The sequence below is a fragment of the Triturus cristatus genome, chromosome 4_2, assembly GCF_964204655.1.
Source record: "Triturus cristatus chromosome 4_2, aTriCri1.1, whole genome shotgun sequence".
Classification (NCBI taxonomy): Eukaryota; Metazoa; Chordata; class Amphibia; order Caudata; family Salamandridae; genus Triturus; species Triturus cristatus.
The window spans coordinates 221,670,970-221,815,148 of record NC_140586.1 but is presented as its reverse complement, the minus strand read 5'-3'; the positions used below and the strand labels follow the sequence as shown (position 1 = coordinate 221,815,148).

The window sequence follows — 144,179 nt, the reverse complement described above, 5'->3', positions numbered from 1 at the left end:
CTATCCCTATGCAGACCCTACCTTTGTTGCACCACACAGATCTGAGACCAATACCTATGGCACAGACGATGACTCGTCCAATAGCAGTGGTTCAAGCAACAATAGTTTCAGACAAGCAAGGAGAGGGAAACAAAGAGGAAGATCACGCCCCCCTTACAACCAATCATCATGGACAAATTTCCCCCCACAAAGAAGATACACTCCCTCTGCTGAAACACAGTGGTACAGTACTAGTATTACATAGCACTACAACCAATCCAATTATACTCGAATCATAATGATATGTTACTCACATTTATTATGCAAAGAAAAAATATAAAACAATTAGTGTACACGTATTTTATAAAAACTGATCATACATTAGCATGAATGTTAAAAACACAAAATTACACACCATATACTCCTAGACAGTTATTAAAAAACATATAACAACCTGTTTTGAGCCCGCAAAACAGAAGACAATATGAGACAATATTCTTTGTCATTTGTTACACATCCTATTGGGCAGTAAATTGATGTCCGTGGTTTGTGATATGTTACACAATTATATCTACTCCTAGAACCACGGTTTTCCCCAGATTGTGTAGTAAGGAAGCGTCGACGCGTTTCGATGGTAGACCTTATTAATCCATCTTTATCAAGACAAGTGTTATAGGCTTTAAGTCCTCGTTATTCAATCCGGGACTTCTCTATATTGAAAAGCGATGATAATATTTGTCAATAATGGTCCTGATATCTATTGTGCATAGAGGAAACAGAGGTCCGAGCTATCTGTCCTCATGGGCGACTCACTTGTCTGTTTCCAATACGAGTATCCTAATGCGTATTTAAGGCCGCGTATGCAGGTAATGGCGCCTGGAGGCGAGAGTAAATAGGAGCATTTCCGCACTCGGGACCGGTAACATCGAACGCAGAGGTGACGCATATCAAGGGAAAGTTATTACGGATCCCCGTCACGGTATCTTAAGCTGCTTTGTGGCGCCATTACCTGCATACGCGATTGATTTGGTGAACAAGTGACGTCCAATGTGAGAGAATTATTAAGAATCCCCGTCACGCGGCCTTAAATACGCATTAGGATACTCGTATTGGAAACAGACAAGTGAGTCGCCCATGAGGACAGATAGCTCGGACCTCTGTTTCCTCTATGCACAATAGATATCAGGACCATTATTGACAAATATTATCATCGCTTTTCAATATAGAGAAGTCCCGGATTGAATAACGAGGACTTAAAGCCTATAACACTTGTCTTGATAAAGATGGATTAATAAGGTCTACCATCGAAACGCGTCGACGCTTCCTTACTACACAATCTGGGGAAAACCGTGGTTCTAGGAGTAGATATAATTGTGTAACATATCACAAACCACGGACATCAATTTACTGCCCAATAGGATGTGTAACAAATGACAAAGAATATTGTCTCATATTGTCTTCTGTTTTGCGGGCTCAAAACAGGTTGTTATATGTTTTTTAATAACTGTCTAGGAGTATATGGTGTGTAATTTTGTGTTTTTAACATTCATGCTAATGTATGATCAGTTTTTATAAAATACGTGTACACTAATTGTTTTATATTTTTTCTTTGCATAATAAATGTGAGTAACATATCATTATGATTCGAGTATAATTGGATTGGTTGTAGTGCTATGTAATACTAGTACTGTACCACTGTGTTTCAGCAGAGGGAGTGTATCTTCTTTGTGATATTAGTACCCCATTCCCTTGGTAAATACAAGGGGTCGCTCTCGTTCAATATATCTAACAAATTTCCCCCCACAACAGGGTAGTCTGGGCACATACCCGATGCAGTTCCATTACCCATTCAACCCACATATGGGTTGGAATCCTGGTTTCGCGGCCCCAATGTATCCACAGAACCACTTTACACAGCCCCCTTTTTTAGAGAGAGGCCAAAGGGGCAAAGGCAGAAGGAGAGGGCCCCACCAAAGGGTCCAGTGGGCACAAGAGGACCCAGTGGGCAATCACACTCGGAGCAAGCAACAACAGGACCAACTGGTTGCAGGGACAAGCACTTCAACAGTCTGATAGTTAATCTGTCGAACAAAACATTAACCACCAATGAAACCACAATTCTAGAAAAGGGACTGGGTTTCGTCCCAACAGCACGTCCTGACAAAGTCCGCTTACACTGCGAACTCTCTGCTTTCTTTAGAAAGCTCAAACTCAAAGCTTTCTTTGAAGAACGCACCCTGGTGCTAGCAGAATCCGACAAGGGCGATAGAACTCTACGACCGAAATCTACGTTTACCCCACCTCCTCATACTATACCAGTGGAGATTGCCACCTTTGAACGTGCAGTTTTCGCAGAGATAGAGAACTTGGACATTCCCTCTACTTTCAAAAATCTGAGTGCAGAGGAGTTTAAAGCCATTGACTCTCTGCGCCAGGACCCGAATATCATCATAAAACCAGCAGACAAAGGGGGCGCAGTGGTGCTGTTAAACACCACCGATTACGACCAAGAATGCCACAGGCTTCTTGGCGACCGTAAGAACTATACGCCGCTCCCCTGTGACCCCTCTAATGATCTGAGAAACCAGATCAAGAGAATAGTTGAAGAAGCTCTGACCGAAGGGGTTATCACCAGTTCAGAAGCACGGTTTCTAACAGATAGTCAGGGAACTATCCCATACTTCTATACCCTTCCAAAAATTCATAAGGATAGATCCCCTCCCCCTGGGCGCCCCATTGTCTCGGGGATTGGCTCTCTGTTGGAACCATTATCACGGTTCTGTGATCATTTTCTCAAACCATTGGTCCAACAATCATCCACATATCTCAAGGATACAAGGGATTTACTGAAGCTGCAGAACAACATGACATGCTCTGAGGAGACCATCCTGGTGACGATGGACATCGAAAGCCTATATACTGGCATCCCTCAGGATGAGACCATCAGAGTCCTAGATGAGTCCCTAAATTCCCATCCATGGGAATACAGAACTACAAAGGATTTTATCATCCAATGTGCCACTCTGGCTCTGAAAGAAAACTTTTTCGAATACCAGGGACACCTGTATTTACAGTCGACAGGTACTTCCATGGGGAGTACCTTCGCCCCAAGCGTGGCAGGACTGTACGTATACGATTTCGAACGAAAATTCATCCTTCCTAACACCAACCCATATATATCCTCCATAGGCTTATGGAGAAGATATATAGATGATGTGCTGTTAATCTGGCAAGGCAGTCTTAACTCCCTGCTTACTTTTTTCGAATGGGTCAATACTTTGGACCCCAACTTGAGATTCACCTATACTTATGACAACTCAGAAGTAGTATTTCTTGACGTCATAATCACGAAAAAGCAGGGGGCACTACAAACCAGGACATATTACAAACCCACCTCCAGAAACAATCTATTGGAGTTTACGAGCTTCCACCCCCGTACACTGAGGGAGAATTTACCGTACAGGCAATTCCTCCGCCTCCGGCGGAACTGCACCTCATTGGGCGATTTTAAAAACCAATCCAACGACCTGACCTCCAAACTAGTAGCGAGAGGATATCCCCATCCGTTACTCTCCAAAAGCTACAAACGTGCTAGGAACCAACCCAGGGAAGCACTATGGGAGGATCACGTCAAAGATGCGAGACCCACACCACTAACCTGTGTAACTACCTACAGTACTCTATCAAACAAAATGAAAAAAGTCATTAACAAACACTGGGGTATAGTTAATATTAACAACCGCGAATGGGAAAAACCTCTCTTTTCTTTCAAATGAGCCCAGAGCCTGCGCAACAGCCTAGTACATACACGCCCTACCGGCCAACCAAACACAACTCAAAGGACCATCACAGAGGCCTGGGGCTTACCGAAGATCACAGGACACTTTCCTTGCTCTGATTGTAGCATATGCCACCTGACCACGCACACAACTACTTTGAATCTGGAACCAGGCAAGACGTGGACTCAAAGAGGACATACCAATTGCAACACATCCAATGTGATCTACTTAATCACATGCCCATGTGGTTTACGTTACGTGGGAATGACTACCAGAAAAGTGAAACTCCGAATATGCGAGCACCGGAGTAACATCAGGTGTAAGCGCATTACTACGAAACTGAGTGAACACTTCCTGTCTGCTAACCATACCACCAATGACTTAACATGGACTGTCATTGAAGAGATCACTGCACGGCGAAACATTCAGAAAGTCCTTTTTGAAAAGGAACAAAGATGGGTACACCGTCTTGGGACATATCGTTGTGGCCTCAATGATAACATACCTTGGACCACCATTTTGTAAGCCCCTCTTACCCTCCCTGTTCCTTCTGCTCCTGTCATCGACAGTTGCAGTAACCAGTACATCTATCTTTTCTTGGCCTCCTCGAGTGGATATTGGTCACCACTCACTCTGAGACTTTCGGTCTGTCGCCCAACCATTCTACCCTCTTTTGGAGTTAAGCGACAATACATATTAAATTGGCCCGGCACCTTTGCCTTGCCCGACTGCTCCATCTTACTATGCGAGTTTTGATGAGCTCTAACGTCAGGAGATGTCCTTTCTATGTACATAAGCTGCCTTATACTACACTCGCATTTTGCGAGGTTACGACACCCCACGCTCCAGTAAGCCGTGCCAATTTAACCTGATTTGCCCGTGAGATTCTTCCTTACTTTTTACGGCTTACCCGATGCCCCTTCCACGATATGATTGTCTTCTCACATATTACCCACAATGGGCGAGGGACACTCGCCCACTCTCATAAAGCTTTATACTTCTTATCTAACTGCTGTAGTCTGCAGTGCTAGACTTGGAAACCTCCATCTTCAGTCGATGTACCCACTATGTACATTCACATCACTTGCTAGAGGCGAGGGTTGTATTTCCACTCCTTCATTCTGTGTACAATTAGTTTGACCCGTGCATGAGGAATTTTCTGACACCATACGACTTAGCCTATGATGCAAACCATGATATGTTTGATTCTTTACATTTCACTCACGACGAGCGAGCTTCCCTCGCTCAATAAAGCTTTATCCTGATGAACAAAATTAGCCTTCCATCACACGATCAGCACCGCCGATTTCTTAACTCAATAATGATTGGCTTTCCAACAACTTGGACATCCAATCACGCAACAGCAAGCAGAACCAATCTCCGCGGCTCTTTCTCTGCCTTTCGCGCCGCAAGGCATTCTAGCCTCCACATATACTAGCCCCTCACCGCGGACCCTGTTATTCTGGACCCGGGTGCGAGAGGCTCTTCAGGTTCCTAACGGGTGCCGAGCTGCGAGGGCGTGAGTAGCGTTCTGTCCCTCTTTCTTCCCTCTTCCTCCATTCTGACGGTAAGCGCTCTAAGAGACACTTTGCTCTTGGTTTTTATCTCTACCTTTCCTGTTTTTCCATTTTAGGGTGTGCCATATTGCTCCCACCCCCCTCCCGGGATCCCTGAGGCTTCATATGGATATGCCTCTGAGTAAGATTGGGTGCTTCATTCTTCTTGTAAACTAAGTCATCTCCTATGACTTACACAGGGGTACGCTTTTCCGCCCCCCGTCCATATTCTAGTCTCGACACATTGTACAACCTTCACGTGTGTCCCGTTTTACCTTATTAGACACGTTATTCAGGACAAGCTCCAACCCGCTTGCCTGACACCTGTGCCCTGGTACTTGTAGGCGCACCGATCTCACTATTTTGCACCTGAGGTATACGCTATTAGCACTTCATGAATTGAGCTCTTTGTCTGCTGCTTAGCTGATTCGACAGCGCTTGATCACGAGTTTGACCATCAACATTTACAATTCTTTCATGTTTTGTCTCTTGTTTGTGTGTCTGTTATTAACCAGAATAAACTCGTTCCTTTCCACCACTATATAATTTTTTTGGCGGACTTTTCACTGTATATATTTTTCACATAATCAATCCACGGTAGGGTGAGCCTTAGCGCGCCCACACCGCCGGGACTCTGCACTCCCACTCTGGTCCTGACGAAAGCCTGTTAACATACACTAAGGCAGAAACATGTTGACCGCCACAGAGTGAATCTGGTTTTCTATTTTTTGACCTTCACTCTCCTCTTTTTAATATTTTCAATTAGCAAAACTAATAAAATTATCTTTTTTGACTCAATTGAAAATTTTAAATTCACTGTCACCTCACATGAACCCCGCTCCGCAGTAACCTGGCGTTGTAGCACACTGGGATGGCATTCGGCTATACCCAGTGGAGCCCGATGATGAAGCATGTCACCAACCAGGTTGGCGAGTGAGGGCTTTACACAAAACCTATATAATCTTTGTAGGTTTACCTTTCTCGCAACAACATACATGATTGTTTTGAGTCAGCAGACCCGTGCTCTTTTGACCCAAAGAGGTCCTGTTTGAATGACACGGACTTTGTTGTTTTCTGAGACCACCCTTTCCGTGTCAGCGAACGTCATCACGCTAGAAGTCACGCACGGCGGCCATAGTGTTGATGTGGTTTCCATGGCGGCGCCCTATTGACTGGAACATCGCGCTGAGTTCAACTGAGCTGTTTCCTCGTATGCCACATTGATCGTATCAAATTTCACAGCGATTTTGACAACATTTAACGGTAATAACTGAATACAAGTGCATACAGCGTTTACTTGAAGTTTATGTGCAGTTACTGGCATATTTTACTATTTCTACTCAACATACATTTTACTAAAGGGACAATCTGACTCACGGTTCAGGACAATTTCTTTTCCATATTTTTTGTTGGGGGTTCTCTCCTTATTTCAATTCTTGAGTCATGCCTACCAACGCTACAGATATAAATTCATCAAGAGCTAACACGGCTGGAGATGGGAATTTTTCAAATCCACACATCAATTCCCCAAAATAATTTTTGGCGACTCCTGGTGAACCGGTAGTAGCATGGTTGGACTGGAAAGAGTACTTTCTCAACTATATTGCGAACCTAGAAGATATCAGCGGAACATTTTCACCTGAAAGAAAAAAAAGAATGTTATTATACTCGTTAGGTCCTGAGGGCTTATGCATATTTAATGAATTGCATAAGCATGATAGAACGGAGGGCAATTTAGACGTATTTAAATCAGCTATTTTGGATCTCGAAGAACATTTTACTCCCTCAGTGTGTATTGCAGTCACCAAACACTCTTTTTTCCACAAGAAACAGGAGAAACATGAGTCAATAGAAGAATATGTATCTGGGTTAAAGAAGTTAGCGAGCAAGTGTAGATTTGCACAACTGCATGACGAGCTCGTACGTGACCAGGTGGTCATGTATACCAATAATAAAACCTTACAGGATAAGTTGTGGGTAGAAGGGGAAAGTTGTTTGAAAGACATCATTGCGATGGTTAAAAAAGCAGAACTCTCTGAACGTTGTGCCAAAGCTACACTTTCTCAGGATAAAATGGGTTCAGAAGAAATGGTGGGGAAGGTTATTGGAAAGAAAGTGATGTACAGAAACCACAAAGGTGCAAAGTTTGATAATAGAAAAACAGATAACACTGACAGAAGAAAATCGGATAGCATAGAAACAAAGAAATTTAGCAATCTGATCGGTTACAGATGTGGGAGTTACTCGCACTCCGCAGCGTATGAGAAATGTCCAGCTAAGTCGGCAAAATGTTTGGAGTGTGGTTTGATCGGACATTTCTCTAGAGTGTGTAGAGGCAAACACAAGAAGAACCCTAAAGGAAAAGTTGCGTGTTTACAGGAAGGGGAGGATGAGAGTTCCTCTACCTCTAGTGACATTGACGTACAAGTGAATTGTGTTAAAAAAAAAAGTGGTACTAAATATCACAGGTAGCTCCTCTTCTAAACCTTTGTGTCATGTTTCCCTGGGTGGTATCATAGTCCAATTGGCTGCAGATTCAGGCTCTCCCTTTACCATCGTATCACAAGATGTATGGAAAAAACAGTTTACTAATAAGATTGGAGAATGGTTAGAGCCTAATGATGTTTCTGCTGAAAGTTTTACTGGAGATAAAATCGACATTTTAGGTTTTAGAACCTTAATTTTCCATTTTAAAGAGAGACAATCTGTGGGAAAATTGTATATAGCTAAGGAAGGTCCATCAGTTTTAGGATGGAAAGATCAAAAGTTGTTAGACATCATTTTGAATCCTAATAGTAAGGAACAGGTATTAGTGTAGTGTGATGGGGAGGACACTAAGAAATGGGTGTTACAAGAGTTCCCATCAGATTCGTTTAAAGGAGGGAGCAGTTCCTAAGATACACAAAGCAAGAGATATTCCCTTTATAGTCAGGGATGAGGTTAAAGGGGAGTTGGAAAAAATGCTAGCTAATAACGTCATTGAACCCGTAGAAGCAGCAGAATGGGTTTCTCCATCAGTCGTGACACGCAAATCCAATGGCAAAGCCCGTCTATGTGTGGACTTAAGATATCTTAATAACAATATATTGGTTGACCAGTTTCCACTCCCTAGAATTGATGAAATGCTGTCCTTAACACGCAATGCAAAGTGGTATTCCACTTTGGAACTCTTGGCTGCTTATCACCAGGTGGTCTTAGATAAAGGTAGCAGACAGTTCACCACTTTCTGTACATCTTTTGGTTGTTATAGATTTAAACGAATGCCGTTTGGTTTGGCATCGGCCGCTGCTGTATTTCAGAGGCTGATGTCAAACCTATTCAGCCATGTTCGAGAGGTTGTGTTCTTTCAGGATGATATCCTAATAATGGGGAAGGATAAGACACACCATGATACTGTACTAAGAGAAGTTTTGACCATCCTTAAAGAAAACAGGTTGGTTGCTGAAAGCAGCAAGTGTAAATTTGCAGAAAAATCCGTTACTTATTTGGGGCACGAGATTGGGTGTTCTAGCATTAAACCTAAAAGTAGTCTGGTAGAAGCCATACTCAAAGCACCTTCGCCAAAGTCTAAGGATGAACTTCGATCTTTTCTTGGGTTGTCAGAATTTTATTCAAAGTTCGTCAACAACTTTGCACAAAAAACCTATGAGATGCGTTTACTAATGAAAAACAAAGCTGCTTTTGCGTGGAGTAGTGCATGTCAGAATTCATTCAACAGCATCAAAGAAGCCATTGCTTATACACCTACATTACAAGGTTTTGATCCACAGGCATATACTATTGTCACGACAGATGCCAGTGGAACAGGTCTAGGGGGTGTTTTATCTTAAATTTCTGAACAAGGTAAAGAGGTGGTCATAGCTTTTGCGTCTCGTTCTCTTTCCCCAACGGAAGAGAAATATTCAGTAATAGAGCGAGAGGCTTTGGCTTGTGTATGGGCCATGGAACATTTTAGGAAATCTATATGGGGGAAAATATTTTTGTTACGTTCTGACCATAAGCCTCTGATGAAACTACTCACACCTGAAGGTCTTTCTATGGCATCAGCAAGAATTGCTAGAATGTCTATGAGACTTCAAGACTTTGTGTTTGAAGTGAAATATGTCCCTGGAGCAAAAAATGTTATAGCGGATTTCCTCAGTAGACTTTCATTACCCATGAAAGAGGTTGATCTCGATCCCTGGTGTGAGTTCTGTGTGGCAGGTGTGTTTAGTGACACAACTGGTTTACGTAAAAGCGATTGGCAAGAAGAATACAAGAAGGACGACATTTTATCTACAGTCAAAAATAGGATTATTAATGGTTGGTCCAACGAGTGCAAACTCAATACCATGTTAAGAGCATTTTGGGAAGTTCGTGACAAGTTAAGTTTAGATGGTGATTTTATTTGTAGAGGAGGAAATATTATACCCCCTTTAGGCATGCGAAGTAAAATTCTGGTCATAGACCATGAAGGACACCCTGGAGTTTCTCGTACTAAAAGGAATATTAAAGCATTATATTGGTGGCCTAGAATTGATCTGGATATAGAAAGATTTGTACGTGAGTGTATTAATTGTGAGTGCTCAGACAAAGCACAGAAAACACTCAATCCTCCCATGTCATCACTTAGTTGCCCGAATTTACCTTGGGAAGACGTGGCTCTAGATATTATGGGGCCTTTAGTTTGGCAAGATGGGGTCACCAAATATATTTTGGTTCTAGTGGATTTATTTTCCAGATGGCTTGAAATTGAGGTTGTCACTAAAGTAGATACGGAGACTGTCATTAGTTTCTTAGAAAAAGGTTTTTTGAGAGAGGGTTTTCCGGCTTCCATATTAACAGACAATGGAGTTCAATTTAAGTCAGAGTTAATGAAACAGTTCATGAACAATACTGGTATTCAACAGAAATTCACAGCTTTATATCACCCTAGGGGAAATTCTGTTGTGGAGTGAGCGAACAGAGTCTTGAAAGGTATGTTCCAGTTAGCAAAGAAAGGGAACAATAATTGGGATGATGAACTTAACAAGTTGATTTGGTCATATAAAATTACTACCCATGATATGGTCGGGGATAGTCCATTTGGTTTATTGCGTGGTAGATTTCCCCATTGCAAAATTAATCCAGGGTGGATTGGTAGAAGCAGAAAGAATGATTGGAATTGTGAACAAGTTAGGGAATGCATTATTAATTCTCAATGCAAAAATAAGCTTTGTTTTGATGCTAAACATGGCACTAAAGAGGTTTGTGTGAAAGTTGGAAAAAAAGTCAGAGTGAAGAGCAGAAAAAAAACTAGCAAAGTACAGTCCAAGTTTTCAGAACCAAGGACTGTCACTAAAGTCATGAGAAACACTGTGCAACTTGATGATGGTAGTGTCCATCATGAGTCGCATTGCGATTTCTGCTGATACTATGATAAAAAAAATATGTGTGTTTTGGAAGGGAAAAGGGATTATTGGTGGTTGGATGTCTTTCCATCCCTTGAAAAAGGAATTAGATGACTATTAACGCTGAAGTTGGAAGTAAGGCTCAGAATCTTCCTTTCTTGGATTCGCCTAAAGGAGCACAAGATTTGGATGCTGGAGTAAGTTGTGAAGCTCCTCTGGAACAAGGTAATAGGTGTAGTCAGTCCCCTATTGGTTTGGATGAGATTGAATGTCATGATCAGGCGGATGTTAGAGAATCGGATTTGCATAGTGGAAAGGGGATTAAAGACTTCTCGGTAGAAAACAAATCCAGCACATTTGGAAGACGCATTATTACTCCCAAGAAGTTTGTTGACTTTGTTCGTTTTTGAATGTATGTTTTGTTTATTGATTCACCTGTATTTTTTTATTTATTTATTGTATTTATTGTTGAATTTTGTTAAGAAGGGAGATGTTTAGTAATGGTGTATCTCTTTAAGAGATGTTCCATTGCTAGAATGATAAGTAGGTAATAAGAATGTATAACGGTGTATCAGAATGTTATGATTCACTTGTACCAGCTGTTCCCCACAGAGCTGCATGCACCTTTATCTATTCAGCTTCTTGAAGAAACTACACAATTTATTCCTTTACATTCTACTTGAATCCTCGTACTTTTTATTATCGCTACAAGCTCACTACAGCAACCTTGTTTGTACATGCCAGTACATGAATTCAGAACGGCGACTCGATTTTTGATAGCCAAGAATGGTTTTATTTTAGCTATGTCCTGCCGAAAATTGACGTTGCTTCAATGTACATCAGTGGGGGAAAAGAAGTCCCAAATTCTTTTTTTGTAAAATCTACCTTTTTCTAGTTTCAAAATCTTGGCATATATATGCTTGTTTGTCACCCACCTTGCGGCTTTTACTGCAACTATACAGTCCAGAACTGCAGAGGAGGGACAGCAGTGCCTCAGTCTCCCTTTTGTCGAAGTTTCACAGTCACTACATTCTTGCATCAACCTAGGCACTGAATGATTTAATAGATAGTGCTCAATGACTTAGAAAATACAGACAATGAAACAATAACGTAAATTAAACGTGACTGTCACCAGGGCATAAGATGTAATAATAAAGAAGTGTGGGGACTAACCAAGTTAGGCAGTATACAAGTGACAGCATGGTGCGTAACATCAAAGCACGTGACATCACAACCCATGACCTCACAGGAAGTGACACCACAATAAGTGACACCAGATCTTAATACCATACACTTATGTTTAGAAGGTCTATCGTGAGTAAATTTGATGCATTACGAGATTTAACAAATTAGATTTTGCATCAGGGTTATGCCAAAAAAGTGACGCAAAATCAGGGCTTCAATTTATAGATTTATTTTTTAATAACTGCCACAGAGAAAATGGCAACAAGAGTAAATTTGGCAATAAATCTGTTCTGCTTCATTTGTTGCAAACTCTGCATGTTGAAATATCTTATGGGGATAAAGCACCTGCTACAGAACTCTTTGTGTGCCCTGTAACTCTCCGGGAATAATAACAATGGAAAGATAACGCTAGAGGTTAACACATTTGCTGGAGAGATCTTGTTTTGTCTAGTCCCCGTTCTGAATCAAAGTAGCATAGAGGGTTAATGTGTTTCCTGCAAAACAAATGTAGATTACAGATTTTTATTTTATGTTGCAAGGTAAGTGGGTTACTGGTTTTAACCCAGAGACCCTTTTGTTACTTGCAGTTCATCAATTGTAATTCTTCTAATATAGCTCAGTGAGCTATGAATGGCATGTGATCCTTATACTTTGTAACCCTCACTGTCTTATGTAACACATCCTATACATTGATTTACACACTCATACAATTTATTACCAATGTATAATGTGTACTTGTGATGTAAAGTGCTCTGACACCCTGCTTTGGGATGAGTCGTGCTATAAAAAGAAAATATATATTTAAATTGTTATTTGTATAAATGCTGACTGGGACAGGCCAACACATCTGACATTCTTACAATGCATGTATTTCTCTTCTATACAGGGACTGATCAAAGTCAAAACCATGCGTCTCCTAAGTACTTGTGAAGTGATAACATGCTGTGCACCTTTGTGTCTCCTCCGTTGCATTGAAGTGTGAGTCTCTTGATAGCGCCATACCAGAATGCTCAAACAAAAAGAGGCCTATTTGCCCTTTACTCCGCCCATTGTTTTGGCCAGCTGGAATTTGAAATAACAAAGTCCCCTTGCCGCCTGCATGTTGCTGCTCAGAACGAAAGCATAAAACAAGCATTTACAATGCAATGGTCTCGGCAATATTATAGGTAGAGCTGTTGGTATTGCTCATTATTTTGTTATCAGATGGGTATAATGGCATCCAGTACCCCACAACTTCAAGCGTTTTGTGGAGGGGCGCCCTCGCAGCGCACACGAGAGGTGAATAAATGAACGACATCCCCATGGGGTAGACACCGGGGCAGCTACTGGAAGTCTGCAGGCCGGGGAAAGGGTAACTGGGGGAAACAAAGGGGACAGAAAGAGGAAAAAAAAGGCACAGTATCACGGGGACAGCAGAAAAAAGGCACAGAATCATTGGGGGCAGCGAAGGGGACAGAAGGAGAAAAAAGGCACAGAATCACGGGGGCAGCGAAGGGGACAGGAGAAAAAAGGCACAGAATCACGGGGGCAGCAAAGGGGACAGCAGGAGAAAAAAGGCACAATATTTACATTACACATTCGGGCACGGGGAGATTAAAAGTTGCAATGTCCACAGCTAAGAAGCCCCGATCTGGTCTATTGTGCCTTAGAAATGAGAGAAGAGTCACGGTTTTGTCACCAGTGCTTAGTGCGTTAATGAAACACGAGTCCAGGGAACCAGGGTTTCCACAGGAGCAAACACAGATGCTGCCGGGGCAATGATTATCGGGCTCGGGCAGGAGGGGCTGGCCAAGCTGCATACATTACGACTCTGATGGGCAAAGGTGTGCAGTTCCCTTTGTAAGTCATGGCAAATCTTTTTAGGGACCTGAACGTTGAGGCCACAGCCCAGAGACTCCTTGCATCTGTTCCTCTGACTCCTGCGCCCTCCACACCAATGGCGCCCACTTAGCATTCCGCTCAGGGGAGACTCATTTACATTGTGAAGGTATTGGAGCGCTTAACATGCGCGCCGGTTACGTTGCACATTCAGGCACGAGGGGATTAAGTGATTTACCCAGGATCACAAGACGTGGACGCGACCCCGAGGGTCGAACTCTGGTTTCCAGCACCAAAATCGGCAGTGTAGCCGACGGACCGCATCCGCTTCCCCGAAAATACTCAAAAGAAATGAGGATTTAGGAAGAGTATAAAACAAACATACCACCAGCGCTCGCCCGCTCCCCTCCAAACACCCGCTCCTCGGACAGGAGACGAGCGTCAGAGCCCTAAACCACAAAACAAGTTAAGTGCGGACACCAAAGTCACCAGGAAGGAACAGAACCGATAAAAACCAACGCTGCACAAAGACAATACTTACAGAAAAGAAACACAACTTGCAGAGTCACGAGTAAGACCAAAACACCCACACCGCCGCCTTTCTCCGAGGCGAAGCAGAAATGCCTCGGAGAAACGTAGCGGCGGTTTCAGATTCGGGGGCGTGTTTCTTTTTCTCTCCTCTTGCCATTGGCTGGAGGAGAGAAAAACACGCCTAAAAAAGGGCGTGGCTAAAAAGTGGAAAGAAGAGCACAGAACACGCCCCCGAATCTGAAAAAGACGGAGCCTATTTGGAGGGACGGCTCTCTCCTCCAATGGCTGGCCTCCGTTTAGGAAGCCAGCCAATGGAGGAGAGGCAAAAAGAGAGGCGGGCTAAATAGCCACTCTAAGAAACATAAGATCTCCGGACTTCCGGTTCTGCCTTCGGCAGACCGGACGGTCCCTCGACCTAAAAACGGCAGGCACTGCTGAATGTGTCCCTGTGTCTGCAAATTATCTCGGTACAGGTTCAACATATGTGAGTGGGGCCCAACTTCTTAGCAGGGTGGATGGTGTTCACCTTGTGAAAATAATGGGCTGACGCCGTTTACCCATGTGTACGTACACTCAACTTGTGCCCTGTCTTTCACACAATAAGCACTTCTGGCCTGCTATGTATCTGCAGCAAAGGTTAATGGCTGTTGGTTGTGAGGGGTAAGAGTTTACTATGGGCCACCAAATGCAAGTGCCCACCCCCAGAAAGCTGAACAAACACGCCGAAAGACCAGATTCAATAATATAAAAGTTACAAAATAAAAGACTTACCTGCCGCTCCGCTCCCACTGACGGCTGCCTTGCCGCTGCTCTCATCGGGCCGGAAGGGGATGGGCCCTCAGGGCACAGGCTCTACATCCAATTCAGATGCTGCTCTCATAGCATGAGCGCATCGCAACAATCGGTCTGAGGGGCCTCGTTTGCCGGTCAGACTGTGCATTGGAGCCTATTGCTTTTTTCCAACCTGGTTGTGTAACACAGCTGGGTTGGAGAAATATAAGTGCGCTTGTGTGGTTGGCCGGCTTAGGCTGGCTGGCCAAACACAAATGTGCACTTATAAGTGCACACGCCTCCTCCTCCCTTACATGCCCCCCCCCCTATACTTATTGCGGGGCTCAGATAGCATAAATACAATGATAATTAACATTGTGTTATTATCATTGTATTTATCATCTGCTGGTGTAGGCTGTGGGGCGACGCTCCTCCACCATTACGAAGGAGCCTCTGATATTGCAGACATGCTCGAAGCCTTTGCGTTACTAGAAGCCACAATTTTGAAGAAATACCTGAAGCAGGGCCCACCCTAACAAGCTACAGTTAGGTCATCGAGGTGAAGTTTAGGTGTTCCAGCGATAGGGTCTGTCTGCAGAATGATTAAGCATGCTGTAGTTCATGGAGCATACACCAGGGGCACGTTTTGGGATTAGAGGGTGGCAGAACAGTGGATAAAGCATATGTAGTATAGGGCAAGTCAATTTGTGGAACTGTATAGGTCACAATCAGGAACACATCATAGTCTCAGGTCACAAGGCCCTATGTTTTCCGAGCGACAGCCTGAGACGCTAGAGCGAGCCTGCAAGACGGTGTTTACAATTGAGATTTGGCTTTAAGATTTCGACTGACAAATTTATGATAAGAAACAGACAAAGACATTCATTGCATTCAATCGCTTCCTTTGCTCTGAGGGAGACCTCGTGGGATTTCACGTGTGGGGTCCAAACGTTGACATTTGTAGGATCTATCCACGTCATAGATTGTTCGACTACATAAATGTATACATTACTACTATCATATTTCTGTGAATGATAGTTTCTATTTGCTTGGGGGAAACTCTCCTTTTTTACATAGTGTAAATATTGAGTACACCAGTTGTTACAATTTGTTGGGCTCACTTTTTTGCACTTTGCACTGCACTATTACTTGAAGCACCTACATTATTTCGATTACTCTATTTAAATGGAAGAATCTGGATAAAAAAGATATTAAAATAATCCATGTTGTGTATGTATTAACATATTTTGAACTACACTGGGGCTAGAGAAAGAGAAACTATTGTTAAAGTGAATCAGAGAGGAACATTGTTTTTTGGATGACTATATTATCCGAGTTCTTTGGAATATTGTATGCCCCATTTCTTTGGTTGATCAGGTTGCAAGGGGGCAAGAGTTTCAGTTACAGGGTGTGGGCACGTCACAGTTGGCATTAACATACCAAAGCAGTTAATGAGTGGTTTTCAGCCAGTTCAAGGAGCTAAGGCCCAAAGGCAACCTTTTGGGTCAATCTGCTTGTCTGCCCTTGAGAAAGACACCGCAAGTTTTTTTTTAGGCATATTCAGCAGTAATCATTTTTTGGGGGGTAAGGGTGGCAGGCAAAGTCACTGTCCTTGGTGGGTCAGGTGCAGCAACAGATGTTTGGAGTAAACATTCATCCCCAGACTCTTGTGGTGGTGAGTCAATAGCTAGTTTTTGGGGTGCCAACAGCATGGCATGTGTGGCCAGACTTTTCTGCAGCAGGGCGGTGGACAGTAACTCCAGCAGGCAGGCAGTCAACAGGCTAAAATAGGATAATGCTTCCTTAACTGTGTATAAAGAGTTACAACTAAAACTATAAGTGTTAATTACGTTTCAGAAAATCGTTTAGTGTGTTAATAAACTGTTAGGAAATTCTTGAAGTAATATTGGCTAGTGATGGCAGAAGGATCTGTGTTGTAGATGTGTTTATTTATTACATATGGTTGGAACCTACTTATGTCATATGGAATATTGGTGGCTGTACATTCAATTTTCTTGTCAGTTGTTGAGTTGCTGGGCACCAGCTCCGATTGTGGTCATGTACTCTGTCAACAAGACACATATATATCTCCTTGATCATCTCTGAATAGTCATTTTTTTCTTACATTCCCCACCACTGCAGTATTTCCCCACATAGTTCTCTTCACCTGTGCAATGCTCAGGTATGAGCTTTCCATTATGTCATTTGAAAATAAGTGCTTGGTGGATGCGGCTATTTCATTCTGTACGTGCAGTTTATTGTGAAATAAATTTGAAACTTATAAAGTCCATCTACAAGCAATTATTAAAGGTACTACATCTGATTTTGGTGATGAAGATGGTTTTTGTGCCAGTTGAACTGATGAGTACTGCCAGCTGATTGGAATCCATATGTGCTGCCATCCTACATAGAGCGAGAGCCAAGACACACACACGTCATCCCTCTACCTCTTTCTTGAGGAGCTTCTTCAAAGTGAGTGCTTTTAAGAAATTGGATTATTGTTTGGGGGAGCGGGTGACTACTCACCTCAAGAAATAATCTCAACCCCTGTCAGGGTGAACCCTCAAACTCAGTAAGTTACCCTGAGCTGAGCCCCCTGTTAGCTATGGCACAGAGCAGGCAGGCTTAACCTAGGGCAATGTGTAAAGTATTCCTGCAATACCAAAACAGAAATAAAGTTGAAATAAAACCATTAAAATCCCAAACTGAATTAGAATAATAGAGCAAAATCCATACGGGCAACTGGAGACATGAATGTTTAAAGTTTTAAGTAGGAATAGCTGTAAGAAGCACAAAAAGCCAACGGTAGTCAATGGTCGCTGTAGAACGGGACCTGGGTACAATTTGAGGCTGACTGTGATGGAGGGCAGGTCAGATACCCCAACCAGGTTCATTCTGATCAAAGATTCTACCTTCTGACTTAATCCGTTAAGCCCCAATCCACCATAGGAGTACACTTCTAAAGTTCCCAGGACCTCGGGGGAGGCACTTAGAAATTCACAGGGTGTCCGGTAGAGGCCAACAGCAGGGCCCAGTCCAGGCCCAGTTGCCACTTATTCAGCTGGCTAGTTGCAGGTAATACCTCCTGTAGTTTGTTGTATCGAAGTAGCTTGAACAGGAGACCAGCCTTTTAACCCTTGGAGGCCACTTCTTTGTCCTGGGTACAAGAGGGTAAGATCCAGTCTTCAAGTCTCCTCTCAGGACACAGACAGCAGATCCAGTCCTCTTCTGTTCTTCTTAAAGTCTAGGAGTGTTCTACTGATCTTCTGCAGTGCCAAGAAGTGTTCTTCTGATTTTCTGCATGTCCAAAAACTGTTCTGAAATGGATGCCTATGGGTGCCAAATGTAGGCCTGGCTCAAGCTTTTCGGAGGGAGTGACTCCTTGGCACACCTTAACCCATTGGTGGCCTAATCTATCCACTTTGCACATTTGTAAGATAGCAAAAGTCATTGGAGGGCAGGGTGTGTGTCTAGGGCATGTACTATGGTAATCTTCATATCCTCCCACATCTACCACTAAAATCTAGTTTTAGACAACTACGGTACCCTCAATAAACCCAGGGACAGAAGCCTGGTAAAACAAAAGCAAGGTGAAGTGGATACCGAGAATTGTACTGTTCTGACATTCTGTTTCCCTTCTTTTCACGTGAGTCCCCAGTGTTGTATATAAAACCTGTATATAGAAGTCTGGTGAGACAAATCAGGCCCTTCAGCAAGCAGACAGTGGATACACAGGAATTATCTTTGCATCCTGTTTTCTGTCTTTCAAGCGCACACAAATGGTTATTTGTAAAGTCAGCAGACCTGTCAAGCAGGTAATGTGACTCAAGCAAGATTTGACACTTTAATGTAAAAAAATGCTCACATCCCCCACTCTGGGGGTTCAAAGAAGTCATCTAGACCCATTCAGGTCAGCCTATTGTTCATTCCTGAGAGGCATTTCACACCTTTTTCACCTCTATTTAAATGCTAATCAGTGGCTGGGAGAAGTTTGAGAGTAAATACAAATTAGCCTCTAGGAACTTCAGGCAGAAAAAAGTTCACTTTCTAAAAGTTATTTTTCCTTAATATACTTTAAAAATCCGATTTCACAGTTGAATTGAACTTTTAATCATTTAAAAAAAAAAGTTGTTTAATCATTTTTCCAGCTAGTCCTATTCCCGAGATACAATATTAGGATTTTGATGTGTACTGTTGTTTTCCATGTAGGACAGCTAGCACTATCACAGTGGAAAAAGCTATTGGGTTCTTGTCACTGTAAGGACATCGTAACATTACATTTTTACATTTGCTACTTTTAAATACCATACACCCTGCCTTGTGGGTTATAAGGCCCACACAGGGGTGACTTACTAATATTTAAAAGGGAGGTTTTGACCTGTGAAAGTGATATATTTTGACTGGTCTTATTGAAGAGTGTACGCTGCTATAGTCAGGCTACACAGGGTAGGCCTGTAGCCATGTTGCACCACCACTGTGGTGGATTGCACAGTATGTGCTGCAGTACACTAGTGGCATTTAACATTCTGGCCCTGATTACATTTTCTACTATACACTAGGGACCTATAAGTTAAATATACCAATTAGGAGCATGCCAATTTAATCATGTTTAAATGAGGGGACAGGCCCTTTACTACTGGTTAGCAGTGGTAAAGTGAACAGAGTTCTAAAGCCAGCAAAAATATAGAGTCCTGCAAAAGGCGAAAAATATGTGGTGACCATCCAGAAAAGCACAGATTTCCTGCAGTGCCTAAACGATTTTCCTCCATTGCACTTTGCAAACACTGTTGGTGAGCACGATCTACTCCTGTAGACTAGTGCGTTATGTCCATGATGTCTTTCCCTCCGCCCTGATGTTCCAGAACGAAGCGACTCCTTGATGTGATCCCTGCAGAACATCCCCTGGACAGGCCTTTAGACCCACTGTGACATGCTGAGGAGAAGCCTCACAAACCTGGTGTTCCTGGCCTAATTTTGAAGCTGGTAGCCATTGTGAGTTCCAGTGCAAACCTATGGGCATTTTATTTTCCTTTGCAACTGAGGCACATATAAAGGAGAAAATAAAGAGAAAATAAAAACTGCATGTGTTTAACTCTCAGCCTTCTCAGATTCTTGCTAACACTTATCTGTCCCTACATCATTTTAGAGACTAGGGGGCCCAATTTATTTGTTGGCAGTCGGGCGGCTTTCTGCCACGGCAACAAAGTAAAATACTCCGTTGCCCTGGCAGAGGTCCCAACCACGAAATTCAGAAATGTCTTTAGGCAAAGTTTCAAAAGTTTCTTTTATTTTCAAATACACAAACACAAAGTGAGTTTTTGTATTTGAAAAAAACAATGTTCCCGTCGCCATGGGGTTATCTATAATGGCTGTGGGGGGGAGTATTCTTTGTTTTTTAATGCCCCTTCTTACCAGGGTTTACTTGGCGGTGACAAACAGTAATAAATGGGTACATGACTGCCCATCCTAATTGAGTGGATGGACATAGAGCAAAATTCTCCGACCCTTAATCCGTTGTGGCGTCAGAGAAGTTTGGCCACAGTGGAGTTGGGGAAGTCTCCACCATGGTCAAACTATGGTCTGTCCGATTTTAAATTTGGCAGGCGGACCAATCATGTTTGGGGTAAGCACATGCTGTTGCAATAGATTATGCTTACGGCCAACATTTAAATCGGGCCCTAAGTATCTGCTTCTGGACAGTATCATACAACTTAACAAGCTGCTCTTTTGTGATTGTGCCTTAAATAGACATTATGACCAGTGGCGGCTGGTGCATAGGGGCGAAAGGGGCGTTGCCCCACTAAACTCGGCGACGGGCGAAAGCGGGGCGTGCCCTACTACCATCCGAGAACAGAGAGAATGATGAACAATGCATTGACTAGCTTTAAGCGCTCACTGCTTCGTGCTTCCTGCTAATTTAATTCCAATTCCATTAAAAATTCTATTTTTTTTTTTGAAGGAAGGAGTGAGGTCAGAGAGGAGTCCGGCTCCGGCGCATGTGCAGTGCTGGTGGTCAGGGCGAGGGCTATTGCTCGCCCTCGAGATACACACGAGGAGAGTGATGTCAGGATGATGGGAGTGGCCGGAGGAAGCAGCAATGGTTTACTTTTCAATGGGGCGCTTATGCTGAAGCCCAGGAGTTTTCAGCAGAGCCCCATTGAAATAAATGGTAAGGGGCAGGGCTGGCCTACATGGACAAAGTGAAGTGGGTGGCAACAACAGAAGCACTCCCTTCATGCTGATTGGATGTTGAAAGCTCGGGGAGTGGGCTGTGGAAGAGTTTGTCGTCTACGCAGCTCCGTTTTAATTTCCGGGAGAATCAGCGCGCAGCAGGTTTCACGTTGGCTGTTCAGGAGGGAAACCAGCACTGGCGTCTGGCGCAAAGTATATACTGCAGTGCAGTCACAGCGGATTGTTGCCCGGCTGGGGTGAGAGCACTTTTCTAAGGGTGCTTTATTTTATTTAATTTCCCCGCGCCGTGTTCGACCCCCAACACCCCCCCCCCCTCCCCCCGCGAGTATTGGAGCGTGAGCCGCGACTGGGCATGTCCATGCCCGGAGCGTGGGGAGCATATTCACAAATCACTGCACGGCTTCATTGGATTGGTCAATATGCCCTAGTTCTCAGCCTCTCTCTCCCCCTTCCCGCTCTTTGGGCATAGGCTTACGCCATTACACACAGGGGACCATGGAGAGAGAGAGTCGAGAGGAGAGCTCTCAGCTGCCGGCCTGACCTCATCGTCGTGGTAGCCCCCGGAGCCGATTCGAGGCCTGGCGCACAACTTCATTAAGTTGGCATTGGCAATGTGTGTCCTCCTACTCTTTCTGATGAGAGCCTGCCGCAGACGCACACAGGTCCCAGGATAAGGAGTCAGACTGAGACTTGTGAGTAATATGACTGCGTGTTTATTTCAATTTGTGATATGCCGTGCACCGCATTGCTTGGGGTTTTTGCAGTGAGTCTTACCCTGCCTTTGAATAATAACTGCAGACTCTGAATTAATATTCAAAGGCAGGGTAAGACACTCGCATTTTTTTCCAGAAGCCAACACAACACAAGATTATTGTGTCCTTTCCTTGTCATGCACATACCAACTGCATGAAGCAAAGGGCCTGGTTGAAAGGACCGGGCAGACCTGAAATGCTATGTCTTGAGCTTGCATAGTTTCAACGTGTACACTGTACGCGCATACTTTATTTATTGGCGTCCTCGCTGCTGGTTCCTAAAACAAAATTTAGGCAAATAAATGTCTTTTTCTCCCAGCAAGGTTTTTTCTGGCAAAACGTAGTAGCACTCTGCCCGACAAAACCTTGATGGGCCAAGGGGCAACTCTTACCCATGTAGGCCTGGGCCATAGGTAAAAAGGCTGTCGCTCCGGGAACAAAGCAATGACATTTTTAAATAAAAAGCCTAATTTTTCAACATGTAAGTAGTAGGAACAGAAAACCAGGACCGCAATATTGCCGAGTAAAAAGAGAAGGAACTACTCACTTTTAGAGTACCTTTTGGGTTCGTGTGTTGGTGTTGTGCACATGGATGGGAATTGGAAGCAAAAGGTTAGCGAGAATGGAACTTGGCATGAAAGGGAGCAGAAAACACTACAGCAGCAGACAAAGTCAAAGGATGTTTGTACACTTTCCCCATCTTTATTTATTACAGTATAATTGTTACTGCTCAGGTTTTTACACGAGCAGCTATCGGTGTGTGGTGTTTGCTTATTTTATTTAATTCTCATGGCTGTGGTACTTTATGTGTCAAATAGGTGCCCGTTATCCTACAGCTGGTAACTGCAAATGTTGCCAAATATTACATAAATCTACATAGGTGGGGGACATACATATGCATACAGTTTAAGAGCAGTCCTCAGACAGCTGGGAACAAGAAGGTCCCAGCCTTTCAGGGGCCCCCTGATACAGCCTGCTTCCTTCTGCAGAGTCTTGCCCTGATGATCTTTAATAATTCTTAAACCGATTTCTTAAAATACCGTTTTCCTTTTCATTTATTTTAATGTGGGTGATGTGTGAGCCTAATACAGACATTTTGCAAAGAACTGTGTTTGTTTCATGCAACATCCATAAAAAAAGTTTCTTTTAGATCAAAACAGGACCTAACATATGAGAAATGGGAGGGTGTCACAGAGATTTTTGCATTAATATTAGTGAGCTGCTGTTGTGTTGCAATATTGAAATCACACCACTATCCATGAATATTAGATTTAAACACATTTAGAATTTGGACCAGTGGGCCAGTGCACTGTCAATGACCTGGTAAAAGAGGGCATGAAACAGCTGAAACTGGATCATATATTTAAAGCTGTTCCTAACAGGGGCCCCCTAAATACGTTTGGCCCAGGGTCCCAAAATCCTTAAGATGTCCCTGGAGATGGGTGCCAAACAGGGACTAGATTCAGAATAGCTTCAGAAACATTTCTATCTTGTGGATAGATGTTTCTGACGCTAGGGCATGCTGGCACGCACCACTGAGAAGCATACACACTGCTGCCAATGCTTCTCGGAGATGCGTACCAGCAGGGCCTAGCTTCAGAAACATTTGCTTCAGATGTATCTGCACTTGAAAGAGTTTAAGTGCGTGCTTTTCATGTTGCACAATCTCAGTGCTTAGGCTTGACTGTGGAACTGCAGTGGAACTGCCTTGTTTGATTGCTGGTTGGTAAATAAAGGCTAATATTAATAATAATTACTAATAATATATATTGTAGGTAAAGTAAATTGTTGATTGTGGACCACAGATGCCCGAGTTCTAATCATTGCATGCCTATGTAAACAAGTGCAAAAGGTGAGCTGTTGGAGATAACTGCACTTTCACAATTGCTTTATTAACCTTCTTGCTTTTTTTAATTTGCTTGAGAATGGACCATTTGCCCACTCTTTTTTCAAAATATTCTCGTAGGGAGAACCCACCTTAGGTTATTCGGTCTCGCTCGCTCTCCACAGTGCGCTACACCACACATTTTACGCCCTACCACTTTCACATGTCACCAGCCGCCACTGATTATGACCACCTCATATTTGTGATTTCATTTTACTCATCAGTAGTTTCTCTTCAAGTTTATTCCTTCTGTTCAACTGACATTTGCTGTGACTTTACTAGAACCTTTATTTAGTTCCTATGGGAGAAGGAAAAAGAATGCAGTTTGAACCCCCACAGAGATTCCTGCATAATCAGTGGGGACCACCTAGCTCCTGGAAAAGGTGGTAGGAGGAGTTTCTCACATGCCTGATGGCTATTGATGCCAGTTGAATGCAGAAAGGGCATTCTTCTACATTGCCTCAGATCTGAAGGGCAGGACATTTTTAAAACCTTGCCTGAGGTTGAAACACGGGAAAGAAAGGATGAGTTCACCAACCCTTAGGAAGCTGTGCTGAGACTGGAAAATTGTTTGGAACCCACTATAAGTATTACTCTTGAGATGTATCATTTTTATACCAGGAGGCAAAAGGAAAATGAAACATTTTAATAAGTTTCTAACTATCCCTAGAGGATTATATACTACTTTAGTCCTACATGTGACGAGATGATACATGATCAATTAATGGTGAATACCAATAGTAGCAAATCCCGTAACGTTTGTGAGTAATTGGAGATCCAATACCCAAACTGTGAAAGCTATATAACAGTTTTTGGGGCGTATGAGAGAAGTGATTGAAGATAAGACTATAAAAAAGGGAAACACGATCTGCAGTGTAAGTAGTCAACAGATTAGAGCTGATCCCAAAAGGTTCAAGAGAAACAACTCTAAAGCGGTGTGCTACCGCTGCAGAAGTGTTTCCCCCCCATCGCAATAATGAAGGTTTTCCCCGCAAACAGTAAGGAATGCAATATCTATGGACAGGTTGGCCAATTCTTTAGGGTTTTCAGAGTAAACGAGCACAGTTAAACCTAAGATCTCTCAAGTGTCTGCAGAAGGTTCTACAGGTTAGGATTCTTGCGAGGACCAGATAACAAGAGACAAGTAGCATGGTCCTGCTCATTCAACGGATAAATAGTGTTGGAGGAAAGGGAACTAATGAATCACCCATGTGTTCACTTACTGTGCTGGAAAGGGAACTAAGAGTTATGTCTGTTTCGCCTATACTGTGATCACCCAGGCAAAATGTGAACTTCATTTAGCTCTTAGAGTATAGAAGCTCCTTGAACCTGGAATGAAGCCTGTTTTCTTCTATGAACGGCAGACTGACTTTGTAGTTTATTTTGTAGCTGATGTTGAACTTTAAGAAAGGTCTGCTAGGATCAAGATGTATATGGCACATAGACAGTTGTATATTTTTGACTGGAAGGACCAAAAACGTTTGAAAATAGTGTTCAATCCCTGTACAGCAGATCCAGTGATAGATGTGCTAAAAGAAGTAAAGTATCACAACATCTTCAGTCCATTTCCTGTGGTTTTCACTGATGGTCTTAGGAGACTTCCTGGATTTCCTAATAAAACTCAAGGAAAATACAGTTCCCCTGAAACAAAAGTTAAGGGGATATTCATTTATGTCCGCAAGGAGTTGCAAGCCCGATTGGAAGAGCTCTAATTATCATTGAAGAGACTGGGGCCCTCATTTACGGGGATTTGATGTAGGGCAGCGCAGCAAGTCACCTTGCCATGCTGCTCTACGCCTAAGTGAAAAAGCAGGAATGCACCATATTTATGCAATATGGTGCATTCCTGTCCTTTCTCCCTATACTGGCACCGTTTCGGCTGCCTAGCGCAAATGCAAGCACCCTTGCAACATGATGCAAGGGTGCTTGTGTTGTCGGCAGGATTGTTTTTGTGCAGGAAAGGGGGCCTTCCTGCCCAGAAACAACCCTAAGAGGCGTTTTCCTCTTTCTATGCGTGCTGCAGAATGCAGCACACATAGAAAGAGAAAATAACAAGAAATAAAGAAATTTCTCCTCGTTACACATCGCCTCGGGAGGCGTACAGATTTGGCTCTTTCCCCAGGTTACATGCTTTTGTAAATCTTAGGCAGTGTCAAAATTCACGGGTGTTGCATGGGTGTAACAGCCCATGGAACGCCTCCTGAGCGCAGAGTAAGGCAATGCAGCGATTTATGCTGCTTTGCCTTATTCCATATCTGAGGCCATTCAATGCCAAGCATAGTGGCTTTGCATGGCTCTGTAGTCAGAAAATAGGGTTAACTGCAGACATTGCTAAGTTAGTGTAAGTAGTATATGCTTGGCTGCCATTCTGCTGCTTTTGCACACAACACTACTTGGCTCTGTTCTCGTAAAATACTTTGCTGGCGCTGCTTCACATGAGAACCGTCTACCTTTCACATATCCAGCTGGGCACCGTGCTCTCTGTCTGCACAGCGTGCTCAAGGTCGAATAACAATGTATGCTGTTGATTCACTTTGGGAAGTCCCACACACATAGACATAACATGAAGCACAGCGGCCCAAGTGAAACTCAGGTGCTTTTTAATATGGCATTACATGCATGAGAAGGCACTTGGAGAGAACCTTTCCAACATAGAAGAGCTGTGCTGATCCTGGGATGTAATTCATTGCATCTGATCTCGTAGGTATGGGGTCTCGCTGACAAAGCCCAGAGGTCTTCTATAATTATTCTAAACTAGCTCATGAGCACGAGGAGGGTAGTAAAAGGCGCTATAGTCCTGTTTCCACTGTCATAATATGATTTCCGCTTTTGTGCTTTATGGAATTGTAACAATGCTGATTATATTGTTCTTATGCATTATGCTGCTCTTATTGGCTAGAGTACTGCACCTTAGAGCACGTTAGTTAAAAACAAACATTTTCAACTATACAGTGTCTCAGATTACTCACGTTGTGGACAAGTATTAGTGTGAACGAAAGAGTGTTCTTGTTTCTCACACATACCTGAGAGATTACTAAGTCGCATGTTCTAGGTTGCCTGATCATTGGTAGCTTCGCTGTAGTATGGAGAACGAATGAGACACTATTGCTAGTCGGATTGGGGTTCTGGGCACTGAGGTGGCTTTTTTGTACACAACAATACACCGAGGTCCTGGTTTCCTGCGCATAGTTCTGTGCATGAGCAGAATCCCTGCAACAGCCCCATAGATATGGTCTAGTTGTTAGCGCTGCCTGAGATTCAGAAAAAGTGACCCTCAGATGGCCGATGGGGCTCGTAAATATGCCACTGAGTCCTCTGAGTGGATACCACCATTATTCTAGCAAAGAAAAGTAACAGAACTTGAGTCTATGTATAGACCTCAGGGCACTGAACTCCAACATTTTTACTTCTGTAACCTTTAGAGAAATCAGGACAGGTAACAAGGGAGTGTTATCTCCAAAGATCATAAGAGCTGGAGCATCAGTAGGGAGGCCAAAAGTGTTGTTGATCAAGTACCTGATGATGTCTACCTGTATGGGTCCAGGAATGGAACCCGAGTATGATTTCTTGGATGGCCCGCGAGCTACTTGTGGTGATAACATTTCTGTGAATGACAGGCAGTTAAGTGACACTTGGCGAGGACTGATCCTCCGGATGCTGACTCTTTTGTAACATATGGTTTTATGGATGACAATCTTAACAATAGCTCTATTTCAAATCTAGTAAAATTCTCTGTGAGAACAGCTCACTCATAGAGCGTACTTAATGAACATTCCCTTTCTCCTCCCTCTTTATTGTTTGCTCTTGAAGGAATAGAAGTGGGTTATATCCACTGTACCTCCTTTCCCACCCCTACCACATATATGGACCTCTTGAATAGGCCCGGGTAAAATTGGTATTATTTAAGTGTAATCTCATGTATCTGGTTTTTGAGGTCACATGTTTTGTCTAATTTTTCCTCCTTGGGCAGTTATCTTTTTTTGCTTAATTTTCACGTGCAGAAATCTAGCTTAAGCAGAAAATGTCTTGTAGGAAATGTACAACTAAAGTTTACTGTGGTGGTGAAACTTGAATCGGTCTTCTACTCTTACTGGGCATGACTTTATATGTGAAGATAGTGTCATGTACAACATTCAATGCAAACACAAGGAGATGATGGACGGAGCGCTGAAACTTTTCAGACACTCACCCCAGTCTCCGATCTGGGACAGGCTAGCTTGAATCCAGTGGCAAAGGGAGCAAGGACCCCACATCTGGGCAAACCCTGCAAACGTAGAGCGAACAAAGCAAACACAAGGAGTTGATGGAGAGGAGCGCTGTAACTTTTCAGACGCTCACCCCCACTCACAGATCTGGGTTGAATCCATCATCGTTCATTAGCTCACTTCGCCACCCCAGTTCAGACCCAGCCATATGCAAATCAGTCTTGACCCTGTGCCTCAAGGGAACAGCTCAGATCGAACTGCCAAGCCAGGTCTTCCCTGGACCGGAAATAACCATCCTGGGACTGGTTTCGGGGTAACACCAGCCAGGCTAGCCTAAATTCAGTGGCAAAGTGAGCAAGGGACCCACGTCTGGGCATACCCTGCAACTTAAAGGGAACAAAGCAAACACAAGGAAATGATGGACATAGCGCTGAAACGTTTCAGACACTCAGCCACAGTCACAGATATTGGTTGAATCCATCATCGTTCTTTTGCTCACTTCACCACCCCAGTTCACACTCAGCCATATGCAAATCAGTCTTTACTCTAACCCTCATGGGAACCGTGCAGACCGAACAGCCAAGCCAGGTCTTCCCTGGACCGGAAGCAAGCATCCTGGGACCGGTTTGGGGGTAACACCCCTCATCAGCCAAGCTAGCTTCAATCCAGTGGCAAAGTGAGCAAGGGACCCAAGTCTGGGCATACCCTGCCAAATTAGGGCGAACAAAGTAAACACAAGGAGATGATAAACGGAGCGCTGAAACTTTTCAGACACTCACCGCCAGTCACAGATCTGGTTTAAATCTATCATCGTTCTTTAGCTCACTTTGCCACCCGAGTTCAGACCCAGCCATATGCAAAGCAGTCTGGACCCTGTGCCTCATGGGAACCGTTCAAACTGAACTGCCGAGCCAGGTCCTCCCTGGACCAGAAACAAGCATCCTGGGACCGGTTTCAGGGCAACACCCCTCATCAGCCAGGTTAGCTTGAATTCAATGGCTAAGTGAGCTAGGGACCCATGTCTGGGCATACCCTGCTAACTTAGGGCGAACAAAGCAAACACAAGGAGATGATGGACAGAGCACTGAAACATTTCAGACACTCACCCCCAGTCACAGATCTGGGTTGAATCAATCATTGTTCTTTTGCTCACTTCGCCACCCCAGTTCAGAACCAGCCATATGCAAATCAGTCTTGACCCTGCGCCTCATGGGAACAGTGTTGAATGGAATGGCATGTGTAGCAAAAAAACAATGGATTTAGGCCCTATCTCTGTACTGGGGTGAATGTATGACATTGTTCTGCATTCTCTCCATCAATTGTTCTTTTTGCATTTGTCACCCCGAGTGGTACGGTATACCCATACGTGGGTTCCGTGCTCTCCATGCCACTGGAATCAAGCCATCCTGGCAGATGAGGGGTAAAACCCAGAAATCGGTCCTAGGATGTTTGTTTCCAGTCCAGGGAGGACCTGTTCTAGCAGTTCGGGCTGGACTGTTCCCATTGGGTGGATGGTCAAGATTGATTTGCATATGGCTCTATTCAAACTGGAATGGCATGGGGAGTAAAAAAACAATGGATTTAGGCCCAGATCTCTGTACTGGCGTGAATGTATGACATTGTTCTGCATTCTGTCCATCAATTGTTCTTTTTGCATTTGTCACCTCGAGTGGGACAGGTATACCCAGACGTGGGTCCCGTGCCCTCCATGCCACTGGAGTCAAGCTATCCTGACTGATGAGGGGTGAAACCCCAAAACCAGTCCTAGGATGCTTGTTTCCAGTCCAGTGAGAACCTGGCCGGGCAGTGTTGGCCGGAGTATTCCCATTGGTGCAGGGTCTAGGCTGATTTGCATATGGCTGGGTTCAAACTGGAATGGCATGGGGAGCAAAAAACGATGGAATAAGGCCCAGATCTCTGTACTAGGGTGAATGTATGTCATTGTTGTGCATTCTGTCCATCAATTGTTCTTTTTGCGTTTGTCATCCCGAGTGGGACGGGTATGCCCAGACTTGGGTCCCGTGCCATTGGAGTCAAGCTATCCTGGCTGATGAGGGGTGAAACCCCAAAACCGGTTCTAGGATGCTTGTTTCCAGGTTCAAACTGGAATGGCATGGGGAGCAAAAAAAGATGGATTCAGGCCCAGACCGCTGTACTGGGGTGAATGTATGACATTGTTCTGCATTCTGTCTATCAATAGTTCTTTTTGCATGTACATCATTCATGCAGACAACCGTCAAATTTTTAGGAAAAAAAACAATATTTTGCCCACTTTACTTTTGAATGCTTCTCACTCCAGTCAGCCATAATATGCAAATCGAAAATTATTAAGGTCGTCGGGTCTGAGGAATGCTGAACATCCAGGTCACCTATTCTTGATTCCACTTCATGTCTGTTCCTCCACCGCCGTACACTTCCTGTCTCTTTATCTCACTCTTGCGGGTTCTTTTTCAACGCTTCTTTCTGCCATTATTGCTGTTTTTCTGTCTTTCTCTTCCAGCCAAGCTTGAGCAAAGGGCTACAGTATTTTCGATAATCCAAGTCATCCCACTCATTGTCTTTCAATAAGTTAGATAAAAGCACACACCAACTAGAGAGAACGAGGGGAAAAGGGAAAGAGTGAGAGAAACACCGGGGCTTCTCATTTGCTTCTTTGGGTACTTCTGCAAGGGTCAGCAGGCATGGAGGATAGCAATTCTACTTCCCAAAGGGGCAAAACACTCCATTTAGGGACTGATTACAAGTTGGTCGGTGGATTCCAACATGTGCTAAACTCTTGCTATTGATAGCACCGATAAATAGTGTACCTCATAGTATGGTTATTTATCAGGGATGCTAAATAACGCCTCAACTCGTAATCACACCCTAAGTTTGGAAAATACATAACATATATGAAATAAATAACTTTAAGCATTTGTCATCGCTTAGCGAGTTCCAATGTGGATTTAGCTGTTATGAGTCCCAATCACATTAGTAAATGGGCAGAGAAGCACACAAAGCCAAGGGGCATAGCTACTTCCAGTGGAGGATTTCAGACATAGAAGCACTAAAAACATGTAGGAAAAGCCTGTCTTATTTCCTGCCTAACTTGAAGAAACCTACAGGGAGAATCAACAAAGGTGAAAACAAGGGTGGATGAAAGCTGAATTATAAAGGTCAACTAAATAAAATGTTGCCAGGCAACTATTGCATGCTTCTAACAGACTCTAATACTCCGGGTGCCAGAATTGCCCCAGAAGTAGATTTCTAAACCAAGATGTGGCAGTAGTGGTAGGTTAGCGCACTAGTCATCAGCCTAAGTTCCACTGCCCTGATTACCATTGCTGTCATGGCTGGTGCATACCATCTGGAATTAACATCACAAATTAAGCACTCTCTGACAATCTTCAATTAGCAGCTTCCCAGCTAACTCTTGCTGCATCACATCTGTACCTCTGAACATCGCCTTCAGCCTCCTAAACTTTTTAAGCACCCACACCTTTCAGTAGGAACCCACTCTCACCAGACATTGCACACACCTCCTCCATATATATATTTATATATATTGTGGTGTCTCACACCTCAAAACACACCAGGACTCCTGTCACTGCTTGCAGCGTTCACAAGCTTCACTCGCGTGGGTGTTTGCAAGAGTGTCAGAGGAACCTGCTCTTTGTGAATATTGGATGCAGTGTTGCGTAGATGTGGGATTTAATGTTGTTAAATTTTAAAACCATCTTGTCTTCTCACTTCTGGCTTATTCGGCTTAGACATGGCCTCTCTTCCTACGTAAAAATACTCGATTTCCGAATCATCCAGTTGACCCTTACAACGCTTGCTAATCATATTTTTGCTTTACCGTTACACAATGAGCTTCGTGGCCCAAACTACAAAAAGACTCCTACAACATTTCAAAACAAAAGGCAAAATAACGTGCCAGGACATCAGGTTTACTTTTTATGTCTGGATTGGCAGCACCATTATCTACTGACCTATTGTTATCAATGCTTTAATATATACAGAGGGTGAATTTCTGCCCCATCCAGATGCATATTCCTCACTCCTCTCATGCTATTGGCTGTATGGTGTACTAACATTTTTGCCTTCTATGAGGTGCTCATATTTCAATGCATGGGGGACTATTTTACATTTCAATAGGACGTGGAATCATCATACATGAAATGTTTTAGCTCATCTGTGCTTTTTATACAGAGAACACTCTTTTTTTGTTTTTCCTTTTTTAACAGCTGCAGAATTTCTTAAGGTTTAATCAGAACTCAGAAGCGAGCTCAAGCCAGACCTATTGCTTTGCAATGCAATATTTCCCATGCTAGGCAGCAAGGAGAATGTTTTGTTTTCGAAAGAGGTAGCTATGTTATGTTCTACGTAACTCATTTCCAATTTCCTTATCCTGCATTGATACCCACCGGTTTCTTAAGAACAATAAAATGTTGGCTCCACTTACACTTGTTTGATTGACTGATTTTCTGCAGTTCCTAAAACCCTATCAAGGTGAAGAAGTAATGAAGCAACATACCATACCTTCTTATATGCAACTTTGTCTTGGATGTTACGTTAATAGAGTTTTATCCTGGCAATCATAGTTCTTAAGGAATATTTGAAACATGCAAATAGTCCTTTCCCTGGGAGTTGGTAGTTATCATCTAATAAAATGGTTTATTCACTTGCGACTAGTGCTCGCTCAGTTCATTCTCCTAGACAAGGCACTGCATTGGCGATTCATAGGACAAGGCAAGTCGTCCAACAATTCAACCTCAGGACAAACAACCAAAGGGGAACATTAGCTCCAGTACCACCACGCCTGATAATTTTCTCTTATAAAGAAATATCTAGGTGATAGCTCCTTCTCAGTGCAGACCTTCACCATGCGGTGCAATACACTTCTGTAAGAAATTAAGGACCACCAATAGCCACTGAGATTTCAGAAGAGCAGTAAACACCTGGATTTTCCAATATGCTGGACCCAACTGAATCCATGCCGCAACCATGGAGTGGTTTGTATATGATGCGTGCGATCCTGACCTCATACTCCTTTGGTTACAACCACAAGTGTAAGCTGCATGTTCATGCTGTTGCTCTAAGTCTGGAGCACACTGTTTTGGTTATCACACAACACCAAAACTCAACACTAATAAATGTTACTTCTTCCAACATCCTTCTCCCATCTGTGCGCCAGAAAATGTAGTAAGTACTCCCCTGACTGCTGGAAAAGTGTTTGGAGCCTCAACAGGAGGTCAGAAAGTTCTACAGGAATGCTGCAGTGCACTGTATAAAACAGAGACGCCATAATGGAGACAGCCACTGGAGTTCAGGAGTAGGCGTAAGACTACAGAAACCAGAGTCCCCTGGACCAATTTAGCCCCTCCTCTTGGCAATGTGCAACCCCACAAGAGGCACAATTGTGGGGTGCCATCTCTAAACACAGAACTCCGTTGGCAAAGGTGGGCTGTTCCCAAAGCAAACTAAACTGTAGCTCATGTTATAAGACCCATCCTAAGCAAATCCCTACAAGCAGTAAAATGATGCCTACCCTAGCATCTAAACAACAACAGAATGTCCCTGCGAATAGCATCAGTTCTCCTTATGTGATTAACATCTCTTGTTCAAACCTTTATGAAGGGTTTTGAGATTTACACAAGGAACACTGCTGCTGATTCACCTTTAAGGCGGGGGTAAGGGGTCCTAACAACATCTATGTGCATGTGCAGAGACAAGGCTGAGGAAAGAGACTGCCAAATCATGAGCCAGTGGATCCTGTTTTTTAGGTCGAGTCTGGGCTGGGCATGCGCTGCTCTGCGAGACATGCTGTATTCAGGTAGGGACTTGAAGCCCCGCCCACTCTCCACCAATATTTTTCAATGGCTTGTGTCCATGTCCATTGTAAACTGTGGCTGTTCATTGGTCAATAGGCTTAGTAGTCACTCCTTAGTACCGCCTTTTCTCATTTTGTAACTTCCCATGGCGACACCCCCTGTTACGTGTGTTGTTACTCTGTAGGCTTTAATTACAGCCTCCGAGCACTATTTTCTCCAATATTGTTGTCCTGCCTGCTGTTGCTAACGCTTTTTAAAAAATGTTTATAGGACGGGCGCTGAATGCATTTGCAATGTAATAGGTCTCGCATTTGCGAGAGTTTAAACTATTAGCATTGTAAATGACAATGCCTTTCATTTATCTGTTTTAAAAACAACACATAAATAAAAGGCATTATCATTTGCAATGCCAATAGCTCAAACTCTCGTAAATACGAGACCTATTGCATTGCAAATGCTAGTTTAGTTTTGCAAATGCCTCCAGTTCCAGTTTTTTAGTATTTTTAGTATTTACCCGGCTTCCATCTAAATTTACTATGGCAGGACTCTCTGGTGGTGCCATTCGTGACCTATTGAGCTGTGCACAGGGTGGTGTGTGTCCAACTGCTCATGGTAGGGTGTTTGATGCTTTAGGCTCACATTAAGACTCACATTGTTATTTGTTGAGAGTTTTATATAGGTGAACCTGCACATTAAACACAGTGTTGAGCAGGTTCACATTTCAATCGCCCTCTTATAAACGGGGACAGATGTTCAATTCTTTAAACTCTCCTGCTGTGCTGCTTCGCCTCAATCAAGCAGCACAACAGGATTTAATGAGGTGTGAATCTGGGCTGCAGAGCCCATAGGTCAAGGCCGGGCCCACCACCAACCGGACCCTGAGCTCTTCACAGAACAGGAGGTAATGTGAAAAAGAAATATATATATTATATATGAAGCCCTGAGACCTGATAGGACATATAGTCCTATTTCTATGCCTGTGCCCGTCCCGGTTTTTCATTCTGAAAATCTGGCCACTCTAGCTTTCTGCTATCCTAGTATTTCAAACCTCACACCCAGAACAATGCCCTTTTCCAGCCACGGCCCGTCCAGGTAAGAGCAGTGGGGCCGGGTTGGAGGGGGTGGGAGGGTGGGGATTTCGACAGACGATGACAAGCGAAAATTAAATAAAGAATACATTTTCCCTAGTCATCGTACGCCAAACCCGGTCCCCCCGCCCCCCCTCACCCGGCCCTACTGCTCTTACTTGCCGCGGCTGCCCTTTCCCCCTCCTTCTTCCTCCCACCCCTTGAGGTACAACAGCAATTGACTTCCGTGTAAAAGTACCACAGGTTCTCTTGTCAATTACCGGCGTCTCAGACTAAGTTCCAGTACAGAACAAGGGAACAACGGGGCTTTATGTGACCTCTATATTCCTCATTGACAGTTTGCTTGGGACTCTCCTCCCCCACCCCCCACATCTTATCATTTTTAGGGGGGCCCCCCCTCACCTGAGATACCATCTTCTCACTTAATCTGCACGTTTCCATGCCCATCATTCAGTCTTGCAAATGCAGGCTGAGGTTGCTTCCCCATTTTTGAGCATTTTCCCTTTTCACTACAGCATAGCCCGGGTTGACCAGTTTTTTAGGTCTCGCCTACGTAATGCGCATACGCTGCTTAGAAGACCTTTAGCCGTTGTGCAGCTCTTTTTCAAAGCACATACTCATGCTTGTGGCTGCATACACCTTGCGGGAGCGCGCAGGGGCGCGCCACAAGCAAGAGTATGTGCTTCCAAAAAGAGCAAACAGCTGCTGCTTCGCGTGCGTGCGTTCGGAAGCATTCCCAGGGCATCTGCAACGCGTTTTTTATATCAATACGCTGGCTTGAATTTGCTGACTTGCAATGCACACCTCTGCTCGTGCGGAGTGGTTCGTTCTTTCTCTTTTTATGACCGGGACACTGCTGATTGTTTCACATCTTGTTACGCTACACTTATTTCTCACTTTCACAAGGTTCTTTTTCTTTTCGTTTCACATTTTTTTTTGTTCGTTCATGGATGTTTACTTTATAATTTAAAGAAAAAACAGATGGAAAATGGGTTGCATAGCACTGCGAAGACGTTTGAAATGAGACGACTCTCTGTGTTACGTTCCTTTCCCCCTCTTCCTTGTTACTTTCTTTCCTTTGTACTGTTGCTGGCTCTTTAATGCGCACTGCCGTCAGAGTGAACCTTGCTGCAGGCACAAACACAGCCTTGCGCTGTGGGACCGTGTTCACTTCAACACGCACTTGTAAACAATAGCTGCACATGTGGCATGACCACAGTCTTGCGCTGTGTGGGTCGCTTTCATCTTCAGCACGCGCGCACTAGTAGAGCAGACGCAGCCTCACCAAAGTAAAGGCTTGGGCTGTGCAGAGAGCATATATGCACATCATGGGGACCATTCCTGTCGCCGTTTGTCTCCTTATGTGCGTTTGGACTGCACTTGGTGTATACATAGAGGTAAAGAAGACATTTCAACACAGTTTTGTCCTGAACCTGGGACACGCTCTTGTACGCCTTTTGGCACCAGCATCCACCTTTTTGTGGTGCGGATTTGGCGCACCGAAGACTGCACGGGCACAGACCTGGAGTGCGCCACTTTGGTCGGCGGGTGAGAAGAGCACACCAGTTACCCGCTGTGCTAACCCTCAGTGTCTAGAATGATATTGTCTCCCTTTGTGTGCTGCGTGAGTCCGGGTTGGCTCATTGAGAGAACAGGGGTGTTGCAATTAGCTCACCTTTCTTTTCACAGCTAAAACAGTGTATAGAGGCGGTTGTTTACAAATGCCTCTATCCTGGTTAACACCTCTTTTTCGCTGGCATTCCTTTAATTGTTGCAGGGGTAGACTGGGGTAAATAGAGGTATAGCTCCTTCTGACCAGATGTACGGCAGGAGTGGCCCCTTTAGTCTAGATGGAATGTGCCATAATTCTCTGTCTTTGGGTTTGATGTTCGGGGGTCTCGAAAAGCTTAAGTGAATCCCTCCCTCCCCTGGTTCCATTTAAAGATCAGGTTGGAATATATATGTTCTCCCATAATAAGATTTTGGGCACTACACTCCTCCAATTAAGGTGATTGGCGTGTCATTGCGGTCTAGTGGTTATATTGGAATTCTTTCCTCCAACCGCCCCGTTTGTCAGCCAATCAGGGGCTATGATTTCTACTGTAAATCGTGTGTTCTACGAGAGACCGGCTTCAGTGCTCCGACCTTTAATTGTTACAAAGCACCCTGCCACCCTCTTGCGACGAAACAGGTGATATGGGTGCCCACTGCTTTTCTGTATGATTCCTTTGGCTATACTTGTCCAATAATTTGGAGGGATGCGGGGACTGTTCCCTCACCTTACCAGTCAGGTGGTAGATTGTCCGTTCCCAGCAGATCAGGCAATGGTGTCCTTGCTCTTTTTTCCCTTATGTGGATCAGGCTGATTGGGTATTGTCGACATTGTCATTACAGAAGTTGTTTGTGCATAACAACCTAGGTGGCTCAAGTATTGGGGTATCAATGTCTCCTGAACACATGACGTAACTTTGGTCTCAGCAAATCAATAACTCATTTGGTGGAGCACTCCCCTCACACCGTTAACATTTTTATTTTCTCCATCGTGCTCTATTTATAAAGTCTTTGGAGGCCAGCACTCTTATTTTTTTTATATGTATTTGTATTATAGCACTTCTTGTCCTTTAAAGTGCTGGATGAGGTGAGGTGTCATTTCTTCCCACCTGAGTTATCCAAACCTGCTAGCGTGGTTCCCATGCTCTCAGCCGTCCTCACCTGAGTTATCCTAACCTGCTAGTGTGGTTCCCATGCTCTCAGCCATCCTCACCTGAGTTATCCTAACCTGCTAGTGTGGTTCCCATGCTCTCAGCCGTCCTCACCTGAGTTATCCTAACCTGCTAGTGTGGTTCCCATGCTCTCAGCCGTCCTCACCTGAGTTATCCTAACCTGCTAGTGTGGTTCCCATGCTCTCAGCTGTCCTCACCTGAGTTATCCTAACCTGCTTGTGTGGTTCCCTTGGTCTCAACCGTCCTCACCTGAGTTATCCTAACCTGCTAGCGTGGTTCCCATGCTCTCAGCCGTCCTCACCTGAGTTATCCTAACCTGCTTGTGTGGTTCCCTTGGTCTCAACCGTCCTCACCTGAGTTATCCTAACCTGCTAGCGTGGTTCCCTTGCTGTCAGCCGTCCTCTCATATGTTGTCTAGTTGGCTGCCTTACCCCTCCCTTGAGATCCAATTGGAGCAGGGATGGCTAATCACCGTGCTCCCACCTTGGACCTTTAGTAGGCAATGAAGATTGGGTGGTGCCATGGGCTGGACAGATAAGGCTCTCTTTGTATGGTGTCATCCTTAGGATGTGGTCTAGCGGCTAAGCTGCTGACACTGAACCCAGGGATCTGGGTTCGAGTCAACCCTGTTGACTGGTGTGTTTTCTAGGCCTTTAGCACGGACACATTTAAAATGTAATCTAATGATGTAACTTACAGATATAAAGTTGTACAGGCTCCATTGCTCCTTAGATCGGTTCCTACCAAATAAATCCGTACACTTGCTGCTGCTGAGACAGAAACATGTGAATTAGCAACATTTACCGGCACTGACACAACTGAACTGTGCCTCTTTTTTGTGGGGTGAATTTAGCCTTTTTTTGGGGGGGGGGGGGGACTGTGATCTCCAGTGGCTGTCGATACCATCAGTCTTTTATTTGGTACCACTCAAGATTAGGCAAGACAAAATGTGATGTCTAGAATGCTTGAATTAAGATAAATCACTCGAAATTATTTCAACTTTTTGGGTGATTATTTTTCTTTTGCCACTAAAACAACTGAACTCTGTTTTTTTGTGGATTTAGTGTTTTTGGGGAGTTTTTTTTAGACCGTGACCTCCAGTGGTTGCCATTGCCAATACCATCAGTATTTTATTTGGTGCCACTTATAATTATGCAAGACAAAAAGTGATGGATGGAACGCTTGATATGAGCTAAAGCACTGGAAATTACTTCAACTACGTCAGTGATTTTTTTTTTGGGCCACTGTAAATTAGCTGAGTTTACCCACCCCGCAACACTCGAATTACAGTCCATTTGTACAGCTTACGCTGCTCTACCACATAGCTTAAACATATTGGCAAAGCCAATCGCTCTGGCTAAAAACGTATAAGGTCCCATAAGCGAGACCTATTGCCTATGCCAATGCTTGTTGTTATAAGTCCTGCATCCGAATCCACCCAAACACCCAGCAAGACAAGGGGGGCCTCAATGTCAAATGTGATCCCCGTGGCCTCCTTCAGCATGCGTGGAACCCCGTTCAAGAGCATGGACAGCTTGGGGCACTCCCACAATGCATGTATGAAAGTGTCTCCCTGTCCAGAGCGCCTCAGGCATAGGTCACCTTGCTTTGAATCTACCAATTTTGTGTAAGAGTGTACGGGTATAATAAATACTATGCTGGATTTTGTACTGTGAGTCAATAGCTTGATTTTATGGCCACCTCCCTAGGGAATTGTAGAGCTTCCCTCCAGTTTTCGTCAGTCAGTCCCACCATGTCTCATGGCCAACAGGCCCAAAGACAGGACAGTCCTCCCTGTGTGTTCCTCAACAGCATCGCATACGTGAGGGAGATAGCCTCTGATGTCATATGGCCATCTAAGAGTCCATGGGGGCATCCTCTATTGTTTCTTCCCCTTTTCGAATCCTCGCTTGGAATGCGTATCGTAGTTGCAAATACTTAAAAATCTGTGTAATGGGCATTGCATATTTTGCCCATAAGTGTTCGAATGGTATCATTCCATTTGCATCCCATACATCCTCTAACGTGGAGTGGCCAATCATATCCCACTGTCTGAAGCCCATTAGGTCTGTCACCAGGCACAGCCTTATCCCCACCCATAACGGAGTGAGTCTCTTTCCCCAAGCCATTTCTCCATTCAGTTTATGCCACAGAGAGACCACCGTTGTGGTAGCCGGCGGTGCATCCAGCAGCAATCTTCCCCCATATAGCAAATGTAGGTACCCCTAGGCCCAAGTTTCTCTTGGTCTATCCGGAAGGCCGGATCCCCCAGTGAAGCATCTGCCCATTTATTCACTATCTGAATCTGTGCAGCCTCATACTACTTACATAGGTCTGGTAGTGCTATTCTACTCTCATATACGTATCTCTGCAGAATGGGGAGAGCAGAGGGCAGTTCGCAGTGGACCATTGTTCCCCAGTAGGGATCGCAGCAGTCTATTCACCGCCTAGAGGAATATATCTGGAATCGCATAGGGGCTGTTTCGTAGGATGTAGAGAAATCTGGGAGGTGCAATCATTTTAAAGATTGCTGCTCTGCCAAGCAGGGCTAACGTCAGAAGCCTACAGGGTTGGATATGCTTTTCCAGTCTCTGAAGGAGTAGGGCTAGGTTGTCCTCATAATACGTTCTTTTTTTCTTGTACATCCACAGACCTAAGTATTTAAAGTAGTGTGTAACCAGGTGCAGATGCATGGGTTCCTCCACTCGCCATGTCCCTATCGGGAAGTTCAGTGATTTATCCTAATTGACCCCCAGGCCAGAGAAGTGCCCATAAATCCTAAAGATGTCTCTGAGTTTCTCTAAGGAGGAGTCTGGTTCTGTGATATATATCAGGATATCATCGGCATGCAGTGATATCTCATCTTCACTGGAGTAGTTCCATCTCCAGCCCATACTTGGACATCCACCCGGATCCATTCTGCAAGGGCATTTATCACCAAAGCAAAGAGCATCTGCGACAGAGGGCATCCCTGCTGTGCACCCCTCTGTATGGGGACCACCCTGGATAGGGTGCCATTGAGCCGGAGCCTGGCTCTAGATTGGATGTAGAGGAGCAGGGTCCACTTCAGGAACCGGGGTCCAAATCCCATGTTGCGCAGTATGGCAAAGAGGAAGGGCCATTCAATCGAGTTGAAGGCTTTGTTCACATTGAGCGATATGATGGCCAGGGGTATTCCCAGTGTATCACCATCATAATGTCATTGTAGAGACGGCGTGGGTTCAACTTAGTAGATCGGCCAGATATGAATCCATTCTGGTCCAGGTGTACCAGATCAGAGATTACTGTTAGCAATCTATATGCTAACAATTTTGCTAACGCTTTAGTGTCTGCATTAAGTAGGGAAATTGGCCTATAGGAATCCCATCTGTCTGGGGGTTTCCCCGTTTTAGGGATAAGTGTGATCTTCACTGTGTAAAGATCTCTGGGGAGTTTAATCCTATGAAATTCCTCCATGTACATTGTTGAACTGCAGGAATACTACCTTATTTGCAATTCTCTTGAAGAGTTCTGCTGGTAGTCCGTTTGGACCTTGTGTTTTCCCTGACTGAAGCTGCGTGAGGACAAGGCTTATTTCTTCTATTGTTAGGGGCTCTTCCAGTTCCAGGGCTTGAGCCCTGCCCAGGCTTCCGTACAGGCAGTCTCAAATAAGTTCAATAGGCCTGACTCTGGTGTGTCCCTATTGGGAGTTGAAAAGGCCTGCATACATTCTACCATTGCCTTCGCGATCTCCTCACTACCCGTGATAATTGAGCCATCCAAGCCTACGATTTCACCAACATGGTGCCTGTCCCTGTCTCTCCTATTAAGCCAGGCCAGGAGTTTACCGGCTTTGTCCCATACCCCGTATAGTTGTTTCAGTTTGATTATGTGTGCTAGTCGGACTTCATCTGTGGCTAGTATTCTATTTTCTTTTACAACAAAAATGGAGAGGGGGAGGTAAACATTAGCTCCAATAGTAGGTAGACTGGATGTTTACCTATTTGGGAATACAAGTCCAGGCCCAATTAGGGATTTCATAGAAATACTGTTGGGATATGTGGGAAGACCATTCTTATGAAACATGAAGCCTCACACTGAATTTGTCATGCTTCATCATCCGCAACCTCGCCCCATCCTGGTAGGACACTGCCACCCGGGCGGACTCGACCTCCTGATGGACTCTCACAGCAAATAGAAGATCTTATATAAAAATGGACTGGAAAATGGTGGGATCCAGATAAATTAAAAATACCTTTTGGTTCCCCTGTAAATCACCTTTAATAATGGGGACCTCCGGTACGTCTAAAAACAAAAGTGAGTTTATTTAGGACAATGGCTCAAATCGTCTCTCTAAGCCAACATGTTTCTGCCCTAATGTTTAGTCTAAGCAGGTCTGGGGCTTTCTTTATGGCTAAGGATCCCTAAATTTACGTGGACTAATCGCCAAAAATCCACTATATTAAAAGCAGGAGACCCAGGTGAATACTACCGGAGAATAGATATATTAACCCAAATTTAGGGTATATGAGCGTCCTGGTCTGGGAGGGGACAATGTCCTCTATAGTCACACTCTTGTCAAGATGCTGATCATGTGGATCAACCTATGTGAGCGCCTACTCCCAGCCGCTGGTATTGGGGGGAGAGGTTTCCCATGATGAAACATGACACAAACTGTGTGTGAGGCTTCCTCTTCCATAAGAATGGTCTTCCCGCGTATCACGAAAGTATTTCTGTGACCTCTCTAATTGGGCCTGGACTTGAAATCCCAAATAGAGAAACATCCAGTCTACCTACTATTGGAGCTACCATACTCTCTTATGATTTAGTAGTGTTCCATATTTCTCAGTCTTGAGGTGAATGCACCACTGTGCAGCATCAGAAGGTGTCTGTCTATAGTCTGCCTCGAGGTCAAGGATTTCCCCTCTAGCTCCCTACAGTGGCGGCAGCTCCCTCTCCTTTCCCCTATTTCTCCACCTATGATTACTTCCCTTATGGTGGCCTTATAAGCTTCCTAACGAGTTACTGCGTCAGTAGCCTCTGTAGAATTTTCTCTGAATGATAGGACGTCACTTTATTGAGATTCTCCAGCTCTTCTTCGCTTGTTAGTCTCCATGCGGCAATTCTCCAGTCTGCTCTCACTCGTAAAGTCAGTGTGGTTTGAATAATACACAGTGGCGAGTGGTCAAAGATACTTCTCGCTTTGAAGTCTACCTCCGTAAATCTCTGTAATGTAGTCGTGGTGTAAGAAAGTGATCAATTCTGGAGTGGGAATTGTGTACCCCAGAGTAAAAGGATTAGCTTCTAATTGTCCTATGCAGCGATCTCCATACATCTCCCAAACCCATGGCCGTCACAAAGTCCCTATTTCACTCGTTCGGGGGTACCTGGTTGGGGGTGTTCGTTCTATCTGTGGGGGGGGGGTCCATTATCATGTTAAATTCCCCTCCCATTAGTACCGTCGCAGGTGGGAGATCTAGTAGCAATTTGCTAAAATATGCCAGTTTCTCAATCTGTAATCCCAGTGTGATATTACATTTACCAGAGCAATTGCTTCCCCCTCCATCCTGCCCAGGACCACCGTATAGATGTGGCCACTGTGCCCTCCTCTGTTAGAGACTCATATTTGATTTCCATGTTGCCAACTCATTGTGCAAGCTTGAAATAATTATTTTTCTGTTGGATCACTTCACTGGTTAGCCTGCTGTCATTTTTTTCAATATCTTCTTTGTTGTTGGCAGATATCCCAGACTTTGTTAATGGATCTTACTTCTTCTGCCAATGCAGAGATGTAATAAACCATAGATTATATCAAAATAATGAGTGACATTTTAGGGCGAAGCAGTGAATAATATGTGGAGGTGGCTGCAGGGGGTGAGTACTGGCACTCATTTTTGGAGTCCTGGGCATATTTTTCATCAGACTGACCCATTGCAAAAGAGAGAAAGACTAAAAAGGGAGGGGGGAAAGAAAGATAGAAAACAGAGACAAAGGGAGGAAACAGGAAAGAAAAAGAACCTGCATGAGTGAGAAAAAGAGGCAGGAAGAGTAGAGTGGTGGAAGGAAGAGGCATTAAGTGCAAAGAACAGCCTGCCTTGTTATTCAGCCATCTCAATTGGCTCCCAAGAAAAATCTATTGACCCTAAATTCGTTTATTTTTGTTTAGAATTAATGCTTTGAGGAGTAGGTACCAAGGACCAGAAGACGGAGAACACCTAGATGGCATCCTGTGAAAAGCCGGTTTCTCACAGGTGAATATGTGAAACTGCGCTCCTGGATGTGATCTATCCAGAAGTAGGGAACCATAGGCCAAACACAATACAATACACACCATCATCCTTGATTTACATTTCAATAAATTGTGGAGTCAAAATAAAACAAAACTAACAACAAGATTTTTTTTTTCTCCAAAAATCAGACACAACATCATCTTTATTTTCAACACAGATTTACAAAAAATGACACACTGGCACAAATGTACAAAAACATATAGATGGACGGCAAAAATAGATACGGAAAGAAAGCTAGAGAAGAGGTGGTGGGGTGGATTAGTGACAGGGTAAATGATGCCCGTTCCCACTGCAGTTTAAGGTGAGAACTTTACACATATAAAAGGCACCCAGGCAGCAGCTAACACCCAAGCTGAGAGATGCCCTACATGGCTATCTATTCCTGCTATACCACCTAGCCGACCTTACCATGTCTACATCTCTGGAGTGCCTCACTGTCAATGCCACCCAGACTCTATCCTCAGAGAACTTGGCTTATTTTCATGCACTCCATCCGTCTGCCCAGACGTCTCACTAGCCTGTCAAACACTCTACCTCCCAACCCACATACCTCCCAGCCTAAAGGTTTGAACAGACTTTCCTGCTTTCAACTTCCTAGCCCAGAGGCCTCACTACATTCCACTAAACTCTGCTTTCCAATCCAGTTATCTCACTTCAAGAGATCTTACTTCACCTCTAGGCATGCTACCTTCAAGCTCGGAGGGCTTGCGTAACTCCCCTGCTCCCTACGCTCCAGTCTGGATACTTCACTCCAACCCCATGCAGTCTGCAGCCCAGTCAGGATTCCTGCAAATCTCTGAATTATACTGCAATAGATGCCTTCCTTCAACTGCCTCTGAGTCTCCACTGCCCAATAGTTGCCTACACCCACCTCAAACACCTCCATGGTCTTCCACCATTTATCTGCCTCCACCAGTCACCCTATGTGCATTTCGCTAATTTCTCTTAAAAGACACAACAATTTTACCTGCGAGTGAGGTACCGCCAGGTCAAACACAGTGAAAAGGGAGCACATCCAAGCTAGCGGAAAATACACATATTAAAATCAGAGGGAGGGAGAAGGCACCAGGCCCATAGATCTGAAGAGGCCACTAGGCTCTGTAAAGCCTGAGATGGACATGTTTGTAAGGTTAAATGCAAAATGTGGTTACTAAATCCTTCCCTATGGTGGCGTGTTATTTGATTGGCTGGGATGTATGCGCTATTAGAAGGACAATGCTCAAGACGTTTATCCATTGGATGCCGTCAACTCATGCAAGACACTTAGGGAGATGTTTTTGGTCCAAGCCATGGTTAAGAGTCTGCTTTTGACAGACTCTTCACCATCCCTACTAGAGTTTCAGATACGTCAGCATGCCATGGGGAATTCTTCCAATTCCCTGTAAGCCATACTTCTTCTTGATGCCTTGTCACCTAAACCTCCCTTGAGTTGGTCCTCAATAACTGAGGTCTAGAGGTTGCAGAGGGACAATATATATCTCAGTACATGCAAGGTCATGTTCTGAACTAAGTGTAGATACACTGATGTTATCTACTTCAGGCCTGATTTACAACAGGGTGGCAGTAGAAAACCCTCAAACTTCATGAGGGAGTGCTTTACTTGGAAAATAAACCATTGGCGGACTTTCCTGCCTCAGAGCGATATATGATGGATACAATTCTGCCAGTGGATTCTTTACATGAATTTAGCATGTCATTCATAAATTGCTCAATCTTCCCCTCCCACCCGGCTCTAGCTCAGATTTTAAGTCCTCTGGGTTTATGGCCACTAGTTTTGGTATCTTGGTTTTATAGTTGGCAACTTCACAAAGGCATTAGTGAGCGTTGAACTGCAGCCACCCACCCCCGATCAGATTTTTTTGTTGCCCACCAGCATGCAAAGCATAGGCGTCATCACATAAGCGGTGTAATCTGACTGGCATATAGGGTGATACTAATGTGGCAGAAATCAACACAGCTGGTGGTGATCATTAGATGATTTTGGTAATGGGGTTAATGAAAGATAATTCCAATATATGCTGAAGTTATGGTGGATTTTAGGATGTTGCAGTTTTGAGCTGGATGCTTGTTTGGTTGGGTACTCTTGCTACAGAGATCAATGTATTTGCATCTGTCAGCAAGCTCTCCATGCCCGACAAAATTATGTCTTGTACTAACTTCTCTGGCAGGACAAGCCTTGAGACTCAGAGCTATCCCTTAAGATGTAAGCATTTTACAGTCCCAAATTGTAGACAGCAGCATTATATCAGGTTAGACCAGTGTTTCCCAAACTGTGGGTTGGGAGACAATTTTTAGTCAGCCTCAAAAGCCCAAGAAATAAATAAAGATGCCTTTTAATTATGTTTTTGTCTTGTCACATATGCTGCGGTTCAAAGGCAGAGGTCAAATGTCAGGCTATGTTGTTTGACAAATTGCCTCTTTTGTTTTTTAACATGGGGATTGGTGTTTACAAACGCTTCTCACTTTTCAGTCGGAGAAAGAAAAGTAAAGTGAATTATGGGACAATCTTGTGGGGGTACATGAAAGCGAAAAGAAAGGCTGTAAGATATCTTTTTTTGTAACACACAACAAAATGTAAATACCTGCAAATGTACTTCATGCATTTAGCAGTTAGGAAAGCAAACATGGATCAAATGTTTTTGTAATTCTGAAGTATGATGGAAACAATGATTTTAATAGGATTAAAACAAATCAAGTCACTTTACTTGGTAATGCACAAATGATAAATATTCACTGAAACCCGATTTCCACACATTATCATTTGTGTGCAACGTTGTAAAAATACATGTCCCTGCAAATTTAGTGTGCATTTCAATGGAAAATGTGATGTCTGCAATTGACAGCGCGCCACCCCACAATCTTTTAGTTCCATTAAAAAAAGTTGTCTGCCTCATGTCCATTAAAGTTAGGTGGATCGTGAAAGTTTGTTCTACGGATTGTGTTGGTGTTGTGGTTCTAAAAGTCATCAGGCATCATTATGTGATTACTCTCAAAAACCACAAAGTGAAAACGAAGTTGGCAGCTAATTTGTCACTCCGGGAACTATGTGCGCTTTCCTAGGTTTTCCCAATCTAAGTGCTTTGTTCCTGCTATTAGTACAGATTGACAACTGCATTGTTGCTCTATGCAAATTTGCAAGCATAATTCTGAAGGCCAGTGCATTCCACACTCTGCTTCCGGGGTTTTCAAATTGTTGTGCAATTGGGGTGTGGTCAATGTAGGAGGCAGAGGCTTCTGGAAACTACATAAAGATTTGTGCCGAGGCTTCTTATAGCACTGAATGGTGTTGCTGTTCAGTCACACTTAGAAAATGTGCATAGGAAAACATAGCTGGGATGCATTTGCAGGATTGCTGCATTCATGCAGCTGACTTGCTGAAGGATCCTTGAATGAGCTACCTTTTTCGAACTTATGCTTGACACACATTGTGCATTCTGCCACTGACTGTATTGACTGATACCTGTCTTTTACTAGCAATGTGTATAGGTCATGTTTGAGCCGAGGGGTTCATTTTTACACTGTCCTGTGAAGGCTTGGCAGAATCTGCAATAGACTGTTGTGGACTTCCTGTTTATGTTTGTTCCTGTGCCAGCTGGTCATTTCTTGGTTGAACTCATCTCAGTGCCAGCTGGTCATTGGCCTTTTCCACTCTAGCTTGCAATACCTGCTTGGACTTTTTTTTTGCTGTTTTTGCTGTATTGGTCGCTGCCTCTGTTGCTTGTTCTTGAGTCATGTCTGGCTTCCTAGGGCGACTGCCCAGTTCAGATTTCTGTTGCTGACTGCGAGTCCTATGTTACTTATGCCGTGGTCTTTTCAGCTTAAGATTCCTGTTTCAGTATTTCAGACATAATACTGTGCTCAGTATCTGCTTTACTCCCAGTGCTGGACTGGGAACGCAAACCGGCCCTGGTAATTGAGTCGGACCGGCCGTGGGGGGGAGGGAGGAAGAGGGGAGGGTGCACATGGAAAACACTGCAAGTGCTTTTGTTACAGGGGGCCGCCAGCCCCGGTAAGAAAAACATCCCCAAGGGGTCCAAAACAAGCCCCCACCCTGGCAGCCCACCGGGGAAACACCCAGTGCCCTCTACGGCCAGGCCGGCCCTGTTTACTCCTCACTGTTTCAGCTCTTTTTTTCGGCTGAGTTTTGAGTCTCTGTTTGCTAGAAGTCTGGCTGCTCCCCATACTCTGTCATATTTATTGATTATCAGTGTTTGATTTATGTTGCGGATTAAGGGCTTGATTTAGTATTCAGCAAACGGGTTATCTGTTACAAACGTGATGGATAGCCCGTCTACCGTACTACAGTGCCATAATGCCTCTATAACACAGCGGGCGGGATATCCGTTATGTTTGTAACGGAGTAACCCATCCGCCGAACTCTAAATCGGACCCTAAGTCTCACAATCCACTGAACGATCCATACGACAGAAAGATATTACAGACTCAGGGCCCGATTGAGAGTTTGGCAGACAGGTTCTTATGTCAAAAACACAATGGAGTATCCTGTGCCCTAAGTCATTGGTCCGCCCGCCTCATTTAGAGTTGGATGGACTGCTATATTTCCACCGATGGAACCCCGTCGACTCTGACAACGGAAATCTTCCTCGTGGCCCAAAACAGTCGGGCGGTCAAATGAAGAAGATCACACAGTCCATCCTATTTAGGGTGGACTGTGTTACGCCTTTTTTTTCTGTCCATCACTGTCAAATAATACCAGGTGGTGAGGGATACGAAATAAATTATAGTGACCCACGTACCCTGGGAGAATACTTCCAAGGTGTGGAGATTCATTGTTTTTTTTGTTTTGCAGTAACAACCTCCCACTTCTACACCAAACGTTTTTGTACAATCAAAGGAACTGCTGTGACGGTGATTCCTTTCAATGTACAGAGTTCTCCACAGAGCCGGCAGACAACTCTAAATTTGGCAGAAAGAGTACCCTCTGTATGTTGGAAGTCATGTCCTCCACCATCGTGATACACACGATTACGTCTGACTAACTCTAAATCGAGTCCTGAGTGTATAAATAGCAGAGCCATCCTTCAGGTTAAATTGATATTGCATGCGCAGTTCTCCAGACATTTAAGGTATTCTGGTGTTTATATGGCTCAGGTCCACCTTGTGTTTTTCCCAATAGTCTCAGATGTGCTGAGTATTAACTACAATCCGTATTTTGTGCTGAGGGGGAAATCATCTGACAAGAGGAGCCTCGTCCCTGGTGAAGATGTGCTGAGTTTGAAGGACGCAAGGCTTCTGAGAAGCGTGCTGATGTCATCAGCGTGCGCTCATCCTGAGAAGAGATCATAGAGTCAAGAAAGAAGTGGAAGGAGTGACCCTGCCGTGCGCAGCTCTTGCGTTAACTAAAAAGAGTATTCTGGAAGGAAACTACACCATTCTGAGATAATCGCGTTTTATGTTGAAAGGAATCTGAGAGATAAAGAGAGCGAGAGAGACCTCGTACAGGGATTTTGAGACCTCTGAAGCAAACATGCGTTGTTTGCGTCCATGGCAGCGGCGTCTCCTCTGCTAAGGTGGAGTAGCGTCACCCCACTGCTCTGCGAGCAGTTTAAAAAGTAAAAATAAACGCAATGTTATTATAATTTCCTTTTTCTGTTCCTGCTTAGGTGTGGGGCTGGGCTGGCCAGAGCAGAGGGCTGGTCTGGCCAGAGCAGGGGCCGGGGAGGAGTGGTAAGCGCACTTAACTGAGCATGACGGTTTAGCAGACCGTCTTGGGCCAGCCAAACAGTCATGCACACTTTGCATGTTCTCCACCGGCTGTTCTGCACAGCTTGGGTGGAGAACATGCAAAGCCTCCCCGTCCCTCTCTGAGCAACGAACCACGGGGCTCAGACCAATCACAACGCTGCTGTAAGCCAGTGTTGTCATTGGCTAGGGGAGTCTGGGAGCCTGTGTGCTTCGTGGTTCCTGCTCCTGGAGTTGACCGAGGAGCCAAAGAGGACCAACCTGCAGGTAAGTGTTTTTTAAAATAATTTTTTCATTTACCCCCATCACCACCCCCTCCCCTGCTTGCCACTCCCGTTAAGTAGAGGCCGCCACTGAGCCCTGAATTACTGTCCTCGGGTAAATACCCAGGGTGTATTTTTTGTGCTTTGAGTGCAAGCATGTCGAGTTTGATGTATAAATTGTGGGTGGATTAAACTGCCAGTAAAGGAGACAGACCAGACAAAACAATTATAAGTTTAGCAATAACCTCTGGGGACAACTTTTAGCATGTTTTACTTGATTTTAATCTTTGTGAAGGTATTATATTTCTATTTTTGCTGACCACATGGAATTCCACTACCTGTTGATGGGTTTCGCGGTGGTATCACAAATTAAGTTTCTTCGTTTCTGGAGTTGTTAAACAGCTAGATGTCTACATTTGTGATGTCATCAGCAAACCCATGCCTACTATACTAGTCAGCAAAAAGTTTAGAGGTGAAAGCCGAAGAAAATACATGCACATGACCTAACAGGAGATTGTGAAGTTCTGTACAATACATAATTTTCTGTTTAACCCTCTCTGTGCCCTTTAAATCAAAGTCCAAAGAGGCAAAAGAAGTGGGAGGAACAAGAGCACCCCACGTGGCACACGACACAACAACTCCAAAGGGCAAGCGTGCAAAGAAGGCTGCTAAATTCCAAGGGGGATGGCTTCCTAGCTAGAGTAGGCACCACTCCAATATAGGTAATGGCAGGGTCATGTAAATGGTCTGATGTCATCCGCAGCTTAAGGGATGGTGGCCTTGCGTTTGTCGAGTGAGGTGGGCGCGGATGGGTTTAACGTGTTTCACAGTTAAGTACATTGGGGCTTGTTGATGGCAGAAGTGGGTGTCAGGAATGTGAGTTGTGCAGAGCCCTTAAACTAGAGATCGTAGAAAGAAGTGGAAAAAAATTGAAAAATGACCCTGCCCCCTTCTGTGAGGCCCACATGACAACAACAACATCGAAGGGCAGCACACGAAAGTGACCGCGGCACTCGAAGGGGGACCGTGTCTGACAAGAGAGAGGCCCACCCTCGTAAGGAGCGAGGGGGCTGGCGCGGTGCCTTCAGCACTCTAGGGCTTGATTCGCTCATCACAGCTTTCCAGGACCACCTTTGCGGCGCCGCCGAAGACCTCCACCGCCTTGTCGTCCCACTGGATTGCGTTCCCGGACTGGTGTCCCGTGCAGTTGGCAAGGCCCTGGATTTCGGCGTGCGACAGCACGCGGTCCCAGAAGTTGAACTGGGCGATCTCACCAACGAAGGCCTGCGTGGCGTCGAAGCGGCCGCCCAGGTTGTCCTGCGTTTGTTTCGAGGAAGGGAGAATGAAGACAATAAGAAGAGGCATAGTCAGTTAGAATAGGTATAAGACAGAGCAGAAAGAGAAATTTAGAGCAGAGGGGCGAGAAGAGGAAAGGTGAGCAGGAGAGAGAAAAAGAAGTGCTCCGTAAACAATGTTCAGTACACGTACAAACACAGAGAAAGCAACATAATCAAACAGACTTGGGTACACAGTATAAGAATCTACTCTAGACCTCTAGCTAGTAGTCACGGCTGCTGCCCATTCTATGTGGTGGGGCAGTACAGGGAAAAATAAATAAATATACACTTACCTTTTGCTCCCGCGCCATTCCTCGCTGCCCCTCCGCTCACCACGCAATCCCAGTGGTTCTCTCATGCTATTACTCCCAGGATGAGAGAAGCTCTGGGATTGGGCGGAGCAGGCAGGTTTCACGCTTTAGCAGGGACTGGGAGCCTGTGCTGTTGAGCCCTGCAGATATCTTCAAGGAATAGCCTGGAGATATCCAAGTGTGCAAGTTGGTTTGGACGGCCGGCCAAACCGACATGCGCACTTTCAGTGCCTACTACTCTTCCTCCCTCTGCTGGTGATGCTGCGACCTGGCCCCGCCCCGCCCCAGACTCGACAGATTAATCAAACTCGGCTGAGTCAATGAAAAATAAAATGATAATTTTCTGCTTTACGCCGTGGGGTGACCCTCCTCGGCCATAGCGGAGAAGCCAACCCTGCTCGCTAGTGCTGTTTCCTGAGTTCTGATAGGCCCTCAATGTGATATTTAGCTGCCGACAGACGCTGTAACTAAGGCTAAGACTTTCTGCTTGATTGCTGTGTTGTTTAGGGGTGACTATCTGTTACATTTCGAAGGAGTCCAGAGTAAGGAAGGGACCAGAGATATGTCCTGATGTGAAGAACAAATCAGTATTTTTATAACCCCTACAACGGTTTTAGGAAGCACTGTTGCTCAATCGGTTCACCAAAGGTTCCTCTAGCCGGGTGAATGGCTGTATCATAATCCCCTCACTGGTGGTTGTATTTAAGGGAATTCATCTGGCTATGTGACAGGAAGGGCAACACCTGAGAACATAGCAATATAGTGTTTCTCATATGCCAAAATAAGCACAGATGATCTTACGTAACATGATGCTGACTTCCTGGATTGCTTGGAAGTTAACTTAACCCTGTTTCAACACGTGTGGCAATTTAATTTTTCCACATCAAAACTGTGAAGCCTACTTTATTTATGGTAGCTAAATATTTAATAATTTGTTGTATTTATTTTAGGAGGTTAGGAGTAGAAATGTTTGCGTCCGTGTGGGACAATCTCCTGTAAAGCGATTCTCCCAGTTAGTCCCTTTCTTGGATACAGTGGTCTGACGTCATATGGCTACTTGGGCACCTGCTGGGTTTTTGTTTCTAAACCCCATCCCGCTGCCCCTCTTCTCAGTTATTTGTCCATGTCCAATCATACTATACTTTGACTATATCTTTGACTCTGAACCTGTACAGCATTCAGCTACCTTTTGGATAAAACAAATATGAAATACATACATATATACCGGTCAGGATGCGCTGTTTAGATCCTGAGTCTGATCTGATTTTTGGGAAACTTTCTCTTGCCCCCATATTCCTTGGTCTGGTCTAGGTACACCCTTGACTGAATCCATGTATGCTTGAGTGAAGCACCATCTCCTGGTCTCCATTTCATTTTACAGATACGTGGCGCTGGGAAGACAGGCGTCTGAAACATTCGTCGATTACATCGCTTTCATCAAGGGACACCATCTCTCAGCTGGAAAGTCCTTCAGTCAACTACAAAAAGCTTTGAGTTATCGCTGCAAAGGCTGTGCAGGAAGAGAAATATGTTTTCAGACTGGGCCTAACAGTCTATCTGAGGCTGCTTGCTGGAACTTGACTTCCAGGTTCCAGCCATCACCAACTTGGGGTTCGACCACGAATCGTGATGAGTTGTATCTCCACAGGAGATACAATCCTGCATGATTATACGTTGAATGGATGTGGACTTGCACCTAGTAGCCACTTGTGTTTCCATTTACAAATTCTACTTCCTGGAAGTTCTTGGAATTTATGTGTGGAAAAGGAACATCATTTTGCAGTTGCGTGATGGAAATAGCCTGGTAATTTTGTAATGTGAAAGTTATTCCCCATTCTGCACTGGAAAACTCAGACCTGGACGCAATAGGGGTAGGAATACAGACCAGAAATTTGGTGGCGTCAGCTCTGGTAATTCTAGACTGGGCATTACTGCACTCTATGTAGTGCTCAGCTCGTAATGGTGGGTCTAATGATGGGATAGAACGGCACCTTGTGGACTAAGTCCCCCCAGTTGATGTAATATCGATCGGCTTACAGGATCTTTTGACGAGTGGTTGGGCCACGGTGTGTGTCTCACTCCTGCAACACAGGAGGCCGTGTGGTAGCTGAGTCCAAGAGCTACATGTACATTGTTGTTAAAGCCCTCTTCTTGCAGCCATGCCTTCGCTGATGACGTGCTGCAATGGGAGATGTATCTGCCAGAAGTCTCAGGTCTAACCTTTATCGATAAGCGTGTCTATACCACAATGTCTCTTATGGTGAATTGACTGCTCTCTCCAGAGCTCACAACTTCATCATCATCATCAAATCCTTTATAAAGCTCCATAAACCCAAAAGGGCACCTAGGCATAGACTACCACTAAAACACACGTCTTCACAGGCTTTCGAAATAATTGGAGTTTATCCCTGGCACAGTTCTGTACCGTGGCACCCGTTGCAGAGAAAGAACTTCGATCAGACCCGGGTTTTGGAACTGCTGAGGCACCAGGTCATTGCTGGTGGCAAATCTTACATTTCAAGTCAAAATGATGCTGTGAAATTTCATCATCAAGACAAATGGGTAGCCAAGTTCTAAAAAGCAGGGATTTGAAGCAGGTTAGGCTGAGCTACAGGTAGCCAGTGGAGAAGACCGCCAGACAGTGTGCAGCAGTTTGAGCCACTTTCAGCCAGTGGTTGAGGTTCCTGGCAAATCAAGACAGAGTGATTCGGACATAATCCAGCTTTGAAGAAGAAGTGACTAGGGTTACTGTGGCATTGATGGGAGAGCCAGGGATGGAAGAACACGCAGTAGTATCTTCAGATGATAATGGTGGAACTGACACGTAGCACCAGCCAAAGCTCGGTATGTATGAATGATTGCAGCAGATTAAACGAGGGTGTGGCATGGCCTACCGACCACTGTTGGAATCCAAGGTCATGAGAACCGCCATGCCACCAAAACCTACTTAGTCTTAACAGTCTGCGTAAAGGCCCTCCTTTAGCCAGATGCTAAATGGGACCATACCATTACCGCTTTTACGTCACATCTGGCTATCATTGGCATAAGGGTATATCACAAAGAAGGCAAGAACTTCAGCCAGTTGTTGAACGTGCATGTTAAACAATCATTGCCAAAGGCAAAAGGTCTGGCCTTGTCTTAAGTAATTTTTAAAATATTTTTTTCAGAGATGAGCAATATGAAAACATTTGCAAAAATATAAAAATAAAGCACTGGCCCAGAAGCCAGGCATGCTCTTTTTTAGGCAGCTCTGATTAGGCAAATGCCATCAATTGCAGTGCAAGTCAACGAATGGTTGAAGGGAGCTTATAGAATGCCTCATGGTGTATGTAAAAGGTGAAAGATTATTGAGCAAACCATTGGATGAAAAGGGCTGACTGAAAGCCTCTATATGTGTGTGTAAATATGTATGTATTTTTATATTTTGGGGGCTTATGAAACAGCTACGCTTGTCTTTAGACAGGAAGTAAAAAAAGGTATCAGCAACTGGAAGATGCACCATAGAATCCTGCACGTCAATGCTTCTGGCTTTAAGGAAAAAGGCACAAAAGAGATATATAGTTGGCCAGAATCACCATGAGCCATCAGGGAACCAACTCATTTCCTACAGTCGTGTCACTTCGAGTTTATCAAGCAATGTTGATTGATTAAACAAAATCAATGCACTGGCACAACCGCCAGCTTTGCCACGCAGAGGTCCTGTAGAAAAGAGGCCATGGTGGACCTGGATCTTCTGTGACGTGAGAATACGGGTGGCATGAATCTACCAGGGATTCATGCAGATACCAGAAGTACAGAACTAAGATATCTGCTGTGATTGGGGCAAGGACCAGAACTGGTGGTTCACTCTTCAAAGCATGGGGTCCATCATTGCGTTTTGAGGGCACGGCCCAGCCAGATTTTGGTGATAGCCATACTATATAAATGTACATATACAGTTTTCAGTAGGGATCATTTAGATCGTCCAGGTTTGTCCTGAACACCTGGTACAGATCCTTCACTTGTGGACTAAGGATGAACACCACATTGTACCTTAGAGAGGGTTCACTGACACTATTAGACTGTATATTCATGACCTTCAGCTTCAGTCCCTGTCTCAGGCTGAGGGCCTCATTTATGAAAACTGTCGCATCGCTGCGTGAAAATAGCGATGCAACAGTTTTCACTGCGCCCTCTTGCAACAGGATGGATGTGCCATATTTAATGTACGGCACTCCATGTCGCATTGCTGGGGTGTGTCTGAAAACTGACGCAACTCCAGCAATGTATTCTCTTACTCGGGGCTGAAAGGGTCTGCGTCAGTCTTCCACCTGCTGTGAGGCAGGCGTAAGATATGGACGCAGTAGCGTCCTAGAAGTGGTACAGTGACATCTGATAGATTTCACTGCGCCACTTCTACGAGGCTTTTTGCAGGGGGAACGCCGACCCTGCATGCATTATACCTGATGGCATTACAAGGTGGCGGATCTGCCTAGAGGCATCACTTTGTAAATACGGCGCAGCATGGCGGATTTTCACGCTGTCGGTGCATTGCAAAAAGCGACGCAACGGTGGCGCAAAAGTGTTGAAAGGCCTCATAAATAAGGCCCTGAGAGCCTTGACCCGCTCTGACTGTGTACCTGTCCCTAGCTGAGGATGGACTCATGTAGTATTTGCTATTTCACACCAGTAAGCTGTGGCCACTGTACCTGGCCCAGTCCCTATCCGATTGGCCCATGCACCCCATGCCTGTTCCAAAACCTTCCCCTTAAGGTGTGGACAAAGCAAGTTTTCAAGACACTGCCAAAATCTGCCGTACCTGCTCCTGGCCCAGGATGATGATTCCGTTGGGTTTGATGGGATGCCAGGCTGCCAAGTCATCACGAGAGCCACGCTTCACTCCGTCCTGAAAGGCTGCCCACATTCCATCACGCGTAGTCCAGGAAATGCACACATGGTGCCACGCATTATCCTTTAAGGTGACCGGCAGTTGTGTTGCCTGTGGGACATATATATACATCAAGGCTTTGCTGATTCACTTCAATTCTTACTAAAAACACACCTGTAGCTCCACTTGGGGGCATAACCACATACATTCATGCATGCACACATCCACTTTGATCCTCACGACAATGGTGTTTACATGACTTTGTCAGTATGTACTGTCACTATAGGAACCTGTCGGTCCCCATTGTTTGGGTAACATATGCACCCCTGAAAACACACATGTACACACATCCACACCTCTGCCAATACATATCAGTCTTGATTGATAGTGCCCTCTGCCTTTCATTAGCGCTGCTAATACCCTAGAACTTGCCTTGCAGGGCCATCTTGTTTCAGCATTTGAATCGCACATTCTGTTGAGCTGCTCCAACATTAGGGCTCATATTCTGCTGACGCTCCTAGGAACTGTCCTATAGTGCTCCCTTCCTTTGTCAACACTGGGGTCTTCACACTCCCCATGCTCCTCCTAGCACTGGACCCTCACACTCCCCATGCTCTTCTACCACTGGACCTTCGCACTCCCCATGCGCTTCTACCACTGGAACATCATACTCCCTATGCTCTTCTACCACTGGACCTTCACACTTCCCATGCTCTTCTACCACTGGACCTTCACACTCCCCATGCTTTTCTACCACTGGACCCTCACACTCCCCATGCTCTTCCTAGCACTGGACCCTCACACTCCCCATGCTCTTCTACCACTGGACCCTCACACTCCCCATGCTCTTCCGAGCACTGGACCCTCACACTTCCCATGCTCTTCTACCACTGGACCTTCACACTCCCCATGCGCTTCTACCACTGGAACATTGTACTCCCTATGCTCTTCTACCATTGCACCTTCACACTTCCCATGCTCTTCTAACTCTAGGCCTTCACACTCCCCATGCTCTTCCTAGCACTGGACCCTCACACTCCCCATGCTCTTCTACCACTGGACCTTCACACTCCCCATGTTCTTTTACCACTTGACCTTCACACTCCACATGCTCTTCTACCACTAGACCTTCACACTCCCCATGCCCTTCTAACTCTAAGCATTCACACTCCGCATGCTCTTCTACCACTGGACCCTCACACTCCCCATGCTCTTCCTAGCACTGGACCCTCACACTCCACATGCTCTTCCTAGCACTGGACCCTCACACTCCCCATGCTCTTCTACCACTGGACCTTCACACTCCCCATGCTCTTCTACCACTGGACCTTCACACTCCCCATCCTCTTATACCACTGGACCTTCACACTCCCCATGCTCTTCTACCACTGGACCTTTACACTCCCCATGCTCTTCCTAGCACTGGACCCTCACACTCCCCATGCTCTTCTACCACTGGACCTTCACACTCCCCATGCTCTTCTACCACTGGAACATAATACTCCCTATGCTCTTCTACCACTGGACTTTCACACTCCCCATGTTCTTCTACCACTGGACCTTCACACTCCCCATGCTCTTCTACAACTGGACCTTCACACTCCCCATGTTCTTCTACCACTTAACCTTCACACTCCACATGCTCTTCTACCACTAGACCTTCACACTCCCCATGCCCTTCTAATTCTAGGCCTTCACACTCCCCATGCTCTTCCTAGCACTGGACCCTCACACTCCCCATGCTCTTCTACCACTGGACCTTCACACTCCCTATGCGCTTCTACCACTGATCCTTCACAATCCCCATGCTCTTCTACCACTGGACCTTCACACTCCCCATGCTCTTCTACCACTGGACCTTCACACTCCCCATGCTCTTCTACCACTGGACCATCACACTCCCTATGCTCTTCTACCACTGGACCTTCGCACTCCCCATGCTCTTCTACCATTGGACCTTCACACTCCCCATGCTCTTCTACCATTGGACCCTCACACTCCCCATGCTCTTCTATCTCTAGGCCTTCACACTCCCCATGCTCTTCTACCATTGGACCTTCACACTCCCCATGCTCTTCTACCACTGGACCTTCACACTCCCCATGCTCTTCTACCATTGGACCTTCACACTCCCCATGCTCTTCGACCATTGAACCCTCACACTCCCCATGCTCTTCTAACTCTAGGCCTTCACACTACCCATGCTCTTCTACCATTGGACCTTCACACTCCCCATGCTCTTCTACCATTGGATCTCCACACTCCACATGCTCTTCTACCATTGGACCCTCGCACTCCCCATGCTCTTCTAACTCTAGGCCTTCACACTTCCCATACTCATCTACCAATGGACCTTCACACTCCCCATGCTCTTCTACCACTGGACCCTCACACTCCCCATGCTCTTCTATCATTGGACCCTCACACTCCCCATGCTCTTCTACCACTAGGCCTTCACACTTCCCATACTCATCTACCAATGGACCTTCACACTCCCCATGCTCTTCTACCACTGGACCCTCACACTCTCCATGCTCTTCTATCACTGGACCTTCACACTCCCCATGCTCTTCTATCATTGGACCCTCACACTCCCCATGCTCTTCTACCACTAGGCCTTCACACTTCCCATACTCATCTACCAATGGACCTTCACACTCCCCATGCTCTTCTACCACTGGACCCTCACACTCCCCATGCTCTTCTATCACTGGGCCTTCACACTCCCCATGCACTTCTACCAATGGACCTTCACACTCCCCATGCTCTTCTACCACTGTACCTTCACACTCCCCATGCTCTTCTAACTCTCGGCCTTCACATTCCCCATGCTCGTCTACCAATGGGCCTTCAGACTCTCCAACAGACCAGCAATGTTCCATATGGGAGAGGCGATTCAGGGTTATTGCGCTTGGAATTAAAGCTATTCCTTATCGGTTGAAAAATGTGAACTGGTCGCGAAATAAATAAACACTTCATCATGAATCTCAAATGTCCTGCTTGCTAGCATCGCCAGCACAGCCCGCTCCTCTGCGTCAATTACTATTTTGAAGAGTCATGTCCTAATTAGTAGGTAGATTTTTTTCCCTGACCAGTCCAACGATGAGCTACTGACGGGGGCCGATTTCCGACTGCGTCCAATTAAGGATACAAGGTGGAAACATCAACGAATATAAAAAACACAAACTGATTCTAAAACAAAACATTAGCATCTGCTGTTTAATTGATATATTCCTAGATTAGTCTTTTCTCTGAAAATGTTCAACTTTTGCCCGTTTTTTCGTCGTTTGTTTATCGTCTCACTATGAATCACTTATTGCTGCGCTATCTGCACTCTCAGTTCACAATTTACCACCATACCTGATATCAGGTGATGGTTTTATGTATGGGTAAAAAGCATATGTGCTATACGTCACATTAATATTTGAATGAATAAATTAATTTACTAGACACATAAGGCTACTTGTCCAAGCATGGGCCACTGGTGAAACGTAATTCTGTCAGCAATAACTCTGAGTTTCGTTCCCCATAAGGAAAAGTGTTTCTTTTGAAAGTATCTACCCTGTTCCCTGTAAGTTATGGGGCTGTCTTCTGTATTTAAAAATATCCCTGATGCTGCAGGCCTCACCGTAGCACAGCAAAGGTACAATGGGCTCATGTGAGAGAATGAAAAAAGTCCCCCTTGGCCCTTGGTTGGGCGGTAAAGGATAGCCATATTACCCGCACCCTGGCCTAATTGCCACTGTACCTGTTGCACCACTGGGAGTTATGCCCCTTGGACTGACTCACCTTGTCGTTGATGATCAGCTCCATGGGGTTGGGCCCCCATTCGATGAGCACAATCTCGTTGGGTTGGCCAGGGACCGAATAGGAGAAAGGGGTGCCTGCCCCAGATGACCCCTTGGACTTGAGCCACAGGCAGAAGGTGAAAGCGTACATCTCAGGCAAAGTCTTCTTCATGCGGGCGTACATGTAGTTGGTGCGGACAGAGAACGCCACCTTGAAAGCATCGGGGTGGGTAAACGTTGGCGCCCCTGCAAGGGAAACATGGGAACAGCTTAAAAAGCGTCATTAACTGTCTTTCTTTTATTATTAGAACCCATACACCACCTGTTGGCTGGAGTAGGCAATAGGACCAGATAAATAAGCCGGCTTTCATAAAGTGAAGTTTATATATGTGCCCCCTCCCATACGTTATAGTGATATTGGAAATCATTGAAGAATTCTGTGGCCATTTAGAGGAACAGGGCCTAGTTGCTTCACAAGGTCATGGAACTCCCAGTGCCTTGTGATCGCTTTGTAATGCAGGGCAGGGGGTACTTTACTCTTTACAATATGCCCATTATTAAAAAAATAAAACATGGTCCCACTTGACCCCGAAAACTGCAGACCGATTATAAATGGAATTTTCCTGGGCAAACTCATAGAAAGAGCAGTATTTATCCAAATGTCACAATGCATTGAAGAGAGCTCCATACTTTCAGACTTCCAAACAGGATTCCATCCAGGAAGAGGCACAGAATCTGCCCTCACCAGTATGTGCGATGACCTTAAGAACACAGTAGACAGGAACGGGTTACTGCACTACTTCTCTTGGACTTCTCATCTGCCTTCAACACAATTGACCATGACACTCTAACACAAAAACTGTACGAAGCTGGCTTAGAAGGGACTGCACTCACCTGGATCACATCCTACCTTCAAAACAGAACAAATGTCATTCATTTTCCCCCTTTCTCATCCAAACTGTACTTCAAAAAATCAGGGGTCCATCAAGGCTGTATATTCTTTGCCATGCTTTTCAACATCTACATGACGTCATTATCGGCAATGATCAATGAATTTCACCTTACATGATATGCAGTGGCGTAACATTAGCCCCCCGTGGTGTGGGGGGGTGCCGAGCTCCGGGACCCCTGCACTCTGCATTGGTGGTGGCTGAGAGCTCCTGACTGGGTCTGAAGCATGGAGGGGGCCTCTATGTACTTTGTAGAGGGGCCCCTTCAAGTTTTGTTATGCCACTGATGCTCTAACTAGGCAGATGAAACACAAATACTCCTTAAAGTGGAAAGCCCCAAAGACATTGGAAACTCTCAAATTTTCAGTTGTCTCAGAGCTGTTGATCAGTGAATGACATGGAGCCATCTCAAATTGAATACTTCCAGAATGGAAATACTCACATGTGGTGAATGGAAAAATTATCACCCACTTGTCGCCTGGCCTGACAATCTGGGAACACCTCCTAAAGTATCTAAGGAAGTAAGAAACCTTGGATTAACCATGGACTCCAAGCTAGCAATGAATGCCCAACTGGACAAATTTGCAAGATCAAGCTTCATTACTATAAAAGCTCTGCAATGCCTCTTCCACCACCTGGGATTTCCACACAAGGTTCAGGCTGCTATCTCTCTTGTACTGCCTACACTTGATTATGCCAATGGCCTCTACCACGGACCATCTTTAATAACTATGAAAAGACTACAATGAATTCAGAACTCTGCTCACAGACTACTCCTACATGTAAAGCCACAAGCCCACAACCCCCCTGCCTTGAAAGCCCTGCATTGGTTACCGGTCGCAAGAAGATCCACATTCAAGCTGCTTTGTATCACACACAAAGCAATACATGGAACAGGACCGCTCTTCATCAGGACTAAGATCTCCAAATACATTTAACAAAGGAACCTCGACTCCAGATTGGCACCTTGTCTCAAAATCCCACTATACAAGAAGAAAACATAGGTGACACATCCATTCCAGCAGCCAAACTATGGAACTCATTACCCCCAAGCACAAGATCCACGGATAACAATCTTATCTTCAGAAAACTGCCCAAGAGTTGGCATATACCTGTGTGTATATAAGCATTTATAAATATGTGTATTCCTTTATATAAATGGTATATTAATTATGTTTATAAATATATAGATACTCTTTAGGTGTGCTTAACAAATTTACTTATTACTTGGGTATATTATTCTATGCTTACCATGTATATAGGTCACTGCATAGTTTTCATACAAGTTATTTGATTAGATGCTTATGCTTTTCCATTTATTTATCTATCACAATATGTAAATTGTATCATAACTATTTATCTAAAATTGCTTCACTATTGAATTATGGAAAGGAAAGAAAATAATAAATAAATAAATTAAAAAACTAGCACACAATTTAGCTTATGGTACAGCAAGATTGGCTGAGTTTATTAAATACAATTTGAATCTTGATGTATTACTTTCCTTATACATATATACCTTCTATGTACTTATGTATCTATATATTTATTGCTTGACTCCTACTGTAAAAAAAAATATTTTACTCTATCCAGTGTACTACCCTATATCTCACCCTATACCTCTCTCAATATATTGTCTACCTTCACTCTATGAATCATCCAAAACCTTGTTCTACTACTATGATCTCCAACATAACCCTTTCTAGACTCTTGTCTCCTCTATCCTTCCTTGCATCGCCTCAAAACTGATTTTACTATTCAGATCTGCCAACCAACCCTTCTAAAACCCTTCCATCATGTATGCCTCCTTAGACTCATCCGAGCAGGGGCGTAACACAGGGGGGGGGGGGGGGTCCCTCAGCACAGTACTCAGGCCTGAGCGCTCCGACTAAAATACGGAGCAGAGGCCCCTCCTTGTACATTGCAGGGGGGCCCCTTAAACTTTTGTTTTCCACTGCATCCGAGACCTAATTTTTGTCCCTGATCCATTTCTAGAGACTCTTCCCTCCTCCATCTCTCCTTTACTCATCCCAAACCTCCTACTACTGCTATGATCTCTAAATAAACACTTTCTAGACCAATCCTCTTCTATCCCTCCATTATTATTTTCATTCCAAATAACAGACTCACATGACCACCCCTCAATTAATTCATATTTCTCTATACTAACTCACCACTAATCCTTTTTGTGTTCCGTAGTAGCATGCTACTTGACAAAAATCGCTTTGACTCTTTGCCAGGAGTAGTAAGCACTATGAATACAATTACAATATATTGTCACACCATCACCATTCCTTAAAAACGTTTAAATCCTTGGTGTTTTGCTCTGTCATATAAAAGAGCTGGAAAGTTAACAGACATGAAGAATAAAAGTGAAAACTACACTGCAAAATTAAACACAATAAAAGCATTTAGGTACTTGTTGCAAGATTTTAAAATCAGTTGGTTGTAATTCAGATTTTAAAAAAGATGCACCTCTAAATGTGTAGAAAAATGTACACTGATTCTATGTTTGCTATAGTTACCGTAAAAATGCAAACAATAAATCTATTGTCATAAATATCTCCGTTCTGCAGATCAGATTTTCTTTTTAGAAAAACATATCAGAAGAAGGAAAACCCAGTTTGTTTTTTCTTGTGTAAACCATACCTGAAAATATGCCACGTCGCCCGCATTTCACCCTAGCTCCTAGCTCTGGCAGCAGGTATTGTGATGTCGGAATTCAAATGTAATAACTTATTATAGTTTAGCAGCTACAGCATCTCTTTATTACATTTGACTAGAGACGTCACAAGTCGCCTGTAATAAGGAAATTAGACACAGGGTTGTAGACACGGTTTGCAGTTTCCAGTGAATTATATGCACCTAACTTCTCAATTTTAAATATGAAATTGATCTAGGCTGACTTCCTGTGTGATTAGCGGTTCCCAACAAGAGAGTAGCCAGAAAATGAAAATGTGGGGGGCGGTAACTTTTAATGAAAGCTCGTATAGCACCAAGCAAGCATAGCAAGTCAACACAACCCTCCCCAGAAGAGTTCTTGTCTTTTCCATCCAAGCACCCATCCATTCATCCTTTCAACCTTCCAGCCACCCATTGATATCCACCATTTCACCTTTACATTCTGTCATCCGTTCATTCGTTCATGCATCATTCATCATTCCATCCATCCATCTGCTCACCCATATCTAAACCTATCCATACATCCTTTCACTAATCCATCCTTTCGCTCGTCCATCCAGCAACCCATTCACTCATCTATCCATTCATACTTTCACCCATCCATCCGCCCTTTCTCATCCATCCACCCATTCACTCATCCATCCACTCTTTCACTCCATCAATTCATTCTCCCTTTCACTCATCCATCCATCCATCCTGTCACTCAGTCATCCATCCTTTCACTCATTCACCCACCCCTCCAAATGTATCCATCCTTCTCTCCACTCCTTCATCCATCCATCTACACTTTCACTGATCCATCCAGCCATACTTTATCTTATCCACTCTCCCTTTCAGTCACCCTACATTCTTTCACTTATCCATCCTTACTGCCATACTTTCAGTCATACATCCATCCATCTACCCAACTACCCTCTCACTCACCTATCCATACTTTCACCCTTCCAGCCTTTCACTCTTTCACCTACACCCACTTCCACATTAATTATAACCCTTTGTCTGCTGAGTTGCAGACAGAAGGGGTCCATCAAAAACTCCAGCCCCGTTGCACGAGCATCACAAAGCTAATTGTCTATCAACGTTTGAGCACAAAATGTATTAGCTGCAAACTGTGTGACCTATGTGTAGTTTTAAAACTGTTTTGCACTGTGAAAGGCTGACTTTCCCCATGCAGTGTGTTGAAAAGCACAAGCGAACCCAATAGGCAATTGGTCAGGGACCTTGGGTGAGTTAACTATTTCTAAAGACAGTGGTCCCTAGACAGTATACCAGTACAGTTAGAATTAATATAGACTCAATCAGTGCTATATCTGCTGTCCACCAGAAATAGTTTCCTCATGCAGTGGCATTGGCTGACATATGAAAATGGTGTGGAAGGGAGCGCTCAGAAGCAGTTTTGTTTACATTGCGTGCTACACGAATTCGATCAGAAGGCATTGGAGACCTTAAATGAGCTCCAGGTACATGACAAATACATTATATACACAACTTAACTTTTTATGAAGAAACAAAAATGTTTAGTCACCCATTAACAGCTTGCAGCATGTTCTCGATGTTCTCCAATCCGCGGCTCACAGTGCGAGGTCCGACAGCCAACTCCATTCCTCATCCAGTCCAGATGCTGCTCTCATGCTGTTAATAATGTCAAGCAGTATAAGAGAAGTGCCAGGATTGGTTGGAGTGGGCTCTCTGTGTGCTCCTACAAGCACTAGAGATCTGGGCCTGCTCTCCACCCAGCTGTCTAAGGCAGTTTGGGTTTGGAGAAGTTTGAAGTGTGCATGTTGGGCTGTCCGTCACAAGGCAGCCGGCCAAACCAACATGCACACTTCAAACTGAAGTTGCGACTTCTCCCTGCTGCCAATCAGCAGTAGAGGCTTATTGGCCCTGCCCCGCCCTCACACCCGGCTCAGGCAGGCAGAATAAAAAAACAAAACGGTAATAAAATCATTTTATTACCATTTTATTTGCAATAGGGGTCGGGGGGGTGAAGGTTCTCTGCCCTTATGGAGGAACCGCTGCTGCACCAACTTCAATGCTTACACCAAGTCAAACCAGGTGCAAAGAGGGGACAAGTGATATTTTAAGTATGGGCCCTATGCGTAACGTTTGCTTTATGCAAAAGCACACATTCTGTGTGGTTTGCTTTTCTGCAGTTGTTTGCACAGGAATTTGTGCTGGAGTGTCTACCTTGGGTACAAACACGAAACTAAAAACGGCTATCTTTGTGCCCTGACACAAGACCTTGTGCAGAGCAAAGCAGCCTTCTCAGCAACAGCGATGCAAACAACATCACCCTCACTGTGCTTTTTAAAGTCAAGGCTGCCTAATACCAAGCATGCCTAGTCTTGGTTCCACCATGCTTTTTCATCCAATACCAGACTCTCCCTGCCCCTTTATCTCACTGAGGTTCATTTTCATTCTTGCTTTGTTTCTTTGTCTGTTTTTCTGTTCCTTCTTCTTTCCCCTTTTGTGTTTTTCTCTCCCTTGCTCTGGGTGACAGTCTGATAAAGAAAAAAAGTGCTGGTCCGCACAAACGAGTGGTGGTTGGCTCGACCTCCAACTACCAGCTCAAAATGAAAATTACATATGTATATATGTGATCAAGGTCATGGCAGTGACCGAGACGCGTCAGAACAAGCTGGAGCGGTTTTATGGAATAAAATAGAAGTTTGCCACGAAAAGTGGAGACCGTACCCTTTCTTCCCGTCGAAGGATGGACGGTTTGGGAATTTGGTTATTGGAATATATATATATATACATATATATATATATATATATATATATATATATATATATATATATATATATATATATATATATATTTATACACACACCAACCTACTCACAGGCATATATGACATATGTGTGTGTGTGTGTGTGTGTGTGTATATATATATATATATATATATATATATACAAATGTACACATATATGGTCAAGGTGTGGAGTTCAGAAAAGTAAATCCATGCTTACAGATATATGCTTACATTAAAGATATAGCCTCATCAATATTTTGCAGTCGATATTTTTACAGGGCCGTGTTTGGTATCTCGATATTGTGGTATATAGCTCTAATGTTTTTATGCTGTTTTATTTTATTACTTTCGATAGTAGGTTTCACTTACTATGAAATGAAGGTACATTTTAAAGAGAGAAGCCATGTGGCTTGGACAGGGTACCTCTGCGAAGGTAAATGTTTCTAAAGGCTGATTGATTTATTGTTTTTAGATATGTAGAACGTGCCTATGTTTAACAAACACCTTTGCTTTTATGTTTCAAACCAGCATTGACCATTGTACTTTCTGGATCCCTACTGTAAGAAAATAGTATGGATGCAGAAGAGGAGACAGACTTAAGTCGTTGTAACCGAACTCACACAACACCCAGACCTAGATATACACAGACAAAGGTGATCAAAAGATTATCTGAGGTATTTTTGACTCTCCGTTTTATAGATTTGCTAAGCTTACGGCTTAACTCTGTAAGATGTGCCGTAGAAGGAAAGAACATTATTTTATTGACTGTTTTGCTTACAAGGCTGTGTAGTTCAGTGTTCTGCCAGCCTTTTGGCAATATGCGACCTATACAAAAAAGAAAAAAAAGAAACAAGCACACTGCCAAAATTGCCTAGAGATAATGATCGCAATGCTCCATGAAAAGGCAAGCATAAAGTAGCAAAAATGTATGTCTTAAATAAGCATGCCGACTCGGGGTGAAAATAAGAGTATTTGGTGCAAAATGTTAACACAATTTAGGATGTGGGTAATATAAACATTTAATACAAGAGCCCATAAAATTGTGTGTGCTATAAAAATTGTTCAAACCATTTTTAAGTGACTCCATGGTTCTCGTTAGTTAAGCTAGGATGACAGTTCTCTAATTAATCATTTTGTTAATTTTTATGTCTGACCTGTTAGTGCAGCTGTCTGCAGCACCTATTGTTGGAAGGTTTTTAATATATACATAGATTGTACTCTGCCCAACAAGTCGAAGCTCATTTGCGAGACCAGCAAGCTGGCTTCCACAAAAATAGAACCTGCATAGACCACATTGCAACACTGAGCATCATCCTCGAGCAGTCGGTGGAATGGAACTCCCCCCTCTATGTCAACTTCATCAACTATGAGAAGGCATTCAACAGCGTGGACAGAGAGACCCTTTGGACACGTCTTCGCCGCTATGGTGTGCCAGATAAACTTGTAAGGATCATCAGGAACTTTAACCACGGTATGACCTTCAAGATAGTCCCTGCAGCACAACTCACTCAAGTCTTGCAAGTAAGGACCAGAGCCCGTGAAGGTTGTTTGCTCTCGCCTTTTCTCTTCCTGCTAACTGGATCATGAAAATCTCCACAACACGGAGAAGAAATGAGATCCAGTGGACACCGTGGACGCAGCTCGATGACCTGGACTTGGCAGATGACCTGACCCTACCCTCCCGTACCCATCTGCAGATGTATGAGAAGGCCAACAATGTGGCAGCCACATCAGCACAACTTGGCCTTAAGATCCACTAGGGAACAGACAGGATCCTAAAGGGTAACGGCCAGCACAGCTGCAGTCACTCTTGCAAGTGATGCTTTAGAAGAGGTTGGGGCCTTCGCCGACCCAGGTAGTGTAAGAGAATAGCAGGGCGGCACAGGCACCAAGGCCCACGACACAGATGGCTGGAGACTCCTGATTGACGACCTATACCCCAGGAGGGGCAGTAGGCATAAGTACGTGGTCGGCCAAAGGAGTTTTTTTAGCACCTCATGCTATTGGCTGTTATCATTCCACCTCTTACGGAGCGCTTGAATTGTAATGCAAGGGGAACTATTTTACATCTCAAAAGTGCTTTGAACCATCATACATTAAATTAGTTATTTTATAAAAGCATTGTATACGTAAAGCATTTTTTTGTTTTAATTTTTCACTGCAGCAAGATTTTTTTTCAAGAAATCCTTTATCCAAGACTCCAAATGCAAGTCAGACCTACTGGCTTTGCTAATGCTTGTTTAGAAAATTACATAGTTATCATTATTGGTTAAATCTTATGTGTGTGCTGACACTCTTGTGGGATTAAGGTAGCGGGTCTCCAGCAAAGTCATGCTGCTCTTAAGGGGGTTTAACAAGTTGGTCTCTGGACTCATGGTGAAGTATGGATTTCACATACAAAGTAGGAAATGTTTTACAGCTTGCCTAGGACTCTTACTTTGTACCGGAAAGGTCCCTTCCGCTACAAAATATGTGCTAGACTCACGCAGACGCACATGCACTATAGTGTAAAGGCGTGTGCATGGCGCCTGGTAGCCTGATAGTACGCCAGCACTAGGGAAAGGAGAGGAGATTGCAATATCGCTGTAGATATAGTACTTTCCTCTTCACTCTCTGTCATGCAGTGCAGCTACTTTGGTGCTGTGCAGCGTTGTGTGATACAGTCGTAAATCTCACTCAGAGTTTTTGGGTGTGAACTGCACTTAGGTCGAATCTGCAAATTTCGACTGATGTGGAGTTGAGATTAGTAATTCTACACTTCCCTATGTATGCTTAAATTGACGATAAGCTTATAGTCGATATTCTGGAGTCGATTTAAATGCATATTAATATTAAGGACTTCGACATTTTGACATACAACCATTGGCTGGATGCAAGAAAAAATTGTCAATCAGCACACACCTCCTCTGTGAATATCGATTGAAACCCTCCTATAAATTCATGCATTTTATTAGAATTTTATCAGTTTCAAACCAGTTTGTTTGCAGCCACCATGCGAATCCGACCAAATTCTGTGTGTTTTGGTGAGTGGCTTCCAGAGGCACCAGTAGGTAGTTGGTTATTGCTCTGCTGTTGGAAGACAGCAAAGTGACGTGTACTTCTTTCAACCAATTACATGGCTTGGTCGTATCCTGGCAAGGAATTTGCAAAACAGGTCAGAATTCTTGCTGAGATCCAAACTGAGGTGAAAAACAATGAAAGCATCGAGGGCTCATCAGATAGATAGCAGACAGCTAGCCTGCCCCTTGGTGTGTAGCATTTGCCCACAAGGGCCTCAGCCATGCCAGATCTTCAGAATCACAACAGACATGCAAATTATTTCCATGTAAACGTTTGTGTGTAGATTTATCTAGTGGATGCCCTGAGAACCCACTTGGCTACGGCCCTCGTCAGCCATGTTGATTAATAGCGAGATGGCAGATTGCATCAAATGGATCCATATTTCTTTCCTTTGAAAATGAAACTGCATGCATCGGGGTGGGGCTATCTATTGGCAGGAAGCCTGTAAACTCAATCACATGGGGTTCTGCCTGGAAGGAAAGCCAGCAAGGACAGACCTTTCAATCTCTGCGTAGAAGGAGTAACTCCCTTCGCCACCTGAATCTGTTGGGCCAGCACCTTGCACAAAGAAGCTGGTCAAGGGGACAACAAGTCAGAGTTCAGCTTTACGAAGGGAGGGCAATAACAATAGAAAGGAGTCTACAGACTAAAAGTACAAAAGTCCCATCAATTGCGTGGGTTGTCCTAACTCGTATGTCTCACTCACCTCCTTAACTTTCAATCTCAACCTGTAACTAAGCCACGTGATAACATTGCAATGCGTGATGCAGATGGTACACAAAATTTTGTCTTGCTTTTAACATGCAGCGTCACCTTTATTGACTTTGCAAATGCTTGTTTTCTTTGGCATCGTTTACCAAAAGTATACTAAAAGCTGTTAAAAGATACCATTATTACCTGCACACGCATATGTGGGCAGCTATTGTTGAATGTTTTTTAGATAAAGCATTAAAAGACACCTGTATGTGCACATGCCTGCGCGTGCACTGGCGGCCATCTATGAAAGGTTTTTATGAAATGTAATTCAAAGATGGCTGCCGGCTAATATTGGCTTCACCAAATCTTTTATAAAAGCATTTGGCAAAACTAATATCAGTGAGTGGGGAGTAGCAGTAGTAGTGAGGGAGTCATAGGAAGTGGGAAGAGAGAGCAGGGATGGAAGGGGAAGGCCATGAGAGCACAAGACGAGCGGTAGTGTTTGAAGGGGGAGCCCGGAAAAGAAGGATTGAGAACAATGCTGACTTATGGCGGTGTGACTAGTGCTGCCACACTGGGTGCCACGCTTGAGGGGCCACCCTTTGCACGATAGGTTGAGGTGAGATAAAAGCAGCCGGCAGTGATCTTTGTGCGCCTGGCATTTTTCAAGGGATAATAACAACTGCATGATAACCCTGGTGGTTAATGCACTTGATGGAGAGGTCTGTGATTTGTCTGGCCACAGTTCTGACTCATGATAAACTAGCACAGATTGGTGTTCCTGCTGGAAAACACAAGGTGTAACATGCAGATCCCAGAATTGTATTTTATGTAGATAGATCAGTGGGTTACTACTATCGTCACAGAACTCCTTTTGTTACTACGAGTTCATAAGATACAACCCTTCTAATACAGCACATTGAGCTGTGAACTAGCATGAAAGCGCTGCTTGCAAATTGCAATCATAAGTTTGGACCATTGTTGTTTTTTACTCAATCTTTCGTTATTATAAGATTGCTAAGAAGAGTTCCTTTGGGTAGAAATACAATTTTATTGTATGACACTCTCAATCATTGTGTTGCATTTCAAATCCTGAGTTTATGTGGAGGATTTACTAGCCCTTTGCACCTGCTTTGCATCACAAAAGTGACACAAACCTGGTACACAATATTGTCTTGAGGTTTACTTTCCAGAGCAAATCCAGAATTGAATAGGAAAGTAGCCCTAAAATAACTCAAAGTAGCACTATGCACTACGTTGCGTAAAGAAGGCATACCCAGTGCATAATTTGAGGCCGGCGTTTGCTCAGTTCTTTTGAGGACCGGCACTTATTTTTCTTCATTAGACATTGACCCACAGCAAGAGAGAGAAAAACAAAAAAGGGTGAGAGAAGATGGAAAAGCAGTAGCTTAGAAAGAAAGCAGCAATGAAAAAGAATATGTATGAAAGAGATAAAGAGGCTAGGAGTATTGGTGGGGATTAAAGAGGCATGAGGAGGAAACAAGACTACACAGCCTTTTTTTGGCACCCCAACATTCAATAGCGCCGGCCGCGAGCAATGAGCAAAACTTTGGACGTGGCACTTATTGTTTTACAAACTAAGCACTGTCTCGTACCGTTGGTGGTACATGGATGTTATAGATTTCGGTACTTTTCATCATCTACTAACTTTGGCAGAAAGGGATTTGCATCAAAAAATGAAGCCTCCTTGAGGCAAGTGTAAAGTTGGAGAAAAGATTTATTTTTTCCAAACTATTCCAACTTTGCAAGTGTGCTACTCCGTACAGCATACACACAAAGTGGTAAAGTGCTAAACATTGTCAGGGGAGAGGAGTTGGCCTAACGACTAGGGTGCTCGACCTCAGACCTGGGGAACTGGGTTCGAGTCTCGGTAATGATGCTGAACAGCCTGTGATTCTGGGCAAATCACTTAATCGCTCCATGCCTAACAAAAAATGAATGTGTGTCCTCATTGTAGGAGAGTAGGGTCTGCTTTCTATGTTCACCCCCACTTTTTGCTTTTGCTTTACTGGTTTTCGACTTAGATGTGGCTGTGGGCCTGCTAATCAGACCCACAGCCCTGCTGTTCTCTCTCTAAATTAATACTATGTACTTTAGGTGCATAACCCATTTGGATAGGATCACCTTATTGGCCCCTGTACAGTGTACCCTAGGTACCCAGGGCATAGGTGTACCCTAGGCCTACCAGGGGCTGCAGCATGTATTATGCCACCCCTGGCCTGGCCTTCCATTTTGACACAACTGGCTGATCACTCAGCTGGGGCAAGGTCGTGTAATCACCCCTTGCTTAGGTGTAGTATTCCTATACCTAACTTACATATAGAACATGTGTACCTATCAGTCACTCCTATGGCAGGCCTTAACAATCCTGGAGGCAGAGTGCTTGGTAACATGTGAGATGGTGCTCTAGCATGAGCTGAGCCTGTCTGCAGCTTTCGGAACCAAGTCCTTATAGCTGTTCTATGATATAGCCTACCATATACTCTTAAAGTGCCTTATAATCTTAGACGGTTATGGTAACTATGGTTTGGCTTTATCGAAACATGTCGTGTAAGGTGTCTAACACTGTGGAATAATACCCCCATACCATTTCTGGACATGAGGATATTATTCCCCCCTTCTAGAGGGAAAGACATGTTAAAATCATACTTCACTGTTAGCCTCTGACCAAAGCCTCAGCATCACAAAATGGATGCTGCTGCCACGACACAAGTCTGACCTCCTGCAGCTGGGAGTGATCCCCGCCAGGGAGGCCTGGACAATAGGTTTCCTGCTTGGGGAGGTGCTAGCACCTCCCCAGACAGCCTTTAGTGTATTGGGGCAGGGTGGGCTGAAAGGAATGAGACATGCCTGGGGCACACAAGGTGTTCCTTGCATAGTCCAGTTCAAACCGGCGCTGGGGCACTCCAGCCCCAGCTCTGGCGCGAAACTGGACAAAGGGAAGTGGGTGTAACCACCCCCTCCCAGGTCCCACCCATAAGGCGTGACCTAGCAGGTATCCCAGCCGCCCAGATTAGTATAAGAGTGGGAGTTGGGCCTCAAGACTTTAGATTATCCTGAACCTGCAAAACTGAACAGAAACTCTGGACCTTCGACATTCGACGAAAGAAGAAGACTGAAGAATCTCCCTTGTAGCCAAGGAGTGGCTACCCTGTGCAAACAGGCACCATCAAGAGACTACCCTTTGCTTTGCCCACGTTCTACGAGGAACCGACTGCAGAGCCCGACCAGAGCCTTGACTTCCAGACTTCTCCGACCCTGATCCACATCCACAGCAAAGCTGAGATTTGTGGAGGCGACGAGCGACGTGGGACCGGCTACCTGGAAAAAGTGGCTAGTAACTTAAAGCGCAGCTTCTGAGGCACCCTCGAAGTTGTGCACCGGGGATTGAGAAGCCCCAACCCCAAGCACCATCTGCACCGAAGATCAGCCCCCCACACTCCACGAGTCCTGCGTGGGGCCCTTCTGCATTTTCCTGCTTGCCGCGTCTGTCCGGTTGCTTGCCCGCTGGCTAGTGGCCTTTGTGACGACGCACCCTGAAATCTTCTGCACTGGTTTGGCTCCTCCAGACTGGCTCCCGCTTCTCTGCAAAGAAGAAGCACCCCAGACCTTACTGGTCTGCACCAGAAGCAAGTCCTCCGTTCTTCGTGGGTTCCGCTTGCCAAGGCTTGGTGAGTCCTAGTCCAACTTCGACGCCGCCGACAGCAAGAGCCTTCGTGGGACAGCTCGCCTCCTGGTCCTGGTCGTCCTCGACGCTTCCTGGTCCTCCTGGCTGCAGCGACAAGCTTCACCTTCACCTGCAATCTTCACGACATCGCCTGGTTCCTTCCTGGTTCCACGTGGTCACTGGCTAGTGACCTTGACTCTGTCCCTTCTGCTTGCAGGTTTCCTCTCTTCTTGATCCCAGCCTTGGGATCCACCGGACACTCTTCACTGACTGCCTGTCAGCATCTTTCTTCAGGCATCCATAGGAGTCGACGACGAAAACGACGCATCTTCACCCCTATGCACCCGCAGCCTGTGGGCTAGGTAACTTGGGTACTCCGGTGCTCATCAGGATAGTGACTATCCTAGTGTCTAGTTTTCAAGTCTCAACTTCCTAGCTACTCCGGAAGTGTCCTAAATCTATCTATTTCTAAACTGTACTATTGCTAGTGACTTTTACGCATTACGCGTGAGTGTTTCCACTCTGCACACGAATCCCGTGGGCCTCCCACTTCCTAACTAACGCTAGTGTAGTGTAGCCCCAGCGATTCCCTAGGCCTAGGCCTATCCTATTTCCGTGACAGTGGTCCTTATACCACTTACTTAGTATATGGTTTGCGTGGCCCCTAGGGCCTAACTGTATTACTTACCTGTGTGACTTAATGTATGCATAAATAAGACTGTGTTGTACTTACCTCTAATCTCATAAAGAGTGCTGAGGGTTTGCTTAGAATAAATACACTTTATTTTATATATATATCTGTTGTGGTGTCCTTTCATTTGGTATTCAAGGGATTATATATGGTATCACAGCTGGCTTCACATGCCATTCAGAGTTTAGCCTAAGACTGCTCTTGTCCATGCTACCACTAGGATAGCTGGTCTATAAGGTTGACTTTACAACCAATCACCATAAGGGTATTTGGACTGATATAAGGTGTACACTATAACTAGTGACATCATACATCAGGCCAACTTCTCACATTGGTGAGCAGCGGTTGGGATCTGAGCTTGCTGTTGTAATACCATTGTAATCTTGAGATACTAAATTGAAAGATCACACAGATATTGTCTAGGTACATATAACATAGATTATAATACTTAAGTCCTACTGGACTTAGTAGTTGTAGGTTGAAGGGAGTAACACACCCTGACTACAACTACTAGAGAGGTCTAGTAGAAACAACTAGTGTAGGTAGGTGCACACACCACACCCTCACTAGATCATGTCTCTGAGAGGAGATCAAGTAGATGCTCTCTCAGGAGGGGCAGGTCTGCAGAAGACCCCCTCTAGATATGATACCTTAACATTCCAGGAGATGAGACACTTGTGTACCTCCAGAGGAATAAAACAGGGTGCAAACCCTACCCTCCTTCAGTTAAGACAACTCCTAGAGGAGTATGATACCCTTAGGGCCTCTCAGGCAGGTACCCTAGGTACAGAGGAGGGTCTACCCACCACAGAGGAGTCAGATGGGACTTCAGAGGAAGAGGTAGACAGCCAGGGCCAAGTAGGAAGACTTAGCCAGGCTAACCTAAGCTTACATGGGAGTTTGCATGGGGTCCCCCCATACAGACCCACAAGTAGGCTTACACAGAGAAGCAGGAGGGACAGATCCCCTTCAAGGGAATCCATCCTCTCCCATGTCTCTAGCATCTCTAATGCTTCCTCTCACAGGGGAATGACTTCACCTGAGAGAAAGGAGCATGAAGCCAGAATGAGGGAAGCTAATCTGAGGATTCAGAGGGAAGAACTTGCCCTTGCCAAGGAGAAGCTTGCTCTGGCTAGAGAGCAAAAGTTAAGTGGGTCAGAACCCACTGGTGGCAGCAACATTCCTAGAGATAGAGACAGGCACTATGATAATAGAAACCTGAGCAAGATTGTCCCTCCCTACAAGTGTGGGGATGACATCCACAAATGGATAACTGCTTTGGAGAGAGCTTGCAAAGTACAGCAGGTACCCCAAAGTCAGTGGGCAGCTATCTTGTGGCTCTCCTTCTCTGAGAAAGGTAGAGACAAGCTCCTCACAGTTAGTGATGAGGATGCAGATAATTACACTGTCCTGAAGAGTGCTCTGATTGATGGGTTTGGCCTAACCACTGAACAATACAGGTTGTTGTTCAGGGATACCCAGAAGACACAGACTCAGGACTGGACTGACTTTGTAGATTGTGCCACTAAGGCTCTGGAAGGCTGGCTAATGGGAAGTAAGGTTAAGGACTATACAGGATTGTATAATTTGATCATGAGAGAGCAAATACTTAACAACTGTCAAAACCAGCTATTGCATCAACACCTGATTGATTCTGATCTGACTTCTCCCCAAGAATTGGGAAAGAAGGCAGATAGATGGGTCAGGACTAGAGTTAAGCAGAAAAACCAGAACCAGGGCGGTGATCAGAAAAAGGCAGACCAGAAGGGTAATGAGCAGAAACAAAAAGACCAGAAGTCTTCACCAGGCCCCCAAAAGGCTCAGGGGGAGGGTGGTCCCAAACAGGATAAAAAGAAAGATGGCCAAAAGAAACCATGGTGCAACTATTGTAAGTCCAACTCACATTGGTTTAGTGAGTGCACCAAAAAGGATAAGCCCCCAGCCACCATTGCCCCTAAGGCAACTGTACCCCCTAGTTCAGCTGTAAGTGGTGGTTCCCAGCAAAAGGGTGTAGTAGGGTTAACCCTGGGAACTGAGGAGGATTCTGGCCTAGTCAGAGTACCTACTCAGGCTGTTCTGATCTGTGATGGGGACTTAGCTTTGTCCTCTACTGTAGGCCCCAGTAACCTGGGCAAGTACAGACAGACACCTTTTATCAACCAAAGAATGGCTCAGGCCTACAGGGACACTGGAGCTAGTGTCACAATGGTGACACCTGCTTTTGTGGACCCTGGACAGATCATACTAGGTGAGAATTACCTAGTGACCAACGCTAGCAATGCCACTACCTCCCATAGTGTGGCTATTGTTAACTTCTCCTGGGGAGGGGTAACTGGCCTCAAGAAAGTTGTTGTTAGTTCAGACCTTCCTGTAGAGTGTTTACTGGGCAATGATCTTGAAACTTCAGTTTGGTCTGAAGTGGAGTATAGGACCCATGCAGAAATGCTGGGGATAGATGCACATGTCCTTGCTGTGACCAGGTCACAGGCCAAAAAGTGCACCACTGAACAAGTGCTGGATCCTGAAACTATGGACCAGTCACAACCCAAGAGAAAGAGCAGTAGGGTTAAGGCTGTGCCTTCCCCCCTGCCTCAGGTGGTGGATCAGCCCTCCCAGGAGGATGATTCTGAGAGCCCTGAAGGAACTGTCCTAGAAGAACTTGAGCCTGATCAGGTTGAGTTTCTTGGGACAGGGGGACCTTCCAGGGCAGATCTGAGGCAGGCTCAATTAGACTGCCCCTCTCTTGAACCCCTCAGACAGCTGGCTGCTGCTGAGGCTGCAGGGAATGCTCAAGGTACCCATAGAGTGTATTGGGATGAAGGGCTACTGTATTCAGAGGCTAGAGACCCCAAGCCTGGTGCATCCAGGAGGTTGGTCATACCACTGAAGTTCAGAGGCTTCCTTCTTACCTTGGCCCATGATATTCCCCTTGCAGGACATCTAGGCCAGAACAAGACTTGGGACAGGCTTGTCCCTCACTTTCACTGGCCCCATATGTCAGAAGATACTAAGGAGTTTTGTCGCTCCTGTGTCACCTGCCAAGCCAGTGGCAAATCAGGTGGCACCACAAAGGCCCCCCTCATACCACTACCTGTGGTGGGGGTCCCCTTTGAAAGAGTGGGCATAGATATTGTAGGACCAATGGACCCACAAACAGCATCTGGGCACAGATTCATACTGGTGGTAGTGGACCATGCCACCAGGTACCCAGAAGCAATTCCCCTGAGGACCACAACAGCTCCTGTTGTGGCAAGGGCCCTGCTTGGAGTATTCTCCAGAGTGGGCTTTCCAAAGGAGGTCATTTCTGACAGAGGTGCCAACTTCATGTCAGGATACTTGACTGCAATGTGGAAGGAGTGTGGTGTTAACTACAAGTTCACCACACCCTATCACCTACAGTGCAATGGGCTTGTTGAGAGATTCAACAAGACCCTAAAGGGAATGATAAAAGGATTACCAGACAAGCTTAGGCGAAGATGGGACATCCTTTTACCCTGCCTTCTGTTTGCTTACAGAGAGGTCCCACAAAAGGGGGTTGGCTACAGCCCTTTTGAGCTTTTGTTTGGGCATCCTGTAAGAGGACCCCTGTGTTTGGTGAAGGAAGGATGGGAGAGACCTCTCAGACAACCCAAACTAGACATAGTGGATTATGTACTTGGTCTCCGCTCCAGGATGGCAGAGTATATGAAGAAGGCTTCTAAAAACCTTGAGGCAAGCCAAGAACTCCAAAAAGCTTGGCATGACCAAAAGGCTGTACTGACTGTTTACCAGCCAGGACAGAAAGTGTGGGTGTTGGAGCCAGTGGCCCCAGCAGCACTCCAAGACAAATAGTCTGGACCCCACACTATTGTTGAGAAAAAGGGAGAAGTCACCTACTTGGTGGACCTTGGGACTCCCAGAAGCCCCCACAGGGTGCTTCATGTCAACAGATTGAAGGCATATGTTGACAGGGCAGACATGGGGCTACTCATGGCTACAGATGAGGGGCAGGAGGAAGAGAGTGACCCTCTCCCAGACCTGTTGACTCAGAACCCTGATGATGGCTCAGTTGATGGTGTGGTCTTTTCTGACAGCCTCACTGTCCATCAGCAACAGGACTGCAGACAGGTGCTGCAATCCTACAGACATATGTTCTCTCTGACCCCAAGTCAGACAAACTGGTGCACCCATGAGGTGGACACTGGTGACAGTCTGCCTGTGAAGAGTAAAATCTACAGGCAACCTGACCATGTCAGGGACTGCATAAAAGTTGAGGTACAAAAGATGTTGGAGCTGGGAGTCATTGAACCTTCAGAGAGCCCTTGGGCTAGTCCTGTAGTTCTTGTGCCAAAACCTCACACCCAAGATGGTAAGAGAGAGATGAGGTTTTGCGTGGACTACAGAGGTCTCAATGCTGTCACTAGGACAGATGCCCACCCAATACCTAGGGCAGATGAGCTCATTGACAGACTGGCAGCTGCTAAGTTTTTGAGCACATTTGACCTAACAGCAGGCTACTGGCAAATCAGACTAGCTGAGAGTGCAAAGGCTAAAACTGCTTTCTCGACCCCAGGAGGACATTATCAATTTGTGGTAATGCCCTTTGGTTTGAAGAATGCACCTGCCACTTTCCAAAGGTTGGTGAATCAAGTCCTTACTGGGTTGGATGATTATTGTGCAGCTTATCTTGATGATATTGCTGTCTTTAGCTCCATCTGGGAGGATCACCTGGTCCACCTGAGGAATGTTTTAGAGGCCCTGCAAAAGGCAGGCCTCACTATCAAGGCCACTAAGTGCCAGATAGGGCAGAGCAAGGTTGTATACCTGGGCCACCTAGTTGGTGGGGGTCAGGTTCAACCACTGGAGAGCAAGATCCAGACCATAAAGGACTGGGCTCCTCCAACTACCCAGACTCAGGTCAGAGCTTTCTTGGGCCTGACTGGGTACTACAGAAAGTTTGTTAAGAACTATGGGTCCATAGTGACACCACTTAATGACTTGACCTCCAAGAAGATGCCAAAGAAAGTTCAGTGGACAGTAAGCTGTCAAAAAGCATTTGATGACCTGAAGCAGGCCATGTGCAGTGCACCTATTCTGAAAAGTCCAGACTACTCCAAAGAGTTCATTGTCCAGACAGATGCTTCTGAGTTAGGTGTGGGAGCCGTTCTTTCACAACTGAATGTAGATGGTCAAGACCAGCCCATTGCTTTTATAAGTAGAAGGCTGACCCCTAGAGAGAAACGTTGGTCAGCGATTGAGAGGGAGGCCTTTGCTGTGGTTTGGGCCCTGAAGAAGCTGAGGCCATACTTGTTTGGCACTCACTTCAAGATTCAGACAGACCATAAGCCCCTCTTGTGGCTAAATCAGATGAAGGGTGAAAATCCCAAACTTCTTAGGTGGTCCATTTCCCTACAGGGGATGGACTTCACAGTGGAACATAGACCTGGGACTGACCATGCCAATGCAGATGGACTCTCCAGATATTTCCACTTAGAACATGAAGACTCAACTGGTCAAGGTTAGTTTAATGTCCCTAAGTTTGGGGGGGGGGTTGTTTAGGAGAGTAGGGTCTGCTTTCTATGTTCACCCCCACTTTTTGCTTTTGCTTTACTGGTTTTCGACTTAGATGTGGCTGTGGGCCTGCTAATCAGACCCACAGCCCTGCTGTTCTCTCTCTAAATTAATACTATGTACTTTAGGTGCATAACCCATTTGGATAGGATCACCTTATTGGCCCCTGTACAGTGTACCCTAGGTACCCAGGGCATAGGTGTACCCTAGGCCTACCAGGGGCTGCAGCATGTATTATGCCACCCCTGGCCTGGCCTTCCATTTTGACACAACTGGCTGATCACTCAGCTGGGGCAAGGTCGTGTAATCACCCCTTGCTTAGGTGTAGTATTCCTATACCTAACTTACATATAGACACATGTGTACCTATCAGTCACTCCTATGGCAGGCCTTAACAATCCTGGAGGCAGAGTGCTTGGTAACATGTGAGATGGTGCTCTAGCATGAGCTGAGCCTGTCTGCAGCTTTCGGAACCAAGTCCTTATAGCTGTTCTATGATATAGCCTACCATATACTCTTAAAGTGCCTTATAATCTTAGACGGTTATGGTAACTATGGTTTGGCTTTATCGAAACATGTCGTGTAAGGTGTCTAACACTGTGGAATAATACCCCCATACCATTTCTGGACATGAGGATATTATTCCCCCCTTCTAGAGGGAAAGACATGTTAAAATCATACTTCACTGTTAGCCTCTGACCAAAGCCTCAGCATCACAAAATGGATGCTGCTGCCACGACACAAGTCTGACCTCCTGCAGCTGGGAGTGATCCCCGCCAGGGAGGCCTGGACAATAGGTTTCCTGCTTGGGGAGGTGCTAGCACCTCCCCAGACAGCCTTTAGTGTATTGGGGCAGGGTGGGCTGAAAGGAATGAGACATGCCTGGGGCACACAAGGTGTTCCTTGCATAGTCCAGTTCAAACCGGCGCTGGGGCACTCCAGCCCCAGCTCTGGCGCGAAACTGGACAAAGGGAAGTGGGTGTAACCACCCCCTCCCAGGTCCCACCCATAAGGCGTGACCTAGCAGGTATCCCAGCCCCCCAGATTAGTATAAGAGTGGGAGTTGGGCCTCAAGACTTTAGATTATCCTGAACCTGCAAAACTGAACAGAAACTCTGGACCTTCGACATTCGACGAAAGAAGAAGACTGAAGAATCTCCCTTGTAGCCAAGGAGTGGCTACCCTGTGCAAACAGGCACCATCAAGAGACTACCCTTTGCTTTGCCCACGTTCTACGAGGAACCGACTGCAGAGCCCGACCAGAGCCTTGACTTCCAGACTTCTCCGACCCTGATCCACATCCACAGCAAAGCTGAGATTTGTGGAGGCGACGAGCGACGTGGGACCGGCTACCTGGAAAAAGTGGCTAGTAACTTAAAGCGCAGCTTCTGAGGCACCCTCGAAGTTGTGCACCGGGGATTGAGAAGCCCCAACCCCAAGCACCATCTGCACCGAAGATCAGCCCCCCACACTCCACGAGTCCTGCGTGGGGCCCTTCTGCATTTTCCTGCTTGCCGCATCTGTCCGGTTGCTTGCCCGCTGGCTAGTGGCCTTTGTGACGACGCACCCTGAAATCTTCTGCGCTGGTTTGGCTCCTCCAGACTGGCTCCCGCTTCTCTGCAAAGAAGAAGCACCCCAGACCTTCCTGGTCTGCACCAGAAGCAAGTCCTCCGTTCTTCGTGGGTTCCGCTTGCCAAGGCTTGGTGAGTCCTAGTCCAACTTCGACGCCGCCGACAGCAAGAGCCTTCGTGGGACAGCTCGCCTCCTGGTCCTGGTCGTCATCGACGCTTCCTGGTCCTCCTGGCTGCAGCGACAAGCTTCACCTTCACCTGCAATCTTCACAACATCGCCTGGTTCCTTCCTGGTTCCACGTGGTCACTGGCTAGTGACCTTGACTCTGTCCCTTCTGCTTGCAGGTTTCCTCTCTTCTTGATCCCAGCCTTGGGATCCACCGGACACTCTTCACTGACTGCCTGTCAGCATCTTTCTTCAGGCATCCATAGGAGTCGACAACGAAAACGACGCATCTTCACCCCTATGCACCCGCAGCCTGTGGGCTAGGTAACTTGGGTACTCCGGTGCTCATCAGGATAGTGACTATCCTAGTGTCTAGTTTTCCAGTCTCGACTTCCTAGCTACTCCGGAAGTGTCCTAAATCTATCGATTTCTAAACTGTACTATTGCTAGTGACTTTTACGCATTACGCGTGATGTTTCCACTCTGCACACGAATCCCGTGGGCCTCCCACTTCCTAACTAACGCTAGTGTAGTGTAGCCCCAGCGATTCCCTAGGCCTAGGCCTATCCTATTTCCGTGACAGTGGTCCTTATACCACTTACTTAGTATATGGTTTGCGTGGCCCCTAGGGCCTAACTGTATTACTTACCTGTGTGACTTAATGTATGCATAAATAAGACTGTGTTGTACTTACCTCTAATCTCATAAAGAGTGCTGAGGGTTTGCTTAGAATAAATACACTTTATTTTATATATATATCTGTTGTGGTGTCCTTTCATTTGGTATTCAAGGGATTATATATGGTATCACAGCTGGCTTCACATGCCATTCAGAGTTTAGCCTAAGACTGCTCTTGTCCATGCTACCACTAGGATAGCTGGTCTATAAGGTTGACTTTACAACCAATCACCATAAGGGTATTTGGACTGATATAAGGTGTACACTATAACTAGTGACATCATACATCAGGCCAACTTCTCACACTCATGTAACGTAACTGGTGCTATGTAAAGCGCTCTGATACCTGATTGGATTCGGGTCAAGTTTGTGCTATATAAAACTCTGCAAAAAAAAAAAAAAACATAGAATTTTGTGCCGGACCCTTACCCTTCAAGTATAAAATCTATGCTTGACATCGCGCACACGTCCTTGCACTATGGTGCAAAGGTGTGCATTGGCATAAGGCAGCTTATGGCACCAGAGGAGAGAGCAACAGCATCATATCTTATTATGCCCTCTCCTTTTCACTCAACGCAGCACAGCAAATTTGGTTACTATACTGCGTTCAAACGTAGTAAATCTGCTCCTCCATTTCTCCAGATCAAGCACTCTTACCGTAGAATGCCTACCAGTATGGATGGCATGTGACTCCTATACCTTGTAATTCTGAATGTCTTAAGTAACATTTCCTATACATTGATTGACACACTTGTAAGACTCATTGCTTCTGTATAATATGTTTGCAATGTAACGCGCTCTGACATAATACATTGGGATAAGTAGCGCTATAAAATGAACAAATGTGAAGAGGGGCTATGGAGAGATGAGTGGCACAACTGCAGGGTTGTAGTGATGGAATCCATGAAGAAGGACGTCATGGCGGGGGTGCCAACAAAGACTGTCACATCGGATGCCACCAGCGCTAAAGCCTGCCCTTTGTATGAAGTAGGGAGAGAGAGCATGGGGGTGGCAGAGAGAGAGAGTTGTGGTAAGCAGAACGAGGAAGTAGAGAAAATTGTTCCTCTTGCACCGAAATGCAAGGAGTCCATACTAGGTGAAAGGACCAAGCCACAGCCTATAGTAGGAGGTGAAAGAGTCAGCTGCCTATGGGTGGATCTAAGATGTGATTGATAATGGTTCAAGCATCTGTTACTTCAACATCATTCTCAACTTCTGCCAGCAGTTGTGATGGTATGAGCAGCGCTTGATTCTCCCTTTATAGACAGCACTTGCCTGCAAACACAATGCCGCCTCCTTCAGATGTGCATGGATGTCAATGAGGGGCTGCAAGGTTTAACAGCTGATGACTCTGGTACCCCTAGTGCTGTCCTTGCAACCAAGCATCTAAGAAGTAGCATGGTTTTATCCTACTAACTAGGAGCAAAAAAGAGTTTTTTAGGGGCTACCGGTAGGGTTAGACTCGACGTGTTTATGTCATCAGGTGTCAAGTGGTGTCTGATGTCACTGCCACGGGCATTTTGATGAGTCAACTTCCCTGCAGGCTCTTCCATTACCAAGAAAGGCTCCCCTTTTTGTTGGATTTCTCGCCCCTCCTACATAATATGGTTTGTTTTCACAGAGACCTTACTTCTGCTCTTCTTACCATGCTCCAGCTCAGCAATGCGGCTTTGGAGTGCGCTCAGCTCCTTCTCCACGTCCACTCGCTGCTTGTCGTCATGAGCTGAGGCTGCGGGCCTGTCCTTCTCTAGCTCCAGCAGCTTGGCCAGCAGTTGTCCCTCCAGTTCCTCAAGACGGGCATGCAGAGAGTCGCGCCCCAGAATAGGTGTGCCTGTCGTGGACGCCGAGGTGGCATTCCGCAGTCGCTGTTGAATCTCTTGCTGCCAGGAGAGAAAAGGCAGGTGTTATAACCTAAACCATTCTGTTTATACCAAGTTTAACTGTATTTATTTTATTTAAAATATTTGTAAAATACTATAAAGCTCCCTACAAATTGCCATAATGTGCCACATACACCACAGAATACCAGAAACGAAAATATAGTACAACAAATTACCACAAAGTTCCACAAATGATCAAATATTTGCTTCACAAAGTAATGCCATCAACACCAAGTCAAGAGCCTCCTTGTTGTTCTTGACATCTTCAGATACTCCTGGCTTTGAAGTTAGCAGCACAATGCATCCTGGGATTTGTAGATTGTTTTCAAACCTTGTAAGTATGGGCTGAAAAAAATCCCAACCTACAATGCCAAAATCCCAAATGAGGTTGATACTGTGATCTATTAAAAAACTATTTTCTTCTAGATGTGCTTGTACTGAAGGCAGTAACAAGCTAACTGGCACATTACATAGTCTTGGAGTAAATTTGCCTTAAAATCAATCCTGGACAGGTTACCATACTCACTACTTGTTTTGTCTTCCTCAAACTGCTGCATTCTAGAAATAAGGTTCACTTGAGGTTAACCAGGAATACCACTCTCAAAATGTGCAGGCTTTTCCAAAGTAAGCTCAGGACTAGAAAATCTTGCCCTTGATCCCATGGATCCACTTGGTACTGATCAGCCGCAGCCCGTGCAGGTAAGAGCAATGGGGCGGTGGGGCTGGGTTGGGGGGATTCGACAGACGACCACGAGGGGAAATTATATAAGTAATTATTTTTTCCTCATTGTTGTCTGTCGAAATCCCCCCACCCCACCGCCCAACCACTCTTACCTGCACGGGCCCCGGCTGGTACTGATACTGGAGCGGGCACCAAAGTCTTGAAGTATATCAGAGCCTACGATAGTGGTGCGACTGTGGTGTATGAAGTGGATATTCTCATTTCAAGGCTGTGCGCTGACCAAAGGGTGCATCTGTTTTATTTGGGAGACAAATGTACATTCCTGGAGGTCAGCAGTGGGCAAAATACAAATTGATAGATGGCAAGACGGTGGTCACCATGCAGCCTGAGACCAAGGTCACATGTCTGTAAGGAAATCTGCAAGATACATTTGAGGTCATTTATTCTGTATAAAATGATAAAATGACAAGAACGTTCTCCGCTTGTCTCCAGGCTCTCTCTGTCCCATCCTTTGATCAAGAATTCCTTATTCAATACATTGAGGGCCATACGTAATATAGTTTGCTGACCATTGGTCTATTTAACGGCATGTTGACGATTACATTACGATGAATCTGGACTATGAAATTATGTTATTGTTATTTGTAATGCCAATGTGGGCGGATACAACAACATACAATGGATATTATTATTTTTTAAATCTATTTATTAAAAATCTTTTTTACCGTTTACACATTACAATATCGGAGCAAATGACAGGTAGTACAGCAGATAATGGAGAATGCAAGAACATACAGCACAGTCAGGATAGCGTGGTAAACATAATATGCCCACATCACAGTTCATCTACAGTAGTGAGCAAACATCCGAGAACGCATATATTACGGTAATCACTAGGGTTAGTGCCATATTAGGACTACTATCCCGTAGACGCATAGCTGCGAAGGCAACGCGCTTCTGTATATTGACTCCTGTAATAGAAAAGCAGAGAAGGCGATACACCAAGCAAACCCCAGCGGACAACGGAAACAGATGCATGCGTTATGGTAAACATTTTACTAAAGCCTCGAACGTCAAGGAATAGCATGTGATATGAGACAGTTCCACAAATGCAGTAGGCACCCATACACCAGCTCAACAATAAATACATCTGGTAAGAGCGAACAACATCTTTCATGAAGGAAGTTAAAGCGCTCTTGATAAACAAGTTCCTGCCCTAGAACCCCACGCCCGACAAGCAGGGCCGGACTGGGAACCAAAACCGGCCCTGTCAAACTGCTCAACCGGCCCCCCCTGGGAGGGAGGGGTGGTGCAGCCGAGCTGTTTGCTAGTGCCGGTTTCGGACGTTTTTTTTAAAGGGGGCTGATATTGCCGGACCCCGGTAACAAAAATGGCCCCCAGGGGCCCAAAACCGGCCCCCGCCCTGACGGCCCACCAGGGAAACGCCCGGTGCCCGCTACGGCCAGTCTGGCCTGCTGATTAGCACGCAAAACGCGCCTGCCTCTCCCTTGTTTATTACCAGAATTTTTATGATTGTAGTTTGATTTGGGTTTTTAGAGAGTTACTTATTTTTTTTACTTTTTGTATTTACTTAGTTATTGGATCCCCTAGCTTCCTCCTCTGTGACATTTTGTAATCTGCTTCACTTATTCTTGATCCACTATTCTCCAGGCCTGCTCTGACACATGTCCCTCACCCATAGTACATGCTTTGACTGTTTATGTTTATACCTTGTTTTGCCAGCCTAAAGTTTTTCTGCCCCAGTACTTTCGATTACCTTGTTGTGTTATCTATATGCTTCCTCTCTATCGCTCAACATTAAAGTGCTCTGATAGCCTCAAGGGTCTTGTTTGTGATATATAAAACTTTTTAAATAAATAAATAAATTTTTCAAATGGCAAGTCAGGGGCGAAGGGACAACTCAGGAGAATGTGGTTGACGATGTGGGTCATTTATTAACCGGGAGAAGCGGTCCGTCAGTGGCACATACAACTAATATTATTGAGTAGGGTAATAATACTATAAGTTTTTAAAAAAGTAAAGACAAGTCATTTGATGTGAGTGTATACAAATGTTCAATATTAACTTATTAAATGACGTTGAATTGCGGGCAAGATATTTTCAAGATCATCGCTTTGAACTAGAAGTTAGGCTTGGGGACAAATCACACATGGGCAATCTATTTTTGGCATCACATATATTACCATAACTCAATCGTACATTGCTGTAAGTCGCGGCAACAGTAAATCTGTGTTAAGTCCAAGGAAGAACAGTCTCAGTCCAGAGGGTGAGGAGGGCCCTTTTTTAGCATAAATGATGGGTCCCCGGTAAGTGCCCCCTCAAGGCACGTCAGTGTCCCCATATTTTTTTTAAATATATTTGTCTTTTTTTTTTTTTTTTGCACTTTTATGTAGCGCAAAGAAGTCCTACCAGGGCAGCATACTGCCTTACAAAGGAAATTCAAACACAAGTAAAACGTATAAGTGTTGTAAAGTACTAATATAAAAGCAATTAAGTACCAGTCAACAAGTGATCAGCACAACGGATTAAACAGTATAAAACAAAAAAGTGTTAAAAGTCGATATACAAGACTGGTAACAAGAAAAATTTCTCAATATAGATTACAGGGTGGATTAACAAAGGCATGTTACAATATATAAGAGAACTCCTGTAATATTACAATATATAAGAGAACTCCTGTAATACTGTTTTAAGTACTATTACATGACTTTGTGAATTGATCACAAAACATCTTAAATGGGAAGAAAACAAGAATATTCATGTCCACTTAGTATTGTCTAAATTGACCGTCCCCTCTTTTCATTTTTACCAGGAAGTTGAACATTTTGGGTTCGACTCACAAAGGCATGTAAGAGTACATAAAAGAGTCATACCACTCCACATTCTTATTTTTGTTGTTACTGTTTTATATAACATGAACTGGGCCCCAGGGCAATTAACAGGAGCACCAGATTGCATTAGACAGTCAGATTTATTTATTTTTCCTTGGAACAGCGAGGTTAAGTGTTAAGTGACTTCCTGACACTGTGACTTGAACCTGGTTCCCCAGAACCATAGTCGGGAGTTCTGGCCGTTAGGCCACATCTCCGCCTTCTCTCTCAAGTCCTTATGTGAATCGACAAAAAGGTGTACCCCCTCAGACACTTCCTTCCTGGTGGGTGAGTGTCCATTACGTTTTAGTCAGAGTCCTTGCAAGCGAGTGTCTCTCCAGGTCAGCAAGTGTCTCTTGAGGTGTGCGAGTGTCTCCTAGATGAGTGTGTCTCCTGATGACTGACTCTTTACACATTCAGAGACGCAGAGGCCTAGATTTACCAAGGTTGACTTACTTAAACAAGGATGTTGTGTTACATCCAGAGCTACCGACTTTGGGTCTAAAGATCCAGTTTTGAGTCCCGGCACGGGCTCAACATTCCGTGAATCTGGGCAAATCACGAAGGCCCGACTACGATTCATGCCGACCCATGCGCAGACGCCTGTTTACGCATAGCTCTAAATTATGAGTTGTTGGGTATTTAAAGCAGCCAATAATTAAGTTGCGTTAAGTAATTCAACCATCCTTAAATTTCGGCAGGTCAAAATTGCTGAAATTTAACAGGGGAAAGTCATACGCATTTACCGTATCGTTCGGATTTTTGTGCGTTAAACACCAAAATCTGCATGTTATTCCCCAGAAACTGAACCCTGTGGTATTGTTATTTACCATGTTGAATAAACAGCACCTACACGTGTTATCAGGCCCTTAATCTACCCGCTTCCTGAATAAAAAGTCATCTGGTCTTGTGGAATGTAACTGGTGCTCATGTGAGGCCCAATGTTCTCGAGCCGAGTTCTCGCTATAAAAATCTGCAAAAAAAACAGGGGCGCTGGTGCAGTGCTGGACGATTCTGCCCTGCGCCCTCCGGCCTTTTTAATAGTAAGCAAACAGATGCAGTGCCTTTTATCTCTTTGCACCCCTAGGCGCCACACAAGCACCCGCACAGCAGGTTAGCACATAACCCGCAGATACCACGCGGCTCTGGAGGAAGCTCGCCCCCCCGGCCCCACCCCGAGCAGGCAGAAAATCAATGCTCAGCTCGGTGATTCACTCAACTTTCCGCTACTGATGGAAGGCCGGAAGCCCCCCATGGAGAGGAAGGGGGGTTAGCAGGAGAGGTCATTATTCACAGTGAGCATCTGAGCCCCCCACACGCACAGGAACGCTTCCCTGCTGTACCACCCTGGGCCACCAGCTGAGACCTGGCACACATCAGGGGAGGAGAGAGAGGCGAGAAGATGAGAGGAGGGGGGGGGGGGGGAAGCGAGAAGGTGAGCAGAGGGATGAAAGAGAGACACAGAGACAAGGAAGAGAGATGGGCCGGGGGAGGGAGGAAGGTGCGAGATGTTGGTAACGGGAGACGTTTGGAACCGCAGGGGAGAATCGAGGAGCGGTCAGAGAGGGGGCGGCAGGGAAGGGCGCGCGGGGACAGATCGGAAGGGCAGCAGATCCGGGCCCTGCTTGTCACCGGAAGAGCGTGGCACGTGGAAACACGAGGAGTGACCCAGTAAACAGCCTGGAAAGGCGATGCACAGAGCTGTCCGTTCTTGTCTTCATTTTAGGAATTCGACGTGTTTGCTTTGACAGTTCCTGAGGGACGAGCAGGGTATTGTGTGGTACTGGCGGGGGTAAGGGGGTCGAATGGACAGGTGTATTCCTTTTTTTAAAAATATCGTTTCATTGGCCGTAGTTAAAAGGATACAGTGCACGGCACTTCATCAAAGAGGAAATGGACAAAAAGTTAAATGACATAACATAAGACAATATTCGGGGCTTGCCGTTTTTATTATTGCTTATCATTCATAGCCCCTCCCTACAAAACATAATATTCAACTAGTCAACTTCGACCCTCCCTTCAGCCCCAACACATCTTATTTATTTATTTATGCACTTTTATATAGCGCGTACTTTACCCAAAGGTGTGAGAGCGCTTTACAAAAAAGCGAAGTGAATTATATAAGGAAAAACAGTAACATGGTATACACAAGGAGATGATGGACGTAGTGCTGAAACTTTTCAGACACTCACCCCCAGTCACAGATCTGGGTTGAATCCATCATCGTTCATTAGCTCACGTCGCCACCCCAGTTCAGACACAGCTATATGCAAATCAGTCTTGACCCTGTGCCTCATGGGAACAGTCCAGTCCGACGGGAAACAAGCATCCTGGGACCGGTTTCATTCTAGCAGCCCTCATCAGCTAGGCCAGCTTGAATCCAGTGGCAAAGTGAGCAAGGGACCCATGTCTGGGCATACCCTGCCAACTTAGGGCGAACAAAGCAAACACAAGGAGATAATGGACGGAGCGCTGAAACTTTTCAGACACTCACCCCCTGTCACAGTTCTGGGTTGAATCCATCATCGTTCTTTAGCTCACGTCGCCACCCCAGTTCAGACACAGCTATATGCAAATCAGTCTCGACCCTGTGCCTCATGGGAACAGTCCAGCCCGAACTGCCAAGTCATGTCTTTCCTGGACCGGAAACAAGCATCCTGGGACCGGTTATATGTACAACAGTTACTCGTTGTGTGATTTACAGATTAACAAGTTACATATTCACTCAAGATTACATATTAAAAAAAGGTGGAATGATTGGGGTTACACAAATACATAATTACACGCTGCCCATACACCCATGCCCTACCCATTCCTTTTCACAGCCGTTAGATCTGTCGGGCTGTAGCATGGAATGAAGTTTGATTGATGGAAGCAGTAAAGGTACATATGCCAGAGCTACAATATGGAATAAAGAGACCAGTGATTTGATGTAACTTCAGGGGCGATGTGTGATGTCCTTGACGCCTCAGGACCGGCACATTACAAGGGTCTAGCAGCACTGAAGAGGAGGTCACACGTGTGCTGGAGCACTGTTGGCATCATATATATATAAACTCATGCTTGATATGAGCATGAGTTTAATGCAATGAAATTTTAGCTCAGTAAAGTTGCATAATGTGCGCTAGTAAATAATTATAGGCTCACTCGAGCTTGATAATGATTGATGCTTGAAGGATGGTGTCAATAAAGCTCACTTGAGCTTGAATGACGAGCACAGTAACAGCGATTGAACTATTAACATGAAATGCGATGTTAATTGTCAAACATGATTAATGCGAAATAACATGATTTTTAAATTGCACATTAGAAATTGTTTTTAACTGTGAACAAAAAGAAATGTAATGTGAATGCCATGACTGAAACTACGAGTCTGTTTTCCATGTTAGTCACGTTTGTAGTTGTATTATTGCACGGTATGCACTTTAAAAAAATGGCCACATTTCAAACTTCTTTACCAGTGAGCAAGACTGCTTGGCAGTCGAAACCCGTTTGGTAGCGGCAGAAAATAAAAGTTAAAAACCGCACATGGCGTCGTCATCGTCTTTTTGAAATATTTATGAGAATCGTCTCGAGGAGTCTAATAGATGACACAACTCTCACTTTGGAGGGCCAAGGGATGCTTGAGGACAACGAAGAAATATATATATATATATACATATATATATATATATTAGCTTCAAGCATTCACCAACTTTCGCTGAATGGTGGAAAATGAATGCACAAACTCCTCTTCGTCGGTAAACACAAAAATATTTATTGTATTAATGACTCCCTTCTGTCTGCCATGACGCGTTTCGGCCGGAAAACGGCCTTGATCACATGTATATATATATATATATATTCACTTAAAAAACCATAGGTTTCACACATATTATAGTTAGGTGGACATTTCACTCGTAAAAAAAACAATGAAAATCCCCCATTATAGTTAGTTCAGATAACTATAACTTGCGCGCCCGCAATCCACTGCTCATGACGTCACATATTACATCACTCATGACTTGGTCAGTGGCATCACTCATGACATCACTGATGACATCATCCTTGTGATAGAGTGGCGGTCACGCGAGTTATAGTTATCTGAACTAACTATAACGGGGGAATTTCATTGGTTTTTTACGAGTGAAATGTCCACCTAACTATAACATGTGTGAAACCTATGGTTTTTTAAGTGAATTTGCAAGGTTTTTTAAATGCTAATTCCTAACTATAATGTGTGTGAAACCTATGGTTTTTTCAGTGAATTTGTACGGTTTTTTAAATGCTAAGTTATGTATGTATTATTATATTTTTTATATATTTATTTTACAATAAACTACGTATTAAAAAGTTTATATTTTTTTTTTTAGGGTTTTTCACGGTGCGCGCACCGTGCGCGCACTCCGCGATTTTTTGAAAAAAATTAAAATGTTTTTTTCTGCCTCCGGGGTCCTTCAGAGACCCCCTGACAAAGGCTAGGGGGTCAGGAACTCTCTACCCTGCCCCCTTTTCACGTTCGCCACCTTCCTTTTTCACTCTCGCACTCAAAACAAACAAAATGGCGGCCGACACTTCCTGATTTCGACCGATTCGAACGTTGGCTAACATTTAACCACCAATCAGAATTACGCTCGCGCACGTTAGGGTGCGCGCACGGTGCGCGGCTATAGATATTTATGTGCTTTTCACTCAATTTTCTCAGGAACTACTGAACAGATTGACTCCATATATGCAAAAGGCACTTCCCTGACCTGAGGACTACCTCTTTGCCAAATTTCAAGTAATTCTGTTCAGCCGTTCGGGCTGTACCTTTGACTAAAGGTCCTATGGGGAAATGCATGGGGAAAACGCATTTTGGGACACCCCTTTTTTCTCGGCCCCCGCTTGACGAATCCCCCCAAGACTTTCAGGGTAGGAGCTGAGCGGGGCGCCCCCTTAGTTTTGAAAATTTCGCGAAGATTCGTCAACCGGCGCCAAAGTTATTCAAAATAGAATTTTGAGATTTCCTATGGAAACTCGGTCCTAACTATAACTATCTACTGGCGACCGCCAGTAGATAATATACACATATACACAATAAATCTCTTCACCAGCACGGAAGAAATCCAGCCATATATACGGGACACTGATGAGACCTCATATGTTTATAGGAGCTATGTGGAGACCTAATATATGTCAGTAGGAGCAGTGGTTGAAATGGGCCGGTACTGTCCGGTACTGAGTACCTGCACTTCTTTAATTGGAGAGGGAGAGTACCGGCACAACTCAGGAGTAGATACTGTGAATAGTAAGTACCTGCATTTCTATATTTCTAATTAAAGCACTGACTAGGAGCACTGAAGACACCTTGTATATGTGCATACAAGCACCAAGTAGACCCCCATATATATGTATAGACGTCAGGAGGACACCTCTGTCTATCTATAATCAGAGGATTCAAGATGATACGTTATAATGTGTACAGGGGCTCCAAGGAGACCACCATATATATGTGGTGTGTGGAGCTGCCAGGAGACCTCAATATATGTTTGTAGAAGGAGAACACCTTATAAATGTGTATAGGAGCATGGAGGAAACCCCATATATATATGGATAGAAGTCGGGAGGACACCTTATAAACGTGTACAGGAGCTACAGCTCCAACAATACTCCCTATATATGTACGTAGAAGTCAGGAGGACACCTTATACTGAGTGTAGGAGCTCTGGGGAGCCCCCCTTTAATATGTGTATAGCAGTCGGGAGGTCACCTGATAAATGTGTACAGGAGCTAGTTTCAGCTTTGTTACATTGCCTTTCCCAAATAACTACTCTACAAGAGGGCATTAGAGCCCAACCACTTAGATTTTTTTATCGCTCGAGAATCTCTCAATCACTGGGCACTTATAACAGGGCGCCGCAGACTGGCTCTATGAAAGGTAAAGTTAGAACCCACCACCCACAAAGTCACTTATCCCTTTCTAACAGATTTGAGGCTCTATCACCACTAGAGTAATTTGACTGACTGCCACAATGTGCAGATAGTATAGAGGAGATCAGTGAACCCATTATTCCCTCCACGCCCACCCAACAGTTGACTAACGACATAGCCAATCAGGAAAAGACTTTGAGGGTAATCTCGTGGACTGCTCTCCAAGCGAAAGAATCCAGATAGGTCAAGGGTTGTGGAACACAACTTAATAATTTGCTGCCAAGAGGCCTGGCTTTTAGACCCTCCCCACATAGATGGTTATATGACTTATCATGTTCCAGCTACTCCATTGAAGTCATGCTGTGCTAAAGGAGGCCTGGCTACCTTTATATCAGTGACTCTAGTGGGCACTAATGCACGTGATGTCACTATTACACCGTACTAATTACTATGCAGAAGGCCTTCGATTTGTTGGAGGATGCCCTACATAAGATATAAAATGATCACGGGAAGGAACTCTTAATCATCTGACTATGAGATTTTAATATCCAAGTATGTAATCCAAAATTCTTAGCATCATGAGGTATATGTGGTGAGATAGAACAAACCCTCACACACTTCTAGCACACCCCATATGGGTACACGTTGAATAGAGTGGTTCTTGCTAATAACCTGATATTTGCCCAAGAAGTTGGCACAGTAATCTCTATGCAAATACCAACGTATGTAGGATAGGCTCAAATTCCACTATTGATCATGTATTAATCTCCAAGGAACTGTTATTGGTCCTTAAAGGCCGTAAAGGTTTTACCAGCTGCATAAGTGATCATATTCCTCTAATATTGTTTTTTAACTTAGATCTGGGTAGGAATACCCATGAAGTACCATAAAACAGGGTAAAATATAGTAAGAATAAGGTTGTGAACATTAACTAGGAGAAAATTGATAAGGATGCGTTTCTCAAAGACCCGTTAGTAAGTAATCAAGCTCAAATTTCGATGGTTCTGTAGGGTGACTCAAACCATGCAAATGTCATACAGGCCTATTCCTCTCTAAACAGCTACATGGCAGCACGACTAAAAGCGCCATAAAAATAAATAAGAGCACTAGATGGTTTAACAGCGCATGCTCTAAGACCCACAAATCTCTAAAGCTAGCTCGTAACAAACATCCGCGAGATCAGACAGGAGTAGCCATGGTTAGGAATGCCTATAAGGAAGTGGTTACAAAAAGGAAGGGTGAAATAAAGGAGGGGGCCTGGGAAGATCTAAGGATAGCAAGCACCCTGAAAGACCCCCGAGCCTTTTGGCAAGGTGTTAACTCCCCAAATTTGGGGGAGACGAAATGACAAAAGTGGAGACCGTAATATCAGCTAAAGATTAGGTGGACCATTTGTCAAAAATATTTGGCCCAGACCATTAATACGGTCTCGGAATCCGTAGTCCCCATTGATTTGAATGTTGCTATAGCCCTAAATAGGTCAATTGAGGTGTCAGACATCACTCTAGCTATTGAGTGCAGTCGCCCAGAGAGAGCCCAAGGACATGACAGAATCCCATCAGATCTTTTTAAAACTCTCCCGCAAATCTAGGCTCCATTAATCATGAATGTAATAAGATGTGCAATTGTAGACCCGCGTTAAGACATAGCTGGAGCCAATTTAAAAAATTTATTTTTTTATTTTTCATTGATAACACAGCATAGACAAATAGTAGAACATAGTTGTGCAATTTATTCCCATTATTTGCATGTCTATAACAGTAACAGTTCACAACCCACAACTCCATCTCCCCCAAGATTCAACAGCATCCCAATCAGGTTTGGCATTGATAGAGAATATCAAGTGATAGCCAATAATTATACCAAGTAAGAACACAATTTCATTCCAGTAGGACTGTATTCAGGGACAGCTTCAGATGGTCTGGAAGAAGGAACCCTCTGTGTCATTGCATCTCAAGCAGCGTGGGTCATGAGCCCTTCCCATGGTATGGAGTCAACTCCTATCATAGTACACTCGATGAAGGATTTTGAATTGGACCGGTCGTAGTCATGTTTTTATGGCTACTTCCCTGGGATGCATTAGGGCTGCCTCCCATCCCAATTAGTGTCCTTCATGTCTCCCACGTCCACTACCCATTTTTCACGAAAACCCTTCAGGGTGTCTGGCATATTATTTTTTTGAAAATCTTTTGATTCATTTTTCAATGCAATACAAAACAAAATAGAGCATGATTGCGCTATCAAGCACCATCACATTATTAGTGAGGAAGGCATAGAAACTGGAGTTTCCCATGTGGGGGCACGGAAACAAGAGGAACAGATCAACATCATGGATTCAAGCATCATACGGGAGAACATTGCTTACGGTTGAGCTTTTCATGATTCTTAAGTGGACCCACTAGCGGTAGAGTGAGCAGGAGAGTGTGGGCGTTGGGGGGTCACCGGCTTGTCTAGCTGAATGCCATTACCAGATACCGCAGAGGGAGCTGCAGCTTCTCCATCCGGTGTCCGGTGTGGTAGAGTCTGATTTGCCTCCCAGAGATGTGCCTTAATCACCCAACTTGCCTAGTATGTCACCCAAAAGTCTGGCACATTATTAATGAGGATTTTGATAAGTGAAGGCGATAACATTTCTCCCCAGTTCCTCCATTAGTAGCCTCTCTTCCAATGGCGCAAATTCTGGGATACCTTCACCCGGGTGCCCCTCTGCCCTCCATGTATGCCGCACTTGTGCATATTTTAGGAATTGATTCCCTTGCATTCAATATTCTTGCAGAAGCGAGGAGAATAGAATGATGTCACCATTTTCAATTAGATCTCCCACTTTGGGGACCCTATCAGATTCCAAGCCCAAATCCCTTTAGTCTTAGTAATTCGGGAAGCCAGCACCTCCCACAGAGGCATTTCTCTTGTGGGCTTACCATGCCACCCGATGGATTTCGTAGCTCTATCCCAGGTCGCAGTCGCTAACCTAGTGGCAGGAAGGAGTCGCTGTGTCGCCTGACCCCATTAATGTACGCAAACAAATGATGGACGGAATGCTGAATGAATCATACATTCACCCTCAGTCAAGAGATCTGGGTTAAATCCATCATTCTTTCTCTCACCATGCCACCCCAGCCTAGACCCAGCCATATGCAAATCAGTCTTGACCCTGTGCCTCATGGGAACAGTCCAGACCGAACTGCAAAACCAAGTCCTCCCTGGACCGGAAACATGCATCCTGGGACCGGTTTCTGGGTATTACCCTTCACCAGCCAGGATTGCTTGAACCCAGTGGCACAGTGAGCAAGGGACCCACTTCTGGGCATACCCATCCCACTTAGGGTGAAAAGTGCTACGCAAACAAATGATGGACGGAATGCTGAATAAATCGTACATTCACCCCCAGTCAAGAGATCTGGGTTAAATCCATCGTTCTTTTGCTCACCATGGCACCCCAGCCTAGACCCAGCCATATGCAAATCAGTCTTGACCCTGTGCCTCATTTGAACAGTCCAGACCGAACTGCCAAACCAGGTCCTCCCTGGACCGGAAACAAGCATCCTGGGACCGGTTTCTGGGTATTACCCTTCATCAGCCAGGCTAGCTTGAACCCAGTGGCACAGTGAGCAAGGGACCCACATCTGGGCATACCCAGCCCACTTAGGGTGAAAAGTGCTATGCAAACAAATGATGGACGGAATGCTGAATAAATAATACATTCACCCCCAATCAAGACCCTGTGCTTAATGGGAACAGTCCAGACCGAACTGCCAAGTCTTTTGGCATTTGTGACCCCATTAATGTAGGCAAGATCTTGGATTCCATTGTGACCATTCCAGACTGAAAGTGGAGTGATCTAGGAGGGTATAGATCCAATCATTAATGTTTATGAGGTGGGATGCCCAATAATAGGCACGCATGTCTGGCAGAGCTGTTCTACCATTGTATTGATTACTTTGCAGAGTTGTTAGGGCTATTCTAGGGTGTTCACCTTCCCACAACAATGTTTGCAAATTCCCTTCTATTGTGGTGAAAGTCTCCAGGGTGATCGGGTAGTATTTGTTCTAGAGGGCATAGAGTAGCTTAGGCAGTTATACTATCTTAAACTTATCTCGCAAGCAATGTGAGGGGTAGTCCCCGCCACCTCTCCATGTCCTCCCAGCAGGTGTGTATGACTCTCCCTAGGCTGCGTTCAAAGCATATCTCTTTTTGTAGCGTATATATATATTCCTTGGTATTTGAACTCCACGGCAGGTGACAGGGTAAAGGCGGCATACTAGACTCCACTTGTGGAAGATATATTATTGATTTATCCAAATTACTGCAGTATCCTGAATAGCTTCCGCATTTCTCCAATACCTGGAAAAGTAGAGGTAGGGACAGGGAGGGTTCGGTGATAAAGAGGAGGATTTCGGCCACATAGAGCGAGATCTTCTTCTCAAAGGGAGCCTCGCCTGAGATGTGGAAACCCCGGATCCCAGGGTGGTTGTGGATTTTACATGCCAGTGATTCTATGGTGACAGCAAACAGGATGGGGAAATGGGGGAATCCCTGCCTCGTACCCCTACCTAGCAGAAATTCTGAGGACATAACTCCCTTTTTTCTGACAGAGGTCACTGGGACCTGGTAAAACAATCTGACCCATTTTCTATAGTGAGGACAGATCACACATTTTACCAGTGTACACTCCAGGAAGGGCCAATTCACAGCATCAAACACTTTTTCGGTGTCTAGAGCTAGAAAAACATGTGGCTCCAGTCGGTCTTCTATTTCATTTAACCAATTATGGTGCGTCATAGATTATATAGTGTAGACCTTCCAGGCAGGAAGCCCGATTGGTCGCAATGTATCAGTGGTATGATAACTTGTATAAGTCTAGTGGATAAGATCATAGCCAGCATTTTAAACTTGGTGTTTAGCAGGGACATTGGACGATAGGAAACACAATGCTCCCTGGGTTTACTGTCTTTATGTATCACTACTATGGCTGCCCGCATTAGGTCAGGGTGGAGACTCCCAGTCTGATCTGCCTCCAAGAACATGATTAAAAGATGGGGTGCCAATAGGTCCATGTATCTCTTGTAGAATTTTGCAGGACTTCCATTTGGACCTAGGGTCTTATTGTATTTGAGTTCCGCCAATGTTATCTCCGTGTTGAGTGCTTCTCGGGCCTCCTCGTCTAGAAAGGGGGTCGTGATCGAATCTAGAAATGCACCTATCTGGGGTGATGTCTGCAGCTGTCAAGCCCTACATAAGTCTTTGTAGTAGCAAGCGAAGGTGCCTGCAATCTCGCTGTCCAATTCCGCGACTTCCCCATCAGGCCCAACTATTCGGCGAACCCATCTGGTCTCTACCGCTTTCCTTCCCAGCCAAGCCAGCAGTTTACTGGTCTTGTCACCGGCATCATATATACTGTGCCAGGGCTCGGTATTCCTCCTTCAGTAGTGTTAGTTAGGACAAGAGGATTGGGTTTCGGGGCTAGGGTTTTCTCAAGTTCCAACAGTTGGCTCTCTGTTCATTCTGGGGAACCAAATGTCTTTTTTTCTGTTCTGTGTGATTAAAGTTTGTGCCCTATCACGAAGGACTGTTCTGTAGGCTTCCCAGAGCACTACTTTGGATGTGACTGAATTCTCATTTCCCTTCAAATAAAGCTTAATGTCAACCCGAAGGCCCTTGCAGCTCAGAGAGGCTTTCTTCAGTAACGGAAATTCTGGTTAGGCAACATTAATTCAGTCAGCGGCAAGATGGCAAGAAGAGGCGCAAGATATTTTGTGGGCTGGTTCTGAGCTCGTTCACAGCACAATCTTGGCCACACCCCAGCAGGAAGCTATTATTATCCCCATTTTCAAAAAGGGAGTCAAGAGTCATCCCCACTGTTCCCGCCCAATCTCTCTGTTAGATAATACGGTAAAGATCCTGGGCAGGGCAATCTTGGAACTTTGGTCATCTGAGACCCAGTATCTCTTGGATGTCCAGTTTAGGTTCCGCCCCGGCCAAGGAACCATAGAGCAGTCCCCGAATGTATCCCTTATTGTCCAAAAATATACAAAGGCAAAAAAAGCCTGTGTCCATCTGGCCTTTATGGACTTAGCATGTGCCTTTGACACATTGGATCGTTCCGAACTATGGTCAGTAATGGCACAATTATGGATTGATTGTGCAATTATTACCCTGCTCTGTAGGCTTCACACACACACCACAGCCAGAGTCCAATACAGTAGGAATGGGGATTTAACAGAAGAGTTCCCCCTCTGTAGCTGGGGTCAGACAAGGATGCTTACTGGCACCTTTTCTCTAGTTAATTTATATCAATGGCCTTGAAGATTATCTGTGCAGAGTAGGGAAAGACACTCCAACGGTTAATTCACACAAAATTCCTGTACTACTCTACACAGATGATGCGGTGTTTATAGCAAATACACTGCAAATGGCCTTCAATTGTTGCTTGATGCTTTTAATAGTTTTATGGACAACTTTGGACTCAAGACAAATCGCACTAAATCCTTTGTACTGAACCTCTTCATCTCATGACACCCCCTGCCACTAATGTACCGGTACCTTTACGACGTATGTAACAGATGTGGTCTCTTGTTTCTTCTCCTTGTTATTTGCAAAAACCATGATTGATTACCCTGTAACTTGATGTGCAAGCATTTCTAAAGGTCTTTGAAAAATGTAAAAAAAAAAAAAATCCTTTGTACTGAAATGTGGCCCAAAATTAGCCAATACTAGGACATTTCTGCTTGGTGGTGAAGAAATTAGATAAACTCCCCATTTCACATGTTTAGGAGTGCCAGTTGATGTTAATTTTAATTGGAAGTTTTTATTGAATGTCAGAGCTTTGCAGTTTCAAGGATCGATGGATGCTGTTTTTAGATTCTCGAAAGGATTGGGGCATAAGCCAGTGAAAGAACTGCTCTGTGCTTGTCAATTGCTTCTTTTGGTGCCGGTGTTCGGAATTATACCAACAGCAATTCTCTCCAAATAATCGAAAACAAGTTCCTAAGAGGGCTGTTGGCAGTGCCACGATCTACTCCCGCATCCTTTTGCCATGATTAAGTCGGGCTGGGCCTTTTAGAAGACTATATTAAATTATAGCTATATTTACTCTAGTTCAGAATTTGGAAAAACCCAGAGGCCCATCTTTGTAGATCAATAATGACTGACTGTATGACTTTGGATTACTGTTTAGATACCCCATGCCTCAAGTTTATCAAATTGTGCTTTGCTGGGCTGGGCACCCCAGAATATTTTTCCAAACCAGGCAGCCTTGGCAGTATTTCACCTGGCAGAATCAAAGAGCTCTTCTACCAACATGTTCAATGAGCCCGAATGGTGACTAGGAACACTGGGTCTGGAGAGCACCCGACATTATCCTGCACACCCTGCACTTTATTCATAGCTAATTTTAAACGCGAGGCAAAAATTCTTGCTGACCAGGTTCTACCTTAAAACTTTAAATTTCTGGGAGGTTTTTCCAGCTCAAGGCAACTGGTTCCCATCACTTCCTCTCTGCCTCTGTGATGGCTCTGCACATCAAAGCACTGAGAACTTTATTTTATTTTGTACCTTTTATACCCCGCGGAGAAGGCAGTTCCTCCACCCTGTCTTGCAAGCGCGAGAAATTAGGTCTCACGAGGTGGCTCTGCTTTATTTCATCTGAGAAGCATAGATGTTATGCATGCTGTGCTGAATTATATTTTAAGTGCCCTGAGAATCCGCAGCAAATGCTAAATCAATTATCTTCCTATTGTGTCTTTTCTTTTATGAATTGTGATTGATTTGAATATGCTTTCCATTATTGTTTATTGTTATGTATTTTGATGCAAACTGTTACGGCTCGCTAGAGTTGAATAGAGTATTTTGACTGATTGACTGTGTACAGGAGCTACAGCTCCAAGGAGACCCCATTATATATGTGCATAGAAGTCAGGGGGACACCTTATAAATGCGTATAAGGGTGCTGAGGAGACCGCTTATATATATTTGTAGCAGTCAGGAGGACACCTTATAAATGCATACAGGAGCTCCGATGAGACTTCAGACATATCTGCATTGGTGCGCCCAGGAGCCACGTACTGGGTCGCACTGAGCATGGCTTAATTTGAGGCAGTGGTTTCCGGTGCTCGGCACCAGAACTTAATTGTCAACACTGACACTTGTGACAGCCTGCCACAAGGTGGTGCTGTCTGGATCCTCTAGAGATAACCACAACAACAGTTAATTATTCATTCAATATACATCAACCATGAGTTTAGCCTGCTGCCCAAGCAATTCTTATAGCTTTGGGGCTTAAAATAGTCTGAATTGTCACACTTGTAGGAGTGCGATGGTTAGTAGTTGTTACTATCATTGGCAGCATGGCGGGGCAATGTGTGGAGTAAGCTGCAGTGGCCTCCTGATGAGAGCCCTGGCACTTATTCTTTTACAAATTAAGCACTGGCCCTGAGATAACTTGTATATGCTGCTAAGAGGAAGCTGTTCCGAGACTAGACCCTCACATACCCCGGCAAGGAGGGGGCCGTCACCCCCTCCTCCCTCCAGGGCCCTCATGTTCGCAGTGTGAGTCTTAATAATGTTTAAAATGAGTCCTCTCAATGTAAGCCGTTTGTGCAAGATCAGTTGTTCTGGTTAAACGTGTTCTGAATAGTGATGAGGCGCCCTGCCCCCTCTCCCCCAACCCCCAGGCGGATCCGCCGAGAGGTCTGAACACTCATGAAAAATAAATGAAGACGTCTGCATAATACATTCATTGACAAAAAATATTATATGGAAACGCTGGGAGCATGAACAAGCACTGACCGCGGCAAGAGGTCTGGCTATGTTTTTACGTGGGGTGGAAAGAGGGAGGGGGAGAGAGAGAGGGAGGGAGGGAAGGAAGGGAGAGAGAGACAGAAGAAGAGAAAGGGAAAAAAGAGGGATAAAAAGAGGAAGAGAATGAGAGACAGAAGAAGGAGAGGAATGAGAGAAGGACGGGGAGAGGGATGGAAAGAGAGATGGGAGGGAGAGGGAGAGAGAGGGGGGAGAGAGAGAGGGAGGGAGAGAGAGAGAGAGAGAGAGGGATAGAGAAAGAGCGGAGGGAGAGAGAGAGAGGGGGAAGAGAGAGGGACAGAGAGAGAGAGTGAGGGATAGAGAAAGGGATAGAGAGAGAGAGTGGAGAGAGAGGGGGAGAGAGTGAGAGAGAGGGAGACGGAGACAGATAGGGGGAGAGAGAGAGAGGGGGAGGGAGGGAGAGAGAGAGAGAGAGGGTGGGAGGGAGAGAGAGAGAGAGGGAGGGAGATACAGGGATAGAAGAGAGAGGGAGGGAGGGATAGAGAGAGAGAGAGTGAAGGATAGAGAGAGAGGGAGAGAGAGAGAGCGGAAGCGAGAGAGTGATATGGGCAAAGAGAGAGAGGGGGATAGAGGGAGGGAGAGGGGAGAGAGAGGGAGACAGTGAGAGAGCGAGAGAGGGATAGGGATAGAGAGAGAGAGAGGGATAAATAGAGATAGAGTGGGAGGGGGTGAGAGAGAAAGGGATAGGGAAAAAGAGGGAGAGAGAGAGGCAGGGAGGGAGCGGGAGAGAGGGAGAGAGGGAAAGGGAGAGGGAGAGAGAGGGGGTGAGAGAGAAAGACAGAGGGAGAGAGAGAGAAGGTGAGGGAGAGGGAGAGAGGGATAGAGAAAAAGAGAGGGATAGAGAGAGAGGGAGAGAGGGATAGAGAGAGAGAGGCAGAGAGAGAGCGAGAGAGGGATAGAGAGGGATAGAGAGAGTGGGAAAGAGAGAGTGGGAAAGAGAGAGAGGGAGAGAGAGGGGAGGGATGGAAGGAGAGAGAGAGAGTGAAGGAAAGAGAGTGAAGGAGAGAGAGAGAAGGAGAGAGAGAGAAGGAGAGAGAGGTATATATAGAGAGAGAGAAAGGGGAGAGAGGGAGAGAGATTTCCAAAATTTCCCTACAGAACATACCTATAATTTACTTATAATTTTACCCTCACTAAACCGAAGCGCAATCGTTGTTCCACATATTGCAATATTGTTTCACTATAGAATAAGGGAATAGTTGAACTAGATAATGTCTATCTTATTGTTACTGTATAACAAAACGGGTACCAACGTACTGAATGACATGTCATTACGGTACGGCAGAATATGCCCATTAATGTACTACAAAATGTCCCCTTGACTGTACTTCCGAATGTAGCCATATTTGTACCGAATATGACCATCTCTGTGCTTCTGTACTACAAAATATGCAATGATTGTAGTACAGAATATGCAATAAGTGTATTATAGAATGTCATTGCTATCCTACCGAATGAGGCTATTGTACTACAGAATATGTCATAATTTCACTAACGAATAAGGCTATTATTGCACTGTAGAATGGGCATTAATGTAATTACATTTTGTACTATGGCATATGTTCATTATTGTACTACAGAATGTTCCCATGACTGTACTACAGAATATGCTATAATTGTATTACAGAATGCCATCACTCTCCTAGAGGAATGAGGCCACAACTGTACTAGAGACTATGTCATCATTGTACTACAGAGAATGGCTATTATTGCACTTAGAATAGGCATTAATGCACTCAAAACATGCTGTTATCCTACTGTAGTGTATGTGCATTATTGTACCACAGAATGTTCCCATGGCTGTACTGAAGAATGTGGCCATAGCTGTATAGAACATGAGTATCGTCTAATACTATCAATCAAATATTCTTTATCTATACTATCATCATCCTACTCAAATGTCCTTAAAAAATCAGACACGGCAGCACCAGACAGATACACAAAAATAACCACAGGCGCAGAAAAGCAAACAAGAGGCAATCAGACATTTAATTACACATGAAAACTCTGTTAAACAAGCATTTAGACACTGACACAGAGCCACTTTAACACACAATGCAGCTAGACACAAAGATCCAGACGGATGCAATCACACAGAGACGGACAGTGTACACACTGTGACAGGCACACATACACGTCACAGCCAGAAAAACAGTGATACGGCTATATCCCAAGAGATATATTAATATGTAAGTAAGTAAAATGTTAGCTAGCCAAGAGAACTACTCTTCTCATGGCTATTAAGTAGTTTGGAAACTACTGCGATTGTCTTTTTATATAGCTGTTGCATATTAATGATGTAGTAAAATGTATTTTTATTTTTGTATAGTAGTTTTAAATGAATGATGCTGTAAAATGTTTCTTTAAGATATGTATTTTTAGAGTATGTTTTTACTTGGTGATGTAAATGATCATAAATTGATCGAATAAATTACTTACTATTAATATGCATAAACGACACACACAATGGCACAGTGGTGTACAAGTCAAGCACATGCTGTCAATCACATGTACCTAAACAAAGTGACACACAGCAAAGACACAGTGTCACACAATACATATACAATGACATTAGGCACGCACACGGTGACACGGCAGCATACAGCACAGATACAGTGAAACACAGCTCAAAAGCACGACACATCATAGAAAACAGTGACACAACACAGAGCACATATCATAGTGATACAAAGCATATAAGTGGTGACGCGCACACGGACAATGATGTACACCACACAGCACAGGAATGCAGCAGAGACCACATCACAGCAATACACACAACTGTGTCATGCACACACTGATTGCTGCCAAAGACAGCACTGTCACAACATCTAACACACCCCGACTTAACATAGCCACAAACACACTCATCAGACACAAGGCACAGTCACAACGACGACTAACACAACTGCATTTACTATATTCAGCCACACACGTACCACAACCACAACTTTACCACCACAGCCAAGCCAAGATGGACCATGAGCCAAACGCAGAAGAGACTTGAGCCGGAGGGAAGGAATGTCCCCAAAGTTACCTTGAAACTGTAGAACTGGCCCCAGAGAAGAACATCTCTCCATCGACCTAGTTTGCTACACACCATGGAAGTTATCTGCGTAACAAGAACATCTCTCCACAGCCCCCCCCCCCCCCCCGCTCCTGCCTGTGAAAATGATTCATGCTCTGGGAACATCTCTCCACAGCCTGGTCTGTTCCTGCCTGTGGAAATGATTCATGTTCTTGGAACATCCCTCCACAACCTCGGCCTGTTCCTGCCAATGAAAATGATTCATGTTCTGGGAACATCTCTCCACAGCCTGGCCTGTTCCTGCCTGTGGAAATGATTCATGTTCTGGGAACATCTCTCCACAGCTTGGCCGGTTCCTGCCTGTGCTAATGATTCATGTTCTGGGAACATCTCTCCATAGCCGCGGCCTGTTCCTGCCTGTGGAAATGATTCATGTTCAGGGAACATCTCTCCACAGCTTGGCCTGTTCCTGCCTGTGCTAATGATTCATGTTCTGGGAACATCTCTCCACAGCCTGGCCTATTCCTGCCTGTGCTAATGATTCATGCTCTGGGAACATCTCTCCACAGCCGCGGCCTGTTCCTGCCTGTGGTAATGATTCATGCTCTGGGAACATCTCTCCACAGCATGGCCTGTTCCTCCGAGAGTTCCCCTCCAAAGCCTAGGCCTGGCGCTCCCTGTAGAATGAATTCCTGTTATATTATAACATCTCTCCACACCTTCACTCTGTTCTTCTCTGAACTTCTTTCCACAGTTCCAGCCTGTCCTTTTTCTTGAAAGTAATTCATTTCTGCAGAACATATTCCTACTGCCCTAGCCTGTCCCTGCTCCTGGATGGATCCTGTTGTAAGACCGCCACTGACCAGCCGGTGGAGTCATTCATTCCATAATAACACCTCTACAGAGTCCCTCCTGCTGTAAGGACGAATATTATACACGGTGTGATGCTGCTGTTTAATTCCGCACTTTGCACTTTACCATGTGGAAGTTTCCACCTCTTCACTTTCCCCTTATGATCTCTGATCCAGAGACCATCGAGGTGCAAGCACTAGGTACCCCTCTATCGAGTTCTAGACTTTGGGTGGAATATGTGGTCGACCATTATAGCTCCCTCTTTTATTCTGGTCCAACGCTGAGGCCATAGGGAGACGACCGAGTGGGTGGCAGTTACCTCAGAGGGGGTGCAGCCTTTTTGGTGGCAGCTACACACCCCTACATAAAATCCATGCAATTCCCCCATGACAGGAGCATTCTCTGCCCATCACAGAAGGGTCTGATATACAAAGGTTTTGCATAGCGTTTGCATTGCTTTTCTATTGGTATTTGCGTTGGTTTGTTTGATAAAGTAATGCAAACCAGCGCGAAGCTCTGCTTTGCGTTACGCTGCGTCAAGGGGCATTCCATGGTTGGTACATGGGCGTTCCTGTGTAACCACCCATGGTTTTTGATGCAAAACCATATCGACTAACAATAGTAGACAGGGTTTTGTGCCAAAAGTTAACACCACTTGAAAGCAGGTATTAAAAAGAAAAGATGCTTTTATTTCTCCTAACTTTTCCCACTTTGCCTGTGTGCGGCACTGTACAGCACACATGCAAAGTAAAACTAGTTTTTAAAGTTAGTCTAAACATAGTATTTTGTACTGTAAGGGTACCCATGCTGTACAAAACGTATGCTAGAGTCACGCAGACACCTTTGTACTATGGTGCAAATGTGTGTGCCTGGTGCGCGGCAAGCTGATTGTGCACTGGCGCTTGGGAGAGAGCAGGAAAGTGCCATATTTCTGTAAATACAGCGCTTTCCTGCTCTCTCACGCAACGCAGCAACTTTGAGTGCTGCACTGTGCTGCACTGCATTGTGGGACAGGTTAAAAAATGTGGACCAAGGTTTTTTATGACAGTGTTAAGGAATGTCTGACATCTCTGCTTGAGGTTTAGCGGAATGCGATATTACCACCTCCTTTTAAAGGGTCCACCCTGGAAGGGCAGGACTGGAAGCAAAATCAATCCTGGCAAAAATGTTGAAAGCAGCTTCATACGGCTGTAAGGCCACAACTAGAAGGAGGAGTGAGATTTTCATGGCTTGGTCAAGCCAGTCTACCCTGCTCTAAAAGTACCTGCTGACTGGGGAAACGCCAGGGTGCCAGAATGACCGATTTGACCAGGAGACTTGTTAAAATGACTCCTTTCCTTAAAGCCCTGTCAACATCCTCTGTGACCACATAGAGAGTTATTTTCAAGATGTCAGGTTTAGGAAAGACTACCCACTGAAAATGCTGTCTCCCAGTGGCGCAACATTAGCCCCCGTGGTGTAGGGGGGCCCCTGAGCTCTAGGGGCCCACATTTGGCACTGTGCACGGGCGGCGGGACCCTGGCCTGAGAACTCCTGACTGGGTCTGGGGGGTGGGGGTTGCATCAAGTTTCGTTGTGCTACTGCTGTCTCCACCTAGCTCCCATCTCGATTTCAAAATGTAACTCCCTGCTGATCAGGTGTTGGGTCCCTGCCCAGCCTCCCTCAGCTGTAAGGGTACTGGGCCTCTACAGTCAATCCTTTGAAGAGAGATACCCTCAAGAACCTTTGCAGCTCTGAAGGCTGTTTACTGGATGTTGGAGCACATGCCTTCCAGCTTCCTGTAGTTGTAAGAAAACAGAGTACTTCCCTGAAAAAGCAGAGACAATCCAGCAAAGGAGGTCATGTGCCAGCCCACACAGGATAAGCCATCCGACCTGCTTACCGAGAAAGAAGGTGGGAGCTGTCTGAAGAGACAAAGTTACAGAGGAGAAGCAGACCAGGCTTACTACCACAGTGGCAAAATTGTGGGTGAGCAACTCTGAAAAGTTTCTCCAACTGGGCACCACTTGCTACTTTTGTTCCTGCACGGCAGCGCCCCATATTTGCCTTTTGGAGGGGACCAAGGAACTGTTACCATCTACAGGTGAATAGCATCTGTTACCACGCATGCCAGAACCATGCGTGGCTTAACAACGCAGTCATTACCACGAGTTCCATTACAACACAAGTCATTACAACGACTAGCTTTAGGGAAGCGCTGGACTTTGGAATAGTTTAAATTACCAGTCGGTGTATCAGTAGGGAAGGGGTTGGACTTAATTCCAACACCAGTCCAGTACCGCATTCCCTAGAGCAAGTCTTAATGACTTGCTTTCTAAAAGAACTTGTGGTAACATTGCAGTCTTGGTTCTGACTGCGATGTAAAGGGCGTACGATGTAATGCCGGCATTGTAAGATTGTTCCTTCTACAGGTGTGCTGCAAGGACAGCAGAAAAACAGTAGCCCCATTTGCCCCCTTTGACTCCGAGTTATTCACAAAGTCTATGTTAAAGGACTCAATACTCCTGTATTTGGTACAGTGAGTACTGAATCCGGTCACAAAGACTTTGTGAAGAACTCACCTTCCGGACTCGGTGGAGAGGGTAGGTCGCATAACGGTACTCGAGGAGGAGACATTCCTACAATTTTGAGGAAGTCATACTCGTGTACAGCCCTCCGAGTACTGTTGATACCAGGATAGTGACTGACTAGGGTAGCTCCTGACACCAACAGGTATTGAGTCTGGACGTAAATACGTAGATTGACATATAACCCCAACCCAAATAAGTTGTTGAATGTAGATAGTTAATTTCCATATAGGTCCTGAAGAATCGCGAGTATAATTACTCCTAGCGAGAAACATGTTGACCGACCATTGTAAATTACATGCCACTCTAACAGGAGACATTACACTCGTATAAGTACCATGTATACACGTTTTTAAATTAAGGTAGGAGGCCATCTGAATAAAATTTACTTTCACCAGGCACTCCTCACCCTATTTTAATCTCACTGTTCCATATCTACATTAACTTGGCCCCACACCCGCACTTCATCTATACGGCAGTCGGATTGAAGATCTCCGCTAAAGTGCCCCTTTTTAGGGAGCCCGTCGGGCATTGCACCGCCGGCCCGATGAGGAGCAGCCCAAATGATGAAGCATGACACCTGCAAGGGTGTGTGAGGGCATTTAAATCCGACATAAGGATTTTCCAAAAGGACTACACGGTGCATTTTATCCACCTTAGCTTTCGCGTTGATATCACTCTATTTTTGAGGAACTATAGGAACATCCTTTGCCATTATTGTACCAAGGAACTGTTACCATCTACAGGTGAATAGCATTTGTTACCACGCATGCCAGAACCATGCGTGGCTTAACAACTCAGTCATTACCACGAGTTCCATAACAACACAAGTCATTACAACGACTTGCTTTAGGGAAGCACTGGACTTTGGATTAGTTTAAATTACCAGTCGATGTATCAGTAGGGAAGGGGTTGGACTTAATTCCAACACCAGTCCAGTACCGCATTCCCTAAAGCAAGTCTTAATGACTTGCTTTCTAAAAGAACTTGTGGTACCATTGCAGTCTTGGTTCTGACTGCGATGTAAAGGGCGTATGATGTAATGCCGGCATTGTAAGATTGTTCCTTCTAAAGGTGTGCTGCAAGGACAGCAGAAAAACAGTGGCCCCATTTGCCCCCTTTGACTCCGAGTTATTCACAAAGTCTATGTTAAAGGACTCAATACTCCTGTATTTGGTACAGTGAGTACTGAATCCGGTCACAAAGACTTTGTGAAGAACTCAGGGTTAAACCTGTTCCTGGAAAACGCCTGTTTGTCTACAAAAGGAACACCAAGCCACTGAGGATCCCCAGTGAGTGAAATATTCAACCTCAAACACAAGATCCAGAGAGCTCCTGTGGTCATGCCCTTGGTGTGAGGTTCCCTGGGTCTTTGGGACATGGCAAAATCTTATCTTTGGCCCGCCACGTCCGAGCTTCGGCTTTTTAAGCCTCTCTCGTGCCAACATCTCTAGCCGCTAGGTCCTAGACTGCCTTACACCCTTTAATACTTTTGGCTCTTACACTACTAAAGTTTGTACGTCAACTGTCCGATGTCTGTGCATAAATGATCAAATCAGGAGCTATAGCACTTCCTAAAGATTGTAGTCCCACAGCTCCTGAATGATGACAGAAATTTGCCCATGGGACTTCATCACTACATTGCTTGTGTTAAATTACATGACAAAAGTATTGCATCCACGACATTGACCTTATCACAACATCACAAGGTAAGTCTAGGTAAGTAGATTTGGAGGTATGAATAAAAATTACATATATACCTTGAAACGGCCTTGATGTAGTGACATACGACCTGTTCACAAAATGCAGTGTGTTTGCTCAAAGTATATGCAGAACCTGCAATGCTGCGTACTCTATCTAATATTGAATCTAATGGGAACATATCTTCTGACTGTAAGTGATGAACTTATATGTTTTCACTATTGCTCCTGATGTTAACAGTTTTATTTATCAAACTGTATACCGAAGCCATATTCACTTTACCAGAAAAGCTAGACTGGAAATTGACCGTATTAAGGGCTTGATGTAGAGCTTGGTGGATGGAGTAAGCTCCATCAGGATGGTGGAGGATAGTCCATCGCAAACCCAAGGGACCTCTACCTGCCAAATGTAGAGTCGTCTGCCAGCCCTGCGGACAACTCTCTACATTCACAGCAACTGCTGGGAGGCCAGTTTCTGTCACTATAGGAAAGGTTTGACAAGCAGTACCGTCAAGCATCGGTAGTCAAACCTTTCTAAAGTTTTTGGTTTTTTCGAATACAAACTCCTAAAGTGAGCGGAGAGTGGTATTTTTGAAACATAAAAAAAATAATGGTCCTCACCCCCTGGGAGTTTTCTCGCAGGGTGTGGGTTCATTTTGGTTCTTTCCTGTCCCTTACTGCCAAGGTTTTTTCTGGTGGTGACAAACAGGCAAAAAATGCTTTAACACCATCCACCCTTAATAGGGTAGACAGTGTAAATTCCTTCCTCAGACGGCTGACTCAATCTGGCCATCACAGAAGGTTTTCTATCGAGGGAGCCAACGTGGGCTCCATAACCAGAATACTTACGGTCTACCTTACTCTAAAAGAGGCGAGTGACCGTCAGTTTGGTGGACAGGATCCCCTGTTTCAAACATGATGGAATCCCCTGTCCACCAAACTGTGAATCATGCCCTAAGTGTGGTAGCTTATGTGTTGCATTGTATCTGACACTATATCGAGGTTGATAATATCGACCTGCGATAATCGGATCTACTACATTGTCTCTCTCTACGTCGTCAAGGCAAGTACTTTATTAGTTATATTACGCCCCACATCTGCCTACCTAGACTTACCTGGCGATGTAGTGGTAAGGTCAAAGTAGTGGATGTCATGTTATTGCCATGAGTTATAATGCATGCGATATAGTGAGAGTGTATCCTGCATCGGACCTTGACACCCCCCTTCTCGGACTCAGCACCTACTGCTTGACCACAGCTGTCACTTTAGAGTGAAGGGAGTGTGTCTTGGAAACTTGTGGCACCCTAGAATCCTTTTTCCAAGGCCAGGAGCGAGAACAGGCAATCTCACCTGTGACATTGCTAGGTGCTTTCTGCAACCAGCAACATTTGAGTAAAAGGCGGGCACTCAGCCAGTGACTTCCTGTGAAAGTAAGTCATGATATAAAAACACTGGCACATGGCTTGTGAAAGTAATTCATATTATGACAACTCCATCCCAAGCCTCGGACTATGAATCCCTGCAGACGTAATCGCTATAACCAGAATACCCCCGTTAAAGACATCCCGTCACAGACCAGCTAGGTGTGCCTTATTAAAATTAATTCAGTTGTAGACAACCACGCCTGGTGAGAAGACTTCCTCTAATTCTAGGATACCCTTCTTTACTCAAGTAAACCCTGCCCCACATACCCCAAGCACTGCCTGTGTTTCCATACCACAGCACTACTTCCAATCTCAAATCTCAGCCATGATTCCATTTTCTAAAACTGAGCCATGCCTTCATAAACAAATTCCAGAGGGACGCCCATTTCAAATCTCTGTGAATAACTAAATTCCCAAATGCTATCTGTGCCTGCCCTCCCAAACCCTGTTTTATCCCAAATCCTAGTGGTGTCTTCGCTCCCAAATACAAATTTCAAAACCAAAAACCTGCTAGAACCTCATCTTAGCTGAGTCTTGATTTCCCCAATCCCAGGGATACATCCATTCCCAAATCCAAGTGGTATCTCCGTTCTCAAATCCAAGTGGTGCTTTCATTTTACAAGTCTCAGCAATGCCTCTATTCCCTAATCTAAATTCTGTCTAAACTTCCCAAATGCCACCATTGTCACTATTCACAAATCCCAGCTATGCCTCTGAATCTAAATCTCAGTGGTACCTCCATTCCCAAAAGCCACAAATTCCTCATTTTCTCAAATCTCAGCATGTGCCTTTAACCCTAAATACAAGCAGTGCCTGCAAACCCAAATCATATGTCTTCATTTCATAAACCCCATTGGTGTCACCATTCTGAATTCCAGTGGCTCCTCCATTCGCAAATCCCAGTAGACACCTCATTCCAAACTCTCAAACATGCCTTCCATTCCTAAACCTCAGAAGTACCTCCATTCTCAAATCCCATTAGTAACCTAATTCCAAAATCTCAAACATGGCTTCCATTCCTAAACCTCAGAAGTACCTCCATTCTCAAATCCCATTAGTAGCCTAATTCCAAAATCTCAAACATGGCTTCCATTCCTAAACCTCAGACGTACCTCCATTCTCAAATCCCATTAGTAACCTAATTCCAAAATCTCAAACATGGCTTCCATTCCTAAACCTCAGAAGTACCTCCATTCTCAAATCCCATTAGTAACCTAATTCCAAAATCTCAAACATGGCTTCCATTCCCAAACCTCAGAAGTACCTCCATTCTCAAATCCCATTAGTAACCTAATTCCAAAATCTCAAACATGGCTTCTATTACCAAACCTCAGAAGTACCTCCATTCCTAAATCCCAGTAGCAACCTAATTACAAGATCTCAAACATGACTTCCTGTTCCAAACTTCAGCAGTACCTCCATTCCCAAATCCCATTAGTAACCTAATGCCAAAATCTCAAACATGGTTTCCATTCCCAAACCTCAGCAGTACCTCCAGTCTCAAATTCCAGTGATATCTCCATCCCCAAATCTCAACATTGCTTCCATGTCTGATCCTCAGCATTGTTTGAATTCCTAAACCCAACTGTACCTCCATTTCCAAATCCCATCATAGATTCCATTCCTAAATCTCAGCAGTACCTCCAGTCCCTTATCCGAGCAGTAGTTCCAAACTCATATCCTGGCAGTGATTCCAGTCTCACATCTCAGCAGTGCCTGCAATCCGAAATTCCAGCAGTACCCCATTACCAAATCCCTTGAGTACCTCCATCTCAGTATCCAATCAGCACCTCCAATCCCAAAACCCTAGCAGTACCTCCTATCCCAAATCCTAGAGCTACCTCAATTCACAAATCTCAGCCATGATCCTATTCACAGATCTCATCAGTTCCTCCATTTGCATAACCCTACCATTCTAAATCCCCATCAGTACCTCCAATCCCAAACCCCTGCAGTACCTCCATTTCCATACCCCCACAGTGCCTCCAGTTCCATACACCATCAGTACCCCCAATTTAATATCCTAGCAGTGTGTTTAATTCCAAAATCCAGCTGGAAATCTCACCCCAAATTCCATCAATTACACTAATCCCAGCAGTACTTCTTATCCCAAACTCCAGCAGTACCTCCAGCCTAAAATCTCAACAGTACCTTCAACGCCATATCTCAATGGCACCTTCAATCCTAAATCCCAGCAGTGCCTCCAAACTCCACGCCCAGACGTACATCTGATCCCAAACCCCAGATGTACCTCCACTTCCATATCCCAGCACTACCTCCAATCCCATATCTCAGCAGTATACCTAAGAGAAAATCCCAGCAGCACCTCAACTCCTAAATTCCGGCAGTACCTCCAAACTCCACTACCATCTGTACCTCTGAACCCAAGCCCCATAAGTACCTCCAATTTCATATCTCAACACTACCTCCAATCCCAAAGCTCAGCAGTACGCCCAAAAGAAAATCCCAACAATACCTCAAATACTTTATCCCTGCAGTACCTCCAAACTCCACTCCCATCTGTACCTCTGATCCTAAACCCCATAAATACCTCCAATTTCATATCTCAGCGCTACCTCCAATCCCATACCTCAGCAGTACACCTATTAGACAATCCCAGCAGAACCTTAAATCCTAAATCCCTACTGCCCCTCCAAACTCCACTCCCAGCTGCACCTCAACTCCTAAATTCCGGCAGTACCTCCAAACTCCACTACCATCTGTACCTCTGAACCTAAGCCCCATAAGTACCTCCAATTTCATATCTCAGCACTACCTCCAATCCCAAAGCTCAGCAGTAGGCCCAAAAGAAAATCCCAACAATACCTCAAATACTTTATCCCTGCAGTACCTCCAAACTCCACTCCCATCTGTACCTCTGATCCTAAACCCCATAAATACCTCCAATTTCATATCTCAGCGCTACCTCCAATCCCATACCTCAGCAGTACACCTATTAGACAATCCCAGCAGAACCTTAAATCCTAAATCCCTACTGCCCCATCAAACTCCACTCCCAGCTGCACCTCTGACCCCAAACCCCAGGTCTGCGCCCAATCCCAAACCCAACAGGTCCCGAAACGATTCTACCACCAGGGCCCCGCTCGCAGGCAGACTCACCTCTATCTTCTCGGTCCGGTCCTTCAGGGTGCGCACGGACTCCTCCAGGTCGTGCACCACGTCGGACGAGTCGTGGGGCAGGTCCCCCATGGTGTCCTTGCCGGTGCCCCATGCGTGCGCCGCCGCCGAGTCGTGGAAGCTGCGCTCCAGGCCGTTCTCGCAGCGGCTCAGCTTGCCCGTCAGCTCCCGGATGGCCTCCTGGTCGGTGGCGATCTGCCCCTTCTGCTGCAGCACCGTCTGCCTGAGCTGCTCGGCCGTGGCCTGGAGGAAGAGGACATCCTCCCGCGAGTGGCCGCCGGGGCCGCCGGCGGGCGCGTCCTGCGGGGTGTCCGAGGGGCACTCCAGAGCCAGAGGGGTGCACACCATGCGGCTGTAAAACTGGGGTGCCAGGGGCTTGGTGCCGGAGAGGTCCAGGGTGGCGCTCTTGTGTCCGGCGCGGCCACCGTACAGGGTCTCAGCGCGGTGGAGGGAGCCTAGCTCCTTCTCGGGGGGCATCAAGGCGTTGGAGTCGTTGTCCGGGCCATGCGCCGAGCTGCCGCCGCCGCGGAAGGCTGGGTGGACGCTTGCAATGATGCATATGATGGCGCCCAGGAAAGCCAGCATCCCGGCGGCCAGCAGGACAGCCAAAAACTTCAGGGTGACGGATTTCTGGGGTGCTCGCAGACAGGAAAATATATATATAGAGGGTGGAGGGGTAGCGGGAGCCCACTCTCCGCGACCAGGAGGCAGACAGAAGGCAGGTGCTTGGGGAAGCAGCTATCAGATGTCAGGTCTGCTGCCACTGGCTGACGGAGCCCCTGCTGGGATACGGCACCACATGGAAATGTGACTGTCCAGTTTGTAAGACGCGCTTGATGATGTGTCACACACTGCCTCTACGTGCTTGGAAAGGGGGGGGGGGGGGGACAGGGAGTTGAACAAGATCAAACACTTCGTCAGTCTGGGATGCTGAGACTAGAGCTCAAACCTCTTGGCTCCAGGGCTGGCAAGCTAATTACCAGACCACATCTGCTGCTGCGTGACTGGGTGGCCCAAATAAGGTGCCAACTTGGGGCACTGGGAGTGGTGCGGGGGGAGAGGTTCGTCGTTTAGGTACTGAGTTCCGGTGGCATTGCTAAACCGCGTAGTTTGGGTGGCCCTGCTATGAGGCACAGGGCGGGAAACCCCGACGCAGATGCTCAGCTCTCCGGTACTGCCACCGGGTGGTGATGTTGGCTGCCTGTGGGTACCTCTGCTAGGATGCTGCTGGCCCTGGGTACCACCCAGGTGATGCTGAGGTGCGTAGCTCTCCGGTATCCTTGCTCCGATGCTGCTCGTGGGTACCACCACGCTGAGGTATCAAGTCTGGGTACCAGTGCTGAGATGCAGACCTGGGCACAACTCCCGTGCTGCCAAGATGAGAACGTGGTACACACCGCCGATGAGATGCGGACACGCTCCGCTTCCTCAGCCTCACGTCAGGAGCCTCCTTCCAGTTGCCTCCTCCTTTTCCCTGCGGGTCCGCACTCCTTTAACCCTCTCGGTGCGGGGCTGTGTGCTGAGGTGGAAAAGGCGCGGCCCTCGCCATCAGCCGATGTTGCCAGACACAAATGACTGAAGAAGAGAGACAAGGCCCCCGACATAGCGGCTCTAGCTAACTCCACAGAGTGCATCGGTGCTAGAGAAGGGCGAGCCCAAAAAATAGCAAGGAGAGCCGAGCCAAGGGTCTGGCTCGGCTCTGAGAGCCCACGCACGAGCCGAGTCCTAACAATGTTTACTATGTAAATCGTACAACAAACATCACGCAATGATAGTCTATTCATAATTTAAAAAATGTATTTTTTTTTAACATGTCATAGTTTTGACATTAATACTTCATATTACAGCACTGCTCTGAGAAGGACTTATTAAAAGGGATAGTTTTTGAAACTTGAACCATTATTGAACTAAGAGGCAAAACAGTTGTCATGCAAATCCCGTAGGTGGGCCAGATTACTATAGAGCAACATTGTGGTGTATTAAATCAAACACAATCGATTTTTGGGCAACAGGTATTCTGAGCTCCCATATTTGAAAGTGCTTTCCTACACGGTATTGAAGAAAAATGAGTTTTGGTTAAAATATTTACTAAGATCACACAATTTAAAGCGCGGGGAGCCGTGATTTATCCCGTTTTTCGGTTTCACTTATGAACAGACCAGCCACTATTCAGCATCTATTAGTCTTTCCGTTCTTAGATGAACACTTTATTTTTATCTTTTCGTGAATTTTTTTGCATTTTTTATATAGCACAAACTCGACCCGAAGGTATTGGAGCACTTTAAGAGAGCACTGCAGCTCTGGCCGCAACTCCACATCCTGGGTAGAGGTAGGCCACTTGAAACCTCAGCTTGTTGTGGGCTCCAGGTTGCAAGAGGACCTCGAGCTGGGCTTCAGGTTCGAGCCTGGCTCGATCTTTTAGTGGCTCGCCCACCTCTAATCACGGCTCAGGCCTAACCTGCAGCACTGCCGGATATTCCAGTCCTGGCGGCTGGCACCCACACATGGCTCTGCCGGTGCACCTTACTTTAGCTCCCAATGGGGTTCCACTAGTAGGGCGCATGCGCAGCGCTGCCAGAGCACCCCAATCCTGACCCGCAGGACTCAGGCTAGTCCGCTACTGGGACCTACACACGGCTCTGCTGATGTACCTCAGCTCTGACCTGCAGCTCCCATGTGGCCCAGCACTGGGACCCACGCACGGCTCTGCTGATGTACCTCAGCTCTGACCTGCAGCTCCCATGTGGTCCAGCACTGGGACCCACACACGGCTCTGCTGATGTACCTCAGCTCTGACCTGCAGCTCCCATGTGGTCCAGCACTGGGACCCACACACGGCTCTGCTGATGTACCTCAGCTCTGACCTGCAGCTCCCATGTGGTCCAGCACTGGGATACAACCACAGCTCTGCCAGAACACCTCAATCCTGACCCGCAGGACTCAGGCTAGTCCACTACTGGGACCCACACACGGCTCTGCTGATGTACCTCAGCTCTGACCTGCAGCTCCCATGTGGTCCAGCACTGTAACCCACACACGGCTCTGCTGATGTACCTCAGCTCTGACCTGCAGCCCCCATGTGGTCCAGCACTGGGATACAACCACAGCTCTGCCAGAGGACCCCAATCCTGACCCGCAGGACTCAGGGTAGTCCACTACTGGGACTCACACACAGCTCTGCTGATGTACCTCAGCCCTGACCTGCAGCTCCCATGTGGTCCAGCACTGGGATACAACCACAGCTCTGCCAGAACACCCCAATCCTGACCCGCAGGACTCAGGCTAGTCCACTACTGGGACCCACACACAGCTCTGCTGATGTACCTCAGCTCTGACCTGCAGCTCCCATGTGGTCCAGCACTGGGATACAACAACAGCTCTGCCAGAGGACCCCAATCCTGACCCGCAGGACTCAGGCTAGTCCGCTACTACCGACACACGGCTCTGCTGATGTACCTCAGCCCTGACCTGCAGCTCCCATGTGGTCCAGCACTGGGATACAACCACAGCTCTGCCAGAGCACCCCAATCCTGACCTGCAGGACTCAGGCTAGTCCGCTACTGGGACCCACACACAGCTCTGCTGATGTACCTCAGCCCTGACCTGCAGCTCCCATGTGGTCCAGCACTGGGACCCACACACGGCTCTGCAGATGTACCTCAGCTCTGACCTGCAGCTCCCATGTGGTCCAGCACTGGGATACAACCACAGCTCTGCCAGAGCACCCCAATCCTGACCTGCAGGACTCAGGCTAGTCCGCTACTAGGACCCACGCACGGCTCTGCTGATGTACCTCAGCTCTGACCTGCAGCTCCCATGTGTGGTCCAGCACTGGGATACAACCACAGCTCTGCCAGAACACCCCAATCCTGACCCGCAGGACTCAGGCTAGCCCGCTACTACCCACACACGGCTCTGCTGATGTACCTCAGCTCTGACCTGCAGCTCCCATGTGTGGTCCAGCACTGGGATACAACCACAGCTCTGCCAGAGGACCCCAATCCTGACCCGCAGGACTCAGGCTAGCCCGCTTCTAAGACGCACATACAGCTCTGCCAGACCACCTCTATCCTACCCTGCAGCATGTCAGCTATTTTAGTGCTGCTGTCCACGCACAGCTCTACCAGTGCACCTCAAGCCCGGCCTATTTCAGCGCTGGGACCTGCACACAGATCTGTCAAAGCACCTTAACACTACCCTCAGCAGTCACTGCTACTCCAGTGCTGGGGCCCTCACAGTGCTCTGCGATGCCCTCAGCCCTCCGGTCTCAATGTGTCTCCGGTACTGAAAAACAAGCACCTTATCGCATGTTGATTGATGGGTATATAGCTGTTGGTAAAATTCACTAAATACCTGTAGAATGTCTTGGTTACTGTTTTTTTGTGACCCATCCTTGCTTTTACTGTGGGAGATGTGGGTGGTGAAAATATTATATTTAAGGGTGGTGCCCAGTAATTTACCAGTTCACTTGTGCAGCAGTAGTTGCCTGGACTTCTGAGCATGAACACCCAGATATGCTCTTTTACTCACAATAAAGTTAAAGGAGCATTTTAGCTGTTTAATGTCCTGAAGGAGGGATTTATTGTTCGAGTGTCTGAACAAAGCCTCTTTGTTTTTTATACAGTTTCCAAGTGCCTGAAGAGAAGCCTTAATTTCACTGTTTCTCCTGGACATTCTCTGAATGATCTATCCTCTCATTGCACATTTGAACGCATCCCATAATATGATGGGACGATTAACAGAGTTTTCATTCTCCTTAAAAAAGAGACGTATCTCCTTATTGAGTTCGGCAATATCTTCCTCAAAATCTAGAATCTAGGTGTTGAGGCGCCAAGTTCGGCTCACACCTGTGTCGGTGAGCCTATGAATGGACATCGAAATTGCAGCATGATCAGAGATAACTATTGGATGAATTCTTGTATCAGCCGTGTCTTTGAGCAAGGAAGCACCAACAAGAAGATAGTTTATACAGGAGAAGCTAGAGTGGGGGGGAGAAAAAAGTGAAATTACTACCGTTCAGGTTGTGTAGTCTCCAGGCATCCAACAGATGATGTGAGCTGCAAAGGTTGAGTAATTGTTTATGTGCTTTGGGGGTTCTATATCTAAAGGCGGAATGTGGGTCCAAGATGGGGTCCATAGGGAGATTAAAGCCTCCCCTACTATTACTTTCGGTACTTGCCGGATATCCACTCTAGTTTTTTGTTAATAGTACACCAAAAGTTAGGGTTATTTATACTGTGAGTGTAAATATTCATGACGTAGAGCTCCTGGGCGCCATTAGTTAGTCTCATAAGTAACTACCTTCCATTATTAACGTGTTTCACTGCGACTATGGTTAGACCTGTGTTCCTAGATATGAGGATAAGAACCCAATTTTTCTTCTGGATAGCTTCGGAGCACACGTCTGAAACCCACCACGTCCTCATATGGAAGGCCTCCTTGAAGCCTGTCCTGGTTTCTTGGGGGAGAACCAAGTCATCAGTGAGTCCCTTACAGTAGTCTAACATCTTGGCTCTTTTGACTGGGTGGTTCAGACCCTTGGTGCTTAAAGAGACAACTTTCAAATCCAGCATTGAGGTGTTGTGTGGGGAACAGATTTACGTTTCGGTGTATTAGGCTCAATATGAGATTGAGAGAGATGAAGGGTCAATTGTGGCGAAGCAGACATCCGATCAAACAAAAAGGGAGGTAGGAGGGGGGTAGAGAAAGATAAGGGGATGTGAAGAGTCACACTTATTACAGGCCATTCCATAGAGGTGTTAAGGCCTCCTCCAACCAGGGGGTGTCAAATTGTGTGGGAAATACAGCAAGGCCACGATCAGCACAGAAACAACCGGTAGTATTATGTTGGCATAGATAGGTGGGTGACACCAATTATAGTGAAGGACGTCCACGAGTGTGGCGGTCAAAGAGAGAACAGTCAACGAGAGTGACATCCAAGCCTTAAACCAGTTATGAGCTCTCAAAATGTAGAGATAAGCAACATGAATTCATAATTCTAAATTGTTATAGAATCTATTAGGACATTACATATATTAGACAGTTATCAAGTGTATTCCAAACCAGAGTATGTCTCAACCGCAGACATCCTTATTGAGAGAGACAGGGCATCATAACATGCAGATATGTAAAGAGTAAGCATATTTAGTTTGTGAGCCAACAGTTCAAGAGAGAGCAGGGCAACTTACCATACATTGTACCATACGGATATGACCACATCTATGCAAAATTAGAGACAATTAGAATACAATAAACAAACGGTATACTAAGGAGTTTGAACATGTAACCAGGCTTAATGGCCACTTCTCCATCGATGAGCAATCACCTCTGAGAAAGTAGCTCTAAGTGTAGGATTAGCACTAGAATAGCAACCAATTGAGGCCGGAGTGTGTAGAACATTCAAGCCGACATGTTAAAGAACACCACACAGCTATTAGACCTAATATGTATAGTGATTGAAAAAGGGGTAGCAATCCTAACTAGGCTATGTTAGCCAGTTAACCGGTTAGCCGGTATCAACATAGTAAGAGATTTACTGGCTGTCAGCTAAAACAGGGAGTATGACGGGCATTTGTAACAATAATTAGTACCTAAGTTCTAAGCCAGTGAGTGGTGTACAGCATGGAGCACTTTCCTAAATGGAAGGTCATCAAGTTAGCATAAAAGCGTTAGTATAACCTTAGAGTTATAAAGGAAGAAAGATAAAATGAGAATTCCAGATAACAGTGGAAGGATATATTCCGAAGGGATGCTTATGGTCTACAAACCAAGATTGGCAAATCATGGACGCCGTTGGGAAATGGAGGTGTCAAGTCGCACATCTAAATCCATTTGCGATTTGGATTGATTGTCCGGGAATATTGCTTGGTCTGATGGTTCAACAGAAATCTTGGTTTGTCCCCTGAATGTGATTCGGAATTTCGACAGACCTGAAAAGGAGAAAGGGATGCCCATGTCAAGAAGTCTTCTCCTTAGGTTCAGAAATCCTTTATGACAAATCACTGTCTCTCTAGCATAATTCAGCGAGATGCTTATTCTGTTGCCCTGCCAATAAATCATCCGAACCTTCCGCATATGAGCCAACATTTGCTCTGTGTGTTGATGATGTAGAGGTTTGAAAACCAGGGGTCATGAATTAGACATGTTCTTGGGACAGGTGGGAACCCTGTGTGCTCTTTCAATTTAAAGTCTTGTTTGAAGGATATTTGTAATACGTCTGAGCACCATGACAGCAAAAAGTCAGCAACCGAAGGGGCAGAGTTTTCGATGTTTTCTGGAACCCCAAAGATGTGCAGGTTACTTCTTCTGTCACGGTCCTCCTGCTCTGTGAGATCAATTCTGAGAGATGCAATGGACGGTTCTAAGCTCTGAATATGGGAGTTAGGGAAGACTTCTACCGTACAAATTCTTGTTTCTGTGCTTGAAAGTCTTATTGTTAACTTTTTAAAATCTCTACGGATTCCAGCCACTTCTACCTGAAGGATGTCTGTGTTGGTTTTCGTGCCTTGGGCAATGTCATGCACGGTATTAAGCGTAAGCAAAATAGCCTCAAGAGTGGAGGCGAAATCTGGGCTACCTTTGATCGGAGATTCCGGGATTCACGGCGTTTGCTTTGAACATTTCAAGTTTGCCTTAGTGTCCTTGTTTCTCGAATGTCCACTAGCACTTTCCGCCATTGTCCTTTTGAGGTTAAGGGCAACAATGGGGACGTAGAGCTACAAGTATGACGGTTGTTGAAGGCAGAATCACGCCGTCACGTCACAGCGATCTCAAGGATTAGTAGGTTGACAGCAACAATAGGTAGTTAGTACATCAGCAAACACTTATGTCACTTATGTGTCATGACTTTTTGCTGATCTGTAGCCGTTCCGTGAGGCACCTGCACCCACGTTGTATGTCTTGCTGCTGGCCTTTCTGCTCTGCACATAGTGCTTACGTAGTGCTAGTTGATATGTCGTAGTGTTTAACTCAACTAATTTACCAGTATAACTGTTACATCAGGAGAGCGGCCAAACTGTAATCTGTAACCACGCTGTACACAATGTACACTGTTTGTGCAAGACCTCCACACTCTATTGAGACTGGGAGAAAGCACTTCCTCTTATGAATGCCTATACACCGGGTAAACAGCCTTTACAATGAGTTTTTTTACCTAGTTGTACATTTACCATGCCTTTTTTAGCACACATATTTTTACATCGAATATGCATTTACAATGCATGCCAATACCATGCATTTAAGTTATGTTGGGGGTGGGGCATGGGGGGTCTCCCCCCACAAATACATTGTTTTTCAATCTAAAAACAATGCGTGGTATTGGCATGCATTGTAAATGCATATTCACGGTAAAAACAAGCATTATAAAAAATGCGTGAAAAAGGCATATGATGTATTTACCTGCGTTGTACCGTCATACAAACATACACAGTGGTTCCGCCAGAATTGCTAGTTATAGTGCATTGTAATTCCAAGGCTTGCAAGGACTGAGTATGGAAAGAGCTAGACAGGCGAGTTGCAGTTAACTTGTGGCGCGCGTGCAATGAACAGCGTCGCCTGAAAGAGCTTCTATGAGAAAAAGGGGTGAGCTGCACGGCGCAAAACCCAGGAGTAAAATTGCACTTCAACCTTATACACACTCTGCGTGAGACTGGTTCAGGCAGTGGGAGATTCTGCTGAGAACACAGACCAAATGCAAGGCAGCGTAAATTTACGGGTCCGCCATTTTACCTCGCTGAGGAGCGTCGCATCAGAAAAAGATGATCGGTAGCATCGGAGAAGTATAAAATACTCAGACTCACTGCGTCTGTTCATGAACTGATGGTGCTGAGGCACAACCAGATTTATAGTCCCCAGCTCGTCCCAAGGTAGGTACCACCAAGTACAACCTCAGGATCACCGGCCAATGCTGCCATCTTGCTGCATATGAGGCGAGTGGTAAGAGCCTGGAAAGACGCTGTTTTGGTGGTGAGTGGCAAAAACTCTCCCCTATCTGCGACTATGTTTCCCTATCTGCGACTATGTTTTTGTCACATGGCAGGAGTCCAGGAGGGTGCTCCGTGTCGGTGGTGCTGCGGAGCGTAAAGGTGAGCAGCCATCTTAGCTGCGCTCGTGGCCACGCTCCAGACCCACACACAGCTTTGCAGTACATCTTCACCTGACCTCCAGCACCCACTGCTATTCCAGTTCTGGGGCCCAGATACCAAAAGACACAAAGATGATGGACAGAATGCAGAATAAATCAGACATTCACCCCCAGTCATGATATTTGGGTTGAATCCATTGTTCTTTTGCTCACTATGCCACTCCAGTTAGGGGTTGTCTCTCTACCTGGGGCCCAGATACATCTCTGCCAATGCCCCTCAATCCTGATCTGTAGCAACCCTACTATTCTAGTGCAGGGAACCACACAAGGCTCCGGCAGTGCACCTCAAGCCCAATCAGAAGTGTCAGCTACTGTTATCAGCACTGGGACGTCCACAGAGCCCTGCCAATGCACCTTTAGCCTCTCTATGGCACCTTCTACTTTTCCAGTACTGGGGCCCACACACAGTTATGCAAACGCACTTCAATTCTGGGTCTCAATGGTACCTCCAAGGGCTGTTCGGGCTTTAGTATCGCTGTGTGCTTACACAGTATAGGGATCGAAGCACATTTCTTCAGTACACCCACATTCTGACCTATTTTACCCTGGCTATCCAAGTACTGGGCAGGGGCTTAGCTTGGTCAGTACGAATAAGGAGGATGTGAACCTCAGATTTCCCAACAATCACGCTGACTTTTAATGTTAAAATACATTATATGTGGGCAGGGCGCATGAGAGGGGCTTAAGGGGCAGTGAAAAGGGAGAGGAATGGGTACTAAGTGAGTGAAAACACATTTTTGTAAACTTATCAACATTTTTTAAAACAGAGACAGGGAGTAAGTGTGTGATTTTGTCCGTGTGTATGTAAAAATTCCTAGTGAAATCCGACAGACACCTCACCATACCTGACGGAAAGCACCTGTACCCAACTATTTACCAGAAAATAAATTTATTAAGGGGGTGTGACACCCCAACTACCCCCCGAAGCTACGCCCCTGGTACTGGGACACACATACAGTACCTTGGCTAGCCCAGTACTGTGACCCACACACATCCTGGCATGCAGGATCCTACCTACAGCTCTGGTAATGCTCTTCAGTCCTGAACTCCAGACCCCTCATGTTCTAGTAAAGGGGCGCTCACATGCTTTGCCAGTGCACTTCAAATATCACCGGCAGTTTGACTTGCTCTTCCAGACTAGGCCCTACTCACAGCCAGCAGCAGCCCGTGCAGGTAAGAGCTGTGAGCGGTGAGGCCGGGTGAGGGGGAGGGAGGGGGGGGGGTGCCGATTTTGACAGACGAGGGAAAATCAATTATTTATTTAATTTTCCCTCGTGGTCGTCTGTTGAATCCCCCCCCCCAACCTGGGCCCACTGCCTCACTGCTCTTACCTGCACGGGCCCCTGCTGCTCACAGCTCTGGTACCACGAACCCAATCCGTAGTACCACCATTATTCCAGCCCTGGAGTTCACACAAAGCTCTGCCGATGTACTCAACCCTGACCTGCAGCAGCCTTGCTATTCTGCTGGATCTGGTGGCTTAGTGGACTCATGCGTTCACTGTAAGGGTCTGGGTTCAAGCTCATGGTCACAGGTTCAAATCCCGGCTGGTCCATTCAGCCTTTTATCCTTCTGAGGTCGACAAAATGAGAACCATTGAGTTGGGTAACAATAAACATCTGTTATTCAGCGCCAAGATACCCTAGGGTGAATGTGCACTTTACAAATACATGTTATGTTGGTGCTGTAGCCCTACATACACCTCTGCATCTTCATCTCAGCACTGGGCCTCCATTGTAGTGTTCTCTGCTGTAGAGGCTCTGGTGTGACTCAACTATGGCTCTCATTTGCTGTAGGCTCCTGGAGTTCTGCTAGCATTGTGTGTTTCTGAGGCTGTGGTAATGTTGTGTGCTGTGTGGTTTAGGTTTATGTCTGTATTTATATTTTAAATAAGAAAAAAACAGACAATAATGCTTCTTTGTGATTCTCAGTCCTGATTGCTAGGCCAGTAGATCTGCAGGCCCACCGCCAGAAATTTCCAAAAATAGGGGCAAGGTCTCTACAAAAAGCTTTAAATATTTCACACAGCAGCAGATGCACATGTTTGTACAGTGCTAAAGTTTTCCGATTTGTGTACTGCATGTGAGCGATGCTTTAGACATGGTGTCTTATAACACTAAAACCCATCGGGCATCTACATTTTAGTGTGCCACTATTGTCAAATAACTGTCAAAATATAGTGTTGTGGGTTCTTTTTCACAAAACAAGAGACAAATATGGTTAATTAAAGATACACACACTTAGCAAAGCAATAAATAATAATAAATAAAGACTGAAATGCCTAAAAGCCGTGTAAAACCGGAAGCCCTAGTGTTAATGTATCAATAAATGTAAATGTAGTGCATTTATATAGCGCTCTGCACACCCCCGAAAGGGTCTCTCAGGCACTGTGCACATACTGCTGTGGAACCCTTCCTGGCCTTTCCCTGTGAAGTGCCCACTCCTGGGCACCCCCAAAGTGAAGCCAGGCATCCTAGCGCTTTTGGGGCTGTTGTGAAGATTAAGCAAGCTATTGCCCAGAGTTGCAGAGTGGGACCCATGATTAGAATAGGCACCGAGGCGAGAATTATCGGGTCCGGGGAAATTGAGCCCAAGACCCGCCGAGGCGGGAATTGAACCCTGGTCCGGGCCAGACCTCTGCATCAGGGTCTGCTGCTCTAACCATTGAGCCACACTTCTCCACACCTAACACACCTCCTCCTTGAAATATGTATTGATTGCTCGACCATTGCTACCCCTGGTGGGTCAAGGAACCCTGAGCAGTGTTGGTTAACTGTTGCATTGCTATTATCCAGTACTCTGGGCCAGTACTGGCATCTGTCTCTCTAGAAAGTGCTCCCCGTACCAACTGGATCTGCAGAACAACTTTCTCAGTGCTGTGTGCCGCTGGGACTTTGGTGATTCTCTGTGGTGCTCTGACTCTGGTTGTGGTTGTTGCTGGTGGGGCCTCTGGCAGTGGTGTGTCCTTCTGGGGCGTTGGTGGTTATGTGCTGCTATGACTAGTGCTCGTTACTGGTGGGACGCTGGCAGTGCCGTGTCCTTCTGGGGCTTTTGTGCTACTGGCTGCTGCTGAGGGTTTGGCAAAGCTATGCCCTTCTGGGGCTCTGATGTTGCTGCATGCATTGACAGTATGCTGCGCATTGCTGGGATGATTGTATTGTATCGTAGCATTTACGGAGCACTTATTACTCGTATGTGGGGTGCTGAAACTCTTGTAACGTCCTTCACGGTGTTGGGTGTCTGGTTGGAAAGGTGTTTTCTTGTTTTGATCCTGTGTGGGAAGTGTTTCCATGTCATGTGCGATGACCACTGAGGTGTAGTTCTCATGTTATTGGCTGGTTGTATCTCTACTTTGTCTGAATTCATATTGGTGGTCTGGCATCAAGTAATTTTACTCCATTTCCATTTTGTCTATTTATTTATTTATTGTTTCAGCTAACAGCCTTACAATATTTTAAGAACATGCAATATAAAAAAAACTCAATAAAAACCTGTGCACAGCAATCTATGAATAGATTTGTTGGAAAATGCTAAAAATACACATTTAGATCAAAGGCATACAACCTAAAAAACACACATAAATTCGTCGGATACAATAAAGTGTGAGTGCAGTGAACCAAAAAATGCACAATACCAACGGTGGCAACATCCAAAGTGAGAGACAAATGTATGCGTCACTGTCAGTTAAAAAAACACATAAGAACATTTGAGAATTATTTTCTTTCTAAGTTTAAACAATCTGCCAACCCACCTAGGGAGAAAATGAGCAGTGCATAAAAACAGTACCGAATTGTGCAGTTCATGCAAAAGATAGTAGCGTGTTACATTTTCCTCAGGAAACTTGGAAAGGTGAATAAAAATCTCTTGCAAACATTTTACCTAGGAATGGGCAACTAGATACTGGTCTGTAGTTTGCTGGATTCAATTGGTAAAGGTTCTTCTTTTTGTTGAAGATTTTTATTAACTTGTTACAAAATGTCCTGGAGATACAGATACTGATGGTGTCCTTTCATAGACAGCACCTAGCTGTTCCCTTGTACTTTCTATGGAATATATTTTTGGTGGCACTAAAGCAATCAATAGAAGAGAGAAATCTCTGTAGCTGAATGAGTTGAGCTGTTATAACCAAACTCAGCAAGACTAAGGGTTTCTACCTAGTTGGTGTTCCAGTGGTCAGCAAGCATTGGATGAACTGTTCCATCATTTGATTTACACATTCCATTTGTCCATCGCTCTTCGGATCAAAGGTTGCAGGTAAACAAAACGTCAATGTCTAAAGATGTACATCATGTGCAACACAACTTTGCCAAAAACATATAGCATGCCAAGGGAAAGGTGGCAAAGGCGGTAGCAGTCCAGTGTGATGAGAATGTGTGCTTTTACTGCAGTTGAAGATTGTGCTTTTCTAGACAAATGCCTGCGCATATTTAGTCTGGGTTTTTCACTAAAACCAGTTGACTGGATTAAAGCGTTTTATGCTTCCCTAGATGTCCTCCCAGGGCTGCAGAATGATACCAATGAAGTGCCTGCTGGCACAAGTCTGTGGTAGGTACACGCAAAGCATCTTTTTTTGAAGTACAGACCATCTTGAATTGTTTTCAGGATCTTGCAGCCACTTAAGGGGATCTGTATGATCAGAATCAGAGCAGCGTTATTATGAAATTATGAAATGCGTCAGAGGCTATTGCTCCTATTACAAAATCCTCATGGGGAATAGTCAAGGGAGTGTTTTTCTGTGGGTCATCATCTGAGATCCCAAGCTTGGACAAAGCATCCGCTTTGGCATTTTTTGTTCCCGGCTGATATGTTACAACAAAATCAAACTCAGTGAATATCATCCAGCGCAATTGTCTGGAAGACAATGCTCATGCTGAGTAAAGAAATTGCAGCTTTTTGTGGTCTTAATAAATGGTCACGGTATGACATGCCCCTAGTATGTAATGCCTCTATTCTTTGAATGCTGCTTTAATGGCTAATAGCTCCTTCTCTACTATGGTATAATTGTGTCAGGGGGAGAAAAATGACACAGGATGAAGTTGACTGTTTTTTGGGAGTCTCCTTCGGGACATGAATCCACAATTGCAAATTGAGAAGCGTCGGCCTCCACCACATATGGAAATGCAGGGTCCGGGTGTGTGAGAACAGGTGGTCAGGGGAAACCCTCTTTTAATCTTTAAAAGGAAGCTTCTGATTCTAGGGTCAAAGAAAAAGCACTCCTTTCTGCTGGAGACAAGTTATAAGGGCATTAGTTCTATAGAAGTTAGCAATAAATCACCTGTAGAAATTTACAAATCCTAGGAAGCTTTGAATTCTCTTGATACAAGAAGATGAAGCCCAGTTGAAAACGGCCTTGACCTTTCTATATCTATTTGCATCGCTGCCGGGGCAATAAAGAAGCCTAAATATTCCACTCTTTTGTACTTTGGAAAATACATTTTTCAAGCTTAGCGAAAAGATGATGCTCACATAAACAAGCTGTGTGCTCAGCTTGAGTACTGGAGGAGATTAAAATATTGTGTATGTAGACAGCCACACTTACATCTTAATCAAAGGGGGGAGGGAAATAGTAGCTCTGATCTTCCAATGGTTAGTACAAAAATCAGAGAGGGTGGGGTAAATGGATCACTTGTCCTGTATACCAGGGTCTTTACTCGTCTGGGAAACTTTATAAAAACCCTCATATACGTACACAGGCGTGGGCGGTATATCTTGGTTCTCCGCCTAAGTGTACTGTAGCAGCATCATCATCGGGTCTTTATCTTAGTAAGTATGCTGTGCCTTCACCTGGAGGAAGACCAACTGGCTTGCCAGTAGTGTCCAGAAATGAAAAATAAGAGGGCGTTTGTGTGCTCTAGTGGAGTGAGTTAAAAATCCCTACATCACTCAACAGTAAATATTTATTGGAAAAAACGGTGATGTGGGTAATTAAAAGCGGGATCGTGCATGTGTGGATCAAGTTACTAACCCACCGCACTGGTGTTGGTCAACATGTTTCAGCCTCGTGCTGACTTATAGAGGCTTTCTTCAGGACCGGGGTGTGTATCAGGGAGCGCCTTGTAGCTCCTGTTAGAGTGGCCAACTTACTACTTGTGCGCAAAAAGGTCAGACCAGTCGTATCTGTGACTGTGGATAGGTAGAGAAATACATTGTGGTACAATTTCCTCAACGGGACCCATAATTGCTCATTATGCATATGGACTGCTGGTACAACATTAGTTAACTCAAGTAGCTAATTTGGTATGCGCTTATATTGCGTCATGTTCGCATGTTAGACGAATACATTACTGTTAGACTAGATAAAATGAGTTAAAATTAGTGCTTCAGGTAGCCAAAGAATAACGAAGGAAAAAGGTGCTTTAAAAATATCCTATCTAACTAATGTTGTACCAGCAGTCCATATGCATAATGAGCAATTATGGGTCACGTTGAGGAAATTGTACCACAATGTATTTCTCTCCCTATCCATAGGCACAGACACGACTGGTCTGCCCTTTTTGCGCACAAGAGGTAAGTTGGCCACTCTAACAGGAGCCACAAGGGGCTCCCTGATACACACCCCGGTCCCATGGTAATGGGTTCCGTTTAGAAGTAATTAGCCTTGAGAAAAAATAAGTGCAAATTATAGCTTAAACAGGTTCTAGGCACTCTTTTTTAAGGATAGGTATATCTAATGACTTTGCATAGGATATGTCATTTCAATTCTGTCACTCCTGAGTCCAGGAGGACTTGCATGGATACTCAGCATCGAATATACAGGGCCAAGATTACTGGTATGGCCAGATGATTCTTGGGTGAAAATATTGGATGTAATGAAAGTATTTGAGATGATGCATCAGACGGAATTTCAAGAAGTGGCACACCATTCTGGTTAAGACGTTCTCAATGTCTGGACAGCAGATAAACTTGACTGGAGACAAACAGACCAAACCCAACTGCCTGAAAGCTATTTCTTTAACGTGGCGAGAAATCTCAGCTATAAAAAAGCATTGGCATAGCCACTAGGTCTCGCCTTTGGGACCTCATAAGTGTTTAGTTATCCAGCACAATATCCTTGGTGCAACAACATCAAGTGTTGCATGGCTAAACACTTATAAGGTCCCAAAGGGGAGACCTATTGCTTATGCCAATGCTTGTTTTGAGTGAGTGGCTCATGCAGGTATGCCACTGTGAGGTAGAGATGCTGTGAGTGCTTTTACAGGAGCCCCTGTGACATTGCGCCTCTTCAAAATTTATCTTGGGTCTGGTGTAATACTTCTAGCCCCTATTCCCATCTTCTCGCACCCAATGCATCCTTAAATGTCCCATGTACAGTGGGGTTGACACCCATATATCACCCCTGCCCTCCAGTGACACATTGCCAGTCATGGGTGTTGGTGGTGGTTGTGGTGGGCGTGGTGGTGGATGTGGTGGTGGATGAGGTGGTGGTGGACATGGTGGTGGTGGACGTGGTGGTGGTGGTGGAGGACGTGGTGATGGTGGTGGACATGGATGTGGTGGTGGTGAATGTGGTGGTGGACGTGGTGGTGGTAGACCTGGTGGTGGTGGATGTGGTGGCGGTGGTGGTGGACATGTTGGATGTGGATGTGGTGGTGGACATGGTGGTGGACGTGGTGGTGGTGGACATGGTGGTGGTGGACGTGGTGGTGGTGGATGTGGTGGTGGTGGTGGATGTGGTGGATGTGGTGGTGGACCTGGTGGCAGTGGACGTGGTGGATGTGGTGGTGGTGGTGGACGTGGTGGGGTGGATGTGGTGGTGGTGGACGTAGTGGTGGTGGACGTGGTGGTGGACAAGGTGGTGGTGGTGGTGGATGTGGTGGTGGTGGATGTGGTGGTGGTGGTGGACATGGTGGTGGTGGATGTGGTGGTGGTGGTGGACGTGGTGGTGGTTGATGTGGTGGTGGACGTGGTGGTGGTGGTGGACGTGGTGGTGGTGGATGTGGTGGTGGTGGACGTGGTGGTGGTGGATGTGGTGATGGTGGATATGGTGGTGGACATGGTGGTGGATGTGGTGGTGGACCTGGTGGTGGTGGACATTGTGCTGGTGGACATGGTGGTGGTGGTGGATGTGGTGGTGGTGGACATGGTGGTGGACATGGTAGTGATGGATGTGGTGGTGGTGGACATGGTGGTGGTGGACATGGACGTTGTGGTGGACGTGGTGGTGGATGTGGTGGTTGTGTTGGTGGTGGTGGACGTGGTGGTGGTGGTGGACGTGGTGGTGGTGGATGTGGTGGTGGTGGTGGACATGGTGGTGGACGTGGAGGTGGTGGATGTGGTGGTGGTGGATGTGGTGGTGGAGGTGGTGGTGGTGGACATGGTGGTGGTGGACGCGGTGGTAGATGTGGTGGTGGACGTGATGGTGGTGAACATGGTGTTGGACATGCTGGTGGTGGATGTGGTGGTGGTGGATGTGGTGGACGTGTTGGTTGTGGATGTGGTGGTGGTGGACGTAGTGGTGGTGGACATGGTGGTGGACGTGGTGGTGGACATGGTGGTGTTGGTGGATGAGGTGGTGGTGGATATGATGGTGGTGGACGTGGTGTTGGAGGTGGTGGTCGTGGATGTGGTGGTGGTGGATGTGATGGTGGTGGTGGATATGGTGGTGGTGGACATGGTGGTGGTGGTGGACGTGGTGGATGTGGTGGTGGACATGGTGGTGGTGGACATGGTGGGGGTGGACATGGTGGTGGTGGACGTGGTGGTGGTGGGGGATGTGGTGAACGTGGTGGTGGATGTGGTGGTGGACATGGTGGTGGTGTTGGTGGATGAGGTGGTGGTGGATGTGATGGTGGTGGACGTGGTGTTGGACATGGTGGTGGTGGATGTGGTGGTGGTGGATGTGGTGGTGGATATGGTAGTGGCGGACATGGTGTTGGTGGTGGACGTGGTGGTGGTGGTGGATGTGGTGGTGGACGTGGTGGTGGTGGACATGGTGGTGGTGGATATGGTGGTGGTGGACGTGGTGGTGGATGTGGTGATGGTGGACATGGTGGTGGTGGACATGGTGGTGGTGGACGTGGGGGTGAACGTGGTGGTGGTGGAGGATGTGGTGGACGTGGTGGTGGACATGGTGGTGTTGGTGGATGAGGTGGTGGCGGACGTGATGGTGGTGGATGTGGTGTTGGACATGGTGGTGGTGGATGTGGTGGTGGTGGATGTGGTGGTGGTGGATGTGGTGGTGGTGGACGTGGTGGTGGTGTTGGCAGTGGAAGTGGTGGTGGTGGACGTGGTGATGGTGGACATGGTGGATGTGGTGGTGGACATGGTGGTGGTGGGCGTGGTGGTGGACGTGGTAGTAGTGAACATGGTGGTGGTGGACGTGGTGGTGGTTGTGGACGTGGTGGTGGTGGTGGTGGACGTAGTGGTGGTGGACGTGGTGGTGGTGGATGTGGTGGTGGACGTGGTGGTGGTGGACGCGGTGGTGGTGGTGGTGGATGTGGTGGTGGTGGTGGACGTGGTGGTGGTGGACATGGTGGTGGTGGACATGGTGGTGGTGGGTGTGAACGTGGTGGTGGTGGAGGATGTGGTGGACATGGTGGTGGACATGGTGGTGGTGTTGGTGGATGAGGTGATGGCGGACATGATGGTGGTGGATGTGGTGTTGGACATGGTGGTGTTGGATGTGGTGGTGGTGGATGTGGTGGTGGTGGTGGATGTGGTGGTGGTGGACGTGGTGGTGGTGTTGGCAGTGGAAGTGGTGGTGGTGGACGTGGTGATGGTGGACATGGTGGATGTGGTGGTGGTGGTGGACATGGTGGTGGTGGGCATGGTGGTGGTGGTGGACGTGGTGGTGGTGAACATGGTGGTGGTGGACATGGTGGTGGTTGTGGACGTGGTGGTGGTGGTGGACATGTTGGTGGTGGATGTGGTGGTGGTGGTGGATGTAGTGGTGGTGGATGTGGTTGTGGTGGTGGACGTGGTGGTGGATATGGTGGTGGAGTTGGTGGATGAGGTGGTGGTGGATGTGGTGGTGGTGATTGTGGTGGTGGATGTGTTGGTGGTGGATGTGGTGGTGGGCATGGTGGTGGTGGTGGACGTGGTGGTGGTGGACGTGGTGGTGGTGGATGTGGTGGTGGTGGTGGTGGACGTGGTGGTGGTGGATATGGTGGTGGTGGTGGATGTGGTGGTGGTGGTGGACATGGTGGTGGTGGATGTGGTGGTGGTGGACGTGGTGGTGGTGGAGGTGGTGGTGGACGTGGTGGTGGTGGATGCGGTGGTGGCCGTGGTGGTTGTGGATGTGGTGGTGGTGGTGGAGGACATGATGGTGGTGGATGTGGTGTTGGGCGTGGTGGTGGTGGATGTGGTGGTGGATATGGTGGTGGTGAACATGGTGGTGGTGGACATGGTGGACGTGGTGGTGGTGGTGGACATGGTGGTGGTGGACGTGGTGGTGGTGGACATGGTGGACATGGTGGTGGTGGACGTGGTGGTGAACGTAGTGGTGGTGGAGGATGTGGTGGAAGTGGTGGTGGTGGTGGTGGTGGATGTGGTGGTGGATGTGGTGGTGGACGTGGTGGTGGTGGACATGGTGGATGTGGTGGTGGTGGACATGGTGGTGGTGGGCATGGTGGTGGTGGTGGATGTGGTGGTGATGAACATGGTGGTGGTGGTGGACGTGGTGGTGGTGGTGGACGTGGTGGTGGTGGTGGATGTGTTGGTGGTGGATGTGGTGATGGACATAGTGGTGGTGGACGTGGTGGTGGTGGTGGATGTGGTGGTGGACATGGTGGTGGACGTGGTGGTGGATGTGGTGGTGGATGAGGTGGTGGTGTTGGTGGATGAGGTGGTGGTGGATGTGGTGGTGGTGGACCTGGTGGTGGTGGATGTGGTGGTGGTGTTGGACATGTTGGTGGTGGATGTGGTGGTGGTGGTGGACGTGGTGGTGGTGGTGGTAGTGGACATGGTGGTGGTGGACATGGTGGTGGTGGTGGACGTGGTGGTGGTGGATGTGGTGGTGGACCTGGTGGTGGTGGACGTGGTGGTGGTGGATGTGGTGGTGGATGTGGTGGTGTTGGATGTGGTGGTGGTGGATGTAGTGGTGGTGGACGTGGTGGTGGACGTGGCGGTGGACATGGTGGTGGAAGTGGTGGTGGTGGATGTGGTGGTGGACATGGTGGTGGACATGGTGGTGGTGGAGGTTGTGGTGGTGTTGGTGGTGGTGGATGTGGTGGTGTACATGGTGGTGGTGGTGGATGTGGTGGTGGTGGACGTGGTGGTGGTGGTGCTGGTGGATGTGGTGGTGGTTGACGTGGTGGTGGATGTGGTGGTGGACATGGTGGTGGTGTTAGTGGATGAGGTGGAGGTGGACGTGGTGGTGGTGGACGTGGTGGTGGTGGTGGAGGTGGTGGTGGTGGACGTGGTGGTGGTGGATGCCGTGTTGGATGTGGTGGTGGTGGGCGTGGTGGTGGACGTGATGGTGGTGGAGGTGGTGTTGGACGTGGTGGTGGTACATGTGGTGGACGTGGTGGTGGTGGACATGGAGGTGGATGTGGTGGTGGTGGATGTGGTGGTGGTGGATGTGGTGGTGGTGTTGGCGGTGGAAGCGGTGGTGGTGGACATGGTGGTGGACGTGGTGGTGGACGTGGTGGTGGTGGCGGATGTGGTAGACATGGTGGTGGTGGTGGATGTGGTGGTGGTGGACATGGTGGTGGTGTTGGCGGTGGAAGTGGTGGTGGTGGACGTGGTGGTGAACGTGGTGTGGTGGAGGATGTGGTGGACATGGTGGTGGTGGTGGACGTGGTGGACATGGTGTTGGACGTGGTGGTGGTGCATGTGGTGGTGGTGGATGTGGTGGTGGTAGACATGGTGGTGGTGGTGGATGTGGTGGTGGTGGATGTGGTGGTGGTGGATGTGGTGGTGGTGTTGGCGGTGGAAGCAGTGGTGGTGGACATGGTGGTGGACGTGGTGGTGGACGTGGTGGTGGTGGCGGATGTGGTAGACGTGGTGGTGGATGTGGTGGTGGTGGACATGGTGGTGGTGTTGGCGGTGGAATTGGTGGTGGTGGATGTGGTGGTGAACGTGGTGGTGAACGTGGTGGTGGTGGAGGATGTGGTGGACATGGTGGTGGTGGTGGACGTGGTGGTGGTGTTGGCAGTGGAAGTGGTGGTGGTGGACGTGGTGGTGGATGTGGTGGACATGGTGGTGGTGGTGGTGGACATGGTGGTGGTGGGCGTGGTGGAGGTGGTGGACATGGTACGGTGAACATGGTGGTGGTGGACGTGGTGGTGGTGGAGGTGTTGGTGGTGGAGGTGGTGGTGGACGTAGTGGTGGTGGACGTGGTGGTGGTGGATGTGGTGGTGGAAGTGGTGGTGGACGTGGTGGTGGTGTGGACGTGGTTGTGGTGGACATGGTGGACGTGGTGGACATCGTGGTGGTGGACGTGGTGGTGATGGACGTGGTGCTGGATGTGGTGGTGGAGTTGGACGTGGTGGTGGTGGACAACTATTGGGTAGGAGGGTGCTGGCAGAATGCGGATGGAGAGGAGGATCTCGAAGGGGGCACATGGGAGAGCAGAAAGAGGCCGAATATTAGCTACAAAAAACAGCAAGTAGATAGAACACAAAACAGATTTAACGGGGTGGTCCTTTCTTAAAGCGCATGTGAATGTTCCTTAGCACCCCGTTTTTAGTAAACAGGGGGACCATGGGGAGATTAATTGATTAATCATGCATGATGATCGCGTGCGTTTAATTGATTAATCACGCATGATGATTGCGTGCAGAAGCTGGTGTTGTTCGAGTCACGGGGTTGGCTTACCAATGTGTGATTCTGGGCAAATAGTTCATCTCCCGTGCCTTCTAAAAGGCAATGTGTTCCTGTGTGAATGTGCTCTTGTGTAATGTAACTGGGTGACTTGTAAAGGTCTCTACTACTCTTGAGTTCAGTTTGCGCTGTATGAATTTGCACAACAAACAGCCAGCAGACCTTGTAGAGCAAGAGCCTATTATATCCGTTCATGTAGCGCACGCACATCAATGAGGGCTCTGTACAGCCCAGTACTGCACACTACACAACAAACAAATATCCGTTCATGTGGCGCACGCACAGCAATGAGGGCTCTGTACAGCCCAGTGCTGCATTTAAAATTTAAAGCACATTAAAGCGCAATGCTTCGTTAATAAAAAAAAATATGTTGTGCCTGCAGTGAAAGGGGCTCACAAAGAAAAGAAACAAGCCACGGCATCGCTATGGTTGATGTTTGGGAGGTGGGAGGGGTGTTCTGTGCAGAAAGGCATTTCGGTGCTCTAGTAAATAAATAAATAAAACAAGCGCGGTACGCGAAAGTGAAAGCAACCGCGTTTGGAGCTGAAAGCGCACGCTGTGCTTAATGAGCCATGACGAGGGAGGAAAGCCGTGTTCGCTCCCGCGGACCCTAGGCCAGGGCAGAGAGAAGGCGGGACATGCACCCGTCTTTGGCCAATAGTGGGTGAAGAAAACAAAAGCACACGCACGAGCGTGTGTTCCAAAGTTTAAAGCCCTTACTAAATGTATCGCAGCGCATGCGCGCTGGCTCAGGCAAGACCTAAAAAGGGGTAAATTTGTCACCTCATCCATGAGGGCTAAGTCTAGTGTGCAGTTAAGGACGCTTGTATATAACATAGGGGATATCAACCTTCATATTATCAAAGTATATATCCTCAGTTTATTGTACATATCTATAATACACAGTTGTGTCAGTATACATCAATTAGTCATAAACAGTCAGTAACATTTATACACAAAAGAAGAATTATATATAAAATAACACATACCCCTACAGACCGAAAACATACTTTATAGATGTTGTACAAAATAAGCCCCAAATTATCATGAATTCCTGCTCCCTGCTGCTGGATTGGGGCCCATTGTTAGTGCTAAGGCTGCTACAGGGTCTCAGGTAGTGCTGTGCACTGCTGTGGTTCTGGTGGTGTTCTACACTGCTGGGGCTCTAGTAGTGCTGTGTGCTACTGGGGTTATGATAGTGATGTTCGCTGTTGATCTGTGGTGAATGCTAGAGCTGTGGGCGCTTTGTGTTGTAGGTGCTCTGTGCTTCAGGGTCTCTGTGACTGCTATGTGCTGATGGGTCTTTTAGTGGTCATTGCGGCTGCAGCTCTGGTAGTGCTGTGCACCATGGGGGCTTTGCCAGTGCTATAGGTTCCTGGGCTGGGGTTATTGTTAGCGTTTGGGGCTCCAGTGGCTCCGGTAGGGGCTTCTACTGCTAGGGTCTGGCAGTGCTCTCTGCTGCTGGATTGGGGCCCATTGTTAGTGCTATGGCTGTTGCAGGGTCTCAGGTAGTGCTGTGCACTGCTGCGGTTCTGGTAGTGTTCTATACTGCTAGGGCTCTAGTCGTGCTATGTGCTGCTGGGCCTATGGTATTGATGTTTGCTGTTGATTTGTGAATGCTAGAGCTGTGGGTGCTCTGTGTTGTAGGTGCTCTGTGCTTCAGGGTCTCTGGGACTGCTATGTGGTGATGGCTCTTTAGATGCTCTTTGCTGCTGCAGCTCTGGTAGTGCTGTGCACCATTGGGGCTTTGCCAGTGCTATTGGCTCCTGCGTGGTGGTTATTGTTAGCGTTTGGGCTCCTGGGCTCTGGTAGGGCTTCTACTGCTAGGGTCTGGTAGTGCTCTCTGCTGCTGGATTGGGTCCCATTGTTAGTGCTATGGCTGTTGCAGGGTCTCAGGTAGTGCTGTGCACTGCTGCGGTTCTGGTAGTGTTCTATACTGCTAGGGCTCTAGTCGTGCAATGTGCTGCTGGGCCTATGTTATTGATGTTTGCTGTTGATTTGTGGTGAATGCTAGAGCTGTGGGTGCTCTGTGTTGTAGGTGCTCTGTGCTTCAGGGTCTCTGGGACTGCTATGTGGTGATGGCTCTTTAGATGCTCTTTGCTGCTGCAGCTCTGGGAGTGCTGTGCAGCACAGGGGCTTTGCCAGTGCTATTGGCTCCTGCGTGGTGGTTATTTTTAGCGTTTGGGCTCCTGGGCTCCTGGGCTCTGGTAGGGCTTCTACTGCTAGGGTCTGCCAGTGCTCTCTTCTGCTGGATTGGGGCCCACTGTTAGTGCTATTGCTGCTGCAAGGTCTCAGGTAGTGCTGTGCACTGCTGGGGTTCTGGTAGGGTTCTACACTGCTGGGGCTCTAGTAGTGCTGTGTGCTACTGGGGTTATGATAGTGATGTTCGCTGTTGATCTGTGGTGAATGCTAGAGCTGTGGGCGCTTTGTGTTGTAGGTGCTCTGTGCTTCAGGGTCTCTGTGACTGCTATGTGCTGATGGGTCTTTTAGTGGTCATTGCGGCTGCAGCTCTGGTAGTGCTGTGCACCATGGGGGCTTTGCCAGTGCTATAGGTTCCTGGGCTGGGGTTATTGTTAGCGTTTGGGGCTCCAGTGGCTCCGGTAGGGGCTTCTACTGCTAGGGTCTGGCAGTGCTCTCTGCTGCTGGATTGGGGCCCACTGTTAGTGCTAAGGCTGCTACAGGTTCTCAGGTAGTGCTGTGCGCTGCTGGGGTTCTGGTAGGGTTCTACACTGCTGGGGCTCTAGTAGTGCTGTGTGCTACTGGGGTTATGATAGTGATGTTTGCTGTTGATTTGTGAATGCTAGAGCTGTGGGTGCTTTGTGTTGTGGGTGCTCTGTGCTTCAGGGTCTCTGGGACTGCTATGTGGTGATGGCTCTTTAGATGCTCTTTGCTGCTGCTGCTCTGGGAGTGCTGTGCAGCACAGGGGCTTTGCCAGTGCTATTGGCTCCTGCGTGGTGGTTATTGTTAGCGTTTGGGCTCCTGGGCTCTGGTAGGGCTTCTACTGCTAGGGTCTGGCAGTGCTCTCTGCTGCTGGATTGGGGCCCACTGTTAGTGCTGTTGCTGCTGCAAGGTCTCAGGTAGTGCTGTGCGCTGCTGGGGTTCTGGTAGGGTTCTACACTGCTGGGGCTCTAGTGGTGCTCCGTGCTGCTGGGGCTTTGGTTGTGCTGAGTGTTTCTGGATTCTGGCTGTGCTCTATGCAACTGGGGCTCTGATGGTGCTTGGGCCTTGCCAGTGCTGTGTGCTGCTGGAGCTCTGTCTGACCTGTGTGTTGCCAGCAGAAGTGCTTTAGGCATGAGCTAGCTGGGCCCACGCCCAAGGCGCAGGACCTTCAGAGGGGCGCCTGGCGCTGCAAGCATAGAGATCATGCAGCAGTCTACCTCTGACCTGGCTCCAGCAGTTTAAGCCACTCTGCAATTCATCATTCTTATTTTCTTATGCTGACTACAGGCCCCCTGTTTAACATCCTCTTCCCCTACCATCTCTTTCACACCCTTGCACTTTTGACCATTCACCTACAATTTAGAGCAAGTAGGCATGAATGAGTGGGGCTGTGGGTAACTGAGGCGAGGGCAGGCAAATCAGCCAAGGCCTGGGCATTAAAACAAAAGGTCCAACCTGTGCTCCACTTACGTCTTGAATCGAGGAAGACGGGGTATATAGAACAACAGCCAGACAGGCAATTAAGGTCTAATTTGGGAGCAGCTAAAACAATAATGCTAATTACTCTTTTCTAAGTGGGACATTTTTCTGTTCACAAGTACAAAATTGCTGTGTTAGATGCTTAGTTATATTAAGCTCTTCCGTTTCTGTTTGCATTCTTGTACTTGCAGTTTTGTTTGTCCTCACTATAAACGCAGGAGTACGAGTACCAGGATGCAAAGAAAATGTATTTGCAAAGTAAATGTAGTTAATGGTTTGCATTTTGTCTATCTTATATAGCCTGGGCACCTGTAATTATGTAAATTTGTTGCTGCTGAGTTTTCCGCATAATAAGTATGTGACGCATGTGGCACATAATCCATCACCGCCTGCATAATCTGCAGATTTTAATTTTTAAAAAATCGTATTTCTGGCTCAAACTGATAAAAAGTTACTAAAAATGCAGAAAGAAATGTTGCCATGCAGTCCAAGGAAGGTTGACTAGTTTATTTTGTGTGGCTTTTTGTTGTATTTAGGTGTTAAACTGGTACTAATGGTGTGAAACCTTCGCCCAGACAGCGTTTGCCCGTGTAAAATGAACAAAAGAAGAAACTCATACTATAACAATATGTGCCCCATTATACTGAATAATTTGGCTTGTCTTGCCGCATAATTTAGTCAGCCATGTCGCACAAATTGTTCCTCCCATGCCACATAATTCCAATGGTACTGTCTATAGCGAGTTGCAGGCTACAGCTAGGACGAAATGCAGGTATGGACGGGGAGCCAAATTCGATTCCGCCCAGGGCGTGGACTGAGCAGAGACCGGGCCTGGGTGCCGGACTCGGGTAGTCCCTCTGTGCTCCCTGGGCTGGACACGCGTTCACCACATCGCCTCCTTAATTCATACCGCCTTAAACTCCGCCACCTTAAAGACTGCCATTTACCGCCCCCATCACGGCAGCAGATGGGGCGTGGAAGCGGAACGTGCAGTGATTTTTGCATCGCGTTAATAAGATCCGTGATCCATCGCATGGTATTTAATTAGTACAGAAAAAAAACCTTCCAATCCCATCTGTGCAACGAACGCCTCCGGCGTCGAGAGAAGCTCGCGGCAGCAGTATCAGAGCCTCCCAAGCACGAGCGCGGTGCTCTGCGAGTACTTATCCAGAGCCGGCACTTTACAAAGGTCTGGGTACCCCGATGCGTTGCTGCGTGCGCGTGGACCGCAACACGGGGTCAGTCACCAGAGCTGCCACAAGGCCGTCTACCGTCCAATCAGTGTCAAGGTTACAAAAACGCTCGCGCCTGTGGCAGGACTTCTGTGTCTCAGGGTTAAAACGGAAGCAGCACCTGTTCAGAGCGAGACCGGCTTGTCAGGGTACTTAGAAGAACCTGACTGGAGAAGGGGATGAATAAGGCAGGTGAAAAGAGAAAGGATGTGGAAAAGATTAAGGAAGAGAGTGAAATAGAATGAGAGCAAATTAGAGAGACTGTCCAGAAGAATTAGGTAGCTGGAGAGAAAGACAATTCTATACAGACCAATAAAGGGGGCGTCAGCGAGCCAGAGGCGAAACGGAATGATGGAGAGCGATGTATGTTTTTGAAAGCTCCTGAAGTGGTGATAAAATTAGAGTAATCAAAAAACCTAACAGATGCAAATATTTTTAAGTTCATGTAGGAAAAGGTTGTCAACCCATCCCAGTTCTCTCGTGTTGCTCATAACCTCGCCTGTCACGTCACAGAAAACGTCTATACGTCCACATCAGTGCACGAGGTGCAACTGTGCAGCTCGGATGATGCGCAAAGATGGCCTGCAGCTTCTCACCCCAAAGGCCTTGTGAGGAGCTGTCCTGCACATCCGATGGGGCTGGTAACTTCTCTTATTCCGAGTTTCTGAGAACTGTGGTAACCCTATGGATATGCTATCTTTCGCCCAGAGCAAGGGTTGTCTCTAGGTGAATTACTGAGGAGAAATGAGGAAAACCATGGAACGTGTGTGTTGGATTACTGATTCTCCTGGTAACTACTCATTTCTAAGGGGACCTATAGCTCCCTACTCACATTACATGGTAACTTCCACCCCCGGAGTTACTAATACCCTCCATTGTTATCAGTAAGCCCATGGGTGGAGATACCGGACTAACTTTGGGACTCTGGAGAAGTGTGGCTCAATGGTTAGAGCGGCAGACCTTGATGCAGAGGTCTGGCCCGGGCCCAGGGTTCAATTCCCTGTCTCGGCGGGTCTTGGGCTAAAAAATTCCACGGACCTGACAATTCTCGCCTCGGTGCCTATTCCATTCATGGAGTCCCACTCTGCAACTCTGGGCAATAGCTTGCTTAATCCCCACAACGCTAAGGATGCCTGGCCTCCACCTTGGGGGTGCCCAGGAGTGGACACCTCACAGGGAAAGCCAGGATGGGTTCCACAGCAGTATTCGTACAAGCGCCTTGAGACCCTTGCGGGTGAGTAGTGCGCTATACAAGTATCAATTTACATCATTTACATTTTACATTTACTCTCAGAATGAGGCCCCAAGGCCCTTATTAAAACGGGCCCGGTATTCCAAAGAATCATTGGCTTGGTCAGGGATCACAAGTGATGCAGGGTTCCTGCACTTTGTACTCCCAGATGCGTTAATCCTGAATGTGTAACATCAACACATACTCCAGGTCCTACCTGGATGACTTTATCTTCGTAAAGAGCTTACAGTTATGGGTTTATGTAAGGATGGATGAGTGGAAGAATGAATGGATGAGTGAAAGGGAGGGTAGATGGCTGGCTGGATAAAAGGATGGGCGGAGGGTAAATGGATGGACAGATGAGTGAAAGGGTGACTGCATGGATGAGTGAGTGAAAATAGGGATGAGTGAAAGCGTAAATGGATGGATAGATGAGTAAAAGGATGGATGGCTGGGTGAAAGGGTGGATAGATGGATGAGTGAATTGGTGGATGGACGAGCAAAAGAATGGATGATTGGAAGGAAGGATGAATGGATGATGAAAGAGGGATAGATAAGTGAAAGGATGAATGTATATATTTGATGGATAGGTTTGAAGATGGATGAATAGGTTTGGGTGTGGATGGGTAG

General features: G+C 45.9%; 1 protein-coding gene across 1 annotated transcript; it reads right to left on the bottom strand.

The window, feature by feature from the left end:
• Positions 1-44,031: 44,031 nt before the first annotated feature.
• Positions 44,032-116,971, bottom strand: NPTXR (neuronal pentraxin receptor). Its single transcript, XM_085601278.1, has 5 exons — positions 115,526-116,971; positions 84,318-84,552; positions 60,186-60,430; positions 56,328-56,507; positions 44,032-51,198 (listed from the first exon to the last, which is right to left on the bottom strand). Exons 1-5 carry the CDS (start codon positions 116,126-116,128, stop codon positions 50,974-50,976), a joined length of 1,488 nt encoding a protein of 495 aa, XP_085457404.1. The 5' UTR covers positions 116,129-116,971; the 3' UTR covers positions 44,032-50,973.
• Between the last annotated feature and the right edge of the window lie 27,208 nt (positions 116,972-144,179).

What these genes read in the sequence shown, in the direction of transcription:
- NPTXR (XM_085601278.1), bottom strand. Translation starts at nt 116,128, where the DNA reads ATGCTGGCTTTCCTGGGCGCCATCATATGCATCATTGCAAGCGTCCAC. An exon ending in ACCGGACCGAGAAGATAGAG is followed by an intron (nt 84,553 to 115,525) that starts GTGAGTCTGCCT and finishes CTCTCCTGGCAG; the next exon opens with CAAGAGATTCAACAGCGACT. An exon ending in TCATCCTGGGCCAGGAGCAG is followed by an intron (nt 51,199 to 56,327) that starts GTACGGCAGATT and finishes AAACAAACGCAG; the next exon opens with GACAACCTGGGCGGCCGCTT.